The sequence below is a fragment of the Patagioenas fasciata genome, chromosome 10 (assembly GCF_037038585.1).
Source record: "Patagioenas fasciata isolate bPatFas1 chromosome 10, bPatFas1.hap1, whole genome shotgun sequence".
NCBI classification, from domain to species: domain Eukaryota; kingdom Metazoa; phylum Chordata; class Aves; order Columbiformes; family Columbidae; genus Patagioenas; species Patagioenas fasciata.
The window spans coordinates 16863485-17007663 of NC_092529.1; the positions used below are offsets into that span (position 1 = coordinate 16863485).

The following is a 144179-nucleotide window of genomic DNA, read 5'->3' on the forward strand; positions in this document are numbered from 1 at the left end:
CTTACAGAAATACAATTATTTTTAACATTAAAGTAAGCGTATTTACCATTACCGTACTTGACAAATATACTGATCCTCAAGTACACGTTACCTAAGGTTGTACCTTTACCAGTCAAAGAGCCTTCAAATTGAAATGAATAACACCCAATCATTAAAAAAAAAAAAGACAAAATTATAAATGTCTAAACTCCCAGTCTGCATTTGGTTTCACATTTAAAATATTGATTATATCAAAGAGAAAGGAACTGTCAGTGTCAACAAGATCATTCAGCAAATGAGATCTCCAGAAGGGAGCAATGAAAACAGATTTCTGTTTTTTGATGCCAGAAAAGGAGTATCAGATTCTATTTGCATTGCTAACCAATCGATATAACTTATTAATCTAATTTTGCTGGAGTACAGCACAGTGCATGTATTGATGTTATTCAGTTATTTGTTAGGAAATAGATCAGAAACTATTTGAAAATCCTTAGTAAACGTTCACAGGTCATTATACTTGAAGATGACAGATATTTTTTTGAATATTTTTTTTTGAAGTACAGTAAACTAGGAGTGCCAAGTTTATCCAAATGGCTTTAGTTGAAAAAGTAAGGTAGGACAAAACTTTCTCTGAAGAATGTACTATAGATATACTAAAAATAATACACTGCAGTTCTTCCTCTGCAGTTGTACTTGAAGGTAGCTGAAAGGGTGATCAACTTCACAAAAATAGATTTTTTTCCCCTTATTAAATAATTTAATATAGATTATTAAAATGGCTTTCTTACTATCATTTACAAATTTGTGAAATATGACATTCTAAATTAAAGACTAAAACTGGTCTATTTCTAAACAAAACAGTGCAAATATCCATCACAATGGTTCCCGGCCCACAGATGATGCTGTACAGGGTAACTGGTTCCCTGACTCTTATTCCATCATGCAGCACACTGTGGCCCAAGACCTTAATTTTGCCTCTTCTGCAGCTGAAAAGGTCAATGTTTTTACTTCTCAATCCTCCTCTCATTTTTTTCCTCCACATTTCTGCAGAGATTGCCACAAAAGGGGGAACAGTCTGATTTGTGTGTTTTGCCCAGTCTTTTCCCCATTTTGTCTTTGGGTAAAACAGCATGTGTATTAAAAGGGAACTGGATAAGTTCATATTTTTATAGAAATACATTAGTTTTTTTGGTTTTCTTTTAAGCAAACCAAAGTTATCTGGCAGATATTCTTGATGTCCAAACAGTAACTGTTCCTGTTCCATAACCATCCTTGAAAGGATGAACTAACCTGTTATTTAGCTATCTATAGTCAAAGTTCAGATTCGTCAGATTTTTTCAGCTTTGCAGCATTTTGAAAGAGAGGAGCTTGGACCTCCATCAAAACCAAAACCACAATGATGCAACGGACAACGCTGGTCATATCCGAAAGGTGCTGTCCTTCTCCCCTAGTATTACTCCAAACTGACATTTAGCTTAATAATCCTGTCCATGCACCGAGAGCAGCAGTTTCCAGAGGAGGTGAAGGACGTGTATTGCCGAGAGCAATTGTGAGTTACCAGCCTACAAGGACCATGCATCTGACAATCAATCCATAAACATTGGAGCGAGAGTGCAAAATTGGACCCTTTAAGTTATTTCCCCACATTTCAAATCTACTTGACAACAAATCTGAAAGTCAACTGTAATTTTAATCATCCGGTAATGTTTTATGTTAGCCAATTACAGGGCTCCAAGAGATTAGCTGAATGTTTCATGTCTGATAAATATGTGACTGGGACTAATTCACTGGACCCTTCTCTAACCTGAGTTAGGTATAAATGAGTAGAGCTTCACTAAAATCAATCGAGCTGTATCCAGTTATACTGTCACAGAAATTGGTGCTATAGACATAGGATAATTTTCCTAATAAAAATAAATTTTAACTAGATTTTTGACTTGCACTTGTAATCTAATATTTCAGGCAATATACAGACCTACTAAATCATCCGCTTTCCCTGCATGCATTCCAGATGAGCTTGGCTTTTTATATCTCTACCTACTAGCAAGAATGCTCGTGAAACACCCCATAATTCAATTATAAGTACCTCTAGGAACCTTCTAATTATATGTTAGGCAGGTCAGAAATGAAATAGCCATGCTACCCTTTAGTCCTGGATAACAGACTTGAAACGGTGAAAAGAAAAGTTCATCTGTTCATTAAGAGGCCAATTGTGATACAGTTAAGGGCTTCAGCAAGCTGTTTTGTTGAGATCTGAATATCTGTGAAACAAGCCCCTCCAAAGCTGGAAGTTTAGCCAGTCTTGCCTTTCAGTCACTGCACCAACAAAGAATGGGGGGCTAGTCTGGAGAGTAGGTACTGTTCATTAGTAATTTGTTTTCTCTTACACTAAATTCAGCTGTAGGAGTTCACAGAATGAAAAACAACTACAGGTACTCAAAGGTGCTATTCTTTCCTTGCAGATTTCTGCACTGCTCTTAATTAAATCTCCCATAGGATTGCAGGGCTTAAAAAAAAAAAAAAAAAGAAAGAAAAAGAAAAAAACCAAAAGATACAAAACAAGAACGCGTCCATCAGGCAGGTTTTTCTAAGCTCTGACAGCTCTAAATGCAGGCAGCTGCAATACAAGCTTGTCCTCAAATCCTTGACAGTGACCTTAACCTCAGGGTGAAAGATAATGTAGTTGCTATGCTCATTCTGTGCAGAGTGTCTCCTGATCAGAGGCTTGTGGCAAAATACGTATATTTTTTTCTTATGATATAGACTATTGTTCACTGGCAACTCAAGTGATACTGCAGCATTATCTCTATGACAGTTTATTTTTTTAATTTATTTTCAAATGTGAAGGAATGGCACAAATTCAGGCAGGCTTCCACTTCAACAGATAGACAAATGACTTTGTAATGCCTTCTAAATTAACCCCTCCACAGTCACATGATTGAAGGTGAAAAGAAAAATTAAGCAAACAAACAATCTAATCTCAGGTACTCTTACAAGGGACTTCACACAGACACCTACACCAGTGACAGGGAGATTCTCCATACATAGAGGTTCCTATTACAGGTAGAACAGTGTTATTTAAGAGCAGTATCCTCCAGTGGTGAAATCTGTCACTTAATTGACTTCCTTGGAGTAATGACAATTTACACCCTAAGGATCTGCCTCAAACTGAGAATCTGCCTTTACTATTTGAAGATAGATAAATTTTGATCTAAAAAGAGAGACAGCCATGTAGGAACACTGTAATCTAAGGTGCCTACCTTAAATGACAAAGGAAAATTCCCACAGTAAAGACTTTAATATTAACATTTTTATTTTCTTTTATTTTTTAATTGAGATTTCAATAATAATTTAAATAGGTTTAGGAAGAGCTATGGGAATACATTCTGATGTAATCCAGGGGTACAGCCACCCCAGTGGGGTTGGTGGTGGGAGCTGCTTGGCGCGGGGGCAGCTGCGCTGCAGAGAGCCTCCGCTTTACTGTGCAATGACAGAACATATGGAAATTTTAGCTGCTAAATATCAAAGTCTTTGTCGTTCAAGTGCAAACCACAGTTTCTGTCAGTGTATAACCTGGCTAGATTTTGAAGGTTTTCACCATAAAAGGCACGTTATGACATAAAGGTTGTATCCTCACCAACCTTCAAGTCCCTGTTCTGAAGTGTGGGCAGAGCAGATCTGTTCAAAAAGAGCAGCATGATTGCAGTACTTGCAAATGTTTCTCATAGGAGCATACAAAACCGGTAATTTCAAGGGACACTTGTTAAGAAGGGTGTTTCTCACAAAGACGAAATTGTTTTTTTCCAAAGGCATTCCTAAGAAAAATAAGAAGAGACATGGATAACACAGAATGCACTTACACTACACGTACTTTTTGGTGGGTGTGCACTCTGTGAACATGTCTCTTCTTATTGAAAGAGCTGGGGTTTTTACATTACATTAGTGAGCTAAGAAAATCAGGAAAAAAATGTGGGAACCAAAACTTAATAATTTAATGCTTAAATAAGAACAAGAAAAATAAATTTCCTTTGGTTTAATTAAATATTTTACCATGGGAAGGTTTGATTTAGACACGAGATTCTTAAAAAGTATTAGAATTAAAGTTAGCTAAATTTAGCCTTGAGAAATTATGTAATTTAAAAAAAAAAACTAAATAAATACTTTTTGCATCTCAAAAACTAAGATAAGAATGGTTGAAAATCACTTATAATTTTGACCCAGATGTGTATACAGATTTAATTGCTTTGTTGCAGCTGAATATTTTGGCCAAAATCAGTCCAACCTGGATTTAGTACCATTTGGATTCTGATGATAGGTTATGTTACCATAATCTTTCAATTGATTTCACAAATGACTGCCAGCCTACAAAATTGTTTGATCAAACCCAATAACATGAGCTTGATTTTACATATAACAGGTATTCAAAGATGTGGTTTCTTCTTTTCTTATGAGAAAAGAGAAGCAGAGATGCAGTTAGTGTGTGTGCTGGGGAAACAAACATTCAAAGTTTTTTTAAAATTCGGTCCAATAACAAAATCGTTACCTGTACTTACAAATACTAGCATGTAGTATTAAATATCTTCATCTACTTCCTTCTCTTGGTTATCAGTAGCTACTGAAAAAAAGACTATCCTTCCTAACCTGAAGGTAAAAAAATTGGAGATAACAGTCCTAGTCTTCACTCATTTTCTGTCTACACTTAGTCCAGATGAACAATGTCGCACAGATCAGTAATCCCTGTCCGTGGGACCTGACCCTTAGATTAAAATGATCCTGCAGAAATCTATAGCTCCTCTTTTCTCAAATGGCTCATGCTTTTGCGTGTTATCTTCCCACCGCAACAATGTCTTTCTGCTTTTTCCAATATGCTATTTGCTCATGGTTGCTATTTTGTTCATCTTTAATGATTTCTTGAGAACACGGTTCATTAGATCCTACCAAAATATTTCACTCCCTGTCTTCCATCAAATTCTCTGTCAATCAATTAAATATTTTAAATTTATTTTTCGGTGTGTGTAGTTTTTTTTTAAATTTAAATCTCACATTAAAATGGGGTGAAAATAGAATAAAAACCAATACCAACTTATAACCAGAAGATATACTGAGAATGTGTTAACGCAATATTGTCAGACATTTATAAACTTCTTCCAATGAACTTTGAATTACCCTGGTCCTTCCATATTTTCCAGTTAACATACATACATCTGCTCTGCCATGTAATCAACTGATTGTTACACAAGCATTTGCTAAAGCTATGACAAACTCAGATTTATGAGGTCAAAAAGTTCAAACTTAATCCATTCAATAGCTGCAATTTATCGTCTGATGATAATTGTATACACAAACATTGTAATGATTTAGATGACATAGTGTAAAGATGAAATCCGTTTATTTTAAAAGGGTTTCTAACCTCTAAAATACGTTGCCATGAACACCTTTCTAGGTCCACTTTCAACAACATAGTTATTATTGTTTTATTGATCAGAATTTTATTACTGATTTGACACTTATATTTCACACTAATCGAAAAAGGTGTAATTTTTCTACAAGAATAAGGCTGTAATTAATTATATCATTATTGTGTTTTCAATTCCTTCCATTTAAAGGGGTCTAGAAAAGAGTGGTTAATTTATCATACATGTATTATAAGGAATATGTAAACCTCTTTAAACAGACAGAGAGCATGATCCTTTTGGAGATGATGGGATATGACATAGGCACTATATTTATAGATTCTTACCTCTAGAGTGACCTGATTTTATAGTGACAGCTATTGTGGAATGGGATAGTAAATTAGCAACTTAGAAAGCTTGAGTATCTAAAACTATTACTATTCATTACTTTTACAACACTTATTAGTGACCATTCTCCAATACTTTCAACAGATAAGAAAACAACCTGCAGAGAATAATACGACAAAACAACAGTGTTAGGTATACTATATCATATGTGTAATTTTATATATGTATTTATATGTACACATACCCTCAATCCACAAATTTAGGAAACAATTACTATAAAGGGACAGCAGCTGTATTAATCTATTTCTTCTAAACATAAAACATGTTAGTGATTGTAAATTTCCCAGAGACTCTAAAACAAGTAGCTAAACGTGAAATTTAAATTGATCTTTGGTTTATTGCCATTGATTTTGTCAATTTTCTAAATGTAACAGTGTTCACCACTGGGAACAGAAACCTGTATATATATCAGTAAAATTTATGCTTTCAACCAACATAAACTTCACAGGAGGAACGACTGTCCTTGCTGCATAAAAGAAAATGCATGTGAAGTGAAGGATTTTCTTCTCTAACTAGATAATGTATATTTTTTAAACACCATGTTAGTAAATTTACTACATAACTTTAAATGCTATTAGCAAAATTGCTTTCCTGTATTTGGTTTGCTTTCATTATTATAGATTTTCACAAGTAATTTGTATCTGTATATGCCTAATTTACACATATAAAAAAACATTAACAGTACTCATAGAAATGTGCCTCTGAAGTATTTTCTAAAAAATGACAGCAGAACCATAATCTGACAGATACTTGTAAAAGTCTAATGCTAATTATTGTTTTCCCAATTAAAATACAGCAGATCCACATTTTCCTACTGTAGTACCCACTTAGCCCATCAGTGCCCAAACAATGTGGTTATATACAACTTCTACTTGTGAGTGGGGGTTGCTAAAACAGATGTAAGAGAAGAAATCCTGCATTTTCTAGGCTGCTTCTCTGAGTGACAAGTGTGGAATTTTGCTCACTGATGTAGCCAAAGTGCTGTTTCAGTAAATGTTAAGAACCCACCCTCATCAAACTCAGCTTGATCACTTAGGGAAAAATAGCACAATTGCCACAGAATGGCATCCTGAGTGTATTTATTTTCTTAGGATTCTAACCAAACCACATGCAAACTTGTTTCATGAACATTAACTATGGGGGTAGGGGGGGAAAGAAAAACATACAACCTGTTTTAAAACACCAAGCGAAATACAATCAATGGCTGAGCTCAGTTTTGTTATTAGTCTTCAAATGCCTTCATTGTTTCACTGTTCTTAAGCAACCCTCAGGACAGACACATGTATAAGCCTTTATATTACTGGTATCAAAAAAGGAACATTTTTTGTTGTTGTTGATATAGTGCTTCATAAGACATTAGTACACAAAAATACTTGCCTTTGAGGTTAACATCACTTATCTTAGTATTGTAATTCACTGGGTGATTAAAAGATACCCCTAATATCAACGTATCTGCTACACGTGCACATTCAGTCAGTTCACAGAAAAGCACATTTGTTTCCTCAAAAAGTGATTTTTAAAGATAATTTTGAGCCTTACAGTGTTTTAAGAGCATTATGAGCCAACCTGATGAGCCTCTAACAAGGGGGCAGCAGCCACAGCCACCCCCACAAATGGCTCCAGAGACACACACCAAGCACCTCACTTGGGGTGCCAGCAGCACTTTCTCCCTGGACCTTCACCCAAAAGTACACCAATTCCTCCTGAGGATGGAGCAGCATGTGTTTTTTCCCTAAAAATACAAGACAAGGTGAAGAGTTGCTGGCATTGCCTCCCTGTCCTAGAAAGCAACCAGGTGGAGATGATGTCTGGGAAGTACATCCCAGCACTGCTCGCGTGACTTGTCCCATGTGTCCCACCTCCCTGAACGCTTGCCAGTCACACCAAGGATCTGCCAACCTTTGCGGGGGGATGACCGGGTTGCAGGTCCCCCAGGCAAATGAAACGCTTGCTGGGTGCAGCTCTTTAGCAGAGAGGGGTTTTGCCCGTGCCAGCTTGTGGCGTGACTCACTGCTCCACTCTCTTGCAAACTGAAGTGCTGACTCTATGAAATGATTGCAAACAAATAATTAAAGCTATGATCAAATGCAATTCCAAAGTGCACCTAGCAAGGAGAGGCTTTTCTAACTGTGCCACTGACAGTGCCTGATCCACTGTCCTTGTGGCATTCACCTTGGGAACACACATGGAAGTGGTTAGTACCATCAAAATCAGATAAGCTCTTGGCATCCACAGAGGCAAAACCTGCTCTTCACAGCCACCAGCTTTCTATGCCTCCTGCATTAGGCAGAAGGTAAGTAGGATTTTCAGGGTTGTAATGCTTAAAGCTCCTGCTTCCATTGCATTTAAGTGCTCGAGTCCACTGCTAGATGCCACTTGCTGATTACTCCGAATATGGTCCTTCTCCCGTTTTCCCACCTCTGATCATGCATTAAAGCCAAACAGCGCAGCTCCCTCCAGGCCAGCCTTTGGGTGACAGTTGCTTTTGCAAACAGATTAAAAAAAATAAAATAAAATAATAATGCTCAAAGTAGAAACTACCTTACGATGCAACCAGGCACAAAACGTTCATTTGGCCCCATCAAAGGGGCAGAGAACAGAGTCCCCCAGATAGAGACACTTGTGTTTGGAAAGATAACAGTCCATACAGCTATCTCTGATTCCTCCTGGGTGGGTCACTGCCACCTCTCCTGTACTTCTCAATACACACATTTCCCTTAAACACAACCCCACCCTCTCATATGTTTTACAGGGTAACTGCTGGCAGAGGCCGTCTTACTCAACTTCTTTCAATCCCTGTGTTTCAGAAGGGACAGCTACAATGCAATAAGAAGATAAACAAGCTATAATGTCTTGGTTTTGCTACTGAACTCATGTTATCAGCAGTGAATTTGACATTTGGTTGGAGCTCTCATTTTCATACACTCTAGTTCTATTGTGCTTCTTCTGATAAGAAACCTTAGTAACAGAAGTGTACATCTGAGAACGACAAGAAAAAACTCCTACTTTCACAGCAGCCTGGCTGTTTCCACTTGCACCAGTGCTACAGTCGTTTAGGAGTGGCTTCCAGTTTGCATAAGATACTGGGAAGATCAGGATCAGTCTCCCACTATGTAAATAAACTCAGTTTGAATAATTTGGTAAAAACAACAGTGATAAAGTTTTCTTTTTGCTAGAGCAAAATGAACCTACTTATTTTCTAGGGAAAAATGCAGAGTTTATCTGATTGGATAAAAACCTCATCTGCTCTGCAACACATGTGGTCACCTTTGGCTTCAGAAGTACCGTGCTCATCCTGAAAACAAAACACTGCTCTGGCAGTTCTAAATACACATCACAAATCCCTTCCACTTTGAGTAATAGTGAGGCAGTGGGACCATGGGCCTAACTTCTGCAGTCAGGACCCTTTTTGGGTCCTGATTTCTGCAGCAGTGGGACCGTACTTCAGGCATCAGTGAGATGGTTGTGAAGCCTTTGGTAGGAAGAGCCTGCACCACTTCTGTTTTCTTCTCTCCCACTCTCCAGCATTTTCAATAATTTATTTTCTAAATATTTGCTACCAAATTACTGTCTCACATCCTAGATCCCACATGACCACGGGTACTTTCACCTCTTCTACTGCAAGGCAGTGTCTTGGGGACTTGGGTAGAACATCAAGCATCTGCCACCAAAGTAAACAAAGCATCCCAGAGCCCCAGCAGTCTGCAGAACAGCAGTAAAGGCATGTTCTTTCTGCCAACTTGTTTTATCCAGGCAGAGGTGAAGGCCTCATCCCTGGTTGCAAGGTCTGTCCAGAAACTGGGTGCAGCAGGAAGAGCCCAGCAAGGCATCTTGGGGAGGGATGCAGTGCTACCTTAGAGCACTGAAATGCCGAAGTAAGCGTGGTTATCAGAGCTGCTGAGGGATGTCTTGCCTGGTGGCACACAGGCAGGAGGTGTCCCTGATCCCTCTGCTTGAAGTGTGGCGCAGCTGCTCTCATGGGGCAAGCCAGAGTGGACAAAGGGTTTGAGGTGGTGGGAGGGCTGAGGCATTCCCAGTGGGTGCCAGGGTGCTGAGCTCTGCTTTCTCCTGGTTCACAGGTACAAATTGCAGCTTCCTAATCCTTTTTTTTTTTTTTTTTCCCATCCTCTGCTCCCTGGAGGGTTGTGTGATGAGGTCAATTTGAGCTGTGCTTACCTGGAACTTATGTTAGCAGAAGGGAAAATGCCAATTACCTATATTTAAAAATAGACTGAGAGAACATGCTTTTCTCTATTTTATTTTTCCTTGCTGATTGCCTGGTGGTACTTATGGCTGAGAGAAAAATCAAAACACCATCACTGATTAGGCATTCAAGGCTTGTTTTTGTTTGGGTAGCAATCTAGGGGTGAAATGAGATGTTGTCTGGTGACAAAGGAAAAGTACCTCTCCCCAGGCACACGGTATGCTGCTCCCTCCCATCAACAAGATTTGTAAAAACAACAGGTTGAGTTTAACAAATTTTATAGTTTTTCTAGAAAGGTCCCATGTTCTCTAGCCCACAGATTTCCCCTGTGTCAACAAAGACTGGTGCCATTAGCGCTAGAAATGAAAGTGAAATACAGCCCACAGAGTCTCAGTTTCCTGTTACACAGCTCTTGCGGGTGAAGTAACCTTCACTTGTCTGAAGAGACACCAAAATGCTATGAAGATATTTTTTTAAAAACACAGAAGAGACTGTGTCATTTGCTACAGGTGAGCAAACAAGGAGAATTTAGAAACATCCAACAACTCATGTCAAAGTTTCACTTTGGTGAGAGAAGAATCCTTCATTCATGTGAAGGATGTCTCATCTACCTGGGGAGAAGGCACCTGGAGAATGCAGCTGAGCTCCTTGGTTCATATTCATTGGAAACCTTTTGGACTTCAAACACTTCAGCTATTAGAAGTGGGTGCCTCTGAGGCAAATCTATTTTCCTTTTCATTTTATTTCAGCTTTTGAAGAACATTTGAATAGTTTAGTTTTACAGCAGTCAGAGAGGACTGCTAGGACAGAGCCACGCTTGCTAAGTTATCTCCATTTCTTCAGATATATTTTACGGCGAAGGGAATTTTAGGAAGGAATTCATAACTATATGAAAGAAAGACTTACGGCCTTTCAGCCAGTGTGTTTGGGTTATTAAAATATGCTTTGTTATGTTCAGAGAGGGTAGAAGCTTTATGAATTATTCTTATGGAGATGATTCCTTGTTTTAATGTCTGAAAATCCCCAAAGTTAGATGACACTTTGATTGCTGTTTTCACTGGGTAAGTACTAAGAATATCTCTGTTCCCAGGAAAATGAATATTCCCATGTTGTCCACAAACCAACCATTGCAGACATGAAAGACAGCAACATAATTTCTCCTCGTTTTTCAAAACTTGTCCAGGGAGCAACCTTGGACTTTCTGCACATGCACCAAAGCAGAAGAGAAGTACTGTCCAAAGCCAGTGAATAAAACTGTGCAGAAGACCCAGAAAACAAATCCTTTAACATGTTAAGATACCTTCTGGAAATGTTTGTGTTCTGTCTGTTACCTAGTCTGTTCAGGGCATGGAAGAACAGAAAGAGTGAAAGGATGCATCCTTGTCCTTCTGACTCAGGAAACACTTAAAAGCACTATTATCAAGGACTGAAATAGTATCTTGCAACATTTCTTGGGATTTGAGTATCTGCAGTGTTCTTGACCCAGCATTGGAAAATGGAAATGCAAGCGCATGCCTTGGGTCACCAAGAGATTATTAAGAAAACTGTGTCAGGGCTTCACTTGTTGCAGCAACACTAGCTCAGCTGTATGGAGGGAAAGAAAAGGTAGAAATCAGGGATGTGCCTCCTCAGAGACCACCAATGTGTGGGGTGGAAGTGAAAGTGGCATGTCCATCACTGCTGCCAGTGGCACACGTAGCCTCTACAGGGTATGGGGACACATGTCCTGGGTCAGAATCACAGTATACTCAACTTCGAACTCAACAGCCTTGCCTGATCTTGATGGATTTAAAAAAAAACACAGAAGCTGGGTTTTGCTTCCCCTCCTGACAATCTTTCCTTCCTGAAAATGCAGCAAGAACATAAGCACATGTACAAACACATGGATTATGGGTGATCTTTTTTCCAAGCCCTTTCAAAAAGTTTGTATGTCACAGTGGTTATTTGACACTTGTATTGACTCTATTGGAAATTCTGGTCATTCATTAAAAAATATATATATAGTAGTTTTGGAAGACAGAGCTACAAGTACACTAGTATCTACAGCAGATCCTGAAGAACTGAGTATGTCAAAAATCAGGAGTAGGACTTTGAACATATGGTGGATTTTTTTAATATGTAGATTTTCAAAATTTTATTTTTAGAATAATAGGAACAAATTACTTTGTTGTGCACAAACATGTTAGTTGAAAAGTGTTTGCAAAGTGGCTCATATGGGTGTTAGTAAGGTCAAACTTTATCTTTCCAGACACTTGCAGAGCAAGTGTAATTTAAACAATATGTAGGTGATTCTCAGTACATTATGGATTGTCTAACCATCAGACAGAGCTGACAGATGCATGTGTGTGTTGGATGATTTCAAGAGATAAAAACACATGTTTGGGGGTTTGGTTTGAGGCATACTTTCCACAGGATGAGATCTCTGATACCTATTATTTGTTTGCTCTTGCCAACCTAGAAGGGTTTCAAGCATGTTAACAGTTGTTAGAGATTTCTGTGTTAAAACATTTACTGAGCATTAGCAATACAGATTGCTACTTGCAGTCTGCTTCTAACACAAAAGCCTATGATTTTCCTGTAAGAATTATGTAAGTTTCAACTGGTTCTTTAGACAAATAAACATAATTAAGAAAGATATTTAGCTGGTCATCTATGCATCAATCAGTACCACTAATACATAACACTGTGTTTAGGCCCAACCTACACCAGGACCAGAGTAGGTCCTGACACATGAAGTTGTCTTTAATGCTTCATGAGCTTGGGTCTCGGTTGCACCATGCAGTTTTGCATTGCAAAACTGGCCACTAAAACTATCCACAAATAGTGCAATATTCATTGACATTGACCTACTGGTTTCTATGTTACTGTCTTTCCAGTCATGACTTACACGGATCCACTGAGCAGCCTCGGAATACAGGGTGGTGGTGGTGTGGGTTTTGTTTTGTGTTTTTCTTGTGTCTTGTTTTCTTCAAATTCCTATTAACTAGCTGCCTTTTAGAAAAAACTAATCTATTGATTTTATTAGAATATATTTATCCAAGTTGTTATGGCAATGGTACATTAGAAATCAAATTAAATATTTGTTGGCATGACAAAATTAATTGTTGCCTAGGGTCTGGAACAAACAACAGTAGAGATAACATGCCACTAATATGGCTTGTTTGAAGTAACAATACTGTATCAATTAAATTGGGGCTAAGATACGCAGCCTTCCTAAGCTACTTAGCTGATGCCTGGGGAGACATTACAGTCTATGCCAAGGGAAAATAGTCGGACTTACTGTGCTAATGAGTAGCTGGAATTTACCATTTTCTGTAACACACACTCACTTTCTTGTCTACTGTTTTGTATTGTTGCATCCTTCTTGAACTGGGAACATGAAGAGTATTTCTGTGCCTCTCATAGCAACACCATTATGTGAGTTGTCTTTATTTTTCTTTTTGCCAAGTAGCTTGTAGAGTGAATAAAATTTTGCACTGAACTTGAGATAAGTCACAGTGTTCCAACATCCAGACATGAAATTCGCAGGAAAGGCTGGAGCTAGAGTTGCAGGCCATTGCCTAAAGCCCTTGCTTTAGAATTCTTGATTCTGTTTCCAGTTGGGTGCTGCTTATAGTCAAGAATTTGTTTAATGTTGATGTCCTGACTAAGGGATACAGAAAGACTGAAATTCAACTGTGCAAAGAGAAATCTATGGATCAACACATCATCTTCATGCCTGTGTATTACAGAACTGAGACTTCAGGTAAAGCCAGTAAGGCCTGGGAGGCTTCACACACCTTCCAAGTTCAGTGAGTCATCATTGAGACTCCACAGTCACCTCAGGACAAAAATATACGTGGATAGGAACCCAGTGCTCAGACATCCCTTTGCTCTACAGCCCCTGTTGTCCAGCCATGTCACAAAGACTTCATCTGTCCTTTTGCTCTGTGTGACAGGAGGGTTTGGCAGTGTAAGCCACATCTACCAGAGAGCACGTTTCAGTGCAAGTCCCACTTTCCCTGAGTTTTAACCCCTGGTCCTGTGGAGTGAAGGCATACGTGTGACCCACAGAGTTGTTAGTATGTTATCTTAGATGACTCTGGCAGATGTTGACATGAGATGCATTTTGATGTGAAAGCACCAAGGCTCTTATCTGTTGTCTGGAGAAAGCACCTTTTACTTGCAAAATACTGCATTATATTGGCCATAGCAGGGTACAGTTGACCCTTGTAAAGGAACAGACTTTTAAAAAAAACATATGCATTCAAAATCAGAAATTATCTGTTAGCAAAAAGACCAACACTTTTAGTATAAATGACTGTGGCCCACAAGTAGGACTAAAAAAGAAAGACAGAGCACAATCATATTTAATCCAATACTAGGAAAATGCATGTTTCATCTAGATTATGTTGTATGCAGCCAATTTTCCGTACAGTTGTATTTACAACATAATGTAGTCGCTGAATGCAGCTATGATACCATACAGAAACCCTTAATAAGGCACCATAACTTTTGTGTCCATCCACCAGGATTTTGCTGCCAGGAGATATCATATTTACAATATAAAAGGGGACGTATTTTAGATTTGTCCCAATTAACCTTGTAACGAGATGTATTGGAGTGCTTATTAATGACAGTAATGAGATGCAGACAAGACAATGTATAAAACATCATTGGCATATAAATTAAATTCATATACACAGATACCTTTATGCACTAGACATGAAGGAAAATTATTAAGAGACAATTTTGTAGGAAAAAAAGGCTAATTACAGAAGAAGATTCAATACTTTTCCTAGCTTGTATCCATCAATGTTAGAAAATCTGTTTACCCACTGACTGAGGAATTGTTTCCACTGCTTTTACTGTGCTAGTTACAAAACTAATTTTATGATGGTTCTCTTGAAAGTAATTGTTACAAACAGTTACATATCCATTACCCTTTGACTATGTATTGCTTTGTTGTTTAGTTCGCTTTCATATGGTTGCATAATTTAAAAACTATATTTTCTAGCTTTTGAAAGTTACTCTAGATATAAGTTTATTTCCCATTGACACAAGTCACATTCACCTTATTTACAAAAATCCCACAAGTCTTAGATTTTATAAAGCAGCATAAAGGTCCCAACCCCCAGCATAAAAACCTAACATAAGTTCTTAGATTGGTAATTGGAAATTGCCCACTGAAAATGTGTAAATCTACTCAAATGGGTGAAGTTACATACTGAAGCACTTTGTTGAAGTAGGGCCTAGTTTTCCTGTTCTACTATCACATATCTTCACTAAAGTAATGGCTAAATCCTATCCAACCTGGAAAAAATTAAGGTGTGTCATTAGCACAATGGAAACTTTAAAATGATTGTCATGATCAGCAATAACAACAAACTGATTACCATGCTGAGCTTTATAATAGCATTTCACTTTCTTTTCATTATTAGAATTATAATAAACAGATAAATTACACCCACACATACACAAACAGCTATGTAAGCATGGCTGAAAAAGTCAGAAAATCACTTTATCAGAGGAGTGATTGGATCCCAAAGAATACTAGAAATTATGTACAGTAAAAGTAATAGCTCATGCATGACTTATAGTGATCAGGAGAAGCAGGAGGCAGAGGAATAAAGCTTCAGATACCTAAGAGCTGTTCATATTATTACAACCGTATCCTGCCGTGTTACTTATTACTTCTTTAAAAATACTAAATGAAGTGAAAGTACTTTTTTTTTTTTTTTGTGTTGTTTAACTCTGAAAACCACCACACCTCCAAAATAACTTTAATGTCCTATATTTTTTAAAATCGGAATAAAGCCAAAGTGAACAAAGAATGAGCGAGGAGAGGAAGGCAGCAAAAACCTCCAAAAGACCTAATCTATTGAAGTGGCGAAGGACAGGTTCTCCAAAACATCAGTCTGTTCTCTGTCTGCAGGGCTATCTGTGACCATGCAGAGGGAGATGACAGTGCTACCTGCTGCCCAGAAACATAACAATGCTCTTGCTGAAATGGGACGGGACAGATATTTCTGCCTACCCACTAGTTCAGCCAACACTGTTGAGATCAAGATTGCTCAGCGCCCTGGAGTCAGCCCCTAAAGGAGGTTTTCACCTGAGATCTGTACAACACCTAGCAGAAAGGGAGCGCAGATGCTGATGTGAAACAGCTGTTGTCCCAAGGAGTCTACAATCCAAATGGCCAAACTATGAAAGGACCCATCCTAGAGTCCCAGTGAAGGCAAAAGGTCAAGTCTTCTGGGTCAGTGCACTATAGTGAGTCAAAGATTACACTTATACCAAGACAGAATTAAACTAAACTCATGCAAAATCAATATTTGCTCCCTAACGTAACAGCTTCCGATCAGCACAGATTTGGAAAACAGTGCTGTGAAGGGAAATGAGTCTGTTCCCAGAAACTCTTACCTCAGACTGGTGTCTTTTCTAAACTGCCATGGAATTTTTAAAGTCTACAAAACTTAGCGTGTGATCACGAAAGGTTCAGTGTCACACCATGCATTACTTGTTTCAAGTTCACCCTTTGAGTCGCCACAGACAGGTTTAGTGAAAGCTGTCTGAATTTTACACTCCTAGAAGAATTTACTGCTCATTCACTTAGGGCTTTAAATACGGGCTGATGTCTATTGTGCACAGTATCTTAACTTCTCCACTTTATTATACAATATTGCACTGGTGAAATGATAAACGCAAAGCAAGGAATGACTGAATGACCTAAGCACTGGGTTGGGACTACCTAGGCTGCCAGGAGCTACAGAATTGAATCTCAGCAGTGCCAAGTCAGCTCTTCTCCCCCAACTTAAATAAATCAGACACCATATAAACTACTGCATGGTGTCTTTGATACAAGTCTTTAGAAAGAACTTGTGCACACAGTCAAATACCCTACCATTTTATATTTTTATAATTTTTTTAGGAGAAAAATTTATTTTGGTGTTCTTGCTTCAGATGTCACAGCCATATGTTATTTTGCAGAAAGCTGTGGGTTTCCCTTTATCTGGACTACCACACACCTGCACTTGGCACCTTGAATTACAGCAGCCAACAACCTGGCCCCATGCAGAGAACCAAGTGGGCACCAATGTCTATTCATATTTCCCTACTCATATACTTCAGATTTGTAAAAGTTTCACTCAGTTTCAACTCAGTAAAACAGAAAATAATGACTACCATTACAACCTCCACTTAATATGTAGTTATGACTGAAAACAGGAGATCCAGTAAAGCAATTAGCAAGCAATCTACTTGCAACTGATACATTAAATGCCAAGGGATGGGTGGCATCAGGAATCAAAATGTGTTTTATAAACTATTTTATAGTTCAGGGACTCGGCTTGTTCTTTGCTTTTGAAAATCACAACGACTAGGTGAACCAAGCATGAAAATCTTGCTACTGAAAAACAAAAAAGCTAAATTAGTTACTGAGTACCCATTGCCAAGGGCAACACATTCGACAGAGGATATGATAATGACAGACAAATTTTCAGTGAATTCTCTCTTTACAAAATAAGTGCACAATGTCTTAGATATTTTCACTCATGCTCGAGTCACCTTCCTTCCACACCAGATGCTTGCAGCTTGGTCAGGGAAAGCCAACAGAGGTATGGTTTCCTGTCATTAATGACAGGATTGCCCCAGTTTTCAGCTGACAGCGCTGGATTTTTTATGGCTGCTCATGCCTTTTTCTTTCCTGTTCCTCTTTAGTATTAATGGTTTTTTTTCCCGGGGAATTTTGTTCTCTTCCTTTCTCTGTTTCTCCTATTACTGTCCATTGAGCCAACACAGATTCCTACACCTTCTACATCCCCTTTTCACCTTTCATGAAGGCTTTTTTTTTTCTCCCAGACAACAACAGAAGTGAAGCAATGACAGTACAAGGTGACTTGGTTTAGTCCAGTGACTTTCAAATGGGTTGAAAACACAATCTGGTGACAAACAAAACAATCTCAACATTATCCAAAAATAAAAGATTGGTTTAGCACAGGTAGGACTCATTCCTGAGTATTTTAAAGCTCAGAAGTGGGGCAGGTTTGTGGACCAGGTGGTGGTGGATCCTCCAGGAAGAGCTGATCTTCCATAAATGGAGAAGCCCAGGTAATCTTTAACTGCACTAACTAAACCCACTAACTGAAACGCCTGCTGTCCCTGTTTCAGTGTTTCAGCATGGTCCCACTATCAGCTAAAAATTGTTATCCTTTATGCACACTAAGGAACCAAAAATTCAGCCCACCTCCATGCTTTCATTTGGGATTCCAAAGTCCTGAAGCTGCTCATTAGCCTGGCATAGGGACTTGATGGAAGCACACAATATCGAGGTCCCTACTCACGCAGGTACAAATCTTTCACCTTTCTCACCAGTGCCAGCCCAACAACAGCCATGCCTGCACAGAGCAATTACTCACTGTATTCCAAGACAAAAATCAAAATTTCTATTTGAGTAAGTACATCCTTTAAAAAGCCATCAAACCCATGAAAACACTTACTAATTATTAGGAAACAAAATCATGGTCTGTGCTCCCAGGTTTCTGAAATTACCAGAGGTCAATAAGCAATATCTATCAGGAAGCACATGAAAGTAGCTTTGTTAATGTTCTTCTTTATTCCTTCATCAAATTAATTTTGTTTAGAAAGAGTATTTCTCCTTATTTTCTTTTGCCAGATAAGCCCAGAACTGGGGAGCTTTTGTAACAAGGGCTAGCGAACAATGTAGAGTGTTGGAAAAAAACCATGTTTAGACAGGCAAACCATGGATAACAGTGATATTGTGTGTGTCAGGCAAGAGAAAGGAGGGACTGCAAGCTAATAATGACAGGGCTATTTATTACTGAATAACCAGCCTCTAATTTTAGAAACATAAGGTCTCCTATTTTCTATTGTTCATTTTAATTAGTATTTTCCCTAAATAGTCTCCCTCTTCCTATATGCTATTTATACAATTGCAAAGAAAATATAAAGTACATGCAATGTTAGTAGAATGGCAACAAAACATGCTATAAGTGGTATGTTAGCTGTGCATTGTCTGGAGCAGGGACAATCTAAGGAATTATTTTGTCTTTTACAACAGGACATTCTTGTTTACTTTTACAGAAAATATTCTGCCTTTAGTATCCCATCACATCACCACATCCCATAGACACAGAGTTGCAAGAACTACATCAAACCTGTAAATAGGGTGAAACAGCTAAAATTTCAGTGAAAAGTAGCTGGACGAATCAAGCCCTGGATTGGGTTCTTTCCCTTTAAAATGCTTTTTATTATATTTTTTCCTTACAATGCCAACAAAATGCTTGGCAATGCCTCAGAAGCTGGTACACTGCAAGATACCCTGTCTTGCTGTTTCCTTGCACTTCCCTCATCTGCTGTAACCACTTATTTCTTGACATAAGGAGAAAAACCTGTGATTTAATAATATGCAAGGCTCCTCAGCTATGCCCTTGCACTCACATTTGGGAAAGGGGTATTTTCATTGTGGGCATACAGGGTTCACTTACCTTCTGAGTGTCTGAACATGTTATTCAGAATGCTGTTGTGGTTCTCCTGCCTTTTTCTGTAAGCTGGCACAAAACTTTCTGTCTGATGGCAAGAAAGTCAAGCCATCATAAGAATGGCTGTACTGGGCAAAGGTCCTTCTCACCCCAGGTCCTGCCTCCACCACCAGACACAAGTAGATGCCTGAGCAGGAGAATAATGACAGGTCAAGCTTCTATAAAAATTCCTCCCTTAAACACTTCTTAACTGTTTTTTTTCTTAGTCATGTGTGATTTCTTTCTGTTTAATAGTGCCCTGTGGATTCCACTTCCAAAAAAGTATCTAGTCTCCTCCTGAAGTCATGAAAAACCTAAACATTAAATATATTCTGCAAGGAGCTTCTCATACACAAAATATACTTCTTTTTGTGTGCTTGAAATCAGCCCCTGCTAAATTAATTTGATATTCACCTATCATGCACTTGCATTCAAGGGTTTGAAAGCAGATTTTCTTTTGACTGAAGCAATATATTTTCTATCCACTCTTCAAAAGAACCAATGCCCTTACTCTTATTAGCACTAACTTCAAGCCAAAATAAAGAAAAATAGAGGAAACAGAGCTGGCAAATTTAAAAGTGAATACAAATAAGTGGAATCTGCCCTCCCCTCCTTTCCTTTTGAGATTGTCCTATTCTAATGAATTTTTAAAAGAAACAGGTAAGTGATGCTGTAGGATTTTAGGTACCTCTGCTGATTTGGGCCAGCACAGCTCCCCGCCTCACACAGTGTTTTCACAGGGAGTGCATGTGTAACAGTTCTGACACTCTCAGCTCTTACAGCGAGGTATGGGAAAGGTGAATTTGGTTGCCAACACAGGGAACTCTGAAAAGAGGATCCACCTGAAACCAGATTTACAGGACAATGTTAAAACGTTGCCTGTTTCTGAAAATAATCCGAACTCGTATTTAAATTTGGTGCATCTCCAAGTCTTACAAAAGCATATCCCAGGATGAGAACATAAATAAATAAAACCAGTAATAATGGTGTAGATTCCAGCATAAAAGAGTCCCTGTGCTGCTCTGACCCCTGAGCCCCCGCTGCCTGCCTGCACTGCTGAGGGTTTGCAGGAGAGCACTTCCCACTGCCAGGACCAACTGCAGTTGGCTCCTCGTCCCAAAGTGGCAAGAAAGCAGAGAAAGCCAGTCCATCACGGGATGTTTTCCCCTTGGGCAAGGCTGAAACTCATGTAAGGACTCAAGAGTCATCCTTCATTGACAGACCCTCTTCGGTCTCCAAAACTGCACTACTTCTCTGTAAGAGCTGGCAAAAACCAGCTGAATATTCAGTTTCTGTTGTGTTGAGCCATGATCCTCTACAAACTATTGGTGCCAAGTTTTAAGCAGTTCCATGTGCAGCATTTTGTAAATCACTTCCAGATATGCAAATAGCATCATTAAAACATTTGCATATACCCGTAAGTTTCTACTTCAGGTCCATATGCCCAGACTGTAGAAGAGGGCAGAAAATAATGCCGCAGCAAGGCATGAGGCACGTGCTTGTGTGGAAGGTAGGAAGCAATGGAAACAGGGAGGTGAGACTATCCCTGGCTACCCCACGACAGCTGCTGCAGGAGCCCCCAGGAGCTAAAACCTACTTTGCAAAGGAGGAAAATGCAAAATATACCATCTCTGCTCTATACAAGGAGTAACTGGCATGAGTGAACAGTATATGACATCTCCAATGATGGAGTGATGGAAGGACCTGTCCACAGAAATACACAAAGGTGTAGCTTTTACCTACTCATCCCACTGACTTCAATAGTCTCCCACCCCGCAAGAATTTGTAGCATCAAGGCTTCCTCAGCTTTATAAAATACAACATGGAAAGTCAAGAAATATATTTAGAGAAAGATGCAAACCACCCGTACACAATCTGAAGAGTCACTGCAGGGCTAGAGACCATGAGAACCTCTGAGGAAGTGAACAACTAGGGTGGCTTTGCTTTGGGAAGACAATTCAGACAGGGCATAGGAGAACAGCCTTCGAACACAAAAAGCTGCTGCAAAGAAGGGAGGAATCTATTTGCCATGTCCATGGCAGACAAGAGAAACAGTAATGGGATTAAGTTGCAGCAAGAAAGACTAAGGTTAAACATTAGGAAAATTACTGAACAATGAGACACTAGAATAGATTGCTTGGGGAGGATGGAGAGTCTCTGTCACTGGAGGTCTTAAAGAATAGGTTAGACAAGTGTCCATCAGATATGATAGGTACAGGTGTTCTTGCCTTAAGGTGGAAATTGGGAAGATGCCCCCTTGGGACCAGTACCTGTCCTGCAGTCTGGGGAAATGGGCAACATAATATGAATCACATTAACATCTTAAAATACTAAAAAAGAAAGTCAAAATTGTAGCCCTCACTTTACTAAGTGTTTCAAATCCCTGATTCTACTTTTCACTGGTTTAGGTATTTATATCATCAGTTCTGCTCTGATAAAATCCTTGAGATTTCTCAAGGCTACGAAGAGTCAGTTTTGAAAGATTCCAGTTTCTAACAAGAATTTTTTTTTTTTTTTACTTTTCCTGAAAGGAAAAGCATCAGGAAAATAAATTATTTCAATGACCAAAAATAATGGAGAAAACTTTTTTAAATTTCATGTTTCCCTCAATTATCTTCAATAACTACCAGAGTTAGACACTTCATTCACTGAAGGCACAAAATAGAAAAAACAAGCTGAAACTGCCAAATTATTTGTTGAAAAATTATCTCTTAACCCAGCTTTACAGTGATATGTATATACTGACCCTGTGAACCCTTCAACACATGCAAAAGTCCATAATAGCCTTGGTTAACTGGTCACAACGCTTTATTCCTAAACTTCCTATAACATGCATATTTGATAACAGAAAACGGTCAAAGCCACTATCCAGAAAGGCAAAACAAACTGTACTGCACATGTCACTAAAGGAAAAAAAACCACACAAACAAAACAAAACAAAAAAACCCCAAACTTCTTTCAGCTTCTTATTCTCCCAAGCTCAGAGCTGTTACAGAACTGAGTATTACTAGCCATATTTCTGAAGGATAAACCAAGCCTGTGCAGCTCACCCCGTCCCACACAAGGAATCTGCGTCTGGATAAGAAGCTGTCAGAGATTTTGGATGTGTTTAATTCAATGAGAATTTTCCATCCACTCCCATGAAGCCAAGTTTTCTCCCCAAATCTGCTGTTGCTCCAACAAGTGAGGCGTGCTGTCATGTGGCTTCCCTTACTCAGACATACAGACCTAACACAGATGAGTCTATTTATGGATGATTAGGAATAAGTCTACAGAACAGAGTCCTAGAGAAAAGTACAGGAGACATTTGCCAGAGCAATCAGGTGTAGACTGTAATCTGCAGGGGGACCTGCACTGCAAAATTAGGCACATTGCAGAAGAACATTTGAGATAACAGTGCAAACCAGTTTGGGGCCAATGATTAAAGAAGGTTAGTGGACTTAATTTGTGTCTTGGACATTCATGTACAATGCTCATTAAAGAAGAGCAGTGACTAGCATGGCTTCTACAGACCACCTCTCCCACCTGTGTAGAAAGGACTGAACATATGTTTGTTCCTTTACACAAAACCACACACTTTTATTGTCCAGATATAGCACCTGAGCTAATAAGATATAACAGACACAAAATTCATGCTGCCAATTTTATTAACAAATCTTTAAACCTTGACCACAAAACACCTAGAAAAGAAACACTCTTGCCTGGCATTACTCATGCACATCAGCCCATGGAAGAAAATGCACCTTTCTAGTAGCTGGCAGTAAAGAACATCTGCTTCAGCAACTGAGCTCAAAACCAAACTACTGCCCTCAGAACGATAAACCCACAACTGCCAAGAGGAAGACACGAACCCACCACCTCACTGGCACCATTTTTACCCAGAAGGTACACTCTGTAGACAGGCACATTTTTCTTGTCTTAAGAGTTTGAGACTATGGGAAGGTGCACAAATGATAACAAGCCTAAAAATATAAGGCTGAATTCTGGAATAATGGATTTCAGAGAGATGAGCATCCCCCTCCTCCACCTTTGCAAGAACATGGAAAGGTGCAGAGCCCCTAGCTGACCTGGCATACCTTTCCTCTTTAATCAGAATAAAATATTTAAATATTTAAATAAAGGCATCATAAAATAAGTAGGACACACTAATTCTTAAGCAAAATTGTATAATTCATAATGAAAGTTACCAGTTTGTCAAAGACTTTAAATTCCTAATGCCCCAAATTCTTTGTGAGCCACATCTTATATGACAGGTTCAGTATGACACATCCTTGCAGGCCAACACAATCTTCTGCCTGCACTAACATGTCTAGTGGATAGCAAAAAGGATTTAGGATTGGCCTTTTAAAAGAAAACATGATTCAGATTAGTCATCTAAGAGCACTATTTATGCAAGTTTCTGTGTCAAAAGAGTTTCTGGAGAAAGAGCTATCTGTGAGAACATAATTTGTTCTCCAACTAAAGTAACGGTAGGAATAGGCATGCTCTCTAGGAGCTGGGTTTTGGAAGGAAATGTGGTCAGCTAACAGAAAGTTAGGCTATGGAGGTCTGACCAAGCCATTCCAGAGCTGGTATATGTGTGCAAATAGTCCAAACAAAACTTACATACGTACAGATTCAATGACTGATTCCTTTATCAAGAAGTCAATATTCAAAGCCTGAGGTATTTGCTAGCACTTGACAGGGAGAAGCATCAGTATCATGTTGGTTTTAAAAGAAGCAGCAGTGTTTTCTTGTGTGCAGAACATGATCACCCCTGCAGGAGAGAAGAGCTGGGCTGGCTGGATCTCTGTGATGGAACAGAAAGGAAGACAAGAAGTATGTACCTATATCTGGTCACAATATGGACCAGCTTTGCTGTTGATCTTGCCTTTGCTTGGAGAGGCTTGGGATAGAAAATAAAAATGGGTCTTTGAGAGTCATAGAAAAAAATGTGGTAAAAATGAAATCGAATGGATCACTGAAGACCATGCAGAAAAAGATACCAGAACAGGTGGGGACCCAAAGTTATGGAAAAATGAACTTCCAGCATGGTAAAAAGTGCTAAAGGAAGCATAACTACAACAGGAAAAACATCTTATTAGTAACAGATTTTTTTTTCCCCCAAAATAACTCTGATTTTAAAAAGCAGTTTTCAACACTGCTGCAGATATCTCAGAAGTTTAAAAGGATCATTTCTCTTATTCTCCATATCCATATATTACCATATAATTTAGGACAGAATAAAGACCCGTCAGTTTAATTATACAGCTAAAGACAGGTGGTTGTTGTTGTTTTGTTTGATGATGATGCACTGCAACAGTAAACAGGCCTGTTATTTTTAAATTAGCATATGGGTTCTTTCTTTGATGAGACAACACCTGTGGTTAGAGTGTATGCTGAACTGGAGAAAATACCTCCTGGAAACATCTCCATAGACTTAAGATTTCAAATTTGGAACAACAAAAGCTCCACTTGAATCCCCTGTTGTTGGAAGGAACAGTAATTAATTATTTAAAAAGGAACTAAAACATTACCATCAATCCTGCTGACAAGAGGTGCTGGTGGTTACAGTGGACAGGGACAATTATGCACATATCGCAGGGCTACAGACAACTTCTGAATTACAATTATACCAAGAAACTCACTACAAATATCACAGATGAATACCACTGAAAAACATTATCAGGACTGGTTTGAAACATATGTTGCCTTAGCGCTGGAGGAAAATAAAAGCATATACAAACTTCAGAGGAGATGTCTGTCCAAGCAAATTCATACATGTTTAAAAATCCTGCAACTGTGGAGGGTGTGCTATCAGATGAAAAAAAATCTTGTACTATATGAACTCCCTTTGCAAACATAAGAAAGTGTACAGTTTGGAATTTTTCAAGTGCATGTGGAAGTGGTGCACACTTGCAGTTTTTTTTCTGATGATGATAGTCATGACCATACTGATGAATGTATCAAAAAAGGATGACCAAAGGGTCCTTGCAACATGTACTGCAGTGTGAACAAGCATTACTACTGTCTTGGTCTGTCTGTCATCTGAATCATTCTCAGGCTGTCTCGCTGACAATGTCGATTGCAGAGGATTTTCTTCATTCAAGCCCATTGCAAAAAAGGGAGATAGAATAACAAGGAAAAACAAAACAAAACCCAATCAAACAGAAAACCCCACGACACAACATAAACAAAATACAAGTAGAGAAATGATAAACCAACTGGAAAAAAAAATCCTTTGAGTTGGACTCTGAAATGAGATACTGTTTGATATTTTAATATCGATGTTCTAATATCAAACAGGATAAAGGCCCTGGGTATTTGCTATAATGGGTTAAATTGTCTTTAGTAAGACATAGAGGAGGTAGTAAAGTCAAATTGAGCATACCTGTAAGACCAATTCAAATGACCTGGCCCTCCTTTGTGTTATCAAAACCTTGTGTGAACAGAAAAATGACTAAAGCACCATCTGTACACAGAAAACGGGGAGTAAAGATAGAGGAATAAAATTGGAAAGCGATAATTAAAGAGATGTGAAGAAATCCTATAAATATAGATTCAAAGATGGAAAATTCAGCAAACAAACTTCAATAGTTGGCATTTTTTATTCTCAGTCCAGGTTTCCTTCCATCAGTGGATCTCAAAGCAGTTTACAAATATTAGCTGATGAAACTTGTTCTTCTGCCAAGTTCCCATTGACAAAAATCACATCTGTTAATGCAACCAAGTACTGGAATAGAGTTTAGTCGTGAAGATTTGAAAAGCTTTTGGATGTTTAGTTTCAAAATGTAGTCTCCAAAGTTCTCTAAAGTAGCTGACCTGGGAAAGGAAGGCTTGCAGGCTTCTCTTATAAAGTACTAGTTCCATCTGCAGGGAGTTTGTGTCAATCCTCCAGTGTCCCAGTAAAATACCAAAGTACTGATCATTAAGAATAACTCATGTATGATAGCCTAAGACTAGTGGTCCTTTAATTCAGTCCTTACTAATTACATATGAAATAGCTCTACTTGCAATTACAGAATGCTTTAGGTTATCTGGTCAGATCCTCATCTGCTGTAAATTGGTACCCTCATACTGATTTCAACAGAGCACTAATACTTTATTTCAGTTGAATATCAGGGCAAATATCACTTATGAATGTCTCAAACTACAGGGTTTCAGTCTCATAGTACACACAATTTAAAACTCAGTCTTTTACCGAACTATTGTAGATAGCCAGTGCTAAAGAAATCAGACAAAACCCAACAAAAACTAAATAACAGAGCTTGGAGTGGCATATTAGTATCCTGTGATTATGCTATCTTGAGATCATTTACTACTTTTACTACAACCTCTTTTTTGCCATGTTCCTGTTCTTCCAGAAAATAAAATCTATAATATGTAATAATTTAGAATTAATATCTTGATTCCCTAGATCCTTTAATGAATTCAAATGTACCTAGGGAATCTAACCAAAGACATCTGTTCATGAATAGTGAGAATTATTACCAAGTCCTGGTGGAGACAGCAAGATGCCATCTCTTCCTGAAGTACCTCCCAGCTGAGAAATCAACTGTCTCCTGGCTGAATTTTCTAGTGTCAAGGTTTTACTGTGTTACATCTCTTGGGATTACTTACTAACAAGAGCTCCCTTCCAAACTTCTACAAGCCCTAGAAAGAAGGAAGATGAGCCTAGCATTTTTCTGTTGTCCAACTACACACACGTACTACCTTTATCATATAAAATAATGATGGCCTCAATTAATTATAATTACTACTCCAAAGCTTCACAAATCCCATTTTAATCATCTTTGGGTTTAACTGATTTACCCTAAACCCCTCTGACTGCCAAAAAATTAACATTTCATTAGAAAAATCATAACCTACTCCCTATTCTCCAAAATCCAACCCATCTGGAAATATTCTACCTCATCAAATGTCAGACTTGCACAGTATAATGGAAAACTATTTTTATTTAAAAACCACACATACATACACATTGTGAGTGTGATATATCTATACTTATAGATGTAGATCTAGAAATATCACCGCGCCCACATCCCACCCACCACTCACTACACTCCAGAAGATGTCCAGTGCCTTCACTACTTACCATTTTATTTCTTCCTCACTCTTTGCAAATCTTTTCTCTCCCTTCCAAACATCCATCACAGATTAATTTACCTCTACTGTCAGAAATGTAAACCATCAGCAGCTTGTTATATTGAAGAGGTTAAATGAAACTTTTGACATGACTTGTGTTTAAAATCCATCTTTAGCTGATGGCATGTCATCAGCTAGAAAATGTGTAATCAGGAGAGCAGACCTGAAAGTCTGAAAAGTCAGAGAATACAAACTTCTGCTGGAGGTTTTTCTTTCCTTTTTTTTTTTTTTTTTTTTTTAATTTAACAAGATCTAAAATATATCTTCTATTTTTGGGTTCAAGTGTGGCTATGGTCTGAACAGTGACTGTGCAAAAATGGCACCTTCCTACTCAAAAGATCTGCTCCCTGCGTGCATTTTGAAAAAAAAAAAAAAGCCGCCTAAAAAAACTATGGACCTGATCTCCAGCTGGTTAATCAAGGTATGAGAATTCAACATCAGTTCAAGACCCATCCTGCGGTTTTGCTGCATTATAATTTGTTAGGCTCACATAAATAATACACATATAGATGCACATGTTTTAATGTTTCTCTAAATTGTCATTTTGTCTTTTCATTTTTTTTTTTCTTTTTACAAGTTCCTGTTGTGCAGCTGTCAATAACACATCTAGTAGTACATGGCAAGATGGGACGATTACAACACAAGGTCTACAGCATTACAGGCCCGTGTAAGGGGTACCTCTTGGTGCCTTCCAGTGCCCAAAGCACTCAGACTTACATAGCTAAAGAGATTTTTACCTGAATTTTGTTTGAGATCTTATTATCTGAACACACACATTGGCTGTGCCTTTATGTCCCAAATGCCTATCTCAGTTCAGTCTTATTGGCAAAAGGTTAAAGTACAAATTGCAGTGAGCTTCTCTTTACCTTCAAATTGTGCCCCAAACAGTAAAATGTGGCCATCTGACTCCCTTTGCCCTTCTGTAGAACTTGCAACTCCCTTCTGCTTTTCCCACACTAATAGTATCGTAAGAGAAGAAAGTCGATTTATCCAGGGTACTGCAGGTCCACAGAGGCCAACGTATCTGCTTTATCCTCAATGTGCAAAGCCACTTATTTTAGCTCAGCCCACAATGGTCCTTTTTAAGATACTGAGGACCCTATTTCAGCCCTCACAGCCCGCAGCAGAATAAATGCGCTATCTCACACTTACAAGACACCAACTCCTCTTGTCTCCCCACTTTGGGAGCTCTCCCTGAAGTTTTCTAATGAACCAGCAAGACACAGCAACCACAGAACCCCAAAAGACACATTCCCATTGATACCCAAACTAGAGCCATCATTTAACTCTTGCACCAGCTGCTCCCTGACCCCACTGATTCACAGCCAAATTACCTCCAATTCATCCCTCTACCTGTGAAGCACAGATTAAGGATGTTCAACCTTTATTTGATATTATACACGTTATGATACATTTGGTGTTTTTCATGCTTTCTGACTCACCTTTATCCACAGTACTTTCATTCTCCAATAAATTATCCCAATGCATTTCATTCAAGTATCTCATCATCAGGCACATTATTCTCCACTTTCTACCTTTTTTACCTCACAAGAATTGATTAAATCAGCATGATGGTAGCTGAGCAATGTTTAAGACTCAGTGTGACCACATCTGATTTGTTCATAAAGGATTTTCCTTTCTCTGAATGCCAGAGGGGTGCAACTTGTTGTTCACCTATTAGTGCTTTTTCTCTTTAAAAATCAGCTACTGAAATTGTTTCAGAATAGTTTGTTTAATCAAAAGCACCAGATAAAATTAACACAATATTGACAGAGATAGAACTTAAAACTCTGCAACCATGCCAGTATTAGGTGCTCCAAGGAAATTCTTACAGTCTCGTTGCAACTTGTGGCAAGCTCATAATAATAATATCTTAACAATAATAATACCTTAAATGTATACAGCAGTTGTTCTCCAGAACTATCCGAAGGCACTTTAGTCACTATATATAGTCATTACTTCACCTACCACCAAACTGTGGCTACCTTAAAGATGGAACAAAATACTCACTTTCAGCTCTCTGCATCTGTTAAAATGTGATGGGAAAGGATGAAGTAATTCTCCATAACTTCAGGTGAGCAGAGAAGTACTCACAGGGCTGATCTCAAGGAGAACATTCACACTGTCATCCTGGTTAGTTTCCATACTTTGCTAGATGTCTCAGGTAGCTAGGATTATTGTGTTTTCTATGTATATAAAATACCATTTGTCTCTCTTAGTGGAGATGTCTCAACCTGCAGCAAATCCATGAAGTGAGGATAGTGCTCAGAGGGCCAAATTACACCGTAAAACCCTTAAAATGAATGTCTTTTCCATCTTGACAGTCTGTAAAGCCATGTCTCCTGATATTTGCAATTGCAGATTTTCTCTGTGTTCAGTTATTTTCATTATAATTTGCACCAGAATTTGAGCCTTTCACCATGTGCTTGTCACTAACTGCCTTACTGATAAAAGTGGGAAGATTTCATCTTGTTCCTAAGTCCCTGCTTGCAAAAATACCTCTTTTTCTGCATGCAAACAGCAGAATTTGTTGAGCGAGAAGCCTTATTTCTACATGTGCTCTCTTTCTCTCCCGCCCGCCACAGTCCCTACATGGCTACTCAGTTTCTTGGCTACAGCAGCCACCAGCAAGTTAACAACATGTCCCCCTACATACTTGGCGAGGATCCACAGCGTATCTGCTGGCCCATTCCCTTGCTTGAGAAATGCTAAATAGCATTGCTGGCATTTACATGTCTCTCATCACTGCAATGCCATCGGCCCAAACACTCCTCCTTTCCTTCCCATCAGTTACCGAGGCAGCGGCAGCTGCTGAGGATTGTCATGCCCTGGTTCACGTGGTAATTCAAGCCTTGGGCTTGAATGACCAAGCTTGCTGGAAACCTATTTCTGGAGACAGAGATTTGCGGAGAAGTATTAGTGAAGAGACCACAAGAGAACCTGTGGCAAAAATATCGGACACACCATGATTTACAGTACTTGTAACTGGTGATCTGCCACAAGAAACTGCTTCAGCCGTATGTTCTCTCTCCAGAAATAAACACATTACACTAGCTAAATGCCGTTTCTGGGCATAGTGGAAGCATTTACGCTCTGGAGAGATGCAATGTGCTTCGGAATGCAGTAAGAAGCCTGGGCTCAGATGACCCAGCTGTTCCTACCAGGTACTGTGGTGTCACCCTGAGCAGGTCCTTGTAAAATCTCTGGCTCCTTTTGTCTCCCCACAACCAAAAGGTCTTGCTTAATCCAATTTGGATGCATGCAACCAATGGAGTTAGAGCAAGGCTGTGTTTAGCCTTTTATGGTGAGACCAAACCAGAGAATAACACACTCCAAGTATCATTCCCCATGACTGAGGCACATGCAATTAGATGACAGCAACAGTATTACAACAGTGGGAATGCACTTGCTTCCGAGCTCTTGTACCTGTTGGAGCAAAGCCCCCATAGGATGTTATTAATGGTTTGTCAAAACAGAGACCTAAGCATGTACGTAGTACCCTTCAGAGATGCAGCTCACGCCAGTTAAGGAGGTAGCTGCATTTGTGATGTACTGTTTTCACGCTTTGTGTTCTGTGGAGGGTATGAGGTGGCACCAGACACTGGTGGCATTTGGCCCCACAGAGGTGCTGGAAATGCATTGGGGCACCTGCGTTTGGGTCTCCCAGAGCAGCGAGCCGCAGGTGTCATGGGAGGGCTAGCTCTGCCTCCAAACCGAGCAAGACCTGGATGATTAACTCCTAAAGGAAGGCTGCGTTCTGTTCGAAGGTAATTTTACTCTGGCATTGATTTGAGGTGCAATTTGAAATTCATGACAATCTATGTAAATGCGCTTGTGACACTGAAGAGACACACAGTGCGGATTATGCGTGACATCTTAAGAGCACACAGATTTTTTTTTTTCATAAATACTCATACAGTGTCTGCGTTTTAGACATCCTGGATGTACTCTGCTCTCAGGGTACATCCATCACATTTGAAATTACTTCCATGATTATATCAATACAAAAGAATTTAGTTTGGACTCTATTCCTATCTGCAGATTTAATGATCCTCTCCATGTAAATGTAACAGGGAATAAAAAATTTAAGGGTCACAGGTACTGATCATCCATCTTCAACTGGGAAGTATAGGAGGAAATGGAAGCTGTGAGAAGAGGAAAGGAAATGCTGGAGAAAGAAGGAAGGAAGGAACACCCCCTCTTCATTACTGCTTTCCTCAGCCTTAATTTTCCTTATGCATTGATAAGATTGCTTGACCACAAACAGGATAGTGGTGACATTCCGCTGTTTCTTGTTGAATTTACACTTATTCCTTAACACAGTATGGCCTTCCAAATGTCAATAAAACATCCATTAAGAGTTAGGGACAGACACTGACATCCTAAAGCAGAAAGAATGCTGACACTGTAGATAACCTTAAAGGGGTTAAATCTGAAGCGAGTTACAGAAAGAGACTCCTTCATGAGTGAGATAAATATGACTAATGTACTTTTACTAGAGACAGTTAAAAATAAAACCTTAAAGAAGAAAAACATGCATTCATTTTACACGACAGACACTATTATTTCTACATATTTCAGATTCATTTGCAAGTTAGGAAAATTGCGATTGAAGAAAAAATGTTAGCAATCACATTTACAAGCAGAAATTCTACTGTGTTGAGTCATAAACTGCCCCCTTGCCTCAGCTATATTATGCTTCAGAGTTAAATCCATTCTTGAGCTTTTTCTTCACCTCATTTAGCAGTGGGTATATCTTTTGGATTAATTAGAGCAATCCTCTCATTCAATAATAGTCAATTGTTTTCTGTTCAACCATTATGCATAATTGTTTTCTTTGATCCATACAAATGCCGGCTATTTTTCATGCTTAATTAACCCAGCCATCCGTGCCGCGCAGAAGTGCGCGGGGCGCTGCGCGCTGCCCCGCGCGGCCGGATCCGGCTGCGGTGCGCGGCCGCCTCCGCACCCGCGCCGGTGCCGGCAGAGGGCGGCCAAGAGCAACCCGGCCCGGCTGCAGGGACGTGTCACAGCAAAGCACCGGCCTCAAGAGCTCTTCTTTTGACTCCTGCATCCCCATCCCTCCCCCCCGCCCTTCCTAACACACGTATCCCGAGCAGGCCAGCTCTCTGCTGCCTCACCAGCTCTCTCCACCTGCACAGGACACTCTGTATTGCTGAGATATTTAAACAACATTTCTACAGCAATTAAATTACAAAAAAAAAATTAAAACATCCCCCCCAACATCCAAGAAAAGCGTCAAATGGAGTGATAACTGGTGTTTGCACAAGCTTCCAGTCTTACTGCATGATCTAGTTCTAATAAATAGCATGAATAAAGTTGTGCTTCTTATCTCCAAATTATAAAAGCAAGCAAAGGGGAGTGTATTTTTGCGGCAGAAGACCTGCTAGTTAAATCCTCACAGGAGGGTTAACAGCTAAGGCTCAATCTTGAAAACAGTTGTCTGCATGAAGCTTGATGCTTCTATGACTATCCTTCATAAGACACATGTCTCTTTCCATATATATTTATAAATGAACACTTAAAATATACATATACATATAAAAAATTTCTTAATCCTACTTGCTAAATAGAAATATCTAATTCCTTAAAATATGTGTCTGCTTTTATATACTCTTATTAATCTTTTTAAGGAAAAATACTTTTTAAAAAATGGGATTTCAGCCATCAGGAGTGAATGTGAAATACACAACAACAAAATATCAGTAAAGCATCATCTCAGGGAAAAGCATTCAGACTAGAGTGTTACAGGAATCAAACTGAGAGGGTCTCTTCAAAAAATTGCTCACATTTAGCACAGTTAGGAATAGTAAGTGCATCTTGCAACCTATTTTACCTCAATAGGGTGATTACTTATAAAAGTTTTTTACTGCCCAACATACAGCTTTTTAAAAAAGAAAGAAAAATGGTTTGAGCAATCAAAACCATTAGTTAAGAGTGCAAACCTTGACCTAAACGACCACTTCAAGCAGCACATTTCACTGTCTCCCCACCACAATTTCCACCTGCTGAACACCCTGGAGAGCACAGGAGCAACAACTGAGATGCTGCTGGACCTGCCTCTTTGCCAAGGCCAGATCCTGCTGCCCCAGACAGGGAAGCAGAGCTGGGCCAGGAACGTGTCCCATGTCTGGCAGCCCTGGTTTTTGTGCAGCCTCAGCAAACAGCCTCCACCCCTTCCTAACATTTCTACTCCTCAGGCTTCTGGCTCTGTGGTATTACCACATCATTTTTTTTCTTGAAACTTCCAGTTCTTGGCTCAGCTCAGGCTGTGTCTGCCTGCACTGAGGGCTTCCTGGGTGCAATAAGAACAACCCACCTTTAACCCTGCTTTAAAGCTTTGCTGGTGGGGATGGGTAAATCAAGGTAATCCACAACCTCTCAACCCAGTGCCATCCTAACATACCCTTCCAGCACCAACAGAGACAGCCCATTGTCACCCCTCAAATCCCTACCATGGATATGGCCCTTCTCTCACTACACCACAAAGTTATTTCCCCCCCCCCAAATTGGCCACAATTTGGAAAGTCTGCTAGTTTTAGATTATTTTCTGGATCCAAAGCTAGGTGCATCCCTCTGTATCGAATCACAGAGGATTGTGGTTGTTTTCTTCTTTCTTTTCACAGAAACCTCTAAGTAGCAGACAAAGCTACCATTGAAAGAATGTTTTTACAGCAGTGGAAAATAATCAGTGCAAGGTTAGTTTTTAAAACCTTCTCCTAAAGTGCTTGGAACATTAAACAATTATTTATGAACACTTGAAACATTAGCGTTCCACTTGAAACCATTGGCAGTGCTTTAATAACAGCCCAAGCAATGCTCTGGAAGCAACACCAAGGACTCTCACTAGTCACAAACCCTTTATTTCATTTTTAAAGCTACTGTTACTGTGCACCAAAATTAAAAGGTTTATCACTATGATTAAAACAAAATCTCACCACCGGCATGAGCATCTATTCCCTTCAATGCTCCACTGAGACATTTCCTCTCACTTGGTTTTGGAAGAAGCAAAGTAAAAATAAAGTTATTCCTGCAGAAAGCTTGACTGAGGCCCTGCCTGCCCTCTCTCCCAGGATTCAGGCAGATTTTAACATCAAGGAGGCCAATTGACACCAGGTTAAATAGATTCCCTAATCAGGATTGAAAGCTCTTTGATAATGCAAGTACTCTAAACTTGTGCTATTTATTATTAAAAAAAATATATAGATCTTTCTGGCAAGGTAGGGAAAAGGCAGTTCAATGACTGGGATAACTCAATGACAGGAAAGACCACATATACTGAAGTTTGCAGGTGTGCTGACCCTGCTCCTGACCTGGAAGAACACAAGCCTGCATCACTCAGCTGTAGCTTGCTACCAGGCAGGCTCATTTGCCATTCTTCATCTTGTAGTTATGATGTTTCTCACAATTAGGTTTCATATTTATTTTGCACAGAGAGGGATGGGGGCAGATGGAGGGCAGTAAGTGCTGTTGTCACCATGGTTAAGGAGTCAAGCAGTGATCACTTGACCACACAGGCTAAAATCAAGGCTAACAAAAAAAAAAAGAGCCATGTTCCACTGGGTCTACAGAAAAGCAGGCAGCATGGTGTTAAGAAATAACTGAGGCAGAAAAAGCAGCATAAAGAATCTTAAAGACATGAATGCCTGAGGAAATGCAGATTTTGGGGAATCTGTGAGTAAACAGGCATATGACTGACTGAGCCAAAATATATACAGGATTTCACAATATTTAAATCATGTATCTTTGTGTTCTTAAAAATAAATTAAAACTATACCAAAGCTCACACATGGGGAACTGACGCACGCTGGGTGCTACTAAACCTGCAGCCAGTGGCCTCATCCTGCAGCCCCGCCAGGAGCAGAGCTGGGAACCTGTGGGCATCCCCTGGGAAAATTAGCCACTGACACCAGTGGGAACAAAGGAGGGCCAGCTGGGAGTGGTTTTGAAGTCCCACATGAAAAGCCCTAACAGCATCTGAGAATCACACAACAGAATGTGCATTGTCTGTTGTGGACCCTGTGCCCTATTTTTAAGATAGCTGTTAACTTGCAAAAGTTACTGTGGCAAAGGAGTGGAAAAATGATCTGACCATATTCAGAGATATTGCTAAGAGCAACAGGGAAAGACGTTTGAAAAAGTGGCTTGCAGTCATTTATATACCTCTTTCCACATGTTAACCGTTTTTGCTTTCAATAACCATGCATCAGTGCTCTTGCTGCATTACCTTGTAACTCCTTTTCTTCTTTATGGCCTTTTGTGGACACACTTCCACCTGCTTAAATCTCTGCATATCTACTAGGGAAAAAAAATGTGAGACATACACATGAGTACTCTGTCCTAAGTTATAAATATATTAGGGACATACAAATGTCATCACAACTCTCAAACGCAGCCTCACGGGCTCCTGCTATAGAGATACATTGTGACTTGCTAGAAGTGCACCAGCCAGAATCTGGGAAGGTTTCTAGGACTGGTGCTCCTCTCACCCAGGAAATTTGCTACTCAGAGTGTGCTGATCTTATTAAAACAGCTATTATTCCCTTTATGTCTGTTTGCTGCTATGCTAGTCTTCCCTGAACAGATGTAAACCCCACTTTGCTTGTATTGACAAAGAGAGAGTCATTTTCTTGTTGCAGCTCTGGAGCTGCAACTCTGTACTTACAAGGCTGCCAACAGCTACGTAAAGCAACTTTTGAAAATTTATTGGAGTAGGTTTGGCTGCCTAGATCAGGGCAAATATTCTTGTAGACTATGAATCTGCAACCAAAAGACAGAGAGCTACCCAAGTTTCCTCTCCCTTCCTACTTTAGGTCCATCCACTCCTCCATAAACTCCTCTGTCATCTTGTGAAGGTGTTGGCTCCAACTCATCTTGCTCTTCCCTGACGTATTAATGGTTATACAAACAACAAAAGCCTCTGCAACACCTCTTGGGCTCTGTATCACCTGCTATTATTCTTGCTGACTTGGAAGAGATTTTCAATCCTTCCTGAAAGATATTTTTAGAAAGATGTTGACCCTTCTCTAGACATCTGTGATTGCCACACGTTCATGTGCCTCTAGGCTCCATGGTACATAGATCTTACAGAAGGTACTTCAGATTTTAAAGATACTCCTTTTAGCATGACAAACCTCACAGACAGTCCATTTTCATGGTGCTTTCTTTGTGGTGTTATTGGTCACATGTTCTCACACTGAGTAGAAACATTGCTTCAAATTTTCAGCAAGATTTTGGGGAATCACACTGCAATCAGGGCTGGATTCTTTGTTTCCTATATCCTTTCCCAATGCAATTATTCCAAGCAGATGAAGCTAGGAAACCCTTGCACCTACAAGCAGTCCAGTAAGGAGAGCTGAGATCTATGCAGATGTGTTTGAAAATGTTGGGTAAAACTTCGGTAGAGCATCTACACAGCATCCAGAACTTCCTTCTGCCTACTCATGTTGTGCATCCTTAGCGACTGCCTTCAGCAGAAGATTCTCCTAATGGGGTGGACTGAAAATGCGCACGAGCGGCTGTACAGCTTATAGCTTCAATTATTTCATTTGCAGTCCAGAAATAAAATGCTTCACAATTCAAAATGTTAGCACACAATCTTAGGCTCAGGGAACTTACCACCTAGAACTGAAAGCACACGGAAAACAGAAGGAATTAATAAGATGCTTAGGGTGAATATGTATAGAATAAATTAAAATTAATCTGTCATATTTTAGGACATTGAGCTCTAGTTATGCTTCATCTGTTTCCCAGTTATTGATCAAGTTGTAACTTACTAGCTCTTTATGAAGGATACAGGACCATTAAATTACTATGTATGTTTGAGAAATCAAAATATCACCAACATATGAGGTAGTTTGATTTCCAGTTATGAAACATGCATTCGACTCTTAAGAATGCTGGAGGCTGAATAAAGGTTAAAAACTCAGAAATAATATTGTTCCTGTAACTTTTGCAAAAATCTTTGAGATGAATTTAGCAATATGTGGCTTTTAATGGTGTTACATTAAACAGCAGGATTTCCATATGGCGTGAATCTGCTGAATTGTATTGAAGATGGGGATTTTGTTCCAAATTTCTATGGCATTCTGTGATTGTGTCATTAGATACCCGCAAGCCTTTGCTACAATGAAGAGTACAGAATGTGCCAAGTAAAACAATCTTGAGTGTGCCTTCCAAGGGAAAATACTGAGACTAACGTTTAAATTTCCTAGCCCCATTTTCTTTGAAATGCAGGGAGTTCTTTTTGTTAGAAAGGGGTTAAATGGAAATGTGTCATTTTCATAATAATAATGTGTTTTATATTGAAATTTGTTCTTCACGTCTTTTCTTTTCAGTATAAGTGTTGGTGTGTATGAGTGATATGAGGATAAGTTTGTGAGGGCAATTACCCATTATTGTTGAGTAGCTGAGTAGTCCCCTGAGCAAACTCATGCATAATTTGTTTGTTCATAAGCTACTGTAGAGCTGAGGCTGCACTATCTTCTATGCCCCAGCTTATGGGAAAATGGAAGCTTTTTCCCACTACTCTGCATTTCTTACCCTATTGTTTGAACTCTGATCATCCTTCTTGCCCCCCTATTATGGGCACCTTTGCTGAATAGGAATCGCATATCAAGTGGGTTAAGGTCAGAAATACATCATATGAAAGGGGAAACAGTGAATTCCTTTTACAAGATTCATTATGATAATCATGTCCAAATACATTATTAGAAGCATTAAAGAAATCATTTTCTAATTTATTTTTGTGCCTCTTACTATCTGTGTATTCGTGTTATCTAAGAGAAACAGTGTGGTCTGCAAAGTTGAGGTTATGAACACGCAGTGGTCTTGGGATAGACAGGACTGGCTTGAGATACAACTTCAGTGTTAAATTATTTTTCACTTTTAAAAAACTCTAATCTTTCCTTACATGTTTTTCTCCCCTTACATCTCCCTCTTCCCTTATCTGCAAGAGGACTTGCCCTTTTCCTCAGGTAGCAGCATCCCTATTACCTCTTTCCCTTACACACACTAGAGCGGTGATTTCTTGCTTTACCAATCAGCTCTTGTGTAGCTTCACCCTGGAGAAGCCTCATAATTTACATGTTGCTGTCTGCTGCCTTCCTCCTCTGAAGAGCTGCACACATTTAAACAACATGTTGTATAGGCAATGTGTTTTGTTATTAAAATTATCATAACAGGAAGGTGAGCATTTCAAAATTATTCATGTGCACTAAAACAACTGCTTGCCTTGATTTGTAAGGGTATTCCTCCCACCTTTTTGTTTTTAAGACAAGGCAGTTCTATGCTATACCACAAGGAGAGAGGCAGGCAGATAAACAATCAGGAAATACAAGTATCTGTATTAAGAAATCACTTTCTAATGAGTTAATACTTACTGTTACCCAGAAAACACTTATTTTTGTAGAGGGGTGCACAAAACTTTTTATCAGGAGTAGTTCAGAAGTTGGAGGCAGCACCAGGAGTAGTAACAGTGACATATCAAACTGTGTGCCTATATGGTACAGCTGGCACGCCATATTTTGATAACTTTTGATTTAGGATACAGAAATTTAAAGTGTTTCTACCAATACCATTAAGATATTACATATAATAAACATACCTGTATTTCTTTGAGTACATGGCAATATTTCTGTAACTGACTTTGGGTAAGATTTTTACAAGAGGTTAGCTTTACAAAATCTGCAGAGAAGCTAACCATAGTTTTATCCTTCCATAGGAGCCATACTAGGCCAACAATGAACATTAGACAATGCCAGCATTACATTTCCATATTTGGACAAAGCATTATTATCTGAAATGAATTATATTTGTATTTTGCCTCTACCTAACACTTTATTTTTTTATCACGCTAATCTGCTTCTTTCCAAAACTAATGGTAAAAATAGGAGGATGAAGCCTTAACCAATACCTAGTTAAAAAAAAAATATATATACACATATATATACACACACACATATATATATATATGTACACACACATATATATATTTGTATGTGTGTATATATATACACACACATATATATGTACGAATAATTTTGACATTTAAGACAACTGTCTGGGAAACTTCCCTGATTCCTCTTTGCTTTCCATATATTCTCCTCTGTTGGTAAAGGAGGTAGGAATTTAGTTAAAGCATGACCATAGGATATCTCTAACATAATTTGTATCATCTCAATACTTCAGTTTTGAAGAAATGCTAAATCAACATGAGCATCTGTCTCTGTGCAGCTCTCCTTGGGGAACTACAGCATAAGGCATTTGTCAAAGCACCCCCAAACTCATACCTGAACGTTCAACAACATATCTCCATATAAGAAAAAAAAAAAAGTTCCTGAATTAAGTTATTAACCTCTGCTTGTAACTTGTGGAGATATGCTTAGTACCTCATTCTGGCTCCAGGGAAATTAAATTCTCTAAGAAGGTCCAGCATAGGACTCTCAGACTGGCTTTTTCCTGCAGAAGTTTCAGAATAAATACATTAGGGTTCCAGACTGATTTAAATGACAAAGCTAGTTATTAATTTTGGTACAAACTCTGGATGAATCCTCCAAGGCTTTATGACACCTTCCTTCACACGTGGAACTCTGCCACCAGTGCTTTTATCTCTCTCTGGCTGATGTTATTAGTATCAGAAACGCTGTTTGGATGGAAAGAGGAAATGGAGATATAGCTAATTTCTTAAAAGTTGCAACCATTAATCCTGACAGAAGAATATTTGGATCCTAAGGAAGTAGATACTCTGAAGCTGGTAGCTGTCAGTTATAGATGAGCCTGAACTTATTATCTCCAAAGCCAATGCCATCACTACAAAGCCCTCAGGTGCAAGGTGAAGGCAGAGTTTTTGTGAAAAGGATATAAAAAAATATCCTGGGAATACAGGGCACACTCAGAACCTGGTGTAAGAGCAGCCTACGCTGGAGAAGACTCTTTCACCATCATAAGTGAGGAAGAAACAGGTTAAGAAAATACAGATTTTAGAACCTGATAGATTTGAAGATGCCAGTGTTAGCGTGATCTCCTGGGGTCAGGACAGCCTGTCTGCAGCCCAAGAGGAACTGGGCTGCCTTGTGAAGAACTGCCTCTCTTCGAGATCTGCTTCATCAGCCCATGGTGGGCTGATAATACAAAATATAAACATAGCCATACGTGAGCAAATAGTTATAAGATGTGCTGGCTACTTACAGCAAAGCAACTAAGTAACTTGTGCCACAAACTAATAGATCCATTGAGATAACAAGCAAAGAACAGGGAAGTGGTGGGACAAACAGGCCCCAAAATTTGAGGGAATACTGAGAAATTTAGGCATTTTGGCCCAGCATCCTCTAGCAACTCTAAAAATGATTCTGTGAAGGGACTGATGTATTCTTCAGAAAAGAAAGATTCTGAAAAAGCTGTGATGTGCTTTGTGTTTCCTGTGTCGTTAATCTCTAGGGCTTTGTATTACGTGAAGTGACCGAAATTTAGTGGAGGTAAGAACAAACCCTGAGGTGCACGAGACCTTCCCTGCTCCTTTTCACAGTACTGTCATCTTTTCACTCTCACACAGCTCCAAATTAAATGAATAAAATGTCCAACAGCCTGAAAGCAGACAGGGTACTAATCATTGTAGTCCTAGCATCTCTACAGACTTTTTCCCTATCTAGATCAGAACATATTATCACTGTCCCTTTTACAGATGGGAACAATACAAGAATTTACTCAGTTCACTCACCATATAAATTGCAGAACAAGGAAATGCCCCCATATTTTCAAGTCCTTAGTTAGCAGTTGGTAGTTGCAATACCACATCTTAGCTCTAAATCATTATTAGTTACTTGAATTTTTAGTGCATTTTAGTATATTAATGTATTTTTATCACTATGAATTACAAAGAGTGAAAGGAACATGATCCAAAAGATGTACCAGGAAGACTTGCTACTGTGGAAAAGAAAAATATTTAGATCACATCATACAATGTCATGACTAAGACTAGAAATTTCTGTGCTATGGCTATGTGGCCCAAACAGCAACAGGAACACCCTGATGTCTAAGGTGCTGTATCTGAAAACTTGAAAGTAGTTTTGATGTCCAAGACAGTTCTGTTCCTCAGCAAGAACTCCTAAGAGCTGAGAGGACACTGGGGAATTGCTTGGAAAATATGACTTGCAGTTAAGCCCTTGATCAATCAGCATAGTGAAAGGAGTTGTATCACTCTTCGGAAGTTAATTAGACACTAAGAGTAATACTCTAGAAAGCTTTGGGAGTAGATTGTGTAAAGACAGCTCCCCATATAAATCATTACTATACCTCAACTCTGAATTTCCATTAATTATTAAAGCTTTCTAGGCAAGCTAAGCAGATATTCTAAGATGCATATTTCAGAAATTTCCACATCTTAAAAATTAAGTACTGTTGAACAAGCCAGGCCAGGCCAAGAGCGCCTTTGGAAGCCCCCATCACAATGTACTCATGTCACTCACTGCCATCTCCAAGGGCTGCGTCAGGATCTCAGCTGATGGATGACACAGCCCCAGACCCAGCCAGCTCCCTCCATGAACGTCACTGCCCTATCCAACCAGTGAGCCTGAGTTTCTCTTTATGTTTTTGGGATAGACCTGGAGATACAGGTGTATCCAAGGATGTTCAGAAGTGATTCTGGGTTCTTCGAGTGTACTTTGTGTCAGCAGGGTTTTAGATCATGACACGAACTGAAGGATTGGACTAGATGATCTTTTGAGGTCCCTTCCAATCCCAAACATACTGTGATACTGTCATACTGTGAAATTGGGGAGCCTATGGAGAAGCAGCTTGCAGGAAGAACTGACACCTGGCTGGCTGGCAGCAATGAGGCTCTTCCCCTCATTCAAGTTTGTCTGTGATATTTTCCCTGGTTTTGTGATCAGACACAGAAAGAAACAGATCTGGACCAAAGATCTAGTTCGAATGAACCCTCCTGGCATTCTCAGATGTTGAGAGAAGTCAGACTTCAGTGACCCTTGGCTTTGTTTTGGAGTTTAATTAAAAACAGAAGTCCACTGAAGTGTTCTCGTTTGGGATGATGGCATTAAGTCCCCTCCTAAGTCCAACTTGCCAATAAAATACAGGGAGCAGGGGTCTTGTTGCTGTTTTTAATTAGATTAACTATTTCCAGTATTTCCAGCTAAGACTAAGAAAAGTGAAGCTTAAAATATTGTAAAATAACTCTACATCAATGGTAGGTGTTTCTCCTATTCCGACAGTAAAACAAAAGAAGAGACTGAAGGGATCTTATTTAGATATTGCAAAAATGTGGGAAGACAGGCACTGCACCCCCTGGTTCCTATTCTATGGGTCATTTTTTTTTTTTTTTTTTTTTTTTTTTTACAGTAAATACAAGACTTGTTAACCTTATTTTAAATAACATTAGGGTTGGCTTGTCCTTTTGTTGGAACAGACAGAACAGAAAGAGATTGGCAATGAAAAGTTCAAAGGAATTCGGGGGAACAGCAGGCATTAGATTTGCATGCAAGGCTTTCAGTGTGATGAAATGTACCCAAATAAAATGTCTCTATTTTTGATTATTCAAATCAAGATACTGCAATATTTTTGGACACTCAAGACTTTGAGCTATTTATTCATTCAATTTCTTTCTTTACTGCCCTTGTCCCCTGAGAAACCAAACAACTGAAATATAGCAACAGTGCAGAATATTTATTGGAAAAAACAAGCACTTAACAGCATTGCAAAAATCCAGATTCTGAAGAAGCAGCAGCAATAGACATTAAAACAAAAACTGCTGATACTGTACTACTTTTTAGCGTTAGATAAAAGAGACATCTTTTGCTTTCAAGAAGAAAACTAAGCATAGTTGACTGTTAGACTGTGCTTTAATCCAAACTACATAGCAGAAGGAGATCTTTGCAAAAATACACAAATCCCAGCTTTTACCACTTGGGTAATATTTGAAAATACAGTCACTGGTAGATTACCTAAGAACTAATGACTATTTAGGTAGAAAACCATTAAAAAATTAAGAACACCCACTGTGAGTGGCTTGAAACATTTTGGGCTATGACAGCAACAGTATTTTCAATTGCAATTTTGACATGATAGATGGCGTTTTACAACTAAACGAAGATAAAGGGCTAACCGCTCCCCAGAAGTCACTGAATATGTCTGGTCAGAGATATTCTGCTCAAGGTGAGAACCACAGCTGCAGAAAGAGATGTATGGGGCCATGGGTGCAGAGATTGGGCTGCCTGGATAACCCTGGCAGAGTGAGAGAGCAGAAGGCAAAGTGTTCATAGAATCACATGTCCATGGTGGGACAAGATGTCTTGGGCAAATCTTTGTCTATACCCAAAGATACTGTCTGAACTAAAAGTTAGAATCTTCAATTATATGGTCACCTGTTCTTCTAATGAATGAGGGAGTAGAAATAAGGTTGCCTGAGCAACTTCAGTTCTGGCATTGCTTAATATCAGAGTACCTGGCTAAGCAACTGGAATAATTTTATTTTAATTCCAAGTGGGTTTCTTGGACAGATCTAGAGAGCACATTGCCTTAAGATGCTACTAGGAGCAAAGATACAAAGCGACATACAAGTCTACTTTGGCAGACTTGGAAAGGATCCTCCCAGATTAGGAGCTGAGGTTGCCCACAGTGCAAAGCAGCACATCCAAAGTGCTGCCTGAACTTGCACCAGGGGAAGTCGTTCCCCAGAATAGCTCCAAAGTACATTTCCACTCTGCTCTTGACATTCCCTGGTTTGTCTCTCCATGAGCAAACCAAATCTTGTAGAGCATCGGGGGAGGCATGGCCTACAAGAGATGAGTTGAAACTCCAGGGCAAATTTTAGTCTCCTTTGTATGACTTGCATACTGTTAGGAGTGATGACAATTTATTATCTGTGTTCAGGTCTAGGGTTGATTGCAGATATAATTTTACCCTGTTCTCATCTGCATGCTTTCTATATATAGCACTACCATACTTTTTTTTCTTCCCTTCCAGAAATTTCAACAAATTATTTTCAAGCTCAGGATGGAAAGAAATGCTCTCTTCAAAACAAAACCAGAAAAAAGATTCTGTTTCAAATAAAAATATGAATTTGATACTATTTCACCTGTGACATACCTTCCCCACCCTCTTCCAACTTGTGACATATTTGAAATAATTTGATACTTCAAAAACAGAGTTTAAAGTTTTTTGTATATATTCATTGTAATTGTAAGTATCATACTACATTGAAACAGACAATTCTCCTCTTTCATCTACATTCCAGATAACTGCACTTATTTTTCCCCTGAAATTCTATAGCATTTGAAAAGAAATAGTCCCAGTTTAGAGTGATAGTGCTCCAAACAGTTCTTGTGTTTTCCATTAATTTTTGGTTGTATTGGTATTCTGTTCCAATTAATCTCTGTTAGTGCTTCAAAGCTCTATCTTATCTGCAGATAACATCAAAGATGAGAGCTTCCAGTTTTGAATTTGGTTTGTAGTTAAAGATACAAAGGCATAATTTGTGAATAGCTGATCAAATAGAATAAATACTTTTTTGTTTTGGCTCCAAAAGGGCAAGAAAACTACTTTTCATTTGAAGTTCAATTTCATTTAGACATCAGGACTTATTTTCGTGGTGCTGAACTCCCAGAGCTCATGCTGACTTCAGTTGCAGCTCTGTGTGCTCAGGCAGGAAACATGTTCCTTCCTCCACAAAACTTTGAGACTTCACAATTTTTTCTGATTTCACTGCTCCAAATCACAGACCTTTACAAAGCACCTCATAGAAGCATTAGCAAGAAAGATCCCAAGTAATTCCCATAACAACCAACTTATCAGTTCCTTTAGGAGAAGTTCTTAGTCTCTCCTGTTAGACTTGTTTCGCTTCAGCTAGAAACTAATATAATCATTCAGAAGGAGCTTGACCTGAGGTTTCTTGTACCCCAGAGAGACCTTACCTAAGAGTTCACAAAGCTGCTGTTTTCTCTCTACTGCTGTTTTCTCTCTGGCCTGATAAGGATTTAAACACAGAGAAATAACGGAGTGAAAGAAATAGTAACTCATTTTGATAGTGGTTAGCTGAGAAATAGTAGTGCTGAGTTCAAGGCAGTTGCAAGTTCTCTTGACATCTTCCTGAAACAAGGTAGAGATCTAATTTTGTCTTTTTCTTATAAGAGTAATTCAGACAAGACCCCTTCTCCTTCTCAGCTGGACTCAGCACCTCCAAGAAGGCGACCACATTTCAACCACTGTTAGGAAGCAGCTTACTTAAAGGCATGAAGGGAAAACAATTAAGTTAGTTTTTTTCCCTGTTTAAAAAGCACAGTGCTTTCACTGACATCTTATCCAGGATAGTGTTGTTCAGAGAGGTGTTGTCAAGCTTTGCTGGTCAGCAAAGGAATCCATAAGTACTCAGATTCCTCTTCATTAAAAAAAATACTTGCCACTAGCTTTTTATATATGATGGAAGAGGCAGTAAATTGCAGTTCTGCCTACCTGGCTTGCAAATAATGTTAAAGACTGTATGATCTGGCTGTCACCAATCCCAGTATGCATGCTGCACCTGCTGAAAACATCAGGGACTTTTCTCTATGGCCCCACATACACACTTCTGCACACAGATGTGTCATACTGGTACTCCAACTCTGCCTCTGTAATTCATCAAACCATGAAGAACCAGGGATGAAAGGTATGTAGCGGATTCCTGCAAGAGAACAAATTTTGGGGAAACACATACCATCCATGAAAGTGCAATCTGGGAAACGCGAAGTTTTATTTCTGACCTACTCCAAGAGCCTATATAGCAGAGGCAAGTGATTTCCACAGCAGCTCTGGAAGCATCCTCTAGCACAACCACAGTAAGTCAGAGCTAATAGGCATTTTGAAGGGCGGGATGAGAGTTCAAAACCATCTTCACAAACCAGGAAAATTGCATGGAGAGGACTGGGATGAAGTTCAGGAGGCACAGCTGCACAGTTCTATGCTTAGACAGGAATAATCAGTTACATTAAAAAAAAGAAAAAAAGCTGCTTACCTTACTATGCTGCAGAACAGAATCTGGGGAACAGGATGGATAATAAACTAAATATAAATAATCAACTTTGTGCTGTCATAAAAAGACAAGCATTATACTGGGATACATAAACAGGAAGAAATTTAGTAAAACATGCAAGTAACCTCACTGCTCCATCCTGTGTGGGCAAAGTCTTAAGAGGAATGTAACCGCCTTTGGACATCACATTACCATAAAGGTAGAGCTCAACAAAGATCATAAGATTGATCATAAGCCAATAAATATGCTCTACAGGTACGTGTTGAAAAAAGATGAGGGAAGATGTGATAATGCTCCTTATCTGCAGAAAGCAGTGTTGCAAAGGGATAGGAAACTCAGCTTTGCACAGGCAGAACAGAAAGGACAAGCAGTAATGGGCTGAATCTGCAGCAAAGGAGGAGTTAGGTTAGACATCAACAAAAGTTTTTATATTTGTTGTCAGGATAGAAAAGCACTGGAGTAGAGTACACGGAAAGGGCTTGTACCTGGATGTCTTTGTGGGGTAGCAAGAGCAAGTTGACTGAGCATTGGCAAGGAGACAAACTTGATCACGCATTGAGCTAAACAAGGAGCAAGTGATCTCCTGAGATTCTTTAGAATTCCTGTAAAAATATTCAACTGGGGCCTTGCAGTAACCCGAGATAGCCATTTTCTAGACAGTAGTAATGAACTGATACAAGAAAGAAGCAACCACCATTTTTTTACACCTTTTACACAACTTGCTGTACAATCCCATAAAAGCCTAACTTAAGTGGGCTACACTCATCTGCCAAAGGATACATGACCTACATGAGAAAGTCACATTCCTGTCATCCTCACACCAGTATACACTGTGGTGTGGCAGCAATTACACCATTCAGCTTATTTACTATCTCATCAAGTCTTTCCCAATTTTTGCTATAACGCCCAAGAGGCTTTCAAATATTTGTCCAGAAAGGTATGCTGCAGCAGGTGTCCACCCACGGGTTCTGTTTCACTTCTCCTTCTAAATGCACCAAATCAAGCCTTTAAATGGCTTTTATTCCATCCTCCAGTCTAAGCATATTCCCAGACATTCACCAACCAATAGCAGCACTGAGTGGAAAAGTGAAATAAAGCCCCATGTCTCCTCTTACAGGACACAGAGTTACTGAAAAATCATCTAGAGTGTCTACGAGGCAGAACAATGAGGAGTAAAATCCTACTGTCTTTGTACTGCTTAGAGCCTGTGCAGCATATAGATCATTTGTCAGTGCCAGTTTGAGGTAGTCTATAAACAGGCTGTTTTGCATTTGAAGCACTCACAGGACATGATGGTTCGGCTGAAAACCCATGCATTTTACATGTAATCACCAGGATAATTTGGCTGTATATCGTGTTCCCACAACTTAGTATTCTACCTACAGATGCATGATCAAGAAGAGATTCCTTAACTTTGACAGGGCACATCACATTATACTCACTTTATTATTGGAAATGATCACCTCAGGGTGCAAAAGGGAGAAGAGATACAGTTTCATCATACTTTTTTTTTTTTTTAAAAAAACCCCCACATTTACTGCAGTGTGGGGTATTCCAAAGCTACAGAGCGCCACTTGCCAGTTGACAAGTGGCTAAATTTTACCTGGATTGTGCAACAAAGAAATAACTGCTTAACTTAATGTTGTGCAGTGGAAAATTCACGCTGGAAAATTCAACTTCTAGGTACACAGGTCGTATCCCCAAGTGAAAAGTCACTTTAGGTAGTAAAATATAATGTTGTAAATGCTTTACACAAAGATGTAACCAAAAACTCTCCTGACCACAGTAGCCTGACAGCTACACATCCTCCCTTAGACTCAAGACAGGATCTGATTCTGGACTCCTGACCTAACATTAAGCGCACAAGGAAACCTCAACAGTTCTGATGCTTGCTAGGACAAACAATTAGTTCTCTCCTCAGCTTTAGTGGTTATTACAACCTATTAAAGTTTCCCGTTCTCTAACTCTGCAAAGACTTGAATGCATTCCCAGTTGAGCAGACCAGAAATATACTCTCAAATCTCAACAAGCACTTGATACAGTACATTTATCTGGCAACTGATTGATATCACATCTCTTTTGGCATTATGATTTTTTTTTTTTTAATCCTCCATATAAATGCTCTATTTCACAATCTGGAAGGAAAAGGAACAAGTGATGGCCCATAGCTGTTTAATAGCTATAAAATAAAACCTATAAAATAAAAGTGAAATGAATTATCAAACCATAAACTAAAGTTCGGTGTTTAAAATGGGCCATGGTTTTAAAAATTCAATTACAGCTTTAATAGAACAAGTTTACTCAATATTTTAATGACCTTCTCTCATAATGTTTTCTTTCTCCTTTGCAAAGCCTGACATTACTGAAGATGCATGGCAAGCCTACCTTTCCTCTAACTACTTTAAGATTGATTAGGAAACAGAAATATTGACGCATTTATCCAAAATAACTTAATTAAATGAGGCAAAAAATAGCACACAGAAACATGTCTCAGTAGAAAACTGGAGTTGATTGAGATTAAGAAAGGTTACATTTAAAATTCCTGGATTGAAAACATTAGGACCATTAATTGAATGTCAGCAATGGAGAATACTAAGAATGGGAAATTCATTTAATGTTTTCTTAACTTGTCGGTGAGCTATTTCCTCAGGTTCAGGTTAGGTAACTTCTGCAGATTTGCATGCTACCAATGTGCAACAGGGAACTACAGGGCATTTCAACTGAGACCAGCAGGTGAAGAGATCATCTCAGAACAGAAATCTGCATTACCTTTGTCAAAGCACAGTCATAAAGCCAGCTTTGTGTTTGCTTGCTTCCATCGAGTTGGTATTGTCATGGTTTGGGGGATACATTTAGCAATGACCTGTCAGCAATGCTGGTTTCCTGCACTCCTGGAGACAGAGTTTGGACTCGCTCTTGGCATCTACTAGGAAAAAAAAATCCCAGAACCTTAAGGACAAGAATTCAGGGGTCATCGTTTCAAGCAACAGCAGCTTTTGAGGCTGTGGGTTTGGAGGGGCTTTTCTTGTCTGTTTTACATTCTTTGAGAGACATCAGGATATTGACAAAATCTCTAGAAAAACAGGGAGGGGTGCTGAATGAACTAGAAAGAATTTTCTCTGTAGTTTGTTTTGGAAACAACCCATATCTTCATTTTAAACAGCACTTCTGCAACACACAGTAGCATCAGGTCCAAGTTGCAATCAGATAGGTCCAGGCTGATCTGCATGGAGCCCAGCTGCTTTTTATCAGGACCCACCAGAAGCAATAGAGTTTGCCCTGACAAATCTAATAGAAGAATCAGGACCACCAACAAATTTAAAGCATTGCAGGTACAACATAAAAAAAAAATGTGAATATTTCTGGGAGAAAGACAGGAACTACAACTGAAAATACATGGTTCTCAAAGCTTTGTCCAAGGGGAATGAACAAAGATCTCAAAATATTACCCCTAGATGTTGCCCCCACTGTAGTTGCAATTATTCCTAATGTACTCTGCTTAAAATGGGTTTTCAAACCGTGCAAGACTCATCATTGTGAGTTGGAGATGTAAGTAGGCACTTCCCATGCAATTCACAATTAGCTGAAGATAGAAGATTCACAGTCATATTGGTATGAGAGATTTAAAAAAAGAAAAAAAAAAGAAAACAGTTTTTTCTTACAAGAATGACATGTGATGGGAGCGTAGAGGAAGATAATTGTCATAACAAAGGGAATATGTTATTATTTATTGGCCATACTTGAGCACTAGGATCTTGGATTACAGTATCTGGTGACAAATGCTGCTTGAAGTTCTGTAAATATAGTTTAAAAAGTAACATAACTGAATAATTCTGAATGTGTCCTGCAACCAACACTTTCAAAATTCAGTTCTGGGAAACAGTGTGACATTTTCTTTTTGTCCTAGAGAAGAAGAAAGATGCAACATCTAAGCACTCTAAAATCTGGCTCTCTTTGAGCTTGACTCTTCTACTAATATTACAGCAACACTGCTGGTAACTATGGCAAAATAATATTTGAAGCCAACTAATAAGAAATTTTTAATGCTTTCAAGGTACAGAGTAGTCCAGACTGACACTCTGCCCTCTGTGCTGCTGTCAAGCCCACCCAGCACAAGGACTGTACCCACCAGAGACCACCCAGTCTTGGTGCAATGAAGGGAACAACTGTTCATCTCTGCAGACCTCCTCTGCTGGGGGATGACAGATTTCACCCTCCTGAGCTCGGGTGGGTCACAGCACTCAGCTCCCCACTGGCAAAGAAAAGGTCTAATCCTAAATGACAGGTTTAAATAGACATTTAGGGTCTAATTTTTACATCCTTCAGTATTCTAACTTCACATTTAGCCAAAATATTGACATATTTATCCATTTTTTCCACTACTCATTTCCTAGTTCTCTTTTTATTTTCTTCCTCCTGTTACAGATTCCCTGGGTTATGACCTGCAAAAATAACCTTTCCAGACCATTTTTTTTGTTTTTGCAAGGCTTATTTTTTTAATCACTCTACTAACGCTGGGATGCTGACTACCCTGCTCCTTCCCTATCCTACCCAGCTCTAGAAGTGCATGCAAACAAAAACGAAAAAAAAACCCTCAGCAATAAGTTGGCTGATTCTGGCAGCGAGACAAATCTAGCACCACACAGCAGGCAGGCAGAGAGTGCACTGCTCATCCTTTCGGTTTTGTCAGTGTATGGGAATGCTGGACACCAACACGCAGCGAGGGATCCAGCCGAAAGCATTCCTCCTCAGCATCTGAACCCTGCTCCTTTCACCCTCGGTTGGAAGATACAGGTAAAAAATATAGAGAAATTCTTTAGCTAATTGGATTCAGCAAAAATACAAAGCAGTTAGAAGGAGCCCGGACAGCCTAATCTTATTCTTAGCAGGCAATGGAAGTAAACCACAGTGTATGGGCAGAGAGCTACGGTGTACATAATACCCTCAGGTACTGTAACTTGCATGTGATTCCTCCCATTACAGCAAATAAATTGTCGCAAGTGGCAGTAAAGATTTTTTTTTATACACTTTGTTCAAGTTGTCTTTATAAATATTTATCATTATTTACATAATTATACCTCTGTCTGACAGCAGGCTTTACAGCAACTTTGAACCACAATAAACAGACAGAATGGATGCCTCTTTTTTAGCCAGACTGTATATATTCTGTGTTATATGTACCTCTATTACTAGTATGCTATGTGCATATCACTCATTCATTTCTTAATGTAATTTATAGTTACATTACAAAGGAGTCCATCTACAAACAGCAACTATGTAATATTGATAAAGCATTTAGGAACAGAACATAAATTTAATGACTGAGATATTACATAGCATCAATAATCTAGAAAAAATAAAAGTGTCTGTAATGTAAGTAATCACAATTTATTATAGCAGGAACAAAAACAGAGAATGTATATTTTTTTTGTCAGAGACTTTCTTTAAAAGAACTTGACATCCCAAAATTCTTTTCTTCCCCCCTGCAGATGTCAGAAGCAGAGACAGACAAGGTAAATATCAAACCAGCAGAAAGTTTCGAACATGGCAAGCAAAATATTTCTTGGCTGAAGAAAGGTAAGTTACATTGCTGAGTTAATAATTACCGGTTTGTGTTCAGGGATATTTCTTGTTTATTAAAAAACAAACAAACAAACAAACAAAGCTTTCTCAAAGAAAAAAGGCATAAGAATACTTTGCAGACTTAAATATGGCTAGGAATTTCTACCATACGAATTCCATAACTTCTACGAAACATCATGTACATTCGCTTATGGTACAGAAAGGCCTAGATTATCAAGTTTTAAAGTAACCTAAAAGCTCATTTTTTCTAATTTCCTTGCATTCCTGGGGATGTTTTATTTGTTCTGAACTAAAAGCCATTAAGAAGTATGGACCGTCATCTTGATTCTGATGAAATGTTTGTATTAACTTAAGATATTACTGTGTTGGATTAAGATTTGCTTGGTTTTCTCAAACTTGAGTAAGGATTAACCCTGAATCTTTGAATTTGGCAGCGTGTTATCTTAGAAAAAAATATCATCCATTGTTAGCGGTTTATGAAATATACACTCTCAGAAGCAGAGAAGTTTTAAACAAGTATAGGAGACCTTTCCAATTTTAAAGGCTGAAAAATGACAGCTATTAAGTAAATAATTTGTGTAAAATACTGGTATTTGAAATACTACATTATGTTAGTTAAATTATTTAGAAGACAGACATACAATTGTAAAGGTTTGCTTATCTCATATGCCTGTATATATAAAGAAAGGAGGATCTTGGGATATAATTCTTGCTTGAAAAAATGATTTGCCAAGTTAGAACATATCTTATTGTCTTTACATGTGTTTGTTGATCATAGTAGAGTTACTTTATTGTATTCCATACGCGCAAGAAGAATGAGTCTCAAAGCAGAGACTTTTAGGATGCACATGATACAAATTAAGTATCTGTGGTTAGGTGCAAATTATTTTTTTTTAGTGAGAACAGTTACATTCTTATCCTAACAAAAGTGTTTTGGGAAGACTCAACAAGTGACCTCATACTTTGAAAACATTAACTAGAGAGATACTGAAGAAAAGGTTCATTTATAGCCACTATTGTGTCATCTGTAAAATTTGCATCGCTATTTTAAGCTCATGTAGTTAATTGTAGGTTAGAGCGTTTAGCTGCAACAGAGGCTGCCACAAAGCAGGCCTAAATTAATGCATCTGCCTTGCAGTCCTCATTGTTTATGCAGCACTTTGCAGAATGGAAATCACAGGCTGGAGCAGAGCTGGCTGGCCAGCATGCAGGCTGTGTTTGGCTGGACACCCAAAGTCCTCTGCTTGCAAGGTGTCAGCTAACTCCAGCCAAATCTCTGCAAGCAGAAAATTTGCAGTTTGAGCATCAGAGTGATAGTGCTGAGTGATATTTGGGTCTGATCCTACAAAGGAACATTGCACTTTAGCTTGTGGACATCAGACGTGTAACTGAATTGAACATGTATTCCATCAGAATAAAGAACAAGAGATTTGCAGCTTTACAAAAGGGGTACAAGGGTACAGCAGACTTTAACTGGTCCATGTCTCTGAGCAGGATAAGACCAATGTCATGGGCCCTCAGAGTCCCATACAGTTGTTTATCCTCTGGTCCAGAGCTGTTCCAGAAGCCAGGTGACACATCTCTCACACCTGTATGCGTTCGAGTTGATTTCACTTCAGTGATGCTCAGTCACAATGTTTTATTCCTACACCTCCTTCAGAGTTTCTAGGTCATTATTAGCTTCTCCAAGTACAAAACAATCAAAATGTTAATCTCTTTCAGAAAGAGCTAAATGCTGTCTATTGGCATATCTTCTCTCTAAAGTGCCATAGGGTAGAATTGGGCCTTGAAGGTCTTATACAGCAGCTGAGTCAATAAAGAGGTGAAATATGTCTTAAAATGAAAGGAAATTTTCTTTGAGATAAAACTATGCTTGTTATTTTATCTTATATTGAAGTTTGTTTTTTAAAATTTTTGATATTTTTTCTTTGCTTTAAGCACTTCTGTGGGTTTTTAGAATACGGTGAAGCAAATTGTCTGGAGCAGAAGCTTAACTTCTATGTTTAAATGCTTTAAAAATATCTCACGTATAGATTTCAGGCATTCCAATAAACAATGAATTGTGGAGAACAGACTTGTACTGTTTCCATCAAGCACAGTAAGAAGACTATATGTTCTTTTAGCATCCAGTTTTAAAGAAAAGTTATTTTTATTCATGGTTTTGTATTGATTATTTGTTCCTTCTAAAAGAAACAATCATGAACCACATAAAATCAGAAATAAACAAAAAATATAGACTAGGCTGCGGCTTTAGTGTCTTTCCTAGACTTCATTTTTTTCCCAATGCTTTGCAAAGTAATAACTCATGGACTGGTGGTAGTGCAGTGGGTCAACACCAAAATAAGGTACCTATTGTTTTTCTGTTGTCTTTCAGCATCATAGGCTGTTTAATCCTGAAAGGTGGGAGGGAGATTTTAATCTGGCTGCTGGTTATTTATCTTGTGCTTTTTTTGGAAGAAGAAACTTTGCTTCTGTCTTTAAGCCTCTAAAAGCAGAAATTAAACCCTCATTCCAAGGGAAAACTTCTTCCACAAAGCAAAACAGAAATCAAATAAGCCTAATGAATCGTATTTTAGAGAAACAGTAGGCTGTGCATACAGGATTGTATCTTATCAGCAGGAAGAACGTAAGTGGTCCTACTTGCACCTCTACCTCTCAGTAAGCAACTTGCGCTCGCTCCTGTGCTCCTGCATCCCTGTCTCTTATCCGACAAACATGTCTCTAATGGAGGGCCTGAGGTCCTTTGTAGCACCTAGTAGACTGCAGAATTATAATGAAATAATAATAAAAATGTAAACAAGGAAGCAGACTGGTCAATGCATGCTGTAGGTTTGCTAGACTTTAAAAAGTCCTAAGACATCTCTGCACCTCCTTAACACTTGAGTCTGGATTTGGACAACATGAGAGACTCCCTGTCTTGATTGTGCAAATGAGGATGGTGAAATGTTAACAGTCCTATCCCACGATGTCTCAGAGTGAAGAATTCACACCAGCAATCTTTTCTGATAGCATGGCATGTTCCTCAGGATTATTATTTCAAAAGATCACACAACAGATGAGAAAGCCTGTGTTTGGAGGGTATGCATCAGACCATCACATGCAAATCAACCAGAACTGGCATAAATGAGCAGTGAGAAAAGGCAGTTCTTGGCCTTTTTTTTAGGCTTGTCTGACCTTAGCACTGGTGTGAACTGACTCAAGGAAAGCCTAGGACACAGAAATAAAGCCAGATTCCTATTTTGTGTAGGATTGGAGGCAGTTATCTCTGCTTGTTTGTTCCCATGGGAAAGAGCTCATCAGAGATGGGAGGCAGTTCTAGGTGGAAGTAGAGAGCTCCCCATGCCAACATCTATAAACCATCAGGGCAGATCAAAACATGGGCTCATTTGCAAAGAAGCATTTGCAAAGTTTTCTGCATTTCTGCCCTGAAAAACTAAGGCAGGACCCCTCAGCACCTGCATTATCCCCACTTATACACATTTTGCCCAGACATGCACAAAATTATATAAAATATGAAGCGTATAAAATACATATATACATGTATAAGAACTACCAATGTAATTTGAAAGTAATATTAAAGTTAATACTAAAGGTACTTGAAGGTAATATTAAAGAAATGTCCTCTGCATGAGCCTGTGTTCCCACCTGTTTCATGCACCCACAAGATGTGCAACAAGTAGACCATCACACTCCAAGCAAGAAACATATGTGCGGGCTCTCAATCAAGCACAGTTATTAGAGGGCCCTATGGAATCTGGAAGATACACAGGACTTGTATTCAGAAATACAGTGCCCAAGGATGAGTAAGACTCCCAGGGGCTGACTCAGGGATGCTCCCACCTTGCACAGCTCAGTCACAACCACAGAGCTGCCTCTTCCACATGGACCAGGCCTCTTTTCACCATGGTGGTGGTTTAATGCCAGATTAGCAGCCATCTGGTGGGAAGGGAGGTCAAAGCAGAGCTAAATTCGCATCAGCCTCAGCATGTGGCTTTTGGAGCTCCTTACAAACATTTAATCTTCTGGTACCACCTGATGATTACAGCCATATGGATATGTGGGAGCAGGCAGGAGCTTATCTGACTGACACAAAGCTGTGAAAGGTGACACTGATTTTTGCACAGGGGCCAGCAGTGGTCTGATCACTCTTTCTCCATCCATCGCAAATGCAAGGGACAAGGTGTGAGGGCTTAATACTGCCCTCCGATGGTTTCATCCAAAACTGGCCACAGCAACCCAGGAACACAGATCCAAGTTGCACAGAAATTTCATTTCATTTTCGGATATTTTCACACAAAGCCCTCCTGTTTTATGCTGCCCAGCTGTGTACACAAATGCCCTCCGTATATAACTTCCAGTGAAAAGTTAATGAAATGGCTTCCTTACTTTCCTGCCAAAAATATAACTGAAATGCTAATCTCAAGACTTTCTCCAAAATAGCCCCTTTCTGCACTAAAATTCTCATAAATCAGAAACATTTTTGTCTAAAATAAGCCTGTTTTCATTGTCTTGAAAATAGTAAAAAGTCTAGCCCCAGTTTCTTTAATCGGTTCTTCTAGCCAGCAGATTTTTGCTGGAGGGTGAAATTCAGCCCTGTACTGAGGGTCAGTACAAGGTCAACACTTAAACCATAAAACAGGGCTTAAGTGGTAAATAGAGCCTCTGTTCAGGATTATATTTCACCCCTCCAAGGACTACAGTTCATATGAAAAGGGAGATTTTCTCAAATCAAAGACCTGGCTGTAGTGACATTATTCACATTATCCAAATAATCCTTTATTCCAGAAGTAATCCCATTGGGTGAGATTGTGCCACATTTCTTAGTGGTACATCCCAGAAATCTAGAGCAAACTATTCCTAACCTGCAACACACCAAAACATTCCACAGCCTGGATTTAGGGTTATATTCCTGGGGGTATTAGCAAAACCATCCTATTTTGCAGCACTCAGAAATGCCTTTTCCCCAGCATGCCCCTCTTGCTGGTTACCCAGGGGCTTTAAGAGACATTTACAGGAAATAAAGTGGGAAGGACATTACACCATGAGACTGGTTTTGCAGAAGTGAAAGTTGTCCTGGAGACACCCAGGGAATTTCCCTATTCTTTTACAACCTCCAGCTTTTTACCTGATTTGCAGGTCTTGTACTTGGGTTTCAGGGAGATTGTCAGCAGAGTGTTCTGATCTGACACACATCCCTGCATTTAGGGAGCTAAATGACATTTTTAGAAATTATTTCTAAAAACTCCGAAGTGAATGCAATTTTACATACATGCTTGGACACTTGTTTCCTGAATTTTGCTGATTTGGAGCCAGAAGCTTTTTTCACTCTCTTCTTCCAGTCTGAATTAAGTCATTAGATTGAAAAGCTTTACAGAAGACTGATAGCAAAGAAATATCTCTCAGTTTCATGTAACAGAAAATGCCAAATGCTTATGAGTGCTGTAATCCAAGCAGACTGTTTCCAGATAAGAATACCACACACACAAAAAAAAAGCACATTTAAAAACTGATGACAAGGATCCCAGGGGGCTCAAATTCCTGGAAGATGCCTTGTCAGCTTCAGGACTATGACCAAATGAATTAATCAAGACAACCCTTCCTTTAAGTTGTAAAACAGCAGATTTAAAGACTCTCTTCCAATGGAAAGGGAGTATATGAAATCTGCAATGGTCCCAGCTCTCTACTTCTAATTATGGTTTATAAACTGAGTGGTCCTTGATCTTTGAACTGGAGGGTCCTTAGAGATGTAAGACTTTGAATACTGCCATGAAAGTAGAATGAATGTATAGTAAGGATAGTAGTAGTCCTCTGGGTGATAGGGTTAAGTTTAAAGTCACGCTCCTATGCTACATATTGACTGTAAAAATGTAAGTAAAGGTTTATTTAGGTTTGATTACCTTCAACAAATTTGTTGCACTAATGGAGAGAAAAGCCTGTTTCATTCAACTGTCAATGCTGGAGAAGACTTGGAGATGTTATTTCATTCATCTCTGGAAGTTCTCCAGACCAATTCTATTCTTTGCTGTACTTAGGTGAAATATTCAGAATTTTGCCCTCAGTTGTATCGGTAGAGCAAAACACGCAACAACAATATAGACATCCATTAGTTGTTGATTTTCTCAGCAACATACATGTTAGAGCAGAATCCACATATTCAAGGGCCTCTATAGTGCTTTCTACTTGAGGTGGCAAACTGTGGTAAACAGAAAATCTTAACCTAAGTGTCAGTGTCAAAGTGATGAGTAATTCCATTAAAGCAACAGAGCCACATTGGCTTGCAAAAGATCCCATTTGTCCCAGTATGTCTAGGACAGATACCTGTAATCATCTTAGTGCCTCAATGAGGGAGAAGGAATGAAGCAATGTCTCGTTTTTACCATTTCAATTCGTGAAGGGAAGGATCAGATGCCAAATTGGTCTCCTAGATCTAAGGCAATACAATACAGAAAGATGCCTGTACTAAACAGAATTCAGTAACCTGGACGATAAAGAAAGGACAGTACTAATAAAATCAGAAGCTTCATAATTTTTAGTATTTGATTGTATAACTGCTCGCTATTAGTGATATTGTTTGCCTTAGATTCCAATACATGTATCCTTTTGACATAGTGGTTTTCTTCTCTTCCAGGTGGAAAATGTCTGTTTCTTTAGTCAGCCTTACTCTGAAAGCTCAAAAAAAAAAAAATTGTATTCATTCTAATCTGGAATAGTAAGGCGAATGTCCTTGACTTTATTATCAGTTTCTACCGGAGGGAGACAGTAAGAACTTTGAATGTAATTGGGTATTATATGTTTAAAAGCTATGAAAAACAGACATTTCAAACCTATTAATGAACATTTGGTTCATTTATAGAACTTAATTCCTTGATAGAAATCCCATCAAAACAACCACTATGCAGGCCTAATTTACTTTTACCCTGAACTTGAAGTCAGGATAATCATGAATGTAAGCAGCACAGTGTCAGTTTTCAAAAAGTGTTTTATAGGCCTGCAAGATTATACACCGATATGTAGAGCCAGACTGGCAGCCACGTAGAAGTGTAGTAAAATCCTTAGCATTGAAGGGATTCAATGAAATATTTAAAGTGAATTAGATTATGAAAAAAATAAAAATAAAAAAAAAACAAATCTCCCTTCTCATTGAAGATTTATGACCAAAGTACAACTGCTTCTAAGTACTCAAAACAGAATGCAGTAGGTGTGCTAAATCCTGGGCATGCTGGTTATCTATTGCTTATGAAACATATTACAGAGAAGTGGAATTAATTTAAATATTCATTGTTTGCTGAGGTTCAAAGGAATTATTTTTCCATCTATTTTTTAAATAAGTATTTAGAGCTAAATCCAAATAGAAAGATACTTAGACATTAAGAGTGACTGCTCTAAATGTCCAATAATAGAATACTGGACATAAAACCCTTATCAGAACAGCTTAGTGATTAGTGAGTAGTTCTGGGACTTCAAATCTGGGCTGAGAACATATGATTGCATGAGAGGACTTCAATTCACACCTTCTAGAAGAAAACTCTGGTCCCCAGGAATCACACCACAGAATGTTAAGGATTGGAAGGGACCTCAAAAGATCATCTAGTCCCTGCTAGAGACAGCATTCAACTATCCAGTAAAATGTGGAAAATCTTTGGGAGGTCTTCTCAACACACTGCTGAGCACAGGCAGAGGGATTTGAGCCTGGGTTATGTTCAATCCACCAGCTGCTCTCACCAGAAGGGATCTCATTCCTGTAGGCAGGAAGGGACCAGAGCATCTCTGGCTCTGCCTCAGGAGCAGTGGCTGGCAGAGGTGTCTAATCAAGTGAAGCAGCCATAAATACATCAAGGTGGCCCTTCTCCCCATTCCTTCCAGTAGTTTTCCTACTTTAATTCCTCATTTCCTCACCTCTGCCATCAGCTTATTGCTCCCAGTTACCTGATCTTCTGCATGTGCTGTATAGAATGTTGAATCTCAGTGGAGAGGCATATGCAAAAATCAGGTGCTGAAGCCCTCAGTGTCAGCCAAGTTTCTCAAAGTCTCTTACTGCAACAGAGGATTGCAGAAGGCCTCTTTACCACCTGAGCAATATTTAAGTGCTACAGAGATCTTTGCTATCCCTCTAAACTAAGTTAATTTATATTTTATAGGTGTCAAGCAGTCTCTCAGGGTCTCCTGATTATATAGTCTCACTCTAATTTCAGTCTTTAATCTGAATAAACACTTTAGAAAAACACAGACACAATTAACTTAATCATAAATTCAGATAGATTGTTTATTATCTGTCTACTTAATGTGCTTATGATTGCAGCAGTTAAACATGATAATGTTTTCTTCACTCACACATAAATGAATATACACAGAACAGAAATATGTGCAGGAAGAAAAACTTTTGCCTGAATACCTCAGTAGGCTCCAGAGATAAAGAAGTAGATGCACTGTTGTGCTCTACAGGAAAACAAACATTGCCATGATAGTGTTGAGACGTCTGAGAAATGATTAATGACTAATTATGTTCTTGCTGAAATATGCCTATATGCAGTTAAGAAAGAAAGAAAATGCTATTGTAGCAAAGATGCAAATAAGAGCCCTATTTGCCTACACTACTACACCTGTAAAATAAAAGCAGAGGTGTAGATTCTAGGTAAATAAGATCACTTGAGTTGTTCAGAGTAAAATACAGGTCAAATCAGTATCTTCCTACTGAAGCAAACTCATCAGACACCAGATTTACAGATAAGAGTTTTCTGCTGTGTGGTCTTTGTAGACAGTTGTCTTAAAGGGGTTAAACCCTTCTGACACCAAATTTTCTGTTTTGTTACACACCCATGGCAACTAACACATGTGCCAAAATACTATCATGTAGCCACAAATACTTGGACATCAAAATTACAGTTGGAATATGATTCTTTCTGTTCCCATAGCATATTGAAAATAAATACTTATTTCAAGCATGCATTCAGTAAAATTAGTGATTACTACTCAGATAGACTTTGTCATTAGACTAATTTTTTAATGGCCACATAGTAAACCATAATGAAGTTATATTGGACTTCAGAACACTCAAGTTTCAGCTAAATTTAAAATGCAGTACACATTTCCCCCCAAAACAAGAATCATTTATCATTCTTTGTTGTCTCACTGTTGCTTCTCATATAAATCAGCTCCAACCTCATGTTCTTTTTATGTACCACTAAAGCTAAATTCAGACTGGTATTTCCTATCTCCAGGCTTCCTAGGATTTCTGACTCCTTTGTGCTGACAGTCAGAAAAAGGGTCTTCAAGGTTAACTTCACTCTGTTAACACATACTTCATGCTGGCTCTCTGCATGACACTCACTCTTCCTACATAGACCTTAGATATAAGTTGAGCAGAGTATTTGAAAAAGTCTTAAAGTGCATCCTCAGGTAATTACAATTTTGTAGGACTGCTTTGTGTAACATTTCTACCTGGTGACGTTCTTTCAGCTTTCCATCATGTGAACTGATGTGTCCACATGGGAACACTCATTGAATACCAAAGCAGTCAATACTAAACTAAATCACAACTTCTCTCTTGTTGATTAACAGAAGCTTAATATGTTGAACAATCTGCACTATTACATACATAATTAGGAATTTGACTCAGATCAAGCTGAAATTTGATGGCTTTAAGATTGTAATATAAACATATAACGCACGTTTACTGCTGGTTCTAAACTTACATCACAACTGATAAATCAGTCAATATTCCTGACTGAAGAGAGTTCGCTCTGAACAGTATGTGAGGAAAGGGGAAGATGAAAGAATGGAAACTAAAAAATAAATGTAAGCCTTTTCACTTTGTTTCTTCTTAACAATTACCCTCATATAAAAGTATTACAAAAAAAATCAAACAAAATGCTGTGATAAACTCTTTTTTACATTTTCTCCTGGTTAAAAGAAAAAGAGAAGTGGTATGTAACTGGAATTTTAAAACTCTGAAATCCAGGAGTGGGCAAAATCATAGAAGAGATGATGAGAGGCAGAAGAAGACAGTCAAAAGAATCACAGGAAAAAGCAATTATTGCACCTGGTACTCACTCTGGTTAGACGAAGTTGTGACCATATGTATTGTCGTCTTCAGATATTTTAAAGGTTTAATATTTTATAAAATACAATTTTTATTATAAAACAACACATAAAAAATACAGCATAACGCATTTAAAATGTGTCCATTTCAGCTTCCAGCTAACCAATGATTTTTTTTTTTTTCCTAGTTTATGTATGATTTAAGTAAATAAATAACCTATGAGTTTCAGGTAGATATTTACTTGACTCACACTCTTGGTCTCTGACTTTATGATCAGCCCTGTCCATCAGAGGTGGCAATCACTAAGCAAAGAAAGTCCAAACAGCAGGTAAAGCTTCCCCAGGAGTCACTTGGAGGGAATCACCAACAGTTGTAGAAGGGTAGTACAGTCTCCACATCTTCATTTTTTTCATAAAAAATAAATAAAATATAAAACTAAGCAGTGGTGGTGGTTTTTTTTGTTTTGTTTTGTTTTTTACAGTATGACGCAGCAGTATTACTTGCATTAGGCCAATTTACCACTTATGATAGCAGTAATAGCACTAAAAGCCAATAAAAGCGGTCTGTTCGTTCAGAGATTGGCTTTTATGGCTTATTCTAAATATTATCAAGTGAATCAAAAGCTGTCATTATCGTGTCTAAAAAGCCTTCGTACCTTGTAAGCAAACAGTGTGATTTTGACAAATAATCATTAATATGCCTGTGTGAGACCAGGACTTGAAAGAGAAAGAAAAAGGAAAACCCAATATTTCACTTTACATAAGTCATTAAGATCATTTCAGTTAAATTTCACACAAAATAAAACAGTTCTATATGTAAAATGCCATAGTTTTCCCAAGTTGGTGGTTTTCTTTTTTTAATCTGTGAACATACTTCATAAAACAAAAACTTGTCTGATAACTGCGCAGTGAATAATTGAACTGTAATGATATATTCTCTCCAGGAATTATTTAGGAATATATTTAGGAAAACAAATGATGCACGTGTCTCTTCAGTGCCTTTGGGGTCAACATCTAACCCAACCTTCCCTTGGCTCCCATCCTGCCTACCAGAAGCCCCAGTGAGCACAGAACTGCTCCCACTCTCCTTGCTTTACAACTGAAGGTATGTTCCCGTAGCACTAGAGAGGTGTAAATTAATGTATCTTCTGTCTCATACCCGGACAGTTACTCTTGCAAGAAACTTGGGGAGCAGAGCTAAGGCTCTGGCAGCTCTCAGTTGCATTCCAGCCACCTTCTGCCCATTTGGACATGAAAAGGAGTGTCCAGAGAGAGAACTGCTCTCTACTGTATGCAGGGCAGACATTGAATGTATAGGATTTCCTCTTTGCAGTACTCCTTGCTGCTGCCCAGCAATACTAGGAAAAGTCCTCTTCAAAGCTGCACAGCCCAAGTCACTGCCATTTGCCATTTCTAGTGTTTGAACCTCCTGAATGGCACTGCCCGGTGTGCAGTCACCAGCAATGGTTCAGGATGAAGATTTGGGCTTACCACTGGCTGCCCAAGACAACTGTTACTGGCAACATTGAAGCGTTTCTCATGCAGCTTCCTGGAGTGTTTGAGTTTGAAAAAGGATGGAGGCAAAGAGACAGGAGAAAACAACCTCATTGCTGCCCTTGTACTGTCACGTGAGTGTCCAACATTGCTGCTTCATGGTCTCCTGCTGCTTAACCTGATAGACCTTACAGATGACTTACTTAAGGTCACAAGCCTCCAACTGCGTATCCCTCCTGGCTCCACCAAAGTGTCCTCATCTGTTTCAGATCTCTGTGGGTGGGTGTTACGTGGACAGAGAATCTACGATAGACAAGGTGGCAACACAGCAGGAGCTTCAGGATGTCGTGTGGGATGGGACAACAACCGGTGCTATGATGACTCCATGGGTATGGTGAGCGAAACACCACATAAAGAGGCTAGTTACTGGGAAAGTTAGTTGTGGATTGTACAACTGTTCAGACAATATGATCAAGGTTTTTCTGAATTAAAGAATTTGGACTGTTCGGACATTAACTGGACTAACAAGTAAAAGCTTAGCTGCACACACATTGTGTGTCCCTTCTGCCCATGGAAATATTTTTCAGTGCAGCATCAGCAAGAGGATTTGGGAGGCTGAATTATTCTCAACACCCTGCAAGGAGTTTGGCCACAAGTCTGCAGGGCACAGTGCTTCCTCAGCCACCAAGCTAGCCACAGCAACTTAGCCATGCTGGCAGTCACCCAGGCTCTGAACTCAAGACCAGGGTATGCAACTCTGTCAAGAGCCTGGGACAAACTAAGTGTCTTGGGCCAGGCACAGCCACCTGTCAAGTCTCATGCATTGAGTAGAAGCCTTGGGCAGTTGGTTCAAGCATTCATGCTCCCACAGCCAGGACTGTGTCTTGAGGAGTTTCCTTGCCTATTGCTATTTGCAGGTTTTGGGGCCCCACTGGAACGGCAAGCGAGCGTGCTTGCAGTCGACTCCGTTACGTGATACATTGTGCAGCTGCACGGCACGCAGGGGCTGGCAGAAACATGTGGTGCTGCACTGCCAGGGGAACTGTTACCCCAACACGGCCCTTTAAGGGCCACCTGTGTTTTGCAGGCAATTTATGTGAGCAGAAAACTAGCAGACCTCCCATTCCAAGCTTCTAATTTCTTTGACCATTTTTTCCATAGATTAAAGAGCTTTCCAGAAACACTACCAATGAAGTAGAAAGATCCTAGGTAGAAACTGGTAGACCAGCTTTTGTCTAAGCTACCCTAAAGCATGGTAGGAAACCTGTTAGGATTCTCTACGTTCTTACATTTATCCAAGATATGGTGTATACAATTCTATAAATCTATATGAAATAGAGCTGCTTCCCTAAATAAACACCCACCAAATTATTGGTGCCATTATTTCAATCCAAGAACTGAAAGACTAGGTAAGAGCTGTTTGTTTCCTTACAAGAACAAAGGCCTTTGGTTGACTCGAATCTCATCTTTCAGGCAGAGTGTCTAGCAAACTACTGAGCTCCCTGCCAGACCCAGAACACAGATCAAACATCTGCATTTCTGTGCCCAGGTATAAGCTGGTTCAGAGGGTCAACAATGAAGACCTAAAAAACATAAGCTGGTCACTGAAATTAATAATGCTAGTGTTCCTCTTCCATTCTCACTGACAGTATTTTGCAGTACTGATTTCAGTCTCAAGTATTCCTATAAAACGTTAAGAAAAGATTTAATTGCACAAGGGTTCAAGTGGCTTGGCCTCTTTGCTTTTCATGTCATGGGTCTGCAATGCATGTATTCATCACATACAGTTTTCCTGTATTATTTTTCCCAAGGGTTCAATCCACCCATACTTTAGCCCCACCTTCATCTCTCTGACACACACAAGTTCTTTATTATTGCTGAAGAAAATCAGAGCAGAGGACTACACAGGTTGCAGTGCAACCTGAAACAACCTATGCAATGCTTACAAAAGGTAAACATCAGATATGATCCTTCCAGTTAAGATTTAAAGAGTAAACTCACTAGAATTACTCATATGCTTTAAGTTAGGTTTGTGCTTAGGCATGTTGCTGAATATGCTTCTGATAGAAAAGATGAAGAGTGCCTTGGCTTAGATTAGAAGCCACGTTTTGGGTATAGTGTTGCCCTGTTTCTAATTGCTAGCGTAGCCAAGAAACTGTATCCTTCCCTCCACTTGAGAGACCACCTGGAGAAATACATTTTTCTCCTCAGAATTCACACAAAAGCCTAAAACTTGGCTTTAACATAATACATATTTTCTATTCCCCCCCCTCCAATGAGCTGCATTTATATTTTTAACCTGCACAGACTATGGTTTGTTAATGGGAAATGTTTCAAACACGGTGGTAAAGGACTGTGGGATATAGGATTATATATTTATTAATCTCAAGAGCACTGTGTAGACTGTACTAGTAAGTTACAAGCAGACTGGCAGAACAGGGTTTGAATTCTGGCAGATCTCTTCCAAGCTTGTCTGTTAGGCTGCGTTTGGCCCTGCTTTAAAAGTTTACCTTGAGCTATAGTTGCTTTGGTCAACTTTACTACAAACAGGCTGCACGGAGAACCCTGCTCTGGGTGTCATGGCAGAACTGGGGTGACCTGGCAGCCAAGGACATGCGCTTTGAGCAGCTGACCATTATGGTTTGTTGCTTAATCTAGAAAACACTACTATACCCTGAGATAACAGCAAAAAACTGCTAGTCATAGTGTGATTCCATTGACAGAAAAAAAGCTCTCTCTGCCCATGGGGATTGTATTTACACACAGTGATGTCTGAATCTATCTGTATGTGAGTTCACACAAGCATGCTGCAGTCAAATACACCCTCGCCTTCTCTCCTGCCACAATAGGTCAGCCTAGTTTTTTCAATGTGATGTTTTATGCAAAAATGAAAGGCATTTTTTGCACAACTGAAAGACTGTCATTTTAAGATTAAAAAGGCTGCTTTCCCTCCCCGAGGGAAAGTTGGAGAAAGTTTCATGGATCTGCCCTTTGTAATATTCCAGTTTGTCTGCAGCAAAAGAAAGAAATAAAAACTAATGGAAAGTGACACTTGTTCTCAGATGAAAACTGAATATTTCCAAGAAGGCATTTTCAGACTATACTCATGAATACTTTAGTATAAGACAATTGCTAGGTCAAAAGATTCATGATGTCCAGCTCTACTTGGGCACTTTGTTTTTCCTAATCAGGTAAAACAACAACAACAAAAAAAATCACAAACTTCTATTTTTCATTTGAGAGTCTCAAATCCTTTTTAGTCATTAACTGCTAAAACAGCCTATTTTCTCCATGAAGATGATTAACAGGAGTGGAGGTGAAGCAGTTAGAAGTGTGTAATGAATTATTTCTTTGATTTGGACACTGGGACAAGAACATACTCTACAGCAAACCAAGCGAAAGATCAGCCCAGAGCCTCTTTAAACTTCAGATCAGTTTAGATCCCAACTTCTCAGACGTATTTCGTTTTCCCTTATAGCACCACTTATTATGAGGGACTCCGGCATCCTATAGATTGAGACAACAGCAAAGTAAACTTTTGTACCCAATGCTAAATTAGATATTTGTTAGATCATAGAATCATAGAATGTCCTGAGTTGGAAGTAACACTTGGATATTCTAAATATGCAGCTTTCAGTTACCAGTGTCCAGTATTTCTTAATAAAGATATTCTCTGCATTTTTCCAATAAATAAACAGTAATAATTGTAGCACACAAAATTAGTAGATGTAGGTGAGGTAAAGCTCACAAAATACTGCCATTGATTTTTAACAACACGAAAGCCAAGCTCTTAATAAAAATGCCAGTACTGAACTGTTAGAACCTGGCTTTCTCTGTTTCTCAGTCTCATTTTCTAGTCTTTGTTTTGTTACTCTTTCAATTCTCTTCCAAAAATCCCTATTGGCAGTAACTTCTATTTTGGTCTGTGATAACCTGGTTTATGCAATGCCAGTCTGTTCAAAATCTTCCATTTAATTTTATGAGCTCTGGACTACAATTTCCCTCCAGAAAATACACTTTTGAGACAGCAGATGCTAACAGTCTTGTACACAAGTTTCAAGAAGTCTGTTTGCAGGACTGGCCACAGTGGCCTTCTCCCATAGGTGTCCCACTGTAATGCAGGTTTTATGTAAAGTTAAAACCACATCCTGCAAATACTTCCAAGTCCTTGATTCCCTTTGACTACCAGGAAAGCAACAGTAACTGTAATCAGCCAGATACTACACTGGAGTCATGGAGCTTGCCTTGGAATGTATGTAAATTTACCCTAAAGTTGTTTAGATAGCTGATTTTCAACTTTTTTTTTTTAATCCAGTTGTCCATAATGTACCTCGTAAAATCATTATTTGCACTATGGTGACAACTACCTAAATTATGGCTGGATAACAAGTCTATTTGCTTTGCCTAAATGGCACAAGCTCTCCCATATCCAACAACTATTATGTGATCTTTTCAGCTTCTAATACATATTAATTTGTAATATACAAAACCATTCAAATAAACAGTTGTGCACACTGAATAAAAAAGGCAATTTAAACTTCCCCCCCCAACTGGAGACACTTTTTACAAATAGTTCTTTTAAGCAGTCTTAATAGTACCTCTTTAATATTGCCATTAAAATTCACCAGAGTTCAAGAGCAGAGCAAATTTACATCTGTTAAAATAATGGAATTGACACTGATATTACATCATTGCTATTTTAAATAATAATTCTTCATAATTCTAACCTACTTGCTTTAAGTTGCAAATAAAAGGCTCATTTCTGCTTTCATCAAAGTCAATGGCAAAACCCCCTTTGGCTTTCAGGGAGCAGCACCTGACTTTAAAGATGAGGGCCTCTGGTGATGTACCATGGAGTTTGACTACATTCACTAATGCAGCAAAGAACAAATCCACCTGAAAATATTGAAAAATATTGAAGACGCTTCTATGAGTTGCAGTCAGAGAAGATAATTGTGCTGGACTAGCCTGTTCCCCAAAAATCGCAACACTCCATAGACTACTCCGAATCCCAAGGCAGTTAGAGTTCTGCTTAGCTTCACAAAGTGACATTTTATATAGGTGGGGGTTTTGCCATTTTAGTGCAATTTTGTGGTTTTCCTTCTTTAACGTTTTGGGAGAGAGTGAAGATAAGCATAATCGCAACACTCACAAATTCACCTTCTCTTGGGACAACATCAGAAGTTTCAGTGAAATTACATAAGTGTTCTTCTATGAACAATTCAAAATGAACCTAAATGAATTAAAATATACACTATACACAGCTGGAAAGCCACCTAGAAAGTGAATCAATGTAGTCCTCTCCCTGTTTAAAGAAGAAAATGATGCAAGGATTTTTCAGAAGTACAGAGGACAAAGGTTATGATCAAGACTGTTTAAAACTGGAAAAAAATGTGCTTTCTAGTATCCATTCACCACTTGAAAGAAGTTTCATACCTGGGTATTCCTAGACTGCCTTTGTGTTCTCTAGAAAAAGAGGAGGGGGAAAAAATAAATCTGTGTCCACACAACAGCTTATGATCTATAAAATCATCGTGATTCAGCTGTCTACGTAGAACTAGGTTTGCAGGGACAGGATCTTTCAACTGTATCCTCACCGAGCATCTAGTTTAACAGATTTCTGGTAATGGCAAAAATCACCAGGAACTGTGGTTAGCTTTCTACTAATGTACAACTAAAATATGTTGAAAATTTACTGGACAGTAACCACCAGCTGAGTCTTAGCCATAAAATTTCACACTGCATATAGGGCCTGTTAGATGTTATCCAGGAGCCAGAGAACTTTATTGACACTGTCATAAAAGCCAAAGCAGAATTAATCCCTTGCTCTATCATCACTGACGCTGTCTATTATAAATAAAATATCTATCAGACCTTAGCAAATCTAGGTCCTAAGTGTAATGAAAATTGCCTTGGTGTCTTTAAGACCAATTTGGTTTTCAACAATGTGCACAAGAGAACGAAATGTGACCCTTTACCATGAAGAAAAGCACAAATAAGCAGCATCACCAAGACCAGGGAGGAAACTAATTATTCCAGAAAAGTCAAGTTCTGAAGAACCTGCAATTCTGACTGCTTTACTCTACTTAGAATTACTTACCCCATTCAATTTCTTTCCACTTCCACAGCAGCACACCTGCTGTTACACTTATTTGGGAAAAGAAAAAAAATGTAGCTTGAATGGTAGGGAAATACAATATCTTCCAAACGAGGACAATTAGTCAATGCTCTGCCTCAGGAAGCATTTCAGGCACTGTCACTTGATGGTATCCAAGGAGAAATGAGAGGGAAAACACTGAAGGGATTAACCTACAAAGATTTTCATGTCATGAAGGCTGGGACTAGCTGAACTAGGAGGTCCTTTCCAGATGCATTGTCTGTAATTCTTTTTGGCACCGTTCCTCAGCTTTAAAATACACTGTCTTCCCCCATGCCAGTGGTACCAACACAATATGATGTCTAGTGCCACTTAGCCTTCAGGATAGTCTTGAATCACACAGCATGTCAGTGTTGTACACTTAAATAAGTTACAAATACAGCTTTGGTAAAAATTTTACTCTTCTGTGGCTTTCCAGTCATGCTAACAGTAAGAAACAGCATACACCTGACATGGAGGACCAGTTATTGTCACAATTCTTCATCACTGGGGGAAGGAGGAATATTAAAATATGTCTGTTTATCCCTATCTAATCAAACATATATTATGGAGACTATTTTTATATTACAAATGTATAGTGTAGAGTCTTCATTCCAACAATATTTTCTTCTAACACTGCTTATCTGAAGAATTCATATAACTGAAGAAACCTTGATAGGAAGAAATATGTTCTCGTGTCATCTATTTTTCGCTTTCCATGCTGTGACAACGGAGTCTGCCCTGGTGTTTCTATATCTGAACGCTTCTCAGGTAGCAGAACAGCTACCACAGATTGCCTGGCACCTGCTCAAGGATGAGGTGAAGAGGAAGTAAAGCAAAAGTATTTCTCTTTCATGGTGAACATCTTGGCCAAACCATATTTGTAGCAGATAAAAACCGGTGAAGTATAAACTGATGAGGAATAAAATATTTTCATTTTTTTGGTGCCTGAAATGGTAAAATCAGAGTTCTGAACTTGAACAGGTTAATATGGAGTGGAATAAAATGGCAGGTGCTAGGGAGAAATATTTTTCTCAGGATAAGCATTTTCAAAACCTGGCAGTTACATTTTGTTAGTTCTAGTCTTCTTTTATGAAATAACTTCTGAAAAGGGAGCATAAAAATATGGAGCCTGAATGCCAATAGAAGCATATTGTAAGTATGATACATCACCAACAAGTCTACCGCTGCTAGGTTAAAATAAAAAAAAAAAAAAAAAGCCAAACCAAAAACCTTAGCACACTTAAAAGCATCTTCTTTTGCTTTCTAATGTATTTTTGCAAGTTCTGACTTTTTAATAGAACAGCTATTAAGAGAAACTAATTATGATTTGATTTTTAAGGACCTGGATTTTCTCTTACATGTATCATTCTAACTCAGGAGAAAGACCATTCAAGCAAATGAGATGAGGTTGGTGTGAATGAATTTAAATGTGATCAGAAGCAGGCCTCAAGATATTTATGGATGGAGTGAGTCATTCTTGTTCTGGTTGGATGATTACATCAGTGGAGAATTAGTCTATCATCATGCAGGGCCTGAGCCTCCTTTCTCTTACATCACCATACATCAGGAAACGTTGTGTGGAGTGCACCAGTATTTCACCACCCTAATACCAACAAGATGGACGATCTGAGCCCGCTGCCCATCCCCGGTTGTGCATTGACTACAAAGAAGCTGTCCCTATTTAAATCAGCAGACCTTCTGGTCTTTCTTCCTTAGTCTGTTTACCTATTAGACCTCTCATACAATTATTTTAAGACCTGTTTGTCATTTAAAATATTAAGTAACTGTGGTCATAAAAGAATACGAATTCTTTTTTCTGGCATCACATTCAAGTAACTGTTCTTCCATAGGTCTCCAGTGACACATCTACATAGATAGCAAGGAGAAAATGAATAGATCACGTAAATTTGACTACTCAAACTCCCTCTACGCCAAATGTAGTTCTGTGAGAAATCTTCAGCAGTCCAAGTCTCAGCATTTTGCAACCATTTCTGTGTCAAAGTAAAACAACCATGCAAGACCTGACAGTATTACTCCCTTTTTAGGCACACAGCAGGTTTGGTGGTGCTAGAACAACATGTGATGTCTCCATCTAATCTCTAAGAATAGGCAATACCAGCTATTCAAGAAGTCAGCTCAGGAAATGTTGCGAGTGTCTAGAATAGATTATGAGACGAGGAAAAAAAAAAAAAACCAGCTGGAAAGTCTCCAGCAACCATTGGAGTTCCCAAGAAGTTTTTCCCTCATGGCAATGACTAAGTCTAATTAGAGGCAGAAAACCAAAATGGCAGCCTACAAACTCCTTAGACACCAGGTGTTTACCACAAAAAAAACCCCTGTTCCCCAGCCACACGCTGGTGTGGTTTCCGTGGGCCTCTCCCATACCAGACACCAGCCCGTCTGCCTTCCCAGTACGTCTACGCACTTCTCACTCCTGACAAATGGGAAGGATTAAAACCACCTTCAAAGTGGAGAAGACAGTGTGGTGGCAGTAACCCCAGAAACTGTCTGAGAACGAGGATGATGTTTTACACCAGCTTCTTCATGTTAAACAGACAATGACAGAGCGTCACATTTTGCTGCTGTCCTGTCCCTGGCCAACCAGTGGTCCACCAAGGACACTGATCTGGAGAATGCTGGATTTAAAGAATTTCCAGTGAAGTTTTACTTCCTACTGTTACACATTTTTTCCTCAAAATATTTAAGCTCCTAGCATTGCAGGTATCATGGTTTCATATTCGTGTTATACTTTGCTAATACCATGTAGAGTTTCTCTGAATTAAGTGGTGTCTTTTATCTTTTCTCACAAATAAGAGAAGTCTGCACCGTAACATATCCTATAGGCAGCTCTTTTCACATCTAAATTCCAAGGATTTTTTGGGGGAATAAAGAAGATTATGTATGTATTCAGAAATTAAATGAGATTAATAATTTTGAAAGTAATTTACAAATGGCAATCAGCCTCTGCAATGAAGGTCAAAAGAAAAAGGACATGTTAGCAATTGAATACCTTCCCTCCCTTTAAAGTTTTAATACTGCATACCTGTTAATAATGGGAAATATCCTTCTTCAAGAGTAGCATTTTCAAAAATTGGTAGGATCCTTTTACTAATTCTAATCTTCTTTTAATAAAATAATTTGTTTAAAAGGATTATAAAACAGCATGAAAATTGAATGCCAATAGAAATGTACTGCCTATACAATAAATAGTTAATGTATTTTCTAAATGAATGATTTAAAATAGCTATTAAAGTAAAAAGAATGAGCTTATGTTTCTAGTAATGACTTCGCTGCCTCAGAATGAAATCTGTAAATCCCTGATTGCAATTTCACATCCCAAAAGAACAAGCAGTCCTGGGACCGATGCTTATTGCCTTTATCATTAATACTAGCAAACCACATATGTGATTTTTATATTACTGGTTTGAATATTTAGATTGATACTTGTGTTTGCTTTATATTTTAAATCCCATGCAGCTATTCTGGCACAAAAATAAAGCTCTCCTTCAACAAGGCTTTTCTGTATGTACATGCATACATGTATACACAGACTTTCAGTATAACTACAATTTTATTCATAAGAGTGCATAATGATTCAGGCTGTGATTGTTAATAAAAATGCATTTCTAACCATCAAATTTGAGTCTATTATTCTAAGTTAATTGCATTTGCCCTAAAGAGACTTGCGACTGGCTGTCAGCCTATTTGTGTCAGTTCCATTTTATTCATCAGTCAATCTTGTCTCCTCTTTTTTCACATCCCGTATATTGATCAAATAGATTTGTTAGCATGCCTCCGCAGCTTTAAAAAAGTTTGTTATTTGTCAGGTTTATTTGATTACTATATTAGTTTATGTGTTATATTAATTGTTATTTCAATAGAAAATAAATGCCCTTTGATAGTCCCACGAGATTCCCATTAAATACAATCCATACAACATGTTAGTGGATGGAGTGAATGTGGTAAGAAAATAAACACATTAAACCTATTTTAAAAGGTGTTGTTAATCTGCAGATGTGTTGTACTTGATCCAAAAGACAAGAATAGAAATAAGTACAGTGTGAAACAATTTTGATAAACATCAGTGCCGTATCATTGCATATTATGCTATGTATAAAATACCTTAAGAAAAAGATGTGTGATATAAAATAAACTGAGGTCATATCTGGAAGAGTGGGTTTTGTGGTTAAGTGTGAAATGGAATGATATTATATATGGCTTTAGACACTAAAAATTAGGCTAGAGAGGCTGTAAGCAAAGGCAGGTGGAAATGCTGTGTTACATGGAGTAAATGTTTTCATAGAGAAGGAAAAACAGCTTTTAGGAAGGTATTTATTAAAGCAAAAGTTAAGCTTCTGAGCAGATAGCTTCTTCCTCTGTAAAGATATGATACGCCTTTTAGGGAAATAGGGTTTAGCTAGATTAAAAAAAAATAAAAGAGCATTCTGTGCACATTAGTCACTCAGCTTTGGTAATGACTTCATGAGAACACAATTTCACCTCAGTCTTCTCAAAGGGAAAGGCGATGAACGAGTTTTTTCCATACAAATGTCTCAGAAACCTGCCTCTGATACCTTCATTATCAGCAAGACTACATAAGCCTGGCTCCTTGCTTAACATTGAATCTGGGATCTCCCCAGCTGGTACCTGAGCTTACACAGTGTCAGAAAGAAGTACTGTGGGAAATCAGCAATAATGTGATTATCCTCTCATTAAAAAGACAATATGAGAAGTCCATGTATGTCTTAAGATAGACATTAAAGACACAGAAACGTTGATTCAATAACAACTTCATGAAACAAAGTCTTGTGTTTTACCTGTACATTGACCAACCTTATCACTTACTGAAACAGAAATTTGAAATTACCAAAGTTTTCCAAATTTCTTCTGAAAAGCTAAGTTCTTCCATTTCTTTGGCCAGGATTAGTCTTTGTACTATCTAACTTTAGCCATCTAGAATTTTGGTTTCTGGTCTGGGTAATTATCTATATTTTGTTTACAGCCAGCTGCAGGGGGTGGTGTGAGAATAGGGACAAAACAAGTCTTCCAAAGAGCAGTTTCTTCCTGGGTTAAACTATTCTGCCAAGACAGGATGACTTACCAGCAGGACACGCTTGTCCCTTCCATTATTGTAGTTTAGGCCAGACTGAACATCACCCTAAGGGGGACCCATCTCATTATAGCAGAAGCAATTTTAAATGCCTGTATCTCCCTGTGGACATTTTGAATGTCCAACTCCTAGATTATCATTTTTCATCTGGAACCTCCTTAACAGTATTTCATACCAAACAACCATGCTAAAGCTTCAGATGCCCTAAAGTTAAGCTCAAATTTGCAATTGTCCTAGAGCAGTTAGCAACACTCCTGCAGTTCAGAAGCACACGGCGTGAACTGTTCAAGCTAAACTGTTATGACCCGCTAGTATGGAATATAAACAGGAACAGATGAGAAGAATACAGCCTCAACATTTGAGACAACAAAGAGCAAAATGATTGCTACATAAAAGACATTTCAAAGACCTCCCAGAAAAGTAGGCATAAAAATCCCCAATAAAAAGGCTCAGCAAGGAAACTGTCACACCCCCTAATCCTCAGCAGACTTTAACAAGATGTTTGCATGAGCCAGAGATTGTCTCCTTCCCCAGAAGACAAAAGGCACAGAAAACAATATTGTCTAGCATAGGATTAGGAGGCAAGAGACAGATAAAAAGGATTCCTTAACCTTACGATTAGAAACCTCAACTCTCCAGCCAAAAGGATAATCAGAAACAGACTGTAAACCTGTGTCACAATAATTGCTGCATCTTTCTTTACTCTTTGAAAACTGATATATTTTCTGAAGATTTTTTGTAATTTATTGCCACCCCAAGAAAGATTTTCATGACCACTTAACTACAACTCCTGCTACCAAACCACTATTCAGCACACATGGCAGTAGCCTTTTAGTCAGTTCTTTGTATTTCCACCATCTCCAACCAAGCCAAAATCAGATCACTAGTGCTCATACCAACCTTCCAGTAAATTGTACAACTAAAAGCAAAATTATATATAATGCACTAGTCTAACAAATTATCAGCTTACTGTGCCCTAAACCAGACACATATACAGATTCTTCATGCCAAATCTGGCATAAGCATGTGCTCTGATTAAAAAGGAAAAGTTGTTATAACGAGCATCTTTAGCTTTATGTGGTATTACTAATGCCTTTAAACAGAAGGAAGGGTACTGGCAAGAGCAGAAAACAGACTTGAAGGAGGAGGAAACCTACAAACTGCAAAGAAATACAGTTTCCAAAGTTTGACCCTCCTGCTGTAGCTAACTAGTGACCAGAAGCTATAACAGTTTGCAGAAGTTTGCTGCATAAAAATTTAAGACTTTCTGAAACTAAACAAGGCAACCACAAGACATCGACATTGGTACTTACAGAGCGTAGATTCATTTATAAACATGACTTCAGCACCCAAACAACCACATACAATTAAAAATTATACATATCTCCACTTTGTAAGGGATTATTTGAGACACAAGAATTAAATGGTTAGTGCAAGTGCTCACTAAGGGACAGCCAGGATTTAAGCAGTCACCACCTCCAATGGGCAGCTGATGATTCTAGCCTGTTCTGGTCTTTCTGGTACCATCAGGAAAGGAAAATTCAAGTGATTTCTCTTTTCTTCAGGTGCAGCACACTTACAAACTATCAGTCTGTGCTCTTGTGATATTACTGTCTACTGGACCTTAAATTTCCTGCCTTAAGCTGGAGTTAGGTGGCCTTGTTCTGTACAAGCTAGACACTACCTCAGAGCTGCTTCATGCACTGTGGCAGATGAAATAATCCCTCTTTAAGTAAACCACTTGAAAGCACTTAGGAAGAGGTTGGCAGAGATGCAACCTTAAACATTGTCATTTGTTATGGGAGAATGTAAACAAACCACACTTCCCAGAAGAATCATGGCTTGAAATAAACACATGGAGAAAGGTATGTGTTTCTGTTCTCTTTTTAGTAAGGCTTGGCTTACAGGTACTTGTAGAAGAAAAGGGAGGAAAGTTATCTACAGGTTTCTAAGTAAACTTTCTGGACCTCAGTCCAGATGAGAGCAAGAAAACCACAATACACATCCCCAAAGCATGTAGCTAGCAGCATATAAGGTAGAGCAACACAGGATGAGAATCACTCCATCTACATGGTGGTATAAGCGAATTATTCTCTTCTCAGCCACACCATGCCTCATGGATTCCAGGTCTTGCTTGTGGCTAATTGTCAGAGACTCACGAGCTTTTGCCTATAATCACATTTGTCACTACGCCATGAGCAGCTTTGCTGGGTGTCCTGCTGATAGGCCAGCTGTGCTTGAATCAGAAGCCTGGAAATAGGACCATGGCACCTTGTCTGTTGTCTCAAGATCATCTACAGATCATATTTTCCTCATTTTATAAGCAACCTTCTGCTTGCCACTATTACAAGCACAAGTTCAGATTTACAGGGTAGGCTGGTATTTTGCACAATTAACATTCAGATGCAGATTTATCAAAAAAAATGCAGAACATTATTTCTTTGAGTGACCCCCATATGACACAAAATCCAACACCCAGCGGGATCACAATTCCACTCAAGTGTTCAGGCATTTAGATGAGGTCTATGCCTTCACCTCCAAGCAGAGGAGAAATTCAAAGTGCTACAAACACCATGAAGTTTTCTGCTTTACCATCATTATTGATTTTGAGATACTCAGATATCATAGTTGTGAAAGGCATTGCAAAGCCCTAATATAGCTAAAAGAGTAAGCAGCATTCCCATGCTGAAAAAAAGAAAAATAAAGACAGGTGAGCTAAACTTGAACCCCTTTCATATAATAATTTATAATAATTTATTCTGCTAGCTTCGAAACTGAAAGTCCAGCATCTTCATATGTACCATTGATAGGAACAGGGATGTGATGAAGCACAGAGTGATGAGGTTTGTATTCAGGTTCACTACCGGTGTTTTCCTCAGTTGCAATTATTTTAATGAAGATTTTGCCTAATTAAGATTCCAACAATTTGGCATAGGAAGCAGACACAACACCTGATATAGTATGCTCTGAAGACAAACATTTCCATTAACATTAATTTGGTCCCTTATGGATCAAAGCAGAGACATTTCACTGATCAGGTGCATGAAGAAAACTCATCCATAATCCAACAAAAAAACACAGCAAAAAACCCATAACTTTACTCACTCAGAAACTCAGAGATGAACACCGCATTAGTGAGTCAGGATCCTTGAGCAGTCTCTGCTTCTCTGGATAAGACAAGGTGTGCTGACCATATGAAAACTGGCTGTGTCCCCTGGGGAAAAAAAAATAATAACCACTGAGGGGCCAGACAATGGATCCTTAAGGGGAAGAGGTATCTCCCAGCTTCTGTTAAAAGCAATTTTTTTCATACTTGTGAAGTCAATTAGGGAGCTAAGTCTCCAGCAGTACCCTGACTTTTCTCTTGCCTCTGATAGCAATACAGTTTTCAGCGGTTTACAAGCCCCTGGTGCCTGAGTGGGATAACAAAGCCACTTCACCAACTGAGGAGCTTTTCCTGCTTAGTGAAGCATTTCTCTCCCATTCTTGTTTTCCAGAACTGGACAGCCCCATCCTACAACCCCTTGGAGACTCAGGTAAGTCCTCCACCTTCTCAGTTCCTTCTCCCCACCGTGCACAGGGCACAGCACCATATCTTTAAGACTATTGAAGTGGCCCCTTTCCTGCAAAAAAAAAATTAGCTCAATTATTCTAATTCCATGGGGATGCAAGCAACAATTTTGCATTAATACTGACTCATCATCTGTTTCAAATTTCAGCCCATCTTTAAAATGAGACTATTATTTATACTAATGATGTAAAGAAGCATTTTAAGGTTTACTCAAACAGTAGAACAAGCACAGAAGCTCTGCACAAGGGGGCTAAGCTTACAAGCTTTTTAGTATGAAGATAACAAGCTCTTAACCTCATAATCATTTTCTTATGAAAACTGAGCAAGAACCTCAAAAGGGTCAGCTTATGAGCCACACAAAAAGCTGCTTGTTTTAACTTGCAGGATCTCAGTAAATTACTTTGGGACAAGGAAACCCCCAAACTTACACATACCCACTGTACAAGGACTGCTAATTCTGCAACACACCTGGAGAAGAACCATGATGTTACTCTCTTTCTCTTACCTTTATTTATCTGCTAAAGAAGGAGGAAGGCACATGGCCCCCTCCTTTACTGATTGCCAATGTTTTCCTGACTGAGGATTGTTAAACAAATTGGTACCATCTGAAATCATTTGGAAAGAGGGGATGTGTCAATTTATCTGCTTCCTACTCAGCTACTGCAGAAGTGGGTAGTGCTTATCTGCTCCCTTTACTTTTGATTATGACCTTTAATCGGAGAGTCCCAGCTGGAACCAAACTGAGAGACCTCTCAGATTTGACAGGGGCCCTCACCAGTCCTAACCATGACCATTAATTGGGGTGTCTTTGCTTAGAGGGTGAGCACACCAGACTGTGCAGCATCACCAGGCTGGGCTCTTCCAGTAACAATGAGCTGGCTGTGTTAGAGACTGTATCATCTACAACAAGTTGAGAAAGCACTATGCCCCCATTACAACCTTTTTTAATGGGGCATCCAAGACCCTATTGTTGCAAGCAAAAAGCCTGCACCCAACCCCTCTGTATTTGTATGTATTGCAGACACACATGATGCAAACTTTATCTGCTACTTAGAGGACATTGCTGGGGCTTTGGTAGGCAAGGTCAAGACAACGTTAGTCTACTGTCATAAAGCATGAGGAGGTAAATCATTCTGTGCAACTCAGAAGTCATTCAAATGGTACTTTTGGCTTCCCCCCCACCCCCCCGCTTTTGTTCTGTCAGTCTGAAGAGAACAGCTCGTGTGATGTAATTTAGAACGGAGCTTTTTTAAAGCTTTCACTCAGGAAAAGCTTAGGGAGCTCTGGGGGTATAGCTTAGCTCTGAGAAATAGAAAGAAAGCAAGTTTGCATTGACAGCTTGATCCCAGAGAGAGGTGGCTGCCTGCTTGTCTAACAGGTCCTCTGGGTCTGGATGAGGCAGAGACAGAGGAGCAGTCATATTAAGTGAACGTGTGCTGCCAATGTTAAAGGAACAATTACCATTATTCTGCATAGTTCACTGTTTGCTACTGCTATTTCCTTCAATAAAACCTCTTTTCACTTGCCAATTGGAGCTTGTCATGTAACAATATTTCTTATGCACAATACACATACTAAAATGCCCCTGTGTTTTTAATACATTTATAGTTGTTAACAATAGCGGTATAGTGACAGAAAAAATGTACTTGCTTTGAATACAGAACAGATTGAAAAAAGAACAAACCAGAGGCCCTGCTCTGAAGGATTAATGGGGGTTAGATTTTGCCTAATCTCTATGTTAAAACAGTGACACCTCTTCCATTTCATTGACACCCACTTTTTCCTCTCAGACCTCCTTGCTCAGAAGGGGTTGTACACCTGAGCCCAGAGCAAAAAGCCCCCATGAATGTTTTGATGTGAGAAGGTGTTGAGGGGAGAGTTGAAATCTCACCTGTCCCCATGCCCAGGCAGCCCCGAGGGGGATGGATGACGGGTACTGTTCCTGGGGCTTTGATGAGCTCAATGCACTGAAGGTCACCCAACCAACCCTTTGGTACTTGTGCATGGTCCACAGATGGGTGGGAGCATGCTGACCTACCATCTAGCAACACCTGAAACCTCCGGTGTTCACTGCTCACATCGGAGACCAGCAAAACTCCTGGGGAGTGCGGTTCCTTGCAAAGCAGGACAAACAGCTGGCATTGGAGAGAGGCTGGCATTTCACCAAGGTTGCAGGAACTCTGCAGCTCTCCTCTGAAAGCTCATACAACGAACACATTGTGCTAGCACTGCACTTGCCAACATTACAAAGCCAGATGGAAATGACCACAGTAAAGGTGCCACGGTGAGAAGAAATTATGTGTTTGTGCTTGTGAGCATGCTGAACCTAATATTTCATGCACCCAAATGAACAAGGAGCTGTTTTGAAACTTTTGTAGCACAGTCATGAAGGGAACTTTCTTCTGTCGTAAGATTCTTGTTTTCTAAGAAAACTATTTTGTTCTGAACAAGTTCATATACACAGGAAAAGACATCTTGAGTGTTCCTGGACTCTCCTACACTATCCAGGAATAGTGATAGACTGTGAGTTTAAACACATCCTTCCACTACACAGCAAGAGAAGTGTATTTAATACTGTGAGCAGAACAGTTACCATGTTTGTCTTTGCCAGAGCTGACAAGACTACACTGTTCTAAAACTACTTATTACATAATTAAGAAGCAGTGGATGTCACCTGTGTGCCCTCAGAATAGATGTTCTGCTTCTCTGGTGTCCCCTAGGATTTTTTTGTGTGTGAAAAGATGTATAGTATGTCTGTTTCAGATATTGCTAATTGCTTTATCTACAACTTTTTCTGAGGAAAAGAGCAACGAAATCCAGGGAAGGCTACCATATTGCAGGTTGTTTTGGAGCCTGATCTGTTGAGCTCCTCGAAATTCTTTTCATTGACATCTGTTGATACTGGATCAGGCCCTTGTAGAGCTAATCAAGTGCTTTTCCAGCACAGTCCAGCAAAAGATGCTCTGCAGAACTTGGGAGCTGCTCAGGTGGTGGTAAGATTCATAATGTTTACTAGAGTGGACAAGTCCAGCTCCCAGTGGTTTTCTAGTACAGTATGCAGATGAGAGAGGGAAAAAATAGAAGTGTTTGCTAGGAAAGTCTCTAGAAGATGTTAGATTCTCACAGATTACCACTCATTGTTGGATTCAAATCAAAGAAAAGCTTTTACAATTTATTAGCAGACATGGGGTTTTGTAGCCATATATTATCACATGACAGATTACAGTGAGTAGAGCTTTAAGGACCTTCTATAAGAAAAGCTGCATCTTCTGTGATTTGCAACTCTGACTTCATTTAAGCTGTTTGAATTTATTTGTTTTAAGAATATATGTGGTTTTGATGGTGTTTCCCCCCATCAAATCAAAATATTGACTGCCTCAGAGCTCCTCTGGCATTAATGTTGTGCAAGGATATCTTTGTGACCATAACGGTGTGTAATACCTGCTTTGGGAATAAACTTTTGGAACATAACTTCAGTGTCATTCAGAAAGTAGCACAGTTGCCAAAGACCTTGAGACATGAAAGGAAGACACTGTGCTATCTTTTATTGGGAAGTTTACAAATTCTGCCTAGAAACCCCTCTGATGTTTTTACTTTTCAATAGATACTGCTTACCAAAAATAAAATTGAGAATTTAAGGGCTTTCCAAATTTAATGACACAGAGTTTTACGTGGAAAAAAAAATTGGTTGTAATAAACTCAGTATTTTCTGTTTTACATTACCAATAAATTTCCCAAACTAAATAGAGAGGATATAAGCATGTCCATGGGTGAGACTTACCTTTGGTTACTGTGCCAGCATATTAAACAAAGCCCTGTCACTTCTGGTTGCTCTCTTCTGCTTAGGATTTTGTTTCTGAAACTTGATCATATTGGCAGACAGTCTTAACCTCATTGATGGAGTGAGTAATTAACCATGAGAGGAAGGAAGACTGAATTATTGCAGTAGTGCTGTTGAGGCAGGGACTATAATAATAATAGTAATCATCATCATCATCATGTTTGTTTTTTCTTTGACTTGAAAACAACATGGTCAATTCAGATAAGACAATGGATGAAAATCTCCAGCTTCACACTCTGCAGTGAGGAATAAAGAGAATTGTGAGAACTGGAGATTTTGAGTTATCCCTGCAAATACACCAAGCAGCTGTCCATGAACAGTGGGAAAGGCCCTATGATGACAAGGGTGACCTACTGACATAAAAAAAAAAAAAAGGAAAGAAAGAAAGAAAGAAAGAAAAAAAAAGATGCTTAGTCCTCCTCTTGGAGAGGGAAAGTCAGGGCTGTGTGTTTTCATTTTGCTTCAGTTCAGTTTGAGATTTACTTGCTCTGTTTAATTATCCCTTTTAGCAAAATGTCAGGAGAGTGCAGCCTTGAAACAGAAATAAAGAAACAAAAGAATATGAAAAGAAGACTTTATTTTTCTTTATAAAAAATGTTAGGGCTGTTTGATATGATAGAGCCACCAAACCACCTAAAAGAACAAAAATTTCAATCTGGGGCTTAAATTCGACTTCAGAAATAGCCACTCCTTCACAGAGACTCCCAAAGAGGATGATCTCTTTCAAGAGCTGCTGGAGTAACCACAGGGTGCCAGAATGTGCTGATCATAAACTGGAGAAAATTAATTCAAAACAGGCAAAAGAAAAAAATAATACCTGTCAGCAAGCAGTATGTGAAATGTCAGGAGATCCTGCTGCTCTCTGGACTAACCCCAATTACTATCATGGATTTGTTTCATGGAGGCCATTTCATACCATCACAACAGCCAGGACATAAATACAAACCGAAATAAAAACTTGGTAGGAAACAAAACAGTGGCTGAAGGAGAATTTGAAAGATCCAATCTAGAAACAAACCCTGGGGGCTCCAGCATGGTTCTGCCGGAGGATGCACAACTGTATTCTGCACCCTGGCCCATGGGTTTCAGTGATTGCTTTGCCTGTTGATGAACTGAGGTTATGTTTCTGCTGCAGTTTAGACTTGACACCAAAGCTGTGAAGTTCCTGTGCAAATGCAGTGATTTATCTTGACGCTTGTCAGCCAAGTGCTCCTGGAGATCTGGTGCCACATTCTGACACAGAGCGATGGAGAGTGCAGGTCTGTGGGCAGACACCTGTAAACCATCCGGTGAACGTGCTAGAAAAGCAGTTGTGAATTTTGCTGCTGTGTTCATTGAGAGCATGAATTATGTCCAGTGTTTAATGTGGATCATGATGTCTCATGCAATAGAGACATTTGAATTAGCACATAAAAACCTTTTCATAAAGTGTTTGGTACCCCTTCTTGCAAAGTCTGTTACAACTCCAAAGTGTAAGTGAGCGATATAAAAAAATCACACTGATCCCTTCAATTCTTTTTTAAGCATCCTTAAATCCATTTTTTCCACTGCTGTACATCTTACTTTTTATAGTTAAAAGTAATTTTAAAGCAAAAATGAACATAAACAATATACACTGACTCTTGACACTCCATTGCTTTTTTAAACGAGAATAATAAAAATTTGCAAATGAACAAAAGAGTGGGAGGAAGATATCTGATTTACAATGTTTTTGAGATAAAGAACACTGTAAAAAAAGATCAATGTGAATAATAAAGCATTGTTAACTGAGTCATGACATTTCTATTCTCAGTGAAGATTTGAACAGTAGAGCTCTGCAAATGAGCACCTTGTGCCATTTTCAAAGTGGGAGGAAGACATATAATTATAATTTTTAAAGTGAAGAGAATTTTAAAAAATCTCTGTGAAAAAGTTTATTGAAAAACATATCGACATATCAATATGACATAAATTACTTTAATTTTATTAAACTAGGAGGGGGGAAAACCTCTTTTTGAAGACTGGCTGCAGAAATCATTCCTTGAAAAGAATTTTCTTTATTAAAAACTCTTTTGCTAAGATGAAACAGCACCGAATGTCAGCACTACCTTATATTTATTCTGTAACTCTTCCAACAGCTGAGATCCATAAAAGAAACATATTTTCAAAACAGTTTTAACCTCCATTGTCTTGATCATTCATATTAACATTTTTCATGTCATCTATTGAAATCCCTTAAAGAAACCTTTTATTCAGTCAAAATTAATGAAGCCATTTTCTTAAACAGCCTCCAAAAAGTAAAAAGGACTTAATGTTGTGCATTTTATTTGACATACGTTTTCTGCCATTTCACTTATTTGTGTGATGAGAGCAAAACTTCATATTTATGCTATCAAATCTGCAGAGAAAAGTGATTTTGAGGGAGAAGAAAACTAACTCTGCTCTTGCTGTGTGTGCAATTTAAATCCACAGTGAAAATACAGCATTGATCAAGTTACTCCAATTGAGTCATTTAGTGCTTTGGCATTCCTGAAGTCAAGGCCCAGCTGTGAAATCATAGTTGGGGCCAAACTTTGCTGTTAGGTGAGTGCACATGGCTCCCATTTTCTTCAAAGGGAATGACACACATGGCCAATATTTAACTTTCACCTCTTCCATTCTTCAGCTAGTAAACCCAGAACCAATGGACTACATGCAGGCAATTTAATAGAATTAAGAATATAATCAAGATTTTCCAGGACTTGCCAGTGATTCGGGTTATATAATTCAATACACCTCAAAGTGCAGATGCTCAGCATATTCTGAAAATCAGGCCATCTCAGATGTCTTACTTTAAGCAGGTAAAACCGTAAATCACTTTGATTATTTTGGCCATTGGATCCTAACAAACAGGGTGTAGGACTCCTCTTCGAAATCATGAGCTCCAGTTTCTGGGTTGGCTGGATGCCTGGGAGACTTGCCACATCCCAACCCATTTTAGGCACCATCTTTGCATTCATTTCTCCCCTGTGATTACCTATGGGCCTTGAAGACAGTGCAGATACCCTCTTGCAGCAGCTGGCCACTCAAAAAAAAAAAATCGAGTTTCTGATTCTGCAGACTCCCTGGAATGGAATGGACTACTGGGATGGCCCACAAGACTTAAGGCATAGGTGCCACAGAGAGAAAAAAGGATGCATCACAAAGCAAAATCTAGATGCCCCATGGTCTATGCAGATTTTCATTTCAACTCAAGGTCAAGTGGAAAACTTTCCTACCATCCTTGCTGATTCTCCTCTTCGCTTTCCCCCAACTCCATCTGTTCCTCACCCATCTCCTTCATTCCGCACTCGCCTCCCTCTTCTTCCTGTGTCCATCTGTTCCCTCCTTCCTCAACGCAAGTTGGGCAAGGGAAGTAAATTCAGTCATTCACTGAACAGATTTCAAGATGAACCCCCCCCTTTCAGTTCTAACTTCATTCATCATGGTAAAAATTATAATGAATAGAAATGTTGAAGGTGAAAATTTATTAGGGATTGTGTTGCTTTCTTATATCAAAAGCAGTTAAAGCTGCATATAAACATTGGCTTCATTCATTTTTTAAAAAATATATGGTATAATTAGTGAGAAATATTAGTGGAAGTGCTTGCTATGCAGTCCATCACCACATGCCTGTCAGAGTTTAGGATCCAGGCCAAATTTTTTTGCCAGTCCTGTGATAGATTTATAATAAGCCTATAGAAGGCTTTACAGTCAGCTGGGTCACTAATTCATGAAGTTAAAATGTGTGCAATGAGGTCAAAAATTCACTATTGATAAAATATCCCCTTCAGGGATCGCACCATTAACTTTGTTACTGCAACAGCAAAAAAAAAGTAAACCCAAAGCTCCCGTGAATTACCAGTCCATCATCATAAATCAGAGGAGAAGCACTTGCACAGGTTCATGATGTCACATGAAGTCCAAAATATATTTATGGCCTTGTGTACTATTTCCTGTTTCCATATGACAAAAATAAACAGTCTCTAAATCCCCCATATCCTTACACCTGAGCTCAGCAAAACGTAATGGGCACAAAACTATGAAAACACCCATGATATATGAGTCTTGAGCAGGTTGCTTTCAGTTGACCGTGACACCCATTCTCCCTCTGGCCTCTCCTACCTGGATGAGAGCAGTTCCCCTGGAGTTTTTTTCATCTGCTGCACTCACTGTAAGGACAGTCCCACACTCCCACCTCCTACTTTTCCTCCCTGACCCTAGGAGAGAGAAGGGAGATTTAAGCCTCCAAGTCCACTGCAGGGAATGGATGGCAGCTCAGTACCCACATGGGGACCTGGGCTTGCCACCACAAGTACCTTGGGCATCTTGTCCATAAAGAAGGCTGAGTCATAAAAGTTGGAGTTTGGGGGTGCAATTCCCTCTCTCCTTCTTTGCTAATGGTTTGGGAACCTCATCTAAGGTTTCTGTGGTGTTTGGACATGGATGATGCCCCACATTTCATCACAGACCTCCCTGCTCCCAAGTTTTCTGCACCTACCTGAGACAGGAACTTCAGTGTTTGCCAGTGATCCTCTTCCCAGAAGAAACTTTCTCTCTTTGCAAATTTTTCTGGTGGCTTCCTTTCCAGAAATGAGACAGGGAGTAACAGAAACTGTGCACCATCCCATGTAACCTCCCCTTGCAAGGTATCACCCTTGTTTCTATTTGCCCCCAAAGCAACAACTCCTGAAGACAATTACTGTCACCAGGTGGTTGGGGGATATACATGCGCCAAGCCACATTTATTTACAGTGTCCCTCTGCAAGATTGTTTCATTTTTTCTACCAAGACAGCTGCACCAGCTCCCTGCACCTCCCGGCGCTTCCCAAGGTGACGCTGAGCAGTGAGGAACGTTCGGGTAAGCTGCTGGCCCCATACATGTGTCCCACCATGTGGAGTTAGCCCTGGCATCCACTCCCATTGCTGATGGCAAATGAATTATGTCCTTTAGACTGGCAAGAGATAGTATTCTGTTTTTCTTTTTACTTTTTCTTTTTTCTTTTTCATTTTTGAAACATGGCCATCGAAACCTGGGGTTTGGGTATAGCATGAATCTTTTCAAACTAAGCGAGTTCATTTCAAGCCTTTATACTTGGAAGTCATCATCCTTCAGTTCTGATGTAGCTCTGCCTGCTTCATCGCAGGACTGAATGGACGTGGCACACAGCCCTTTCAGTGATGAGTACGTGATATATTAAATAGACAGGGAGTGACAGCAGTGCATGGGATAATGAATGGCAGGACTATCAGCCAGGAGTTCCTTTGGTTCTCTCACTGCACTGATACACAAAGATGCCTCACGGTGAAATTAAAAAGTTACACATCCTAAACTGCTAGAGGTTTCCACACAGTTCACCATTAACCCTATGGACTCTTTGCCACAGGGGTCTGAGGCAAAGGGCCACTGCCAGGATGGATTTGGAACAAATGCCACCAGTGAGTAGAGCCACAGGCTCCCTTGTCCGTCGCTTGTAGGATGTGTATGAGCCCTACATAGGGTGATAGATCATTCTGCTTCTCTTTCAGTAGCAACTCCCCCTAATCAGTTGCTCCAAAGAGCTCTTTGTCATTACCCATTTTGCTGCAGCCCCCATACAGCAGAACAGAGTATCTCTTAACTCCCCTGTCCCTTGCCAAAAGCAGACTTAGGGTCCTTATATGCCATTATATAAAAGCTAATTTCAAAGCATGGTAGGAAACTTCAACCTCCCATTCTCCAAGGCTGCAAGACCCTGGCTTGTGCCTAAGCCAATGAAGAGAAAAAGAGGTCAGGGAACCTACTGTAAATTTTGGTCTCGATATTGCTGCTCCTTGCTATTATCCAGAGGGATCTGAGGCTGGCATCAGTGGAAAGTAAGTGATTTACTTTGTGCTTTCTTGCATTAAAACACTATAGCTAGCCTCCTGAATCACCTAACTTTAAAAAGACTAGGAATTTCATGTCATTATTGAGACTACCTCTATCTTTAATACCAACATAGGTGAACGATCCCAGTCTTCCACTGCAACAGCCAAGGCAAGCCCCACCTTGCCCGTGTGAGGAAGAAAGTTGCTTCTTCATGGTACTGTTTAAAAACGGCACATTGTGGGAGTTTACCTTTGCCTAACAGTCTAACACTAATCTGAGCTTCCTTCATCATGATACACTTACTATTTTCCCTTTTAATTTACTTCAGTGGATGATTTCTACATATTAAAAACATAGACATTTGCAAATATCTGAAGCTGAATGCAGGCTCTCGAAAGACTAACAAAGTTGACACTCCTGCCCTTCTCTAGTTGTATTTTATTTTTACCTTCTCGTTTAACACTAGTCGTAAATAATATCATTTGTACATAATATATTTTTAAAGCCTATTTGGGTCCACTTATTTGTTCCAAGCTCTCACCCTACTACTGTTCCATGCAGCAACAAACTATAAAGGAAAAAAGAAGTGCTAACCACTTTTTTTTTTTAATGCTGGTCTAGCATAATCTTTATTATATTTCTTTAGACACTTTGTGCAAACATTAAATTGATAAAAAGCATAATGTAGATAGACCCACAGCTGAACTGAAGGTAATTGCATTAAAATGAAATGGAGACCTATAATTGTACACTGCTTTAGCCTCCATCACACTGTTTTGTGGAAGCAAGGATCTCACTTGTCATAGCAAGTTGCTTGTTACAGTGATTGCATGAAGACTTGATCTAGCTGTACAAGACAAGTATAACATTACTTAAAGGGAGCTTTTCAAACTAAGAGTCTGACACTAAAATGTACTGTATTTTCAAAGATGTAGTATGCTTTAACAAACAGAAGAGTCCTTGAATGACAGCTTTTGTTACCCTTTTGTTTAATGGTGCTGTATTGAAAAATTCAGGTTATGTCTATGCCTTCCTATTTCTGGTTTTGATTTCTCTTCAACAGCACTTCAAGAATAAAAATTGACTCAAAGCATGAATAGGAAAAGTCGGTGGATACAGTAAATGTTAGTCTGGCATTTACTGATTACTTCTGTCTGATTTTTTTTAGTTGTGTTTACTGAATGCCTAAATGCATTCTGTGGGCCATTGTATTGTTGCAGAAATGGGGAACTCAACAGACATATTGAGATTTAAAATATATCCAGTTTAGACTTTTGCACCTATTTTGAAAGTAGAAAATGATAGAAATATCATTCTTGCCTAGACCTTTCAGTCTGATCCATGTGTATTCAACTGCTCAGCCTGTGTGTAGCTCTCAACCTAGACAAACAAGATCCATTTGTAATATTGGCACCTGAATAACCATAAACAAATTATCACAGATGGGTAAAATCAGATGTGCTTTGCCCAGGATGCTGGTTTCTCATGACCAAGTGTACAACCTGCAGTCAAGCACTACTGTGCTTTGTACTGCTGGTTCACATCTGAAGGAGCCACCACATCTCCTGTTCCTCCCAAGTCTTGCCTGTGGCTTGTCTTCCTCCTAACACTCACAGAACCTGACAGTTATAGGTTTCTGAAACTCCTTTCTGTGCTTACTGCTGTCTTACCGTCTCCTTCCTTCCACTTTTCTCTATGCCACTGCTCTCTCCCTGCCTAAGGCCAACCTGTAAAGTCTTCAGGACAGGGAAAATCCTCACTCCCTTCATGGTAGACTTTTTCATTATTACAAGCTCAGAAATCAAGCCAGTAGATCTGACAACACACATTTTTAAAGCAGTGATTTAAAGTTGAAATGAAGATGAAATGTTGAAAGGTTTAGAGGGGAAGCTGTATGAGGAGCGGCTAAAGTCACTTGGTTTGTTCAGCTTGGAGAAGAGGAGACGAAGAGGACACCTCATCTCAGTCTACAGTTTCCTCACAACAGGAGAAGCAGGAGCAGGCACCAAACTCCTCTCTTTAGTGACCAATGACAGAACCTGAGGGAATGGCAGGAAGATGTGCCAGGGGAGGTTCAGGTTGGACATTAGGAAAAGGTTCTTCACCCAGAGGGTGCTGGAGCACTGGAACAGGCCCCCAGGGAGGTGTCACGGCCCCAAGCCTGACAGTGTTCAAGAAGAGACTGGACAACGCCCTCAGATACGTGGTGTGAATTTTGAGGTTGTCATATGCAGGAACAGAAGTTGGACTCAATAATCCTTGTGGGTCCTTTCCAAGTCAAGACACTCTATGATTCTACGATAGCTTAGTATTTCTTCTTGTCCTCTCCCAAGGTTTTACTCTGGTAACCTCTACCCCGCTTTTCTGCTTCTACATTTTTTATCACATGAAACTGTTATAAAACAGCATGAAATCTGACTTTGAGTAAAAATTTAAATTAATTGCTCACTCGGTAAGTAAACAGAGTCATAGAAATCATAGAAAAGTTAAGCTTAGAAGGGACTTAAAGAAGTCGCCTTTGCCACAAATTCAGGTTAATCCTGAAGTAAGAGCTGGTTGCTGGGGTCTGTGCCCAGCTAAGTTCTTCACACCTCCCCAGCCTCACCAGGGGCCACCTTGGTGCTTTAGACCTTCCATGATGAAGAATATGTCCAATATGCAATGCCAGTTGATCTTGTTGCAGCTTGTGACGATGGCTTCATATCCTTTCACCTCTGTGTACTTCGAGGAGGAGCTGCGGGTCTGGCTTCTCCATTACCCTGGTTATGAAGTGGAAAACAGGATCTAGCACTGTTCTTTGCCTTCTCTTCTCCAGGCCAACCCAGCCTAGCTCCTTCAGCCTCTCTTTATATATCAGATGCTCCAGATCCCTTGCCACCTTCATGGTCTTCACTGGTACTAGTGAGACCTCAAATTCTTGCTTTCTCTGACTTCAAGCCAAACAGTCCCAGTGGTCTTTCACTTACCTTGCAATTCACCCATCCCATTCACATTTCTTCCTTTTGGTTGCAAGGTTACTATGGGACAAAACTTCAGTCTCATCAAGGTTTCACTCTCTATCAACCTTTTCTTGGCTTTTCTTGAATATATGTCAAGGGTCAAAGGCACCTGAAAAACAAGAGATATGCAAGTATCTCTTCTGGCTCCTTGCAGCGGAGCACAGACTAAATACTTTAAAGCACTGACTGTTCCTCTCAGAAAGTAATGTTTGCAAAACTGAGGTGTTTGTAAAGATTGATTTTCTGTATATAGCTCAAGAGCAAGCATATCACAAGATTTAAGTAAGATAAAAAGTGAGACTGTGCTTGATGTGAGGTGCAGGAGTTAATCAGCTGTAGATAAGAACTGATGAGGTTTTATCATCCCAGCCACAGAGTGAATGACTGTCTTTCTTGGCCTCTTGATCACTTCGGAGAGTAAGTGAAACTATATATCAACCCATGTTTATCTGTGCCTGAGAAGTTCTTTGAGAATAAATTGAGCTCAGAACTCTTCTTAACCTTTCCCGTAGTTGGGGCCTAAAATTAAGCTCGCTCTCTGGTTTTTGAGCTGCCTCTCTGGCACGCTGACAGCATGTGAAGTATCCCATCTTCTAGTTGACTTCCAGGCCAACAACACAAGTGTGGATGCAGTTATGAAATAATGAATCTGGATGTTAAACAGAAACCATCTGGCTTTCTTTGCTACAAGATGGTGCTACAAGCCATGGTGATCTGGCACATCTGCATCTAGGTACCACCTACACACACACACTGTTGGTTGTAAATGTAGGCAAACAGAGCTGCTGTTGAAAAAGAACAAGATAATTGTTTTGCCTTCTTTTATATCACAAATTAGAGTTAGGATATCACACCCAAAATAGATGTCAACTGAGGCAATAATTCTGTTCTCTCACCTAACCTGATCCTATCCAGTGGAAGTGAATTATTACCTACTGACTAAATCCACTGGATTTAAGAGAAAAATCTTAGAATGCAAGTTCACAAATACTTATACTGTAATTAAACTTAACTTGTGGAAAGAGCCTGAAATTATTAGGTAAGTAGTGTTAGGGTTTGGAAGCAAACAACTGTAGGCTTGGAAATTCTACATATGTTATTCTTTCAGATCTTTTAGTGTTGCAAACAAGTTTTGTTGTTTTTTTTTTTCCTAATCCCACCAGATAACCAGCTTACAAATGAAAAACATACAGATGAAAAGCCTATGAAAGGTATTGTTATGAGTTCTGTCGCAGAATTCAGCATCACAGATGCTCCATCAAAGGGTACCAAAAATGAGAAGAAATTGTCAGATGCAAGCACATCATCCATTGCTTCCCTGGAGAAATGCAGAGAATTCACTTACATTGAAGATGATGCATCAGTACATCAGAGAGACAGTGACGGTATGTTTTATAAAACAGATCTCATTTAAGCTGATTTCTAAATAATGTCCATTCCAAGAGCACTATGTGTATCTAACTTGAAATAAATGCTTACAGGCTGAACAAGAGATTCAAGCACATAGCCAAAAGCAGCATTAAGTTTCCCAGCAGACTTTTTTTGTGATAAATGAGAATCTGTAGAAGATGACCTTAAATTGACAGTGATATTTAAGTCATAGAAGAGGAACTTGCAGTCTATTGTACAACAGAGCGTTTATACTTTTGTAATGTGTCTTTGCTCAAGACACTAGTGTTGGTATCAGATAAAGAGAATATCTCACAAGGACACATTTGTCCCAGTAGCAGAGGCTGCTGCTTTTCCCATTGGTACTGCAGCAGCTGCTGTAGTTGCTGAACAGATGCCATGTTTAGTGATCAGTTTATTACTTCTGTGGGCTTGCATATGCACTTCTTGTATGGACCATTACATCCAACTCTGTCATTTTGCTGACCCATCACCAAACCCTCCCTCTGCTGACTACACTGCAAAACTCACATGGGTGAGGATGAGGAGCTCTCTTCACACTCTGCTCTGCTTCTGCAGAAAACTGTCTCTGATGGCTGCGCCAGGTGGATACAAGTGGATACGACTCCTGCTTAGTTCAGTTATCTCTGAGTTTTGAAAAAGCATATTTGAAAAAAAGTGCTATGAAAGGGAGATACAACCAAAATTGCAGCAGAAGCCAGTAGTTCAAACGCATGTTCATAATTAAAAAAAAATATATGTTAAAATGTAACTTGCTAATAATCAGAGCTGTCCTGCCTTTTCCAAAAGGGAGATGATCCTTTTTATTGTGTAAAAGCACAAGCTAAAGAGCTGCATATCTGCGTTGTTTTTGTAAGAGTTTCAGAGGCAATAGTATAACCAAGATTTAAGGAACAGAAGGGGTTGTGAATACTTATTACAGATCAAGGGGCATGACTCCTTCTAATCTAATTAATATAACACCCCTGATTTTAAGGAAATGATGCTGAGAAACAGCTGTTCCTGCTTATTCCAGTGGATGTGAGAAAAAAGTCCTTCTGTGAAGCATTTTTGAAGTTTCTTATGTGCACCTCTTACAATAATGGATTAGTGTGTGATATCCAATGAAGCTGGGATCTATCATGTATATAATTTCACAGTTCCTAAATTAAGAATTTTTAGAGACAGATCAACACAATAAACCACTATGTTCTTCAGGAACTATTGCCATCTCTATTGTATCACTGATCCTGTAATAGAAGGCATGTCTCTGATACATCTGTTAGAATACATTTAATTTCAATGAAAGATCTGAGGTATTTATTTCATTTAGGGGACTAGTCTTCTAATCCAGATACTCACTATTTTCTGAGTTTGCTGACTATCTGATCTGGCCCCTCAACCATTACTGGCACACAGGTGTGTGCCATGTGATGCAAATAACAGATTTCATACTCCTTAAAAAAGCTAAAAGTGAAGGAAATTAACAAAAAAACCAATCTGTGCTCAATTAATAATGTTAAGGGCTGGATGGAAGCCAAGGAAACCAAAGGAAGCCAGATTTGTGGTTGTCACTGCATACTCTGTTCACTCTACTCTGACAAGTTACTGCTTATTCCAAATCCCGTTCGCTGGTGCATGGAGAACCTCTGAAGACAGAGCAATAGCTGAGGACATCCTTGGTTATTTTGTTCCCAGAGCTCTGAGAGGAGCAGATCCAAAGCTCATAGGTGTCACCAAGGGTGGCTATTGTGGCTGCCGCAAGCTTTGGAGCAGGTTTGTTGAGGGTATCATCTGCACGAGAAGAGGGTGAGCTGACAACCTCCAAACAAGAGCAGGAAAACTTAGAGATAAGGCAGGCTAGCAAAGTTATTAGAAGTTCTTATTTTGTGGTAATTAATCTACTAATGCAGAGAACAAGAGCTGAGGTCGTTGTTCTCACTGAGATAAATGCAGTAATGCCATTTTGCAAACAGCAGGGAAAACAGAAGAGAAAACAGGATATTGCATCTTCTTTTATGCAGTTTGTGGCTAATTTATTTTCAAATCTATAAATGAATGCATAGGAATGGATGTTTAATTACTAATATCTATTATTTGTATACATTACCCCACTTAACACAGGACAAAAAAAGCCTCATACATGCAGATTTTTCTAAATGTGTTACATCCATTATCACAGTTCATGGTATGTGCTCTGATGGGAATTTAAAAGCATCTTTACTGCACATCACAGACTCTGTGCTGAAACATTACTTTATTATTAAAATCTTGTGCTTTTTGTGTGCTTTCTTCTCTGGATGAAGCCCTAAGAATCATATATATTTTCTCCTTATTACATAAGCATCATTATGGTTAACACATTCACGAAAAAAACTGTTACTAGAAAACACAGCTTTGGAGAGGAAAAAAATTGGAAAGATCCTTAATTGATATATAAATTGGGATTTCATCTCTCATATCTATATATAGCAAGGAAATTTCATAAACATAAGATATCTTAAAAGAATAGTCTTAATTACACCATGGATTACTGGATAAAATGATTACATTTTCTACATTGTAAATTTCATACAATTAAGTGCAGTGGTGTCACCTTATAAAATGTTTCAATTTTGTAATTATTTCAGTTCATTTAGTTAGAAAAAATATAAGCATGAATTTACCAAGTATCACTGAAATCTAGTCATTCTTATTCTACAGAACTGACTTATAAGTTAGTTGTGCTTGTCTGAACTTAAATAGATTTTGACATATTTAAATAAGTATTAAAACTGATAACATTGGTGATGATGTGCTACTTAGAAAGAAGTTCAATCACATGCTGTTTATTTTTTCTACCTGCTTTAGCTGCCTTTTTTTATAAAGAAGTTGGAATGATATTTGAATTTTGTTTTTCATCAAGAAAGCGTTTTTAAAAAGGAAAAAAAAAAAAATAGAGCATAATTCTGGAAACTTCCTGGCAGTGAACTTTATGTTACGTGAGATAGAAAATGCCACAACAGAACCAATGCAGTTGAATGAGTTCACAGTTAGTCATCCTAGGGCAAGAAATGTGGTTATAACCATATGCTTTCCTGAAAGAACCAATGAAAAGGCATTCATATTGTTGAAGGCAGTTTTCCTTTCCAAAAACAAGGAGAGAAAAAAAAATAAAATTGAAAGGTCTGGGTCTTTGCGCTCCAACTGGATTCACACAGTCAGAATCTCACACCTGCTCCAAGCCCTGGGAGGCAGCCTCCCCAGATGCTGTAGTTTGAACTGTGGGTAGTTAATTAGTTGATTTTTGAGGGGAACAAGTATAACACAAAGTTTTCGTTGCTGTTGCCAGGTTTTCAGGAATACTCACTGGTTTTAAACACGCATCCTAGAACTTTTGTCACCTTTCAAAAATTAACAAGTTTGTGAATGAAAATGTGAGAAACCCATTTTAGTGGGGAAGGGTAAGGACCCTGGGTTGAGAATCGATCATCTCACTGCCCTCTGTAAATGCTGTTCTCCAGACTTGCTTTTGCTCCCTATCTTTGGTTAGGCAATCTAGCTCTCCTTAAATATTTTTACTGAAACAGAACACTTGTAGAAATAAAACTATAAGCAGATGATGAGTCTGTACTCTTTTTTTTTCCTCATGTGTGAATTTGGTCTTGTCCATAAGATCACCTTAGAAGATTACCGAGACGCCAAACTGAAATCATAGGCCAGGATGAACTATCCCGTGCATTCAGACTAACCATGTACAAAGCAAGACATAAATATGCAGACAAAGATGTCCCTGAGAGATTTTTGGGGTTTATTTTGTTGATTTTTCTCTTGGCCTTCCTGGAAATAGCAGGAGCAGCCTGATGATTTTTATCTTTAATTGCAAACTCTTACGAAAAAGAAAACAAACTCTGGTGTTACATGTGTTGGTCAGGTGGCACAAGTGGCATCACAAAGCAGCAGCACTTCCAAACTCCTGCAAGACCGCGGAGCCCCCAGCAGAGCATCCCTGCTAAGCGAGGTTCACTCCTGTGCTGAAAGTTATAGCCCAAGTACTTCAAGAGTATGGAATCATAGAATCATTTAGGTTGGAAAAGACCTTCAAGATCATAGAGTCTAACCACAAAGTTGATTCAGAGTACTATGATTCTACTTGTTCCTCTGAACTTCACTGCTGCAGAATGTTTTCATTCAAATTATTTTTATGCCGCCGTTGTTTTTCCAGTACAAATAATACAGAAATTAAATATTTTCATTTTATTCTATGGAAGTAGTTACCATCAATGTGTGCCCTGTGTGCTGCCTTGCACCTCATTTCTGTGTAGTCACACTAGCCCAAACCTGGGTAATCAAGCATGCCTGTTCTTATGTCTCGCTGCTTTTCCTTTTTCTTAGATGAATGCGCAACACTTATCCTGGCCTGCTTGTTCTGCCAATTTTGGGACTTTCTTATAATGCTGCCTGATACCTGTGAACACTGGCTGACAGATACCTGTTGTCCATCCAATAGATACTACCAGACCTCCAACGAAGACCACGCCAACAACGATTGCAACTGTGACTGTGACATTGATTGCAGCCTTTTTGAGTCGTGCCACGAGACTGGTGAATGCCTGGAACTTGCCATGGAGATTTCTGAAGTGTGCTATCGCTAAGAGGAAAATAAGTGAACAAAATTCCTCAAAACTGCCTGAAAGTGAACTGACAGAGTACAAAGGAGATTTATTATTTTTTTTTTTTAAGATAATAATAATAACAACCAGAGTCTTTGCCAACCAGGGCTATGTGCATCACGCTCCTCCCACTCTGGTGGTCTATATATCTGTACCATTCTGGTTGTATGATTTCACCAATTGCTGAAAACAATAAAGGGCAAAAAGATCTTTTCCTTTGCCATAGACAACAACAGAATTCCTAAGTGCCAAGTGTGCTCAATGCTTTACCCACTGTCAGTTCATGGCTTTTCTAAACCTCTAATTGCTGTAAACACAGATTTCGCCATTCATAAACACAGGACAAATTAAGACATTATTTTAGGACTGATATATATTAGTTAATCTTCCTAATGGATTCATACCTTAACACATATTACACATTGTTGATTATAATTAATAATGAATGATATAGCATCATTTTATAATTAAAAATTTATTTATTCAATCTCTTAAAGCACACTTATATGCTCAGATTAGGTAGAAAAGAAAATTAAATGAATTAGAAACCATGCTAGCAGTAATTACGGCAAATGTCTCTAAAAATCTCCAGTGAATTTTGTAGAGGAAGCATTTTAACAGGGTAGTGCAATTCAACAATGTATTAATGTGCGTGCCTATGGTTATGTAATAACAGGTTATGCCTATTGTTCATTAGTTATAGGAAAGGGCTCTTTAAGTGTAATTAGCCTAGATGGGAATTGACTGCACACTTCCAGAGGAGAATTACACCGTGGATAGCCAGTAACTCCTTTGCCTGGGTTTCATTTGTAAGATTACTGCAAGTTCCAGAATATTTTCACCTATTCTAGTGGAAATAGGCATCTCCACCTGTGCACAAAAGATTACAAAATGACAGTATCTACTCTGGTTTTGCTTTCAAAGTCCCTCTATCTCTTTTCTGATGGCAGGTCTGATTAATAAAAAGGAAATACATATTGCACATTACACATATGACAACAAAAGCATGTAAATGCAGCTGCCTGAGGGTGCAGAATGCACATATTAAACACAGAGGAAAAGATAGAGTTGCTTGCTGACATTAGATATTTATAGACTAACACCAAAGTCAGTGTTTGCTTTGTATAGACACTAAAACTTCTCTCTAAAACCCCACTGATTTCAGTGCAGAAGTGCCTGGGGAATCCCAGACAAGAATTGTGGACGAGATGCCGGGAAATTCAGCATTACTGAAATCATTGAAGCCACTTGTTTAATTATCTGAATTTCAAATCTGTAGTCCTGACGCACATTTAATGGAAACAAAAATTCATGTGAATTTCCTTTTTTTTCCCCCTGCTTCTGGAAAACTAATGTTTTCAAAAAATCAAAAAATAAGAAGTAGGTAGAACTGCTAATGATCTTTATACAGGTACCGTACAAAGTTTAGTGACCTAAGGACAACAAACCTTAGAAATGCAGTGGGCAGCCCAGCGTATTTTGTTTGTGTGCTCCTTCCAGGACATCAGTGGGAAGTGGAATAGGTTTGCTTATTTTAATTGCAATGTCACACTGTCAGCTGTAGCCACCTAAAGGAACAAAGTCATTAGCTCTTAACAGCCAGACCTGCACTAGCCTGCCAGGTGGGTCTGGACCCAAACCCAAAAATCACTAACCACTGCCACGTGGGAGGCACCAGTTTTGCACAGCAGGGGCATTTTAATGCTCCAGTTTGCACTCTCCCCCAGATTTTTGATCTTAAACCTCCCAATATTGAGACATGATTAAACTCTCAGTGCAACATATCAGGCCCACGGGGCTGGGATCATTCCACTTTCTAGTATCTATGTATCTATGTCCTTGATGACGTAGCAAGTGGGCCTGTATGAATAAAGACACTGACACAAAGCATTTAATAGTCAGAAAAGGAGAAATCTTGCTCCACATACCATTTCTTAGAGAAATACCAATTGAGATGTGTGTCATCAGTCCTCACTCTTGATGCTGCCATCCAGAAGGAGAGATTTCATATGCAACAGCTGGAAGTAGCCCAACAGAGGAAACCAGAGGGTGGCATAGCCCAAAATGCTGGCAGTGAGGGACCCAAAGGTGGATAATTCGTCTTGCAAGCCAGGATGCTTTCTCACAGCTCTAAGCCTGTAAGGTAATAAACATTGACCGTACTGGGATCACCCATGGCAAGTGAGGTCTCCATGCATCAGATGTAGAGCTGACTTGAGGACTACTGCTACCTTTTTTCTATTTTTTGTTTCGGTTCTTTTCCTAGGAATCATCATTCAGAAGAGCTTTTGTTTCATGTTGCAATCCATAGGTTGTCAAACTGAGGTCATGTCTACTCTAAGGCATGAGAAAGGTCAAAGACAGACTTAAAATGGTCATGACCATAGCCATGGCTAGACAGGATGTCCCAACAATATGAATTGAATCACTCTGTGGAGTATACTGAGAGCTGCTGTTGCAGGGAATGGTACTATTTTAAATAATGCAGCAATATCTCCTTACCTTAAGTGTACACATTGCTCAGTTTCCTGTTTTAGGAAGTAGATTTTTTGAGGCTTTCTGTATGAGCAATGAAACCTTGAGAAACATCTTAGTTCATACAATGCAGTAGAAGCAGCAGCTTACAATGACTTTGTTTTCTGCTATAAAATTGTTAATTGCAGTATTGCATTTTTCATGGCACACAGGAACCGTTTAATACATTGACACCAGAGTAAGTCAGTCAGATTTTTCCATTAACTATTCCAGAAACTAGGTTTCCTCTTTGCAGAGCCATCCTATTCCCACACTAAACTGTCTTCCAGGCCAGAAAAATACCTATTTATCAGATTTGAACATGGGTAGACATTCCAGTGAAACAGAAATATTTGGAACTATTCAAGGGTGTTTCTGCATTTTCTGTTTACTGGGAAAGAAGGTCTGAGCACTTGAGTAGGAGGCATTTGGGTGGATGGCTGCTCTGAACATGTTGGACTCAGCTGTGCTCCCAGAGAGATGTCAGCTCCGCAGTGTGTGAAACCAGCTCCTCAGAACAACAAATAGAAGTTACGATTTTGCAAACGGGAACATCGTTCCAACACGACGCCTCTCCCCAGCACCATAAATGCGCTGACAGATTGGCTGGGGGAAGAGAGAGACGGAGATAATAAAGATCTATACTACTACCTTCTACAGGAAGGTACCATGGGATGCTCTCTAAGGATCTCCTCTTGGAAATGACCCAGCAGTCTCATCCTTAAGAAGAAAATGTCTCTTCACCTCCTTTCTCTGTGTTCTCAGGACACAATACAGGTTAGGACATAAACCCTTTACAGCAAAAATTGTCATTTGCTACATATTGTACTGCACTCTGTACACAGAGGACCAAAAGTAAAAGGCCTCGGAGTGCTTCTGAAAGGTGATCTCAAAGGAAATGAAATTCGCTGGCTACAGATGGACTTTTCTATAATGTCATTCTGGTGCCTTACTCTCCATGCATACTGTAAGTCCCTTTCGATATGGGGCTAGCAAAAATTACCCCACGTACAGCCCCAAATACAGGGATGGAGCATGTTATATTACCTCCTTTGACTTTCCCTTGCTTCCTAGAGCATTCTGATCATTCACACTCCGAAGAAATCACAACCAGATCTTCCGAAAGTCAAGACAACACACAAGTCTGCCTTAATTCCAGTGCTGCTGTGGTATTCAGATGGAGTATTACAACTGGGCTCTAGAAGACTTTGGTTCTCAGGAAGAAAACAAAATATGGGAACAACTAAAATGTCCACAATTGTATTTCTCCTATTGTGATGCTTACGCAGTATCAAAAAACATTCAATAGTGTTGGACTAAGAATGTATGTATCTATTAAATTTTTCTTTTTACTACATGAACTGGGAAGTTCCATTACTTTAATCTTCATCTACCTATATTTCAGGCCTCTTAAATGCAAGGTAAGTTTCCTATTATGCAAGAAAGTAAGTTTACCAAACAGACTGGGATTTCCAGGCACTGTTCCACACTATAATTCACAATGACTGAGTATTAATCAAGATCAATAATCTATCATCCTTGTGGTTTAAGGAAAAAAAAAAAAAAAAAGCTAGGGAATTATTGAGAAACTGCACTTTTTCTTAGCACACTTCATGTCATTGCACAACAGAACAATTCTTTGGAATTCATTATTCTGCTGGTAACAATCTAGATTTCTTTAACATTGCACGCAAACAGAAATTGCTGTCATGTGATTCATGTGCCATGGCCTGTGCAAAATGAGTAGGTGGGTATGAGCCAATTCATAATGGATGTGTGCCCATATCACAAAAAACACCATTATAATTGGTACCCTTAGGAAAAATGCCAAGATCTGAGTGTAAACAGAACATTTTCTGTCCCAAGAGCTGCCTCTTCCATGGTCAGAGTTGAAGTAAAATAGAAAGAGCAATACTGAACTGCATCTGCTGCCTCTGTAAAGGGCTTCAACCTCCTGAGGTATCAGCTGGAGTCTCAGATCCACTCTAAAATAAAGTACAAATCACTCTTCAGTCACAAACATATTGTGCCTCTTTCCCCTCCTTCACTTCAATGTCAACCCATTAAAGTCATTATGGAGGTTGCATGAGTATAAAATGAGAGACTGGCGTTGTCACTAATTTGTCCTCTTTATGGGTGTAACCAGAAGGGAGCTGAGAAAAATCTATTGTCACTAAATAAAAGGTGTCTATTCATCAGTTCTCATCTGAAAACTAAGAAACGTACAAATCAGAAAATGCTGAAAATCATGGACTTATCTCCTAGTGCTTTCCAGTGATGAGCCACTATTCTTGCATTGAAGAAGGACTGCGGACTTCCAACAGGCAATTTCACAGGCTGCTAGAGTATCCTACTTATGAAATAAAAAGAAAAAAAGATGTTTCGCGGACACTCTGTTGATGGCCTGCATGAGCATAGCAGTTTAAGTGACAAAGTAATATTGGAAAAGCCTGCTTCCTTATTAGAGAACCTTGTAACTGAAATAGTCATTCACATGCTCATGCCACAGTATATTAAAATGACCATGGCACAAAGAAAGGAAAATACCCACCTTATATAAGCACACAAGAAAATCAGCATCAATATCATTAAAATGCAGACTCAATTTTTATTGCCAGATTTGCCATGATTTCTACAAAGTAAAAAATAATGCCAGAGAGCAATGAAGAAAATATTATTAGATCAACTGTATAAAAAGCATGAGTGATTCCATTATCAAGCACAGCTGAGAAAAGACAGGATTTAAATCAAATCTAAATATGATAAGATTATACAGCCAAAGTGACATGTCCATTTTACAAAACATATAGGACAGGGACAGAAGCAGGAAAATAAGTGCAGAACTTTGGTTTCATGCTGTAAAACATGTTCTATTATACATAGCATTTAAAAATCTGATGCAAGCATCCTGTTAGCTCTTCAATTTTGTGCTGTAATTGTTCTAGCTAAGATGTGCAGTTAATTTACAGGGACACCCTTTGTTCATCTTTATTGCAGTATATTTGCATCACTCATTCTCTCAGAGTGTCAATGTGCCTTATCACTTTATACAGTCATCATACATACAAACTCTTCTGCTCAGAAAACAGCAAAGCTGCCCGCAGAACCACAGTTCAGCTCCTAAAATTTTTGGAGTGTCGTAATGTGTCTTTGCACCACATGCAGGGTGAAGAAAAATGTGCTGATGGCTGGTGTTAAACGGGACAGTCAATTGTTTAAAATAAGATGACCAGTTTTTCTAATTTGTTCTCTTTTGGAACAGGAGAGCTCACCTTGCATTTCATGAGCTTTTTCATCAAAAATGTAGCTGGAAAAATCTTCCTCCAAGAAACTTCTTTGTGATAGTACAGTGTTGCACAAAGCCTAGTCTTTATAAATAGAGACAGGTAAAGGACTACAAAGCAGGAGATAGAGTAGCTTTGGATAATGTAACTGATCACAATTGTTACTGGCTCGTGATCTCTGATTGTTCCCTGAAACAGCTTTCTCCTGCCAAGGTAATCTGTGTGATTTTTGCTGCACCAGAAGCAAATGAGCTGTGGCATGAAAGCAGGACGAGCACCAGCGGGTCCCTGCCCCAGCTGCTGTAGCTTTCTGCTTCCTCACGTGCTGCCCACTCCCGTCCTTATTTACATCCAGATGATCTCTCTGAAATAAGTTCCATTTGTAAGGCATTTCAACATAGTTCAAAATCAGGAGTGGGGAGGACATGCATCAACATTCCTCTTCTGAAGGATAAAATTGAATATTAAACCATTTGAAACCCCTTGATTTTACTATGCATTTCAATTTTCCTATAACCTATAACCCATACACACCATAAAGTCATCACTGAGAGAGGAAGCTGGAAAAATCCAGCTACCTTTCCAAATAGAAAGCAGAAGATATATTTTTAGCTACATTAAACCAATTGCACGCAGCTCTGCACACTTATGTAATTCCAACATAAAAATAATCCATAATATTCTAGAGGAACAAACCCCATTCTTAGTCATATAAATTTTCATATAAGTCCATCAAAACTCATTCCAAAAATGTCTCAGTCTCTCTGAGCACCAGAGTTGGAACAAAAGAGTGAGTCCTTTAAAGTGCTTTTGGAGCTTCCAGGGATGTTAAATCTAATTGCCCTTAGCATAGCACCTATCCACAAAGGTTTGAGTCATGGAAAATGTATTTTACCTTTATAGAAGATATATTACACGAAGTTTATCATGGCACCGTAAAGTCAGATCTAACTTAGTTCTTGCAAATTTCAGGCAGAAAGAAATTAACCTTTGATGCTTCGCTTTGACTAACCAGGCCAGAAAAATGTGTCTTCTCATTGCAAACATGCAATATTATATTAACTTACATGACACAGAATGGTATGATATTATAAAATACCAATTTGTGCACTTGAGTGTATATGTGTACGCAGAAATTGATATTTCTACTCAGGGATATTTATAGCAATGCCTCTGTGTTCCAAGAAACAAGAAATTATGGAGAGTGGGCAAAGATTAATTGTGATAGAAATCTTCTTAAGACAAAGCCAGAACCAGCATTATTTGTTAATACCTTTAGAAGCTGTATAATTATCAGTGCTAAAGTTGAGCAGAAATTTTCCAGCAAAACGGCTGTTCATGACAGACTGATCATTTGCTAAAGCAGACCTTACAGCATCATGGGCAAAGTAGTATCCGGAACTTCTTGTTTCCCTGGCGGGGTCCACAGGGCTTTGGCAGCCCACAGAAAGATCAGCCTGAGTGCTTTCCTGTGACCCGGGGAAGTCCTTGAGATTTAGGTCAACCATCTGTTCCATTTCATTAAAATACAAAATAAGAATGAGAACAGAAACTTTCATTATTTTCCAGAATCAGCTGTCTTTCACTATCCTTTTACATGAGTTCTTTCATATTCTTATGTCTATCTGAATCAGTATTTTTCCCCAAACTCCACAATCTCTGGTGGAATAACAACCCCCGGCTTTGTTTGCAATGGCTCTGTCACGACCAGTGTTTTAGAGGTGTGGGAAGAGACTATGTCTGACCCAGAGAGCTCCTGATTTTAAAGACAAAAGAGGGAGAAGTATAAGACCGTAGGATCTGTGAACAGGAAATCGGGACAAAGGAACCAAGACTGGATTTTTTTCCTCTGAGAACTTTATTTCTCAGCTAGAAATCTGATCTGCAGCAAGGCAGCCAAGGGACAAGCCGTGTTTATAATGCAGCCAAGGACGCTGTTCCCTCGGTTCAGTCCCCTGACACACTCAACACTCCTAAGCTGTGTCTACTCTATAAAGGCCCAAGAAAACTTAAGCAGCCTAAAAAAAATAAAAAATTAAAAAAAAAGAAGGAGAATTTGCAATGGCACGTCTTCTTAACCAGCATCATGGAAAAGTCACGCTGTTCTGCATATAGCCTTCAGGGTTGTGTCTCTAACACTTGAAATCCTGCCCAAGCCTGGCTTCGCTCGCACTAACAGGTACTCTGTGTGCTTCTGCATCTTTTCCTACAAGCAAATGTTGCAACTTTCCTATTGCGACAGCTGTAATAGGCATTCACTTTACTCTGTTTTTCCTTAACACTCCCGATTCCTTTTATATCTAGTTGGGAATGCACTCAAGCGCTAATGGCACTTGTTCAGCCATCCAGAGAAGGAACGGCGTCACCTTTCTAGCTATTTGTATTTCTTCATTTTGGAAATCTGAACTTTGCCAAGATCCGAATGCCTGATATTTAACTTAGATTCATCCCTCTGAAGGTTAGAAGGCACCATTTAAATTACCTGGCAAGACAAGATCGACATCTACTTGGAGAAAGGAGGTTTTAAATCAGTCATTCCTTCTTCTTATTTCTGTTTTGGGTAGTAAGGGGGTTGCAGGTGCCAGATAATTAAGTCATCACTGACAGATGACACAGGTGATAGACCTGCATCCATATGCTATCATTTCAAGTTTGGTAACCTCAAGGGATGTGGCTCCTGCTGCACGATAGTGATCTACAGCTGCTGGTGTTTGCTAATGGGTCAGCAAAGGCTCCTCCTGCCACCACCTGATGGAAAAGTCCTACGGGGCTGAGAAGTGTAGCTTTAAAGGCTCCAAATACACCATTTACTGGAAAAGGACCTGCCCTGGGGTTCCAGGCCACGAGCACTTTCTGTAGATGGTCCTGTGGGGTGGTTCAAAGCTTTGGGAACAGCATCAGTCCAGTCCCGCACAACAGCAAATAGTCTGAATCACCTTACAAGCCATTTCCAAATCTTTGAATCTCCATGTGAAAAATGGCTTGAATGTTATAGGAAGAAACGGCACTAATAAGCCCTATGAACCCCATTGTAAGGCAAAGCAAGGAGAGCTGCAGGGGAGCTAAGGGAGCATGGTGACAGCCAAAAAATTCAGAAACTCCTTCAGCAAACAGGGAGAGAGACATACCACCACCCAGGCAGGTCTGACATGAGAGTTTTGAACAGGAGCCTTCAAAGTTTCATTACTAGGCTCCTTTTTGTAAGGCAGGGCACAGCAAATACTCCATTTAAGGCTTCTGTGGAGTAGAACCAGAAATATCCAGCCTTGCAAACATCCTCACCAGCCAAGCGCAGAGCCGAGACATGCAAAATGAGCGCCCGTCAGCTCAGTGCCAGCACAACAGAAGGCAGAAGTGCTTCAAGGAACTTGTGACAGGTTCTCTGGATGCACCAATTCGAGACGGGCCAATCCCTGCTCGAAATGTGCAAACTCTCACACTCCTTGGCATGACCGCGCAGCCAAAATGCACATTTTTTAAGAGATTCACAGAAAACACAACCAAAGGGACAGGAACGCAGAAGAATTTGGCAATGGGAAGCAGATGCTTCCTAGGGAGGAGACAGGACTTAGTTCAAAAAAGGTTTAAGGGAAAACTTTATATATAGCAATGAAGTTGCTCAAGTCTATATTATTGCAGAATATCTAACTTACAGGGAGGACTGCACTTTAAACAGTCGTACTTAGGGAAACAACTCTGTGGAGATTCACTCAGAGGAGTGAGGCAACTTAAGTGGTACAAATATCAGAGCTCCAGTTGACCTACAGCAGCTGCTGCTGGCAACCACTGCAGCCACCCATCACAACCCAGGTCACCCTGTTTTTGTCATTCACTGCTCTCTAATCCCTCTGAAACCCAGAGGTGAGGTACCAGGGAAGACCAAAGTGAGAGGGTTAGCTGGTGCGAAGGGCTGAATGCGACAGAGAAGAAAGAGGATCAAAAGGCCTATAAGGCAAAGAAGCAAAAGTACGGAGACTCAATACAAACTCCAAAGTTGCTAGCAGGAAAGAGAAACATGATAATTAGTTTTGAGGAGGAAGATGGTACAGTCCAGGCTCGTTCCTGGCTAGTGGGATACAGGTTTTTTGTTGAACTTTGCCTGGCAGCTGTAATGAAGCTAAGCACTGAAACAGAAAAAAAATGAATGATAGGCTGACCTGTGAGGATTGAAGTTGTCTCCAGAAAGAGAAATGGCAAGTTTTAAGGGAAAGGATGCAGGAACGGGTAGAAAGTCCTACAGGAGAAAGAAAAGACATCAATGTTCTCCTTAATTGCACTAAAAATGGGCTTGTCTCCATTCAAAGCAATCTTACATTTGTTTCTTCTCATAGGCAAGTATGAAATACATTATTCCAAATGGACCACAATTACATCCTGAGTTGAGCCTTTGCATCCTTCAGTTAAAAAAAAATAAGACACTTGTGGTTCTCTGGGCTTCAGTCCTTTTCATACTGGTGTTAATTTTATTTTTCAAGTTGAACAAAATCACTCCTCATTCACATCTTAGAGACTCCTCATAAAATTAGCCTGGGAAAGCAAGAAAATTGGACTAAAATTTTTGTACTTGGCTTGGCTTTGGAGCACTCCTAAATAACCCATGTTTCCTTGGAAATACTCCTCCTTCGACCAAAGTAAACCTGCTCTATTTCCACTAAGTGTCATAAGATCGTACCTCCCTCCAGTGGGACCAGAGAGTTTCCTTCCTATAAAGCTGGGTTTAAAGGCCAGCTGCACTCCTGAGGCTTCAGCAACAGCCTGCAGTCTACAGAACACTACATGCCAGAAACCAGCATCTATATGGGCTCACAAAGGCTGTAAAACATCTTGTGCAGAGTGGAAAAAATAAATAAAAAAAAAAGGCAAGGAGTTTTGCCAGACACTTTCTGCTTATTTGCACCTATGCCAAATGCTTTGCAGTCTTTTGCAGGGGGCATCAGAAAGTCACCCCACAGCAGCCCTGGGACGCAGGGACAGCTCTCGGACCAGGGCTGGGGCACAGCCCGTGCTCCCAAGGAGCTGCGGTAGTTTTGAGATGTCTGCATGGAGATTAGTCTGCCTAATGCCCCTGGGGAGAAAACTTTCCTTTGAGGCACAACTTAGTTCCAGTCCTGCCACAGAAATCCATTTGCAACCCTGCTGACACACACAAGATGCCTGCCTCAGCTTCCCCAACCAGAAAAAATGTTACTATGTCTGTTACACAGCTGTCTTGGGCACTGAAGGGACATCCATTTCTGAATCACATACTTGGAAAATTAAGAAGCAGAGAAACATGAAAATAAAGGACACAGGTCCTCTTTTTGAAGAGGACTTGAGCTTCTGCAGTGGTTTAGTGTTGCAGGGACTAAGAGACAGGCTCTTCTCCACACCTACCAAGAATCTTGGGCTTCAGGAGAAGCAGCTTTTCCCAATCTGGCAAGTAGGAGGAAGGTGTAACAGGTAAGAAGAGAAATATTGACCAGGTAAAGATTTTTCCTACTTGCCCAAAAGCAACAAAGTTTGGAGAGAAAGTGAACCAAGGAGAGAGCTGACTTAGGCTGTGCCCTTTGTTGCTTTGAAGGGAGCTGAGAGGAGCTGCATTCACCTGTTGCAAAGAGACAAGAGGCAGTTTCAAGTGCAGTAAAGAAAAGCCAGTGTCCTGATTGGGGTGGGTGATCAGGAGCATCCTGCACTGCATGTGGAGCAAAGAGATAGCAAGGGGCCAGCCAGGCACTGGTCAGAGGAAGAGCAATGAAGATAAACACTTTGCAGATTAATAGACTTTACCCCAGTTAACCTTCCTCCTCTGTATTTTGTTTCCTTTGCAAGTGGTCTTTCCCCTTGAGTTGGTCCTGGCAGCCTAGGATGAAGCATCGAGTGCTTTTGCCTCAGGAGCCTTTCCCCTAGCAACAGGACAGTACCAGCTCCTGGTGCTGTTGGAAGCTGTGGTGAAGCCTTTCATCATGAAAGAGAAATTTCTTCTACTGAGGGAGCATTCAAAAGCCACAAGGGGCCACACAAATATCCAAGAAGGCGTAAGCCTGTTTGAGGAGCTTACAACATAGGAAGGAAGCAGCAGCACAAAAGGAACACCAAGAGAAGACACAGACAGAGGGATACTGGATGCTTTGGTGTTCAGGTAGCCAGTCATTAACTCCTTACTTCAGTGTGGTTTTATTATTTCTCTGTATAACCATTTGCTTAATCAGCTTCAAGTCTCCAACTGTTAGCTCCCCTTCCAACACAACAGAAATACTCAGTTCTGAATGGGAAACACAAAGCACAAAGGTACCTTCATATCTCTGATCAGCCACGACCTTCCCTCAGAAATCAGGGAAAAGCAGCTCCCAAACTGCTGCCCTCACAGGTCAGCCTAAATCTCTCCTTTGCAGAGGACAGCTGATTTTGACTTGAACACAGCTGTGCCTCATCCTCAGCTCCTGCAAGCTAGCATCCCCGTGCTGAAGTGGGAGTCCCTGCTAACGGCTGCCAGGGGAGTACCTGGTCCTCTGCACCTGCAGGTGTTGCAGAGAATGCACGAGCATCCTGATGGCACAGGACTGATGCTCCGGCCACATGGTGACCAAAGGCAGATCCCTCCCCAGGCGCCTGCACTCACCCCTCACACCACCTCTCTCTCGCTGTGCAGACACCACCACAGAATCTGCCCCAATAATAGAGATCTGGGACCGTCACTTCTGACATGAGGCTGACTTTTGTCAAAACCTATCATTAGGACTCTGTTTCCCCACTGTTTTGAACCTTCTTGCGCACAACATTGAAGCCTCAGATTTGTCAAAACACGCAAAGGTGCTGCCAGAGGCTGAGCAACTCATTTTAGTCCCTTTACAAAACCATTCTAAGGAAAGAAACAACATGTCAGGGCGATGCCAACAACTGACTGTACCAACAAGGAAAGATTTGACGTACTTTTCTATGCTGCAGTGACTGTTATAATAAAAGACAGCAGTGCATTAGTGAAAGATTTATGCTAGTGTTTCAACAATGGAAAACATGAGCTTTGCTATATTCTCATTCACACCGAGACAGACAGTGAGGGCATGTCATGTAACACTATTTCCAGGAATGATGTTACAATTGAAGAAATGCTGATCTGCTGGTATGGTAAGACAATTCCTGGAAGCAGGACAGACCCTTGTATTATTACCATTGCAGAGAGAGGATTTGACTGTACAACCTCTTATCCTGAGCTGTTTGGGAGGGATGGCTTGCCTGCTTACGAAGGGTAGGAAGAAAAGGTGAGCCAGAAAGCCTGGGAGAGCTGCTGCGCCGCCACGGCCCCCTCTGAGCAGCAGCAGCTCCCTGGCACCGTCATAGGAGCCCTCCATGCCAGCAAGCGCAAGTGCCAGCTAATTGAATTTGCTAATGATACATTCTCTCAAAACCCTTCGCCCTGCACCCACCATTTTGTGCTTGCAATTAAATTACAAGCAAAAACACACAAAAAGGGGGGGAAAAAAAGCCATGTGGTGTCATTTGACATTTAGATGTCAAAGTAACTGATTGACAGGGAAAAAATCAACAGTGAAAGGCCTGTTCCTGCCAAAGCCAGCAGGGAGGTTGCCAGCGGCATTGGGAAGAGCAGGATCGGGGCCCTTATGGGCCAACTGGATGAGACAAGGCGGTGGGAGAGAGGACGTGTAAGCCCCGTGCCAGGTTATCCTGGCCCTGAGAGATGCAGGAAGAGGCAATCAGCCACCTCTGCAAGCACCTTGCTCCATCCCACATCCTCCAGCATGGGGGTTTGGGACTCATGGAGGGAGGAAAGGAGGAGACCCAGACACCTTTGTGGGAGGTTTGTTCTGTGCAGGCCTGGGAAGATGGGGTTTTCTCACCTTGTCTGAGGTTTCGACATTTTGATGTTTTTTTTTCCTGCCCCTGTTTAGGGTAAAAAAAAAGGAGGGATTTAAAAAAAAGTTAATTTCTGAGCTGAACATTGGGGAAAAAAAAAAAAAAGCAGAGTTAAAGCAAATAATTTATTTTCATAATTGTGGGGTATTTTCTTAAATTTTTTACCTTACAGATTTTGTTATTGTTTTTAGCCTAAAGAATAAAGTAATGAAGATCTCCAAGCAAAAAATAAAAATTTTAAAATGTCAAAACCTGGACAGTTTTCATAATTTAAAAAAGATTTTTTACTCAAAACCTTTTCAAACGGAAGAGATTCACCACAACAAGCCCCATCCTGCAAAAAGCCTCAGCAACGGTAAATATGATGTTTTTCCAATGGGACTGGATGTTCACTCCCAGATTCCTGGCAAGCTGGAGAAGGGAGACCTGCCTAGGGGTCAGTGAGGTGAGAAGGAGCCGGGGCTCTGCACACGCGTGCACATCTGCACGCTCACACCCGCAGCCTCCATCAGCATCTGTGTGTGGTCCAGGAGTGCAAAGCACAGCTACAGCCATGAACCCCTGGTTTGAGCAAGGGAAAGGAGAGAAGAGAAGGACAAAAAAAAACGAAGGGACTTACGGTTTCATCTTTTCTCTTTCACAGACCTCACGTGGAGGTTGGGTAAATAAGGGAGGTTTTGGGTCACTGCAAGCAGCCTGGATCTACCAGCTCGGCGCTCAGCTGCTGAAGAGGTGAGAAGGCACAAATTCCTATAAGAGGGGAAGAATATTAATAACAGAAAATTAAAAGCTTTCTCCCCCTCAAGCTCACTTACCCACTATATACCTGTAACAAACAGGTACACCAGTGAGCTTCCCTGCCTGCCTTCATCCCTGCCTGCAGCGGCATATCCTGCAGATCCCCCAGACCACCGGTGCTGTGGGTTTTGGTGGGCTTCAGCTCAGCCCCCCACAGACCAGCAGTGAGCAGACAGTGGGCGCTGGGACCTGTGTGTGTTTTAATGGAATGGACAAGGTATGTACAAGGAGTTAAAATAAAGCTTTGGGGCTTTTTTTTCTTCTCTCAGATGCAGGTGGGGCTATAAAACCCTGTTAGCATGAGTCAGAGAGCCAGACTTGGCAAAGCTTGGCTTGCCATTTTAAAAACAGAGCACTAATTAAATCAAGTAACAACAAGGAAAAAAAATATATCTTTTTTTCCAATAACTAATCCAGCCTGAAATGAATTAAAAATATTTTACCTGGACTGTATTCATGTACAGAATAAAGCAAAAAAACATGCCTTAAAAAAAAAAAAAAAAAAAAAAAGGCTTGGCAAAAACCTAACACAAATTGCTCTAGCATGAAAGTGCAGACTTTTTTAAGCAGTTTAGGTAGATTTAATCATGAAGCTGAAAGCCTCCTTCTTTGAGGAGAAGCCAAGTGAATAGTCCTCACTTGGGCATTCTTTGTAGGGGAGAGAGGGTGGGACTGTCAGAGTCATTCGGAATATCCCATTACAAACTGTTACTAACAGGTAAAAAGTGTATCCTTTATCTTCCAATCTATATTTTACATCCTGTTGTGACTGTAAGAGAAGCAGTGAGTAGGTTCATTAAGGCAATGCTATGGCAGATGTTCAGGCTTTGGGCTGGTCTTGTATTCCCTACACAGAAATCTGCCATTGCTCATAAGCCCTAGCTGGGCGATGCTCCTCTCTGCCCCAGTGCTGTCCCTGACACAGAGATGCTGAACCGGTCCTTGGAGCACATCTCATAGGCACAACCAACCTGAAAGAGTTTAATAGCCGTTACAGGGATTTCATTCCCTCATGCTCCTGCTTCATGCAAACATTTCAGGAAAATGAGATCTATTTTGAACATGCATCAACGTGGAAAAATGTTCATACTTCCAGTACTCTGCAGTTCCTTGGCACTATCCTTACAGATTTCCTTCCAGGGTGTTTTTTATTTTTTTTCTTAATCGTATGTTGTTTATTAAAAAAAAAAAAAATTGTAAGAAACGTTAGTATGAGTGAGACACAGAAAATTAGTGTGAAAAACACTCAGTAAAAATACTAGAATGTGATGGGAAGTAATCTATTTTTAAAAAGCAGCTAATTCCTTCTGAGCACACCACACTTGCAGAATTAGTTAGCAACAGTCAAGCTTCACACAGGAGTCATGGGATAAACTTACACAGCTTGCATTGTGCAGGACATCTGATCGGCTCATCATGGGACTCTCTTGCCTATAAAATTACTTGGGACAAAACGATGCACAAATCCAGCTCCCTGTACATGACAGTCATGCCATTAACTCCAAAAGAAATCTGCTCGTCTGAATAAAACAAGAAAGACTTGTCAGGCAATTTCTATCAGCACAGTGAGCAGTAATAGATACAAAGCGCACAGCCTGCAGTTATTCATTCTGTAGATTTATTTTTATTGAGAGCTATTTACAGAAGTATCTGCAGCTGCACATTTGCGGATGCTCAGGCCAGGCTGGACCACAGAGCACATACCCCAGGCGTGATCCCCAGTGCAGCAGAAACACACTGGCTCCACCCCCATCTTCATCTGCTGCAGCCGGTGCGTGTGGTGTGCAGGCTGATACCTGCACCCAAATCTGCCATTGACTTCAGGGACAAATTTGGCTGCCAAATAAAAGCGATGTCTGGTCCAGTCCCCTGGGTCAGTGGAGTACCGACCCTGTACCATGGTGGGGTCTACATAACCCTTCAAGCCTATGCATAAATCTCATTAATGGTCATTAAAATTCACGGCTGGTGTTGGAAGGAAAATAGACATTGATTGGTATCCGGGGGAGTTCCGGCGGAGGGAAGAGGCAGTGGAACAGTGCAGCTCCTGATGTGGCTCCTGCTCCTCTGGGGAGCTCTTCTATGGGTTTGGGTGCAGCTCACTGAAGCACAGGACCAACAACCACCGCAGCTCCAATGCCAACCTTGTCCCCATGCTGGCCCAAGCACCTCGCTTGTGTGAAGGTGGCTCCGTGATATTTCTGCAAGGAACAGAAAAGTCAAGGGTCACACCTAAAAAAACCATGTGAAAAGCAGTGCCACCTGAGACTTTCCAAGTCTCCTTTGCACCTTTTCACTGAAGGCATCTTTGTTTTGGTTGTTTTATTTTTTTCTCTTTTCTTTTTTCCTTTTTTTTTTTTTTTTTTCAGAGTATACATTTAACTTACATGTAATAAGATAGTCATGTCAGGTTTTGTTTACAGAAGTTTACTGTTCAAATCAGTAGGGAAAATAAAAATCTATCGAATGTGGCTTTTAAACAATAAGAACGCAGATTTTTTATTAGCACTTTATTTCAGTGCAGACAGGAACATCATCGACTATCACTGTTGTTTACTGTTAAAGGCACAGATCCTACTACCTTTCCACATATAGAATATTCCCATGGCAATCAGTGGAAGTTTAGCATAAAGAGCAAAATATTCCTCATCATGTTGTCTCTCTATATAGTAAATGCAAATTTCTTACCAACTATAAACTTGAAAATTTCTTGCAGTGCGTTGCAACAGAAACCTATTCTCAATGTGTAATTTGAATTTTCAGGATGTGTACATTCCCAGTGGAGAGCCATTTGTGTGTGTGTGTGTATGTATAGAAGAAATGAAATGTTAATGACTTCTCCATCTACATTTCTATACCTGTTAGCTTTTCCTACTAGTTTTCTTCTGCCCTTCAGAGCGCTAATTGTGCCTGTAAAAGTCCAGGAAATTTGTGTCATAAATAGTTTCTGCCTATTATAGCCAATGAAACACATACTGAGACAAATATATGGGACTGAATCACAAGTTATTTCACTAAAGTCAATGGGGTTACTCTGCATTTTGATTTCGATTTGGCAAAGCATGTGGTCTAAAGCTGGTCTTGGAGCCAGGAATAAAATTAGGCGCATGCATACATACTTGTCTGGGGCTTTCTTTTTTTTTTTTTAATTTATTCCATACAGGAAGCAGAATTTAGCTAAACCCTTTTCATACAATTTCCTTATTTTTGTCACTATAGATAATCGCTAGGAAAATAGCAGAAGTGTACCATAAATATGACACATTTGCCAGAGAATGGGCAAAGAGGAAATACTGATGCTGCACTTGAATCAGTAATAGTGCTGATTTTGATGGCCAGGTTATTGCCATCTGGTCATTAATTTTGCTCATAGGTTGGAAAATAATATGGTTTCCTGTGTTAACTAATTAATTTCGTATTTAGGAGAAAAAAAAAAGCTTTGGGTGTGTTACCCTCTTTGGTTGGTATATTTGATCCTTAAAGCTAAGTTGCTCTTTTTTTTTCATGTGGAACAGAATTGTATGCATGTCTGTTTTTAAACAAGGGCACCTGCATTAAAAATGTCTATCCTCATTAGATCCATTTTCTCAATTAAATTCAAGTTTCTATGTCCAAAAGGCATAAATCTGGGTATCGATTTAGTCATAAAATAATGAAACTCCCAGCAGTCTTCTAAACCCATTTTACTTGGATGAGCGTATAAGCTTTTAAAATATCAAGTTATTCCAGTATTTAATACACATAACTGCTTCCAGAGGTCTGAAGGCAATAAGGCATATCTTCCCCACTCCATTTGAAGCGCTACACTTAGAGCTAGCCAGTCCCTCACTACTGGTTTTAAGGCTTTTGACAATTTTATTCAGTGTGAGTTTGATACTTTCTCAACAGGGGCCTTATCCCCCGAAGCCAAAATCAATAACCTATCAAATCAAAGCTCTATAAAATACCAATGGGCTCTTGGTGTTTTGCTCCCATAAATACAATTCAGCTTAACTCTATACTTCAAAAACAAACTGATTCTACATTTACTGGCCCGTTCCAACAAGTCAACTGTATTGTCAACATGTACTTCAAAAATTTCTCTTTTTAGGCAACAAACAATGATCTAATCCTTGTAAAGAATCAAAACCATTTCCACTTACTTGTATTCAAGGGACAACTCTGAGTATTCGTGAGGTTTTTTTGTTGTGTTTTGTTTGTGGTTTTTTGTTGGTTTTTGTTTGTTTGTTTGGGGGGTTGTTTGTTTTGTTTTTTGTTTTTCCAAACAGAACCATATTTTGCTGCACCAGTGCATGTGTTATCTTGTTCAAAGGAATGCCCAGATGATCAAGTATAACCTGCATGGAGGTAGCAGGAATCTGGGTAAAGCATTTAAGTTTCCTGTGGTCCTATTTTATGTTAAATTGGATTTCACAGTGCATAGATCAATGCTGGTAGACAAGCTTTAAGGTACATTGGCCTCTTATTCGTCCGTCTACTCTCAGGGCAGTCTGAAAATACAAAAAGAATAGTAAATTGAAGCAATTTTTTTAAAGGCCAGTGTGTTTTATTTTAATCTTTTCCACTCCTCAAACACATGCTGAAGTTGCTGCTTGAAAAAACAAAATCTCACAGATGAGCATTTTATGAGTGAAGAAACCTCCCCTTCTACTGCAAAGTTAAGTGTAACAGTAAGAGGAGTAGCTTACCTTGTTAAATTAGAACAAATTTCACATATGTTTTACCCCAGCTGGCAGAGTTTAGCAAACAAACCTGCCCTGTATAATATAACAAACATTCTTCTGATAACTGGGAGCAACGTTTCAATTGCAGTGGGTTTGGGAGGTGTTTGATCTGCTGATGGAAGCTGTGGTTCCTTTCCTTTCCTTGCTTGTTTTTAGCACCAGAAAGCACAGTTCACTACTGTGTTATTCCAGGATTTGCACTGCTACATAAATAAAGCAAAGGGCCCTTATTGCTCACTGTTTTCAAATTCTTTTAGAAGAACTGAACCCTCAAGTTTCACTGAAATTGCATACACAGGAAACTCAAGTAACACCATGATGAGTTATCCTCCAAACACAAGTATTTTGATTATCAATCAATATGAAATACAATTGCTGCTAGCAGTGTCTTATATACAATCTTGAGTCTTGTTCAGCAGCAAGACTGCTTTCTAAATATAGTCTTGAGGTCATTGTGTAAAAAACGTAAAGTGTGGGCACATTTCAAGTGCAGTTTTATATCATAAATCAAAATTAACGCCAAAAACTTCAATTCAAATTAGTGTGCTTTGGTTCTGTCGCTCTTCTCTCTGATTAATTTATCTCTAATAAATATTGAGAGGTACTTGTTGGGTTTTGTTTTGTTTTTTTCTGGATGGTATTTATGTAGTTCCCCCAGAGTGAACATCACAGGAACTTGACCTCCCTGGCATCCTCCAAAAAACCAGTTTTATAATACTACATTATCCCAGATGGGTCCTTATATTCTTGACTCTGTTCTACAAAATTAGTAAACACATTTTCTTGTATGTTAATAGAAAGGAAATGTTAGAGGGATTGTTTAGACCCAGTAATATCATCTGGAATAATCTCCTTCCGCTGTTCATTTCGTCTCTGTAACTAGCAAGGACGATGTCCAGATTTGGAGGGCTGAACAGCTGCCGAGCAGGACCACAACCTTTGTTTCGTGACATCTCTTGTTTTGACCTCTGCTTTCTGGTCACTGGAGAGATGATTGACTAAGTGCACAGGGAAGTCCATTTTTAGTAGGGTGGACTGGAGCACGGCATGACAAACTGTGATGTCTGAGTTTTGCGTTACACCATCTGGCCTGCCATTTCCAGAGCCTCACATCAGAGTCCTGATGATGTATGTTTAAGCTTGGCACTATAATTTATCTCGTATCTTGTGTTTAAACAGATGCAAGCTGAATATAACAGAAAAGGAGACCTTGATGCAGGAGTCGCTGCGCAAAGCGATGCTCCTGAGCTGTCTACAGACTCCAAGATTAAGTGTAAAATCTGACAGGGAGGATATGTATTAAAAAATATGTGTTGACAGAATGATTTAACTAGTATTTTAAAGGCAAAACATCAACTGAATTTCCATATCATTTATAATGTTAGCGAACAAGGTACTACAAAGCAGGCTATCCCCTTCTGTCACCATCATCTTATTCAGAACTTTATTTTACAGATCAAGAATGTTTTAATAAAAGGAAGCTCTGAGGCCTGATTTTCAGCTGCCATAAATCAACCCAGCTACACCGATAGCACCGGGGTATGCCACATTAATGAAGCAACGCTGATTTACATCAGCTGAAGATCCGGTTCCTAATTCTGATATAAGTTCTTTTATACGAAGATAACTTGCTGCATTGCAAGGGCTAGAAGACCTCGATGATTAAAATGAGCCCTTGAAATGCTGTGGGTGGGAATGCATGACTGCACAGTCTGAACATGATGTGTTTATCAGCCCAGGAAGAGGAGAGGAAAGGGAATTGCCCTGTGCCACGAGGCCGTGTGGTGGTGCTGGGTGTAGAGTCCCCACTGCCCCAGTCATGCTCAGCTCTTTTTTCCTTCATTTCACATTAAAATACGTGTCTCCTTCTGGATCTAGCTCACATAAATCAGTAAATCCAATGGAGGAATTTTTCACACCAGCTTTGAATTCACCCCCTGAAGCCTAATTAGGTTCACCAAACTGTAGAAATTCAACTAATTGCAATTCTTAAATTAGCAGTCCAGGTTTGCACTCCTAATCCACAGAAAGGAGACACAACCAGAAAGGAATACAGCCTTTTTAAGATACGAAACATCTTAAATGAGGAGTCAAAACCTCATTTCACTCACAGCAAAGGAAGTGCTGAGCAACTACATTGTATCTTGGACACCTGGGTCCCAATATCCAAAAGAGAAAATATCCCAAGGCAAACAAGCTGATTGATGCAAGTCAATAGTAACTTCTGGGGGAGACACTGGATGTGGGAAGGGGAAGAAAACATGATGAACTGAATAAAATAAGTAGATATGTGAACAGTTTGGGAAGATTGAACTGTACAAACCTAGATATGCCACCTTCTTAGTCCCTCAACATTGCTGTAAGTGACATCAGTGCTTCCAAAACATCCATGGGACAAGCCAGTGCTGAAACTGGACTAGAAGCAGCCACGGTGCTGAGGGGGATGAGGCAGCAGCCCCTGAGTGACATATACCCTGCAGCAGCTCCTGAGCAGACAACTTTCAACCCTTATTAAAATGTCAGCACTTTATTTTGTGAATGGAGAGATACTTTTATTGCATGCACAATTAGCCTTTCGTATTAGCAACTTCCTAGCAACTCTGTTTCTTAAAATAGGGACTTACAGTGCAAGCTTTTATCTTATATAATCCCTTAGAAAAAGATAACTCAGACACCTTTTGGGGGTTTTAAACATCAAACCTTCAGCTTGAGACCTGTCTTTATCAAAAGAACTAGCAGCTCTATCTAGGGTTTATGTTCTTTAGAGGAATTCCAAATTGCCTGTTTTTTATAGACTACCTACATAACAACCTCCTACAGTATTTAAATTTTTGTAATTTTCTACTCCTAATGTGATCTTCACATTTAAATGCACACAGAGTATTTTACATTTATCTATTTAATATCATAGTTATGTCTTTCTTTAAATGCCTGTTATTCAACATCTTATTAATAGTGAACTGTTTTTTTCTAACAGAAGCCATTTAAATTTAGTTAGTTTATGGTGATTTCTTGTAGCTTTTCAGCCAGCAGAAAAGCCTTAATAGCCTAGAAGACTGTATTTATAAAATCTGTTTGGCTATTTAGCCTCAGATGTATCATCATTATGGGAGGACTAAAGCATTTTTCCTGACTTTTCACAGGTATTTCACTGCTATGTAGTAAAAAATGTGACTCTTCTGAACAGTCTTGCTGTTTATCATCAATCCTTAAAAATTGTTTTGGCATTAAAAAACAAGTAAGTTATCCACCAGAGAGTGTTTTAAGTCTTCTCAGGAAGCTGTCCCAAAGACAAAGGTTATGGCAGAGCTGTGCTTACCTTGGCTGTCACAGTGCTATGCCATCCCAATGCAACAGTGTCTCAGCCATCAGCTGCCAGACATGACCCCATCCATGGTGGTACAGAGCATCTCGACAACTGGGCTACACATGTGGGGTGAGCAGAATGAATGTGGCTCAAAGAAGTGTCATCTTGTTAGTGAAGACCATCTGCCATCACCTGGGCAGGAAAAGATAAAGGAGGAGGAGCTAAGTTAGTGTCATTTTGCATCACACTCACCCCTGCAACCTTCTTATTCCCATGGACTTGCATTTTGGTGCACAGGTGGGCCATAAACCAGAGTGAAGTCTTTGCACATGCTTTAATTGAGGAGCAGAAATGTTCACAGGGTTTCAAGGATGTCCTTGGCCACTGCTCTGCATGGGGCCTCCAGAGGCACGTGGCAATGAAATATATGGTTTCCTGCCAGGTTCTGGCATGCATGGAGAGGAAAAGATGAGGCCTGAGAGACAAAAAGGATCACCTGAAGTGTTGTTCATAATGACCTGCACAGGATCATCTATGGTAGCTTCAGTCAATGGTGTCATTGACTTCACCTGCATTGTTGACTCCAGAGCATCTCCTAGGCAGGAGGGAAGTGACTCACTCACTTGTGATGGGTACCTGAACATCATTACTCTGAAACAGGGTGAGCAGGAGGAAACAGAGAGTTCCACAAGGACAGGAACGACCCAGCTCCCCACACTCCTGCCGGGCCCACAAGATCAAGTGACATATGAGAAAGATTTGTTCATAGAGGCAGCCCTGGGTGCAGTGAGGGTCTCAAACCCAGAGCATCTCACCTACCTTTTTGAGTCATCCTCCTCTCTGCAGGACCTGAGCCATTCCCAGGTTGTGCAGCTCCTAGCCTTCTCATTTGCCATGGGTACCTAACAGTGAAACTTCAAGGAGTCCTTTTCCTCCTCTTTATTTATCCACCAAGCGTGCTTTGCAAGGGCTAATTTATATTTGAGCAGCACTGTGTATGAAGGTCTACACAAGGCAGCTCAGCCACCAGAAAAGTTAATATGTGCTTTGCATTTGCTGTCTCTAATTACAGAAGGAAAAGAGTGGAGGTACAGTTATGCCTGCCTCTGCATGAGCCACTTTGACTATTCCAAAGCTAATTAAATATGTCTCCTGTATATAAAATATATCATCTCCAGATAACAGCATACTGTTAAATTCTTCATCTTATTAAAAGCTTGCATTAATGCTTTTCCAACATAAATTTTAACTGTGGACAGGTACTATTTGAGGAGCCTGACAATAGGACTGACCTAGATTAGGCTGACAGTGCCAAAAGATATATCACCTCTAGCTGTCTAGGGGAGAAGAAGGATGAGGAATACATTCTCCGTTATTGCCTAATGCTGATGTGCCAGCATTATCTCCAGAAACCCGGTGTTGCTTCACCTTCTGCTTTCTTGGTACAGTAGGTGGCTATACTGTGCCGAGGAACAATATTCTCTGCTTGCCGTCTCTTATTTCCCATCTTATAACTCAGCTGTAGGGAGACTTAATGGGGCATTGAATAATGTTTTTAAAGCCATTGATAAGTCTCCCTATAGCTTAAAAAGTTATGAGAAAAGTCAGATAATTCCAGGTGGCTGGGTTTATGCAGTAAGTTCTTCCAGGCATTTAGGCCAGGGCTGTCATCTGTATAGGACCAGAGAGAAGTCTGCCTGTACCAACACTCAAGCCTTTGAAATTGAATGCTCTCTAAGGTTGCTTGGACTCTTCTGCTAGGCTTGAGCAAGCAAGGGGTGCCGATGACAGATTTAGAAACCACAGGGAGTTTCACCACATAGGGAACATTTTGTTCTTTCAGTGTATGTGCACAGAGCTGATAGAGATCTTTTCAAGGCATCCTTGTACAAAAGGGAGACAGCAAGTGGGTTCATAAAAACCCTTTACTGTCACACAACTGCTAATGCAGAAAACAAAAAAGACTGCTGAAGAGCAGCAATATTTCTTACATGCATTACTGAATATTCAAAAGATATGAAAATAGCTTTAAGAGTCTGAGAAAATAGAAAATTCCAAATATTAATAGGAACTTTGCCATTGATTTTAGCACAGAGCATGCGTTGACATTGTGAGATTGCTCAGTCTTAGACACTTGATTGACACAGTGATGGCTCATTCAGAGTGTATGCAAAGTCACTGCAAGTGTATTAGGCTTTTCTCTTGACTTCAGGTTTTTTAACTTTTTCCACTGACATCCCAAGGGCCATTGTATTGACAGAATAATACTTCTGTTGCAATGTTGGTGTATGAGAGACTTTCGTTTTTGGGGAGGGGGAAGGGATGACTCTTCCACTGCTGTCCTCCTGGGTGAAGAGCTCAAGACACAGTGAATGAGGTGCAGCCACAGAAACTCCAGCCCATGAAAACCCTTCTGGAATAATTAGTGAGCTGCACATTCAAAAAATCTGTGAAAATCAGTGGGAGTTCTCTCTACAAACTAATACCTCAGAAAATGGGACTTCATACATATTCTGTAACTGGGACAATAAGGGCAAAGATCAATTTTGGAGCCACACCTCTTTAAGAGTCGACTGAGGTGTTTCCCAGAGCTGGCTCAAACCTCTTCAGCAGGACAGAAGATAAACAACATTGCAGTCTCCCAAAACAGGACAAAACTATTTCCCAGGAGAAAGGTGCCATTCGACATGTTTCCACCTCACATACCCAGCAAGTCATCTGCTGTAGCACAGAGCCGTTCCTTCCCAGGCAGTGAGTTCATGGGCTCTGGCAGGGACTCCTGGAGTAAGATACCAACACAGGAAAAGGTGGTCTATTCCAGAGGGAAAATGAACCTCCGTTGCCACCTACTTTTGCTATAGAACTGGGTGGGAGGTAGGAAAAAGAAGAAAAACTGATGGAGGAAAGGCCTCTCTAGGGGAAAAGTTACCCACAGAGAATTAGGACAATAAAGTAAAACTTACTGATCTAGAGATACAGTCTGATAAAAAGAAAATTTCATGCTGAAGAACTGGAAACAAAATCAGCAAGAACTGAAGGGTCTCAGGATCACTTCCTCAGCAGAAGTAAATGGCTATAACTGCACTGGATTTACTACCATACAAGAATATGTCAGGGATCTATCAAAAATGTTCTACAGAAACAGAAGTTTCCACCTCCTCAGAGATACGGACAAGAATCTCAGTTATCCTAAATCCCTCTCATGCTCTTCTAAATATATATCCATGATATGCCCTTTAAAGCATAAGAATGATGCAAGACAGATTTCACGTGAATGAAAATCTTATCCTGGATTTTTACAGGGAAAAGCGTAATTTATCATCAAACTTTTTTTCCCAGCAGTTGCACTCACTGTGGAAATTCACTTCTTCGTTTTGGAAGGTACATACAAAAATGTATCTAACTCAAGGAAGAAAAATGAAAACTGACAATAAACCATCATAATCTGCTTCATCAGCTGGAGCACAGAAATAAAAAATGCTACCTCTTAAAAGAGCAGTCTGAATTATCTTGATTTCTATGTAGAAATAAGTGACAACAACTTCTAGATAGCACCGCTTCCTATCCACATATTTAAACTTAAAAGTCAAGGTTGAGTGAAAAAATATTGCTGCCTTGAAAGATAAATATATTACTTTTATTAGCTATAACAGGAATATGTGCTATTGCATAAATATTTAAATTCAGATTTGGAAACTATATATTTTGAAGAAACCAAGGCCAATAAATATTGGATTACAAATTCTTATTTACAATTTCCTTTAAAAAAACTTTATGATTTCTTTTTCACTGAATGGGGTGTTATTAATTTGTCTATGTTTTACAAATGCTTCATTTGCACCCTGTTCTGCAAGCTAACATTTCCCATTTCAACTACATGAAAAGTGAAATCATTGCCCTTAAATATTTCCATTCAAATTTCCTAGATTAAATCACATACTTTTAAACCCCGCTCAATGCCCAAGACACTTTTCCTGCAGCATTTCAACCCAGCTAGTTGAGTGGGATGAAAAGCAATAGAGTTGCACTAATTAGAGCAATGCTAGTTTGGAACAGATAACACAGAGATGTTGCACAGTAGGCAGATGACAAAGCCTATTGCCAAAAGACACACCTGAAAGAAGGATCTTAGCAAGCATTCAGAAGACAGTGTGAGAGACACCATTGTACATAATGAGAGCAGAAAGGGCTTGAAATGTCTTGCATTTTAAGACATACCAGGCTGCAAAGAACTTGAGCAAGGAGGAGTCATATCATTTGGCCTTCTCTTTCATTTTGACCTACTGTAAAGATTACTGCATTTAGCTTCAGGACAGCTCTTACAGGTCATTCTTGCCTACAAAATTAGGTCACCATAGCTTAGGGTCTCAAGTGATCTGATGGTTTCTATACAAACTACCAAAGACCAGGTTCTTCCCTTCTTGCTCAAGTAAGCTGCTCTTGGTCTCTGATGGTGCAGATTTTGAACCAGAGGATTTATGGCTATGTCAGGGCAGGAGTTGGGAAATGGTAAACCAGGAGTAACAAAGGCAAGACTGAAAATTAACCTGGCAAGTGCCATGGTACTGAAAGTTTAAAGTACGCCAATAATGTTTTTCTAAAATTTAGATAGAATGTATAGTCCAGACACAAAAATTGCATGGAACAAAACGCTTAAGCAGGACTAATAGTAAAACAGTCAAGGAAAAAAATAATCTGGTTTTTCTACCCTGCAAATCTGTATCTGCAGTTTTGCAGACAGGGTAAGATCCCAGAGGTGGGAAAAATCATGTCAGTGAACTTGTAGAGTCTTGTCCACTATAATGGAACCCAGTTCATGAAGGATCCAAGACCTGCACACAGGCACCTCAGAAACAGAGAGGAATGGTAAAATCCACCCTAGCACAGCTGATGGTACAAACTGCTTGTTGCTCTGAATTTCAGAAAATGATTGCTGGTTTTAGTTCCTCTTTTTGGGTGGCTGCCCAAGAGAATTGATTGCCAGAGAGCAAAGGCTTGGGCTCACTGTGAATCAGGAGCTAATAAAACATCCCAAGGTACAGGTGAAGGCATGCCAATCGTTTTTGAAAGCATAGGCTTTTAAACACGACATGACTAGGGAAAAAAAAAAAAAAGCTTTGTTCACAACCAGCACAATAAAAATACATTATTTCAGGGGGGCTGGAAGAAAATATGGATTTTTTTTTGCACAATCCCACTAGAAAATTATCTAATTTTTTAGCACCTATAATGATGACTCAGATATATCAGAACTGATGTTTTATTTTTCCCCTGGGAAAACCTAGCTATCCTTTATGTTCCTCTCCTTTTCATTCTACAATTGACTGTTGTGACAATGTAGTATAACTCTCGCCCATTACTGGACCATCAAAGAAAAAGCTGTGTACAGTTAGCGCCTCAATCCAAAGGGAAACATAAATGACAAAGAAGTTTTAAGAAGTCTTGGTATAAGTTCAATTTTCACTAATTTAAGCTACTTCACCACTCTTTGCAAGAAGCTTACCTCAGCACTGACAACCCACTGCATTCACATGAAGCGTTGACATCATGTCCATAACTGTAAAATGAATTTTGACAACACATCTGGCTCTCTGGGATGCACCACCCTGACCACGGGGTTTCCAAATCCTCTCCTTCTCAGGAAGTTTTTGCACTAGTTCATTAACACTTAGCTTGAAGGCCAATTTGCTGCCCACCACTGTGGACAGGATTTTTAATAAATAATGCATCCTCTGTAATGAGGACAATAAAGGTCAAGGTAAAAAATGTAAAACATTTTAATGGGATGTCTTGATGAAAGCTTCCCATCACCTTCTCTGAATACTTTACTAATGATCTTCTAGCTTGGGGAGGTTATTTTTTTTTGCTTAGAAACAAGTTCATAACACACTAATAATATGCTGCTAATTGTTGAAGTAGCAAAGTTCAGATGTGTTATTCCAGCTGTCCTCACAGAGTAAATGTGCTTACACTCCACACTGAAAGCTTCAGTAGGGTCTTCTTCAGGTCTGCTCTGCCTGGGACAACTTCATGCTCTCAGCACAAGTGTGAATTCCAGTTTTCAGGGGTGGAATATGGAATAATGAAGTGAAATAATAGCATTAACCAATACCTAATTAACACACAATCTATTTAATTTCTAGCTCCACCATTAGGTTACTATTAAAGTATCTTTAGTTGGCCTGTATAAAACTGCATTATGGCAGATTTTCAGATTCAGGCTATTCACAGGCCATTTGCAATTTTCATTTCTCTTCTCTCTTTAATGTCATAGGCTTAACTCCACGAAGGTCTAGAGCAGGTTAGTGCAGAAGATTGACTATTACAGCCTAATAGATTTTTTTTCTTGGCCCCTCCATAGCATGTATTAGAAACCTGCACAGATTCAGAGCAGTGATGTGTCTGTCTCCTCCTGACCTCCAAGAGAAGGGGGAGAATCATTTTAGGCAAGAACAACTGGGATTTCAGACAGAGTGATATGTTTCTCTGTGAGGTACCAAAGTTTTCGTTATATTTGGATATTCAGGCAGGTAAACAGGGCCAGTGCCTTAAACCCAGTGCCCATGGAAATACCAGAGTTCCATCCACTGCGGGAGGACTTTAAATCAAATGCAGTCCATTGATGCATATTCCCTCTCAGTAAGGTCTGCGTCATGTGCATTCACAACTAAGCTATCCTGTCTGCACCAAGCCTGACTGTGGTCACAGATATTATGGTCAGCAGCTGAGATCCTAGGGGGTCACAGTGCCCTGTTCTTCCCTGCCAGAGACCCTGCAGCAATGGTCCATATACTTCGTTGCTAACTTTAGTAAATCATTCAAAATGCTGACTAGCCCATAATATAAAGGACAGCTGTGATTTACTAAGTCTCTCAGGCTGGGCAGAGCAGAGCTTTCTGTGTTACCTCAAGCTAGAAAAGGATGAATTTTCAACAGACCTCCTCAGGATATTTTAATTTGTAGAAGTGCATTCAAAGCATGAAAGCAGATGGACAATATGTGAATTATGAACTAATTGGGGGAAGATGGAAATGAGAAGGTAAATTTCATTTACATTATCTCCCTTTTTACGCTTGCTAAGGTCTAAGGTAAAGGCTTGGTCTCTTTCTGGTCCATAAAATATGGATTGCTATTTTCAAACTGCATCAACACTGCTAATAGCCATTCCCATTAGTCAGCCGTATAATAGCATTATGATGCTATGAAATATTGACACGATAAAACAATGTAAGCCAGAGGTTACTGACAGTGCACACTGATATTGACAAATAAATGCAGATTTTTTAATGCACTGCTTTTGCCACCTTTCTACCTGGCTGACAGTATATAAAAAACCTTTTTCAGATCCTTCACTCACTATTGCTAATGTCAGTTGACGGCAGAGGACCACTGAAGCTAATGGGATTATTCCCACTGATGATTTCCAGTGTGCAAAAAAAAAAATTGGGAATTTGGCTAAAATGGGGCCAGCACTGAAGATTATATGTCTCAGCCAGTGAAGCGTAAGGGAGTCAGATGGGGGTAGAGGTGCAAGAAATCAACCAAGGAGATGGAAACTTGCTGGACAATGCCCAGCTTTTTGGAAATGTGAGCATACAGAAATGATCAGGAGAGGACAAAGTTATAGACCTGGTTGTTCTAGCGTCTTTCTTCCACCCACACACCTTCTTCGGAAAGGAGCTGCCCCATAGTGTATCTCCTTCACTAGCTAGTTGCAAAGTCATCTTTCTGCAAAACAAATAAACATATAACCACCTGTCCCAAAGGATTTTTCTATTTGGCATTCTTAAATATTCAAATCATTTATAACACCTGTTTAGTGCTTATTTTCCACCCTAAATCTTACTTGCAATATTTTTTATTTTGTTAGGTTTGGGCAAATTTAATGTAACATTTGATGATACAGAGAGAGAAGCCAATTTTTCCAGAAAAAAAAAATGATTGGTCACCTACTAGAACATATTCCAGAAGCATTAAGTGAGAAATTATCTGTTTAACAGAAAACATATCCTCTCTACTAGAGGCTCCCATTCACTCATGTTTTCTTTACTTCTCGTCTTTAATTATATTCGTTTTCACTGTGTTACTCTTCTTTCCTAGCCAAAATGTATTCACACAAAATTTCAGATGTGGCCATCTCTATTTTCCAATGACTCCAGTGATGCCTCGTCTTTCGCAGCTCTATGTCCCACCAGAAACTGGGATAAAGACTCCTGCCAGGCAATGGTGCTTTGTTCACTGGTGTTTGCAGAGCAATTGGACATTCTCAGGTGCTAAGGTCCAGAGTCCCAGGTGATTCAGGCTTCCTCTGTACCCAAGAGGATACTAGCACAGTTCTGTGGTCCTCCTGGAGAACATGTCTGCTGAACTACTCTCCACCTCCCAGGAGTCCACCCTAGGACTGAGCTCTCCTTTTTATTCCTCCAACCCATCTGTTTTAATGATGACTCATTTCCACCGCACATAAATCACCAGCTCCCCCTCATTTTCTTGGAAGAATCTTTATTCTGTGGTACATACCTCCTTATCCATTCCTGTAACCAGCTGTCCTTCCTTTGATGGTTTCTAACAAGACTGCTACACAAAATCCCAAGACTGGACAAATCCCGTTCTGTGGAAATGTGGTGATTTTGGCACCAGGGTATCCAGCCCACTCCTGAGATGACAGGACATGAGGAAGAATCCAGAACAAGCATTGGCTTTGATGTTGTCTTCCCACACGCTCTGTCGCCTCATGTTTGAGGCTGTGCATACCGCAGGAGGGTACAACAAGGGCAAACTGAGGAGAAATTGTCTGGTGGGTCTTGTTCCAGGAAGATGCATGTTTCTGTTCTCCGTTATCTGCAGGAGTCAAACAGAGGACGTGTCAGTGTGAGCTGATGGGTAGTGCTGAGCTAAGGGGAACACAGCCGTGCCTGAACAGCTCCTGTGTGCCTTTAACAACTCACATTTCACAGGCAAGGTCTGGATAACACAGGAAATTTCACCACCAGATGCTGTAGCCCCTGTCTGCAGACACAGACCACACAAGGGAGTGGAGTAGCACTGGGTGAAGAACAAAAAGAGGGAAGGATGGGGTCACTGCTCACCTCCTGCATCCTGGCTCTCCTGGGACAATGAGGTCTCCCCTTGCTTCCCACCAATGTGAGATACCTTATCTTGCTTAGGATATGAAGCATAGATTTTGGTTACGGAGATGCACAGGTGCTCCAAACTGCTGTGCAATTAAAACAAAAACAGAACAGAGAAATAGGAGCAATGAAGGAAACAATAAAAATTGAAAGGAGAAGACTGAGCTGAGGCAGGCGGGAGATATACCTGCTCCCCAGCTATGACAATGAAGCAGTGAAGCGGGTCCCTTGGCTGTGTCCATATTACAGGGTATCACTGCAAACCCCACTTGCCAGATGGGACTGTGCCTCCAAACTGCAGAGTGTTGTTAATGGTTAGACTCGATCTTAAAGGTCTTTTCTAACCAAAATGATTCTATGATTCTATTATATGAATATGTTCTCCTGAGTTAGAACTTTACTCTGCTGATCTGGCTCCTTATCTGAGCAATGTTTAATAGCTGTAAAGTAGCAGAAAGCATTCCAAGTTGTGTGCTACGTTGGTGAGCTGATAGGTGAAGCATGGGCAGTTAAAAATATAGTCAGAAGTAAGTTTTCAGCCACAATAGATAAGTGATGTGCAAAGCAGTTCCTTGTTCTTACTATTTACCTTGGTTTAGAAGCTGATGGCAACCCTCCAAAGAAATTAAACTGAACACTGAACTCAATTTAATTAGTTTTAAGGTATTGACACCATAGTAAGAACCATCAGACAAAACTTCAGTGCTTGATCAAACATACAGCTTTATCTGTGTCCGATGCGAGGCTTTGCTGCCTAAACCTGAAAACTTCTTATCACTTAATGGCTTGGCTCGAAAGAAAGCTAATTTGGGATGGTAAGTGGATTGACTGACCAATTTGTGTTTTAAGACTAATCCACATGTGCTGTACTTCACAGTGCTCCTTGGTGAACTCCTCACCTTGTTCTGAAGCTTTCTGTATGAGCTATCTTCTGTGACAAGTGCAGGGAGATGCAGTGAAGAGTTAAAAGTGAATCTCCTGCCTCTTTGAACTGTTTTCTCAGTACTGCGTGTACACAGATACACTTTTGATGTGTTAACTAGAAAATCTGACTGAAAAAGAACAAAGCAGCTGTCACTGAAAGGAAGACACTGACGAAGAACCACACAGCCTTTTATTGAAGAACTGTCAAGATTGATCCTACAGCACTCAGTTTGTCTGTAGTATTTATCAAAGACCTAGATCAGATGAAGGAAATTAAAAAAAATAATAATAAAATTCTATCCACTGGACATTTATAAATGGTATCTGAAAATGCATTACATTTAATACACCTATGAGAATGGGTTTTTAACAGTTCAGGGACTGGAATATAAGCTCACCAGTATTTTTCACAGGGCTTGGAAAATAATAATTTGTCATTGTTGAGCAAACCCATTTAATTGCCTGCAAAGTTTTAAGTAGCAAACTTGATTAAAAAAGGTTCTGTGCAAATAAATAAATGAACTCACAGAAAGCTCAAAATCTCTTGCCTTTAAAGGAGAAGCAAGGCATGCAATACATCCTTGTAAATACTCACTTTCATGTTAGAGTTGCACCATGCAAGGTCAAAACAAGATCAGGAGACAAGTGTGCCAGAACCTCCCCAAACATCTGGGTAGGATGCATATGTCCACATGATTAAGGTATTTGCCCCAGGTCACACAAGGAGGCCTTTGGACAGTCAAATCTGCAGCCCTGAGGGTTTCAATCCAATATTCTACTACAAGGCCAGCTGCTGATTGAACATCCTTGCTGGCCTAGGATGAAGCATGTGGTGTGACAATGTGAACTAGGGTGATACGTATTTCACAGGACTGGCAGTGACTGCCATTGAAATGATATTAAACGCCAAAAGCCACTCCGGATTAATGTCACAGGTCCTGGTCCTGCCCCGGGCTCCTCGAGGGGACACAGCAAAACCTGTGGTTACTGTGTGGTATCTCTTGGCAAATGCTGACAGTTTAATGATGAAGACTCTGGAGATATCTCCGACACACAGCCAACAAGACAAATTCTTCTCCATCAGCCTGTCTTTAAAAGTAATAAAAACACTGTTCTTTCTTCCAAATAGGCAATTGCTGCACAAATAGCTCTGAAGTACTATGCGAGTGTTGATTAACATTCAAATCCTACTCATCTACACACACACACATACACACATATCCTTTGGGAGGGCAGGACGGTTTAGACTTTCCGTCAGCGATGGAAATGGAAGTTGCACTAAGCAGTTGTGGAAACCCACGTAAAAATATGTTTTGTGGCATTTCCCTTCCTGTAAAAGTACCAGTAAACCCTGGAAATGCTGGTGCACTATTCTGTACTCTGAGCCATTTCAGGCACTGCTTCTCATAGGCTATGAAAGTGGTCGCCAATCTTCCTTTAGCCAAGGCTCACCTGAGAAAATCAGGAAGAACCTGGAACCTCACAGGATCCAACTCTTTACACAACACTCAGACATTTTCACTCATGATGGTTAATACGTCTGAGCTATCGAGGCAGCCAATGTTTCCATCCCTCCTTCCAATAGAGTAAAACCACATCCCTGAACAGGAAAGGGCACATGACCAAGGAAGGCATATATATGGTACATCAAAGAACTGTCCATAGAGGGTTCATGCACACTCTCTTTGCACTGGCAAGCAAGATGCTTGCTAGTAAGGTAGTCAGGCTTTCATAATTAATTCATGTGCCTACCGAAGAGCACAGCACAGGCCTGCCTCTCCCACAAGAAACGGCCCTGGGAGACGTGGCGGTGGGTTAGGCAAAGCAGGGGTTAAGGAGTTGGATTGGGAATAGACGTGTGTCTCAGTTTGACAGTCATTCGCTAACTGGGGATGGCTGAACAGATGCTCTCCGAATGCTAATGTCACTCATGGTGTTCTACTTTGGGCAGACTTTCTCCACCAGCACAAGTCATCTGGGAAATGGCGGAGCTTGGGGGAGCTGGTGATCATTCTCCTTGGGCATCGGGACTCTGCCCACCAAGAGCTCGCTCCAGTACACATGGCCAGGCTAAAATCCTTTGCTCAAATGCTATTTAAGTGCCTTAAAATAGCATTGCCCCTTTGTGACGGCCCTCACTAAGGGGTGAATTTCTATAAATCACTTGGGGATGGGGCCTTAGCAGTTCAGATAACCACATACACTGTAAAAGACATTTAGCAAGTCCTTAGCCAGCATACCTTAGTCGATGTAGATACCAGTTCTGTATTCAGATTGGCTCCTACTCAAACTCCTACTTCTGAAGTACCTTTTGAAGCTGAAGGGTCTGTGCTATCAAAGCCAGTGCATGATCCAGACCTCAAATAACAGGCTGCTTAGATTGAGGATGTATGCAAAGAGATGGGGATCTGTGACATTGTGCAGCAATCATTAACAACAGTTACTTAAATTGCACTCAGAAAAAATACATTTATATAAACTTTGAGCAGAAGACCCATAACATTTAAATAACCTTGGAGCTGTCCATTACAAACAAAAGAACAGAGCTCTTCCTTAGCTCTGCCCATGTAAACTTTCCCTGAAATTGATCAGTAATTTGCCCAGGGGGTTCCAGAGATATGGGACTCTGGGTGTACAGGCAGAAGCTTCCTCACATAGGATGCTCTCAGTGGAGTAACACTGGTTTACACCACTGAGAATCTGTCCCAGAGATTCTACTTTTTCTGAAAAACACTTCCCGCTGTGGCAGACATAACGCCATATCAAAGGCATGTGCTGTAATACACAATAAAGATATAGCTTTCATAATTTTCAATTACACTTCCTCTGCAATGATGTTAGTGAATCTCACCCAAAAGTAAATTATTCAGTGCAGATGATATAGAAATCGTTTGATGAGTGTCACTTTTCCATTTAAAGTTTTACCAAGATCTTCTTGGATAAGGAGTTCTTTTTTTCACATGACACACATCATATTTTGTTTCCGTCCCTCACCTTCATTCAACAGGCTATTTCAACTTTTTAATATTTCTTTTTTAACTAAACATTGAGTAGCCATTCAGATAGGTCTATTCAGGGGAAGTGCTCATTCATTCAGTCAGAAATACTCTTATATATGTTTTATTTAGTTTTAAGGACACTTTTTTTTTTTTTTTAATTTTGAGAACACTGAAAGCTAGAGCCAAATATGAAACAGCAACCTTCTTTCAAGGCAGGCTTGGAGGGAGAAGTATCGTGGGCTGCACTGGGAATCCTTTTCTTTCATGTAAATAAGTAGTTCGTTTACAAGAGCTTTTTAAATGGAAAAACATATCCAATACACCAATACATTTAAACTCAATCATATGGTAAAATATAGAAAACTGAAAAGCTGAATTCCAGAATGTTTTTATCTTTCTTTTCATGAAGTTACAGACACATTGGAATCTAATTAAAAAAAAAAAAATTAAAATGTCCTCTTAACTTCACAGTTATTTTCTTCTTGCTGTATTTCAGATACGTGTGACAATTAATCATTTCATTTTCCATATACTTTTTCTCTTCTACCAAACTATTCAGAATCCTGCCAGTAAATGAAATCCTAGGTTTATTTTTATGTGACACAAACTCCTACGTTTGTCTGGATCACTGATACATTCCTTATCACCTCAGCCATTACTGGTCAAGAAGCATCAGGTAACAGCACTGCAAGTGTTCTGTCAATTCTTCCTGTTTGGAAATGGGTGAGTAGCACCCAACTCCAGCCATAACTATTTTCTCAGGCATGGAACCAAGGGAAGGAGCTGGAGGAAGAAAATGAGGTTTGCACATTTACAGAGTGTTTGACCAATACGCAATGAAGCCTTTACACAATTATAGTAAGTCAGTAAAAAAAGCCCCATCTGTATCTACTGGAGAGAGGATGGTGAAATTTTGCTGATGAACACATACACCAAGACAGACCAAGAAGACCTTTGAATAGGATAATCAGCAGTTTGTGTCCAAGACTAAAAGATGTAGCAGCAAAGGAGATAAAAAATGATGGAAGCCTGGATGAGAGAGATTTAACATGTGTTGATGTACAGGAAAGGCTGCATCAGCCGCAAGGGGAGGCGAGATGACATTCTTCACTGTTTTCCTCCTTCTGCCTTAGAGTACTGCACCTGCCCACATTTCCCTAATTCTTAAAAAAGGCCTGGATCTATCTGCAGCTCCTGACAAGTGACATATACCTGTGCAAAACCCCAAGTTTGAGCATCTGTCACTGAACACATCAAAAGCATAGCAAAGCATACTTGTTTGTCCTGGCCTTTATCCTGCATTTGCCTTTTTTTTTGGCACCTCTTAGGCAGCGTGATTCTGGTTCCAGCTTGCTGTAAACAGCCCACAAGCAAAGGTCAAAGACAGTCGTTATCTCTTGCGTCTTACATACTAGCAGTATTTTTCTTGACACTCTAGAAAACATTCCTGAAAATAAAGGCTTCCCACCCACACACAAACATGCAAATTTTTGCCCTCCGTTAGCAACAGAGACATGCAAAGTCCATGACAGAACAGGAAGTTTTCCAGTGGGAAGATACACCACTGCGTTACACTGCTGAGGACTGTAAGTCCCAATGGAGTTCTGCACCTGCAATTAATACAGTCTTCGGGAGAAGAAACAACAAAACTTTGTGAACTCCCTCCAGTGTATAGACCAGAACAGTTGTGTTATAGGCTAGTACACCGGTATTACTCAGAAGTGAGTGATAGAATAACCAAATCTATGGAAAAACCCTTATATGAAGACCTGGAAATGATTTTGGATTGTTTATGTTAAAGAAAAGAGCATACAAGAGAAGCAGGTAACAGAGATCGACTAGGACCTTCGGGTCTCCCCAAATCAAAACATAAGAGGACATTAAAAGATGAAAAATGTAAGCCTGAGAGTTACGATTTTTACAATTTGCTCAAGTGCAACAGAAAGTCTTTAAAGCCTACAACCCTGCAAGATTAAATAAGGGACTGGACATTTGTACAGATTTCACTATCCAGAGAAGTTCTAGCTCTGCTTAACAGCCATCTGGTAAACACAATACATCATGATTTTAGCCATTCTTAGATTTTGAAGTGACAGATCAGTGTGGAAAGCAAAAAGCTCATATATCCTTACTGTTGGGTTTTACTTTACAAATGTTAGAGTTGCCAGAATTTTGGGGCTTATGTGCCACCAAAAATCCATTGATGTTCCTACTGATTCCTATTCTAGCAATGGAGAACTGATAGACTTAACTAGTGTTGTCATCTAACACAGATCCATACATCAGCTACAGATCATATACCCTTGCCATATAACCAGATTGACAGCCCATGCTGGGAAAGCTGGTACAAACTTTGACTACTGTTGGCATGTTCCTTGTACAGACTTCAACTCAAATGTGCACAATACTCAAGGAAACAAGACCATGGCTCAAAAGACAACAGGACACCCCTTTTTGCAAGCCGGCTTACCTCTCTAAGCCAGCCATCTATCAGGAACGTGATTCCTTCCTACCACAACCACTCATCTCTGAAAGAAAATTTGTAATTCCTGTTCTTGATTTCCTTTCAACCTGTTTCTCTAAAACAATCTTCCCCTCAGGCAACGTGAGTCTCCAGCCTTTGTTTGGCTGAAGATGTAAATATTTGGGCACTCACAGATTTGATATATATATACATATTTGTTGGAACATTTACCACCTGCTATTCAAAGTTAAATCCATAGATTACAGAAAACAAGTTCCTTATCGCTTTTTGTCTAATGCAAAATTAAAGACAGCTGAAAGCCTACAAGCTTTCTCTTGCTTGTGAGTCAATTGTAGCATAATTACCCCTCTAAGGCTTGAATAGCAGCAAGGAGACAGATCTTTGCAAAGGCCCATCATCCCAGCAAGAGCTCCAGGAGCTTCTCTGCTTCTGAGAACATAAAATAGAGGTCATTAAAGCAGAGCCCACTGACTAATGAAGACTCCTTGGCTGTACTGTGCATGAGCACTCATCTGCCAGTGATAGAGGCTCACTTGGTTCCTGAAGCAGCGAAACCCAGGGTCTCCATAGAACATGATGTGCCTCCTTCCAAGACCAAAGCAAGCAACACCATCGTGATGTATTGTGCAGGGTTTACCCAGCCCCATTCCCAAAACTGAAAGGGGGTTTTAGAGGTCTATGAGATCTTTACACAGCCAAACCCTTCATCTGTGTGAGGTCAGGTCTACCAAACCTGCATTGCTTTCCCAGCATGGCTTTTCTTCTGTAAGACAATGAAGGAGTACTAGGAACAAGGTCCACCACCTGACTATGGGCAGGTCTCTCCTCTCTCCAGGTATCTCAGAAACTTCTTCAGGCTCAAAACCAGACGAAGCATCTGAATGTCTGGTTACTGTCATGTAAGTGAGGTTCTGCCAGGACTCAAAACCAACCAACCAACCAACCAAACAAACAAACAAACAATGAGATGAGTTTGCCAGGAGAACTGCCTTGTGTTCTCATGCTAATTGTTTTCACTAGGTTTTCAGATGGTGACCTGGGGAGCAGAGGAGAGAGGACCATGCAGGAGCAAGATGTGTGTGGGAGCATATACACTGGTACAGCAGAGCTGGTGCAAATAGTGGTGCGAACTGCAGCAATGCTCAGACCTCCAGTATCAAACTGGGCTTGATTCTCAGTACTACATACAGGCCTCTTTAGGTTTATTTCTCTCTGTGAGCTTTAAAAATATGCTTGGATAAAAACTTCCATTCCTAAAAGAGACCAGGCATTTCAGAATTTCCCAGTCCCTTATGACCACTCTCAGTAAACAGGTACCAGTGCAGTTTCAACTCCAAGCACAGGTTTCAGTCTCTAAGCACAAAACCAAACTGTTCATCTGGTAACTGCTTTTTGCACTTAATTGTCTATGTGCAAATATTTTTGAATAACCAGCTATGTGCATGGGACTTACATGACATACATGTAATGGTACACACAACAGCATAAGCAATATCCTCCAGTGAAGAAGGTTTGGAAATCTGAGCAGCAGAACCACTGATGGCTGGTCATTAAACTGACTGTTTGGATCTGACTGTTATAGGAAAGGTATGTCTCTGCTTCCTAATGAAAAGGATAGACAGATATTGAAGAAGAGTAAGTTGGACTTTAATTACTGTTTTTGATGTCTGATCTATAAGTCCCTAAGTTTGTACAGGAGCAATATGGAAGCATCAGAAAATTCCAGTGGGATATAGAGGAGGTCCAGTTTGCAAAAATATCCTCTTCATAAAGAAGCTCAATGCCCTCTTTTGCTTGGCAAACCATGATGAATTTATGATGCATTGCATTTGGAAGGCAACACGGTGCACAGCTGAGGCAAGTTACTGAAATGCAGGGAGAGCAAAAGCAAAATGTTCTGAGAGTGAGGGTGCATATGGGGATGTATTTGAAAAAAAAGTTATATATGTATAAATATACACACACATTTGCTAGAGAAAATGTATATGAATGTATAAAAAATCTAAACTTCTCACCAGTCAAAAGTTAGAAATGATGCAAAACGCATCTGCTTTGATAAGCCTGTTATAAATCTCACAGCTTGAAGCTTTTAACTGACCCTTTCCAGTTCATGAATATTTTAAGCGAGCTCAGTTTAATTTAAAACAACCTTGGATCAATATATGCATTTATTCTGGCATTGTCCAAATTTCACGTCCTTGTATTATCAAAAATTGTATCATACATCTCCAGTTTGACTCCAAATCTAGGGTTCATTCAAGTCTCAAGCTCAAATTAGGGGTAAACCTACATGGATTGAAACCTAAAAAAGTCTGTATGGAACTTGGCCAAGCAAAACAATTTGGCTAACTATATTTAGAGCAATCCTGTGACATAAAGTCTCTCCTATTGCATGAAGCTGATGCTCAGAGAAGCACACAAATGCCCTGGAGAATAAATGGTTTCCAATATTACTTTGTGATGGTGTTCAGCACAGGCTATCAGTAAGGAGACAATTCTCCATACCAAGGAAGTCCACGCTACCTAGCTTCAGAAAACCCACCTGCTTGTTCCCCAGAGTAATGGTGGAGAGGAGAGATGCCCACCCCACCAAAAATGACACCTTCAACCTAGAGGGGGGCACCTACCATACATAAGTAGTTTCAACAACCCAAAATCGCTATTGTCCTGGACACATTTTGGAAGTCCTTTTGCCTCTTCTTCACCTGGATGTGTAGAGAGACTTGTAGGCTGAGAACTGCAAGGCTGACAAATTATTATTTGAAGATTCTTGGGATCTTGGGGCACTTGTATGACTTTGCAAGACTTGCAAAAAGTAGATATTTATAAGAATAACTCCGAACCTACTGTCCAGTTTAAATATTAATGGAATTAACAACTGTTCGCTGTCCCACACATCAGTGTTCTCCACCTCTCATCTTCATGTCACTGAGAGACATTTCTTAATAACTACGGTGAGAATTAAATCCTGCCTTCCTCTAAAAGTCGATGAGAGTTTTGCTCTGAGTCATAATTTATTATGTACTTATGTTTTTCCTTCCTGGTACTGTTCATTTTTTTTAAAAAAAAAGTTCTCTTGAAAGACACTAGCATATATTCTGCTGCACTAAATATGTTCTTAATTTATAAACCTTTCTTTCCATACATCTCCATCCACAGCAAAATACATTTGGTGCCACTAACGTAACACAGATCCTGTATTAATCCAAGCGTCATGCTTCTATCGCTGTTAAATTTCGTAGCAGCGACAGCCACCTGGCCATCATCCTCTCACCTGGTGTTGGGGCAGCAGCCAGCTCCCTGCCTGTGGCCCTTTGGGTGCTCTGGGACACCCTTGCAAGCACAGCACCCTTCAGAGACTTCTCAGCATCAATTTCTGTAAGAAGGACAACCTATATCAGCTTCCAGGTGCTTTGGTAAAGGAACAAGCTATTGGTGATTTTAAATGCAACAAGTAACAGATACTAAGCTAAGACCGCATCACAGCTCCAACCTTTCTACCTAATCACACATGCTAGTGGTGATAAAAAGACAGAAACCAGCACAGGTTTTACACTTCAGATGCATTTGTGGGAGCTTATTCTGTGCATAATTTGTCTGTATAAGCAATCTCTAAGGAAATACCTACATAAACATCCAGCCTGTGACTTCATTAAGATGCTCACTGACTCTATGGGAAGTCCATAATAATCTCTATAGAAAGAATGAGATCAATATGTTATTGAGAAGACAAGTCAGTGTCAATGTTAATGTTTAAATATTCATCTACTTATACCAACATCTTGTCTGTTACTGAAACAACAGGAATATTCAAAGATTAACTCTACATAACAGACTCGGTAATTTTTTTCTCCAATTCCTTGTTTTTCTCTCGTCAGTGCTACGAACAGTTGTTAAGTAGAACAGGTTGGCATTTTTTCATCAAAACGTTACTTATTTGAAAAATGGGTCTTGGAACAAACTAAGACTTTTGCAGAAAATTTTCATTTGGGGAAATTTTTCAGCTTGTTGTCAAGAAAAGTGAAAACTGAAAAGAACTCATTTTCCAGGATACACAATAGTTCTGAATATATAATCAAAAGAGCTAAAAGAACCAGACGGTATTTGTTTTAATCCAAAGAATTTGAAGGGAGAGAATATAAAAGGACTCATATTAACTGCAAGCACATTTATGAGGAGCTTCAGAAGAGAGAAGATTTGCTTCTTCCTTTAAGACCACAAGACTGACTCAGGAAAGTACCAGAGGAGAGGAAGAGGGAGGACAACTTCCTAGCATAGCATTTATGACCCACTCAAGCCATTTCTACCACTCAGAAGAGACTTCCCAACATTTCTGCAGTGAAAGATCTGTTTAAAATCAGAAATAAAGAAAAAAAAAAAACAAACTTTTTGTAGAAGATTAAGGAGCATGTGAAGTCCTTAGAGAGAAAGACACTGAAGTTCATTGAAGTTGTTTTTCTGCGTGGTACTGCTTGGAGGCTCTAAATATAACCAAAATTTCTGCCACCAGAGGCAACAGTTCCCTGCAAAAAGGGATAAAACTGATCTCCCAGACAATCGCACTGCCCTGAGAAATCCTGCTGAAGAGGATTAACATGGTTTCATGCAAGATGGTGAGTACATCTACCTGAGTGAGATATGGAAAATAATATATGATAATGAACTCAGTCCCACAACTAATTCATCTCTTACAGCACAGGCATTGTGCAGCATAGCAAAAGTAAAACAACACTTCCAACACCTTATTCATAGGTTAGCATTGAAGTAAAGCCTGCTACCATTTCTTAGGTGGGATTTGAACATCAGAATTGGATGAGTGGTATGACAATAAAAGAAGCAACAGAGACAAACCACACTGTCATTCAGAGAGTTATGTAATGGAATAGCATAGTATTTGCCATTTTGCTATTTACCAAAAACCTTGTTTTAATTGGGGCTGTAATTAAAGCCCTTAATCATTCTGAACAGTTTTAAATGAATGGCTTCTCTAATGCATTAACATATCATGTATGCAACAACTGTGTATGTCAGGTAGAGTCCATAGTCTGTCCAGACATAGTAAGTAGCCTATGGAAACACAAATCTATTTGTTGGTATATTAATACAAATCTGAAAATACTAGTTTGCACATTTAAGAAGCTGTTACAAACTGTCAAGCAAAAAAAAAAAGTATCTCACGGATTAATGAGGCTTCCTAAAGACACAAGCTGTGTCTGTACACAGCATGCTATGCTGGTGAAAGGGGAGCAAATAGAGCATGGCAGAAAGCGGCTGCAGCTGCAGTGTGGGGCTATGTCCCAAAGGACATCTTCCAGGGGAGGGCATATTGTCCCCATGCCCAAGCCAGTAAGGGCTGAATTAGTTCTCATTGATGCCCAGTTTGGGAAAGGACTTTAACAAGAGAGAGAATGGGCTCTAAAGCCTTCCCTTATAGCTGGATACATTTTTAGGCCACCCCAGGATTCAAGAACATATTCACTGAGATGTGAGTTACTTGTACTCGCCCGTGAACAAAAGTCCTCCTGTGCTTGCTACTGCTGATGAAGTCCTGGTACCAGAAGCTTCTTGGGTTGCATCTCTGGTGCAAGTAAATGAAGGCTGAACCCAGGCCTTGGTATTCAGAGGCATTTCTGGGCAACTTTTGTGTACTGGCAACGTACTCTGCTTGGTCCCTCTCCCCTCTTCTCCATTTGCCTTGGTACAACGAGGCGACAGTAGCAGCACTGGCAGCAGAGCAGGTGAAAAGGATCAAATAGAACAGGTGGGGAAGGGAGAGCTCTGGTGAAATAGGAAAGAAGCACTGAATGGAGAAAAGACATGGGATAGCTGAAAATCTAGCAGCAAACACTCACTGTGATTTGGGAGTTTTGAAAAATGTCAACCTGTTCTTGTGAGCAGGCACATGCTGTGACTGCTTTGGGGTTCTCCGAGGAAGGGTAAGTATTTCCCTTCGCTGCTTTAAAGAATTAAAACAGTGTGAAAATTAATATATAATCAGATTTATAATCACAGCATAAAACACATAGGGTATTAGGCAAGGCTGGGAAAGATATCCAGTTTTCAATCCTCATCTCCTTGCATTTCCCTTCCCAAAAAATGTTTAACTCCCTCCCTTGAAGATCATAAACCTCCTGTTCCCAGGTGCTACTGCTCTCTTCTGCTCCTCCATCAGCTGGCCAGAAAGGCATCAAGAGCCTCCAGAGCATCTTGCTCCCTAAGGGACTGACAAAGGCAATCCCTTTCAGCTGCCAATCCCTTTCCACTACCTTTCTAGCCTAAAATGCAGTAATTTGCCACAAAAACTTTTACTCTAAGGGAACTGCTGATTTCTTTAAAAAAATGTTCCAGAATGGGTTTTGCTGAACTTCCAGCAAAACATTGACATGTTTCTGAGGAAGAACTGGTGGACTCACAGTGTTGTGGTGGACTCCACAGGGAAGCTCTAGTAGAGGGATGGCAGTCCTCAGCAGAGCACCTCAGTGTCTGGGCCTCCCAAAAAGCTGAAAACCATGAGGACTTGTGTCCTCATGGCACCTGGTAGGTCCAGTTTCCTCCACATACAGCAGAGAGCACCAAGAGCCACACGTCACAGTGCACAGGTGCTTCTCCTGCTTCCCATGGGAAATTTGAGTGGTACCCACTGCATTTGCTCCAATTATGCGCTGAAACAGGTAAGTAAAATGCACCTGTATGAAACACTTTACTGACCTGTTACCCTTGACTTTGCATACCTGCATACTTGAGACACCCATCTCCCAGATGCCGTCCAGCATGAGAAATGCTATGTGTACACTTCAGGGTAGCGGCAAGAGCGATCAGCAGGTATTCCAGGTCACTGGTCTCAGGTCACTAGATGTCACCTGCAGCACCTATGACTTCGGAGGTGTCACCTTAATGTGCTGGTCTTTCAGAGTGACCAATGATGGATGGATGAGATAAAGGTATAAAATCCCTCTTTTACTCTCAGAGGCCACAATAACATTCAGTCCTACTGCCATGTCAAGCTAAGCCTGCATTTTAATGTATACATCGAGGAGACTGTGTTTAAAAAAAAAAATCTAATATTATGCTTTTGAATAGAGAATTTACCTAAGTAAATAATTATTTTTAAACCCAAGATTTAGGCAGCTTTAGTATTCCCCATTATGCTAATGTTTGACAATTACTAAGTGTGGGTATCAGCCAGCATTTTTTTTTTAAGTTTAATTTAAAGCAATTTGACATGGAAAGGTTATTACTTTAGCTGCCAATAAAAGCTGTACTTTTAACATAAGTGTACACCAAGCCCTAGGGTATGTGACTATTATCTTTTCTGCAATTATGTGGTGTTCTACATAAATGTAAAAAAAAAAAAAATAAAATAAATCTTAGAAATATCAAAAGTACTAACTTAGCTACAATATAAAAGTTGAAGAGCAGAGCCGGGAAGCCCAGCTCCCGCAGACACAACACAGGTTGAGGTTTCCTCCTAGAGGTACCGCCGGGAACGGCGCCTCCGCCCGCCGCCTCCGCCCGCCCTGCCCGCCGCCCCGCACCGCCGGGCTGGGGCTGGGCTGTCCCGAACAGCCTCATCAAATACAGATGCTGCCATTTCGCAGCTTCACCCACATCAGTACTCAGAAAGATGTCTCTTTTCTATTTTTTTTTTTTTCCCTCCAGGTCTTCCATGCTAAGAAAGGAAAAAGGGTTTTCTTGCCATCCCCCTTGAGCTTCTGCTTTTCTCTTATAAGCGGAAATCGCAGCTTCCACTTGCTTCAGGGCTGTGTTGCCAGAAGATACCCCACAGATGTGTTATCATCTGTGGAAGGGTGCAATCCTGCACCCGATGAGGAGCCTCATGTCCAGGTAGCAGCCACGAGGCAGCAAGGCACAGATCCCAACCCAAATGTGAAGTTCGGTCCTATCAGGCAGAAACATCACTGCATGGTCAACCCTGTGTTTTGAGCAGAAATCAGCCTTTTCCCCCAGGAAATTGCAAGTGAAACCATCAAGAGCTACCGTGATGTTGCTGTAGTCCCTGAACAGCTTAAGTCCTGGGTATAGGCATGTGGAAGAGAGAGGTGAAGGTCTGTCCTTAGGAGGACACTGGTCAACTCACACATGCATGGGGAGAGGCATTTCCCCCTGACCCTCTTCTCCTCCAGAATTCCTTTCTTTGGCCACAATGAGGATATTGCACAAACCAAAAGTTCTGTGAGGGTGTCTGCCCATGCAGGGGCATGGTCCCAAGTGCTGTACTCCCTTGGGCTGCTTCATCCTGAGACCCTCCTGTATCATGGGGTGAGTACCAATGACGACAGCCTCTTCTACCAGCCTCAGTGGGCCATCAAGGGGCAGAGCCAGATCTGCATGGGCACATGGCAGTGTCTCCAAAAGAGGGTCCAAGCTCCACATCAGCCTGTGTACAGGTAAACTGACTCTCTGCTCTGCCCACTCAGCCCTTCAAAGGCAGAGCCTGGGGGCAAAGAGATCAGAGCAAGACAAGCACTAGTCCAGACACTGAAGGCTGCTTGGTTAAGAAATAATTCTCTCTTTTTTTTTTTTTTTTTTTTTAAGTCTGGGTTATTTTTTTTTTCTGTCTGGGTTTTGTTTTTAAAGTTAATTTGAAGCTTGCGAAAGTCAAGCATGACCCTTGCTGGCTGAAAATCTTCCCAAGAACATTGGGCACCAGGGCAATGAACTTCAGCTTCCTGCAGTGCTCTGCCAGCGCCTTTTGGAGCTAACCTGCAGCCATCTCCAGACAGGGAAAGGGTGTTCAGCCTTAGCAACTTGTTCAGCTCTTTGTCTTTCTACTGAGAAAGCGAGAACATTGGTCATAGTTCCAGTGCCAACCACA

The 144179-nt window shown here is 39.8% G+C and overlaps 1 protein-coding gene and 2 long non-coding RNA genes across 5 annotated transcripts in view; 2 read left to right on the forward strand and 1 right to left on the reverse strand.

Moving 5' to 3' along the window:
• Positions 1–51311: 51311 nt before the first annotated feature.
• MDFIC2 (MyoD family inhibitor domain containing 2) lies at positions 51312–98671 on the forward strand. 3 transcript variants are annotated; one of them, XM_071813236.1, is made up of 5 exons: positions 51312–51456; positions 52152–52239; positions 78524–78562; positions 92449–92670; positions 97164–98671. In XM_071813236.1, the coding sequence occupies exons 2-5, from the start codon at positions 52152–52154 to the stop codon at positions 97511–97513; spliced, it is 699 nt and encodes a 232-aa protein (XP_071669337.1). In that variant the 5' UTR covers positions 51312–51456; the 3' UTR covers positions 97514–98671. The 3 variants fall into 3 exon arrangements, with proteins under 3 accessions (XP_071669337.1, XP_065702062.1, XP_071669338.1); XM_065845990.2 differs by having other exon boundaries at positions 97049–97399; XM_071813237.1 differs by lacking the exon at positions 51312–51456 and adding an exon at positions 51532–51610.
• A 12242-nt stretch (positions 98672–110913) lies between these two features.
• Positions 110914–113556, reverse strand: LOC139828702 (uncharacterized). Its single transcript, XR_011740617.1, has 3 exons — positions 113153–113556; positions 111595–111725; positions 110914–111002 (listed from the first exon to the last, which is right to left on the reverse strand). It is a non-coding gene; the product is annotated as an uncharacterized lncRNA (long non-coding RNA).
• A 25861-nt stretch (positions 113557–139417) lies between these two features.
• LOC139828703 (uncharacterized) overlaps positions 139418–144179 on the forward strand; it is a 5056-nt gene continuing 294 nt past the window's right edge. The window contains exons 1-2 of the long non-coding RNA XR_011740618.1: positions 139418–139956; positions 143003–144179. The exon at positions 143003–144179 is cut by the window's right edge and continues 294 nt beyond it. This is a non-coding gene — a long non-coding RNA (uncharacterized lncRNA). The remainder of the gene's footprint in view (positions 139957–143002) is intronic.

Bases quoted from the DNA above. Each gene is read 5' to 3' on its own strand.
- MDFIC2 (XM_071813236.1), top strand. From the start codon at position 52,152: ATGTCAGAAGCAGAGACAGACAAGGTAAATATCAAACCAGCAGAAAGT. The intron at 52,240-78,523 runs GTAAGTTACATT...CTTGTTTTCCAG, and splicing joins TATTTCTTGGCTGAAGAAAG to AACTGGACAGCCCCATCCTA. The intron at 78,563-92,448 runs GTAAGTCCTCCA...TAATCCCACCAG, and splicing joins ACAACCCCTTGGAGACTCAG to ATAACCAGCTTACAAATGAA.